Consider the following 144,179-nt stretch of genomic DNA (forward strand, 5'->3'; position numbering starts at 1 on the left):
TTTCGGCGACCGACTCCGAACTGCCTAAAGTTTTGCGGGACCTTAAAAAAGGATCAAATGAAAAATAGTCATCGCTTCGCTATGACTCATTTTTTGGCATTTAAGGTCATTTAAAAGGAATACAGCACGATTTCTCGATTTTCGTGTGCTATAGTCCACGTCATCTGCATGAATTCTGGCGATTGGTTCCGAATCGCCGAAAATTTTAGGGGACCATAAAAAATGACCTAATGAACAATATCCATCATTTCTTCATGATCGTTCCTCATTTTTGGCATTTTAGGGCTAATAAATAAGAATTCAGCACGATCATCAAATTTTTGTGTGCTATATTCTACGCCATCTATATGAATTCAGGCGATCGGCTCCAAATCGCCTAAAATTTTACGGAAAAATAAAAAACTACCTAATGAACATTAGTAATCACTTTTTTCATGACCGTTCTTCGTTTTTTGGTATTTTAGGGGCATAAAATAGAAATTCAGCATGATTCCTAGATTTTCGTGTGTTATTGTCCATGCCATTTACATGAATTCGGCGACCGGCTCTGAATCGTCGAAATTTTTCCAACACCATAAAAATAACTTATTGAACAATAATCATCGTTTCTCCATGACCATTCCTTGTATTTTGGCATTTTATGGCTATAAAATAGGAATTTAGCAAGATTCTCATATTTTCGTGTGCATAGTTTACCTCGTCTACATGAATTCGGGTGACCAGCTCCGAATTGCCTAAACTTTTGCGAGACCATAAAAATGAGCTAATGACCAATAGTCATCGCTTCACCATGATTGTTCATCGTATTTTTGGCATTTTAGGGCCATAAAACAGAAATTCAGCATGATTCCCAGATTTTCGTATGCTATAGTCCACGCCGTCTACATGAATTCGGGCGATAGGCTATAAATCGCCTAAAATTTTGCGGGGCCATAAATAATAACCTAATGAATAATAGTCATCACTTATCCAAGACTGTTCTTCATTTTCTAGCATTTTAGGGTCATAAAATCATAATTCAACACGATTCCCAGATTTTCATACGCATAGTCCACGCCATCTGCATGAATTCGGACGGCCGTCGCCGAATCACATAAAATTTTGCGAGACAATGAAAAACGACCTAATAAATAATAGTCATCGCTTCGTCATGACCGTTCCTCATATTTTGGTATTTCAGGGCAATAAAATAGGAATTCAGCATGATTTCTAAATTTTTATGTGTTATTATCCACGCTATCGGCATGTTAAAATTTTGCTGGAACATATAAAATGACCTAATGAACAATAGTCATTGCTTCGTCATGACCGTTCCTCATTTTTGTGATACCCATATTTTTATGTGTTATAGTCCATGCCATCTACATAAATTAGACGACCAACTACGAATCGTCTAAATTTTTGCGACACCATCAAAAAAGACCTAATGAACAATAATCATTGCTTCACCATGACAGTTCCTCGTTTATTGGCATTTTAGGGCCATAAAATAGGAATTCAGCATGATTCCCAGATTTTTCGCCATCATAGTCCACGCCATCTGCATGAAGCTGGGTGACCGACTCCGAATTGCTTAAAATTTTGCGGGACCATAAAAATGACCTAATAAAAAATAGTCATGGTTTCTCCGTGACCGTTCCTCATTTTTGGCATTTTAGGGTAATAAAATAGAAATTCAGCATGATTCCCAGATTTTCGTGTGTTATAGTCCACGTCATCTGCATGAATTCGGGAGACCACTCCGAATCGCCTATAATTTTGCGGGACCATAAAACACGACCAAATGAATAATAGTCATCTCTTCTTTGTGACTGTTCCTTATTGTTTAGAATTTTAGGGCAATAAAACAAGAATTCAGTATGATGCCCACGTCATCTGGTTGAATTTGGGGGACCGCTCTGAATCGCTCAAAAATTTTCAAGACCATAAAAAATGATCTAATGAACAATAGTCATCACTTCTCCGTGATTGTTCCTCATTTTTTGATATTTTAAGGCCATAAAATAGGAATTTAGCATGATTCCTAGATTTCCGTGTGCTAGTCTAGAACGACTCAGGAAGCATCTCACTACTAAGCCTCGGGATATCTGGGGTACGCGCCGGTAGGACTACCTGTTGCACATGTCTCAGGTCCAGCACAAAAAGTGCAGCAAGCTTAGCATGAGTACGTAAACAACGTATACCCAGTAAGTATCAAGTCTAATCTTGAAGAAGTAGTGACGAGAAGTCGACTTTGACACTCACTATGGGTCAATAATATTAAAATAGAATTATTTAAATAAATATGGTTTATGTGAATAACAATAATCTTCTTAACAAGCGAAAATAAATAATTCTTTCAAAATTCAATAATTTCCAATAAATCATTTATCTTCGCAAGCTGCAGAAAAAGGTCAAGGCATCGTGTAATTGTTATTATTAAGCACGGTTTATGCCGAGGTCGTACGGTCTGATCCAGAGTATCGTGTACACTACCGAGGGACGTGCGGCACGATCCATAGATGCATCTATCTACTGCCGAGGCATTCGGCCCGCTCCACAAGAAGAGAAGGAATATTTTATAAGCATTTGACTTAAATATTAATGAGGTTTTATACAAAATAATACAAATTTTATTAGCAGTCTTTCACAATTTCTCCAACAAATATTTAATAAAATTAGGCATTTTAATTTAACAAGTATAGTGCAAGAATTCCAAATAGTTCATGAATTAGGTCCTAAAACTACCCGAACAATAGCATAATAGTAGCTACACACGGACTCTCGTCACCTCGTACGTACATAGCCCCCACAATTAGGAGCAAACATTTATTTACAATACCTATTGGGTAAATTCTCTCTTACAAGGTTAGACAAGAGACTTACCTTGTCTCAAAGTTCACTTCTCGATCACAACGTCGTGTTAAAGCCTCAATTCGCTGCCAAAAAATCTGAAACTAACCAAATATTATATAAAATAATTAATACAAGCTTAACAATTCGAAATTAGAGTATTAGATTAATTACCCAACCCAAATTGGTAAAAATTTTAAAATTCACCCCAGGCCCATGTGCCAAAATTCCAGAAATTTTCGGAGAAAATCGCTACCCATAAGCTCAAGAACTCAAATATAAAACATTTATCCCATTCCATAATCATTTTCGTGGTTTAAATCTCATTTCTATCAAAACCTAGATTTTTTATCTAAACCCTTGATTTTCATAATTTATATATTATAATCTACCCATAATCTATGTATTTAACTCACAATAGGTATAATTATCTTACCTCCAAGTTGCTAGGTGAATACTCCTCTCAAAAAGCTCCAAATTCGCCCAAGAATGGACTAAATGGGCTAAACATACGCAACTCTGGAATTAAATGAAGGTTCTGCCTTCTGCGATTTTCTCACCTGCGGAGAGCTAACCGCACTTGGGGCTCCGCACCTGCAGAAAACTCCTCGCAGGTGTGAGATCCCCCCACTTGGCCTGGATCCGTGTCACGACCCAAATCAGAGGGCCACGACTGGCACCCGGTGCCTACTCAACCGAGTGCAACGTACCTTATCCTTTTTTTTTCTATAAGACACGTCATTAGCTATGATAGGCCACATCTATATATGTAATTAACAATATTAGAACTTAACTCACATAAATAATTCAAAAAGATTTATATAGATACATAGGGGCCGGCCAACAAGGTCGTTGACATGTCAAACCAAAAGTTATACACATGACACTGTCTGCAAAACGTTTATGAAAACATGACCATAACATATAAGTCGGAACAGCGTCCCTGACATCCTCATAAAATAAAGTAACATATATAGAACGTGACTCGGCAATACTCCAGGAAGATGTGGAGCTCACCAACCAAAAACTGATATCTGGAGGCAGCCTACAGTGGATGGTCCTCACCTCGCCTATCTACACCTCTGTGGCATTAAATGCAGTTCCCCCAGAAAAGGGATGTCAATACGAAGAATGTACCGAGTATGTAAGGCAGCAATGAAATGGAATAATAATAAGATATTATCTCGGGGAGAGATAAGAGTCAACTTATAACTTCTGACTTGCCGCTGAGGGCCGTAACATATAGAATATAACACAACTCGTATATATAAATAAAACTACAATATAATAGTTCTAGTTACCTTATTTTCGTGATGTTAACTGCTCAATTGATTCGTGGTAACTGCCTGACCGGCTGTAGCTTGGTGGTAAATGTATAATTACCCAACCGGTGGTAAATAATAATACATAACTACCCAACCGGTGGTAACTGCCCGACCGGCCGTAGCTCGGTGGTAGATGTATAACTGCCCAACCGGCCATAGCTTGGTGGTAAATGCGCAACTTCCCTACCGGCCATAGCTCGGTGGTAAATGAAGATGCGTATATCACAATACTATTAATATTAACATCTTTATCAAATACCTCAATAGGGAACTAGAAACATACTTAGACATGCTTGAATATCGCTTTACAGGAATGAATAACGTAGACATCCTTAACTGCTAAGAGTAAAAAAATTTATGAAATAGCATTACGTTTACGTATCGTTACTTGGATCATGCCAAAATGAAGGATTAGCCTTAACATACCTGGAGTAGGAATAAATCCGTATGATATTCTTGAGAAAGATTACACCGTACTCCCTTAATATTGTAAAATCTCACGTTAATTAAGAATAGAGATGTGATTCTCGTGTTCTTTAGACATATAATGCTTCTCTTTTACTAAAATGATGTGCGGCCCAAGCTAGACTTTTGCAACAGCCTATCCAATTCCAATAAAGATGTATGATAGTAAATCGAAAACATACAAAAAGTAGAGGTAATAATTCATACGAATGATCTTGAGTTGAGAGATAGACTTTGGTCTAATGATTTGTATTGAACAATAAATATAGAGATCTCCAGATAGAACTTATATGAATGGATATGATTCTTATGTCTTTAAGACATATAAAGATTCTCTTTTTAAAAGTCCAATTGACCATGCCAAAAAAATCCCTTAAATATTGCCACCTAATTCCATGAAATAATGAGTCATACTTTGGCCTTGATGAAGATTCATGGTGCTGCCACGTTTTGGCTCATTACCCTTATCCAAAAGACTTTAATTACTTAACCATTAATTATTAATTAACTAGTTGATTCCCCCATTACTCACTAATTTAAATAATTAAGGATTATCTTAAAATACTACTCACTTTTAATACACTTTATACATCTTACTATCACGGTCATAGGATACCTAGTATGGTACTAGTCCATAAATATCGGATATTATAGCTCGGACCGTATTTTATCCCTAAATAACAAACTTCGGAGATACTCAATTTCTTCGATTCGTTAATCCTCTGACCTTTATAACACTTACTTATCACTTGTTACAAATAACGTAAATGCTTATGGTCTCAAAATAATCTCTTTTCCGAGTCTACGTCGATTAACTTATGATGAAACTTTAACGTACGAAATGTGGGATGTAACACTCCGCACCTGCGGACAAGGAGCCGCTTCTGCGCATCCGCAGGTGTAACCAATCTTACGCATCTGCGCCCTTCCCCGCTTCTGCGGTCCTTCCTTCGCACCTACGCCTTCGCAGGTACGGTACCTGGCTTGCTCTTGTGGTCCCTAGGCTGCCCTATTCTCTTCCGTTTCTGCGGCTCGTGGCTCTCTTCTGCGAGATCGCACTTTGGCTGGCCAAACGCAGGTGCGATTGCAGCAAAAGCTGGAAGCTTCAGCTGCTGCTCCTAAGTCCAAACTTGGTCCGAGCCTCGTCCGGTTAACACCCGAGGCTCCCGGGGCCCCGCCAGAATATACCAACATGCTTGAAATCATAAAACGGACTCACTTGAACACTCGAAACGTGTAAAAGAATATCAAAACTAAGAATCATTCCTCAAACCAAATTGATTCAACTTAGAAATTTCAAATTCTTCAAACTTACTCCGAACGCGCCGAAACATACTTAAACTACTCGGAATGACTCCAAATTTTACGTGTAAGTCTTAAATCACCATACGGAACTATTCCCATGCTCCGAATTTCCAATAGACCTTGATTACTCCAAAACCTACTTCAAACTAAATTTAAAGAATCTTAAATCCTTCAAATAGCTAACTTTCACTATTAAGCGCAGATACGCTCCCGGGTTGTCCAAAATGTGATTCGAACATACGACCAAGTCAAAAATTATCATACGAACCTATTGGAACCATCAAATCCCGATTCCGGGGTCATTTTCTAAAAATGTTGACCGAAGTCAAACTTAGCCTTTTTAAAGCCAACTAAGGAATCAAGTGTTCCGATTTCAATCCAAACTCTTCAAAATCCCGAACTAACCATTCCCGCAAGTTATAAAATAGTGAAAGCACATAAGGGGAGTCTTATTTAGGGAAACGGGGTTCTAGATGACAAAACAATCGGTTGGATCGTTATATTCTCCACCTCTTCATCAAACGTTCGTCCTCGAACGGGTTTAGAATTATACCTGGAATGCTGAATAAGTGTGGATATCTGCTCTGCATGTCCTCCTCGGCCTCCCAAGTCGCTTCCCTGACTAATTGGCCCCTCCACTGAACTTTTACCGGAGAAATCTTCTTTGACCTCAACTGGCGAACCTGTCTATCAATAATGGCAATTGGTTCCTCTTCAAAACCCAAGCTCTTATCTAGCTGAATTGTGCTGAAGTCTAATACATGTGATAGGTCAGCAAGATACCTCCGAAGCATTGATACATAGAAAACCGGATGAACTCCCGATAGACTGGGAGGTAAAGCAAGCTCGTAAGCAACCTCCCTAACACGTCTCAATACCTCAAACGGGCCTATAAACCTTGGGCTCAACTTGCCCTTCTTCCCGAATCTCATGATTACCTTAATCGGCGAAACCTTCAAGAGGACTTTCTCACCCACCATAAATGATAATACGCACTTTCTGATCCGCGTAACTCTTCTGTTTGGATGGTGCTGTACGAAGTCGCTCCTAAATCAACTTTACCTTTTCCAAGGGATCCTTCACCAAATCAGTACCATATAACTTAGCCTCACCGGGCTCAAACCATCTGATGGCCGAATGACATCGTCGACCATATAAAGCCTCAAATGGAGCCATCTCGATGTTGGATTGGTAACTGTTGTTATAAGCAAACTTGGCCAAAGGCAAGAAACGATCCCACTGAGCTCCAAAGTCAATCACACATGCCCTGGGCATATCCTCCAAAATCTAAAATATCCTCTCCGATTGTCCATCGGTCTGCGGATGGAAGGTTGTGCTGAGCTCTAAACGGGTCCCCAATTCACTTTATACTGCTCTCCAAAAATGTGAAGTAAACTGAGGGCCTCTATCTAATATGATGGAAATTGGCACACCGTGCAACCGAACTATCTCCTGAATATAAATCTGGGCCAACCTCTCTAAAGTATACGTAGTCACAACCGGAATGAAGTGTGCCGACTTGGTCAACCTGTTGACAATGACCCAAACTGCATCAAACTTCCGCAAGGTCTGCGGCAATCCAACTACAAAGTCCATAGTAATGCGTTCCCATTTCCACTCTGGTATAGTCATCTGCTGAAGTAGGCCACCTGGCCTCTGGTGCTTATATTTAACTTGCTAGCAATTTAGGCACCTAGCTACATACTCAACTATATCCTTCTTGATCCGCCGCCACCAATAATGCTGCCTCAAGTCATGATACATCTTTGTAGCACCTGGATGAATAGAATATCAAGAACTATGTGCCTCATCTAGGATCTTTTCCCTCAATCCATCCACATTAGGAACACATAGACGATCCTGGAGTCGCAAAACACCACCTTTTCCAATAGTAACTTCTTTGGCACCACCCCGTAGTACCGTCTCTCGAAGAACCAATAAGTGTGGATCATCAAACTGGCGAGCCTTGATCCGCTCAAATAGTGAAGACTAGGTCACAATACATGCAACAACTCGACTGGGCTCTGAAATATCCAGCCTCACAAGTCTGTTAGCCAATGACTGAATATATAAAGTTAATGGCCTCTCCTCTGCTGAAATAAAATTCAAACTACCCATACTTTCCGCCTTTCTACTCAAGGCGTCTGCAACTACATTTGCTTTGCCCGGATGATACAGGATAGTAATATCATAATATTTTAGTAACTCAAGCCACCTACGCTGCCTCAAATTTAGGTCCCTTTGTTTGAATAAATGTTGCACACTGCGATGATCAGTGCAAACTTCACAAGACACCCCATAAAGATAGTGCCTCCAAATCTTAAGAGCGTGAACAATCGCAACTAACTCCAAATCATACACCAGATAATTTTTCTCGTGAGGCTTCAGTTGTCGTGAAGCATATGCAATAACTCGCCCTTCCTGCATTAATACGCAACCCAGGCCAATGCGTGAAGCATCGCAATACACTGTATATGTCCCTGAACCGGAAGGCAACACTAACACTGGTGTTGTAGTCAATACTGTCTTGAGCTTCTGAAATCTCATCTCACAATCATCGGACCATCGGAACGGGGCACCCTTCTGGATTAATTTGGTCAAAGGTGCTGCAATAGATGAAAAGCCCTCCACGAACCGATGATAATAACCTGCTAAACCTAAGAAACTCCTGATCTCAGTCGCCGAAGTGTGATGATGCAATATGGCCCAAAAATGTTACAGAATTTAGCCAAAATGCATATTTGGAGAACTTAGCATATAGTTTTTGTTCCCGCAACGTCTGAAGCACCACTCTCATATGTTGCTCATGCTCTTCCTTACTACACGAGTAGATCAAAATGTCATCAATGAAGACAATGACAAACGAATCAATATATGGCATGAACACCATGTTCATCAAATCCATAAATGTCGCCGGGGTGTTAGTCAAACCGAAGGACATCACCAGAAGCTCATAATGACCATATCTAGTCCGGAAAGAAGTCTTTGGAACATCCGAATCCCGAATCTTCAATTGATGGTACCCCGACCTCACGTCAATCTTAGAGAATACCCTAGCACCCCCCAACTGGTCAAATAGATCATCAATACGCGGCAACGGGTACTTGTTCTTAATGGTAACTTTGTTCAATTGGCGATAATCAATACACATCCGCATAGTTCCATCCTTCTTCTTCACAAATAATACTGGTTCACCCAAAGGCGACACACTCGGCCTGGCGAACCCTTTGGATAGTAACTCCTCAAGTTGTTCTTTTAACTCTTTCAACTCTTTTGGAGCCATGCGATACGGTGGGATAGATATAGGCTAGGTATTTGGAGTCAAGTCAATACAAAAATCAATATCACGATCCGGTGGCATGCCTGGAAGATCTGAAGGAAATATATCGGAGAACTCCTGGACTACAGGCACTAAATCAATCACCGGAGTCTCTGCAGTAGTGTCCCGAACATAGGCTAGATAAGCCAAACAACCTTTCTCGACCATGTGTAGAACCTTTGGGAAGGAAATAGCCTGATTAGATGCCTTGATAGACGAACCCTTCCACTCTAACCTAGGCAACGCTGGAATCGCCAAGGTAACAGTCTTGGCATCGCAACCTAGGATGGCATGATATAGAGATAACCAGGTCATGACCAGTATGATATCGAAGTCGGTTATCTCAAGCAAAAGAAGATCTGCTCTAGTTTCATAACCACAGAATATAACAATGCAGGACCGGTAGATCCGATCCACAACAACAAAATCGTCCACAGGAGTGGACACATAAACAGGAGTACCCAAGGACTCACGAGAAACACCTAGGAAATGAGCAAACAGAGATGACACATATGAATACGTTGACCTTGGATCAAATAATACGAAGGCATCTTTGCCGCAGACAAAAATAATACCTATGATCACGGCATCTGAGGGATTTGCATCTGGTCTGGCCGGAAAAGCATAGAACCGAGCTGGAGCGCCACCTGGTTAGCCTCCACCTCTAGGATGACCCCTACCCACCTGCCCTCCAGCTGAAAGGTAGCAAAGTCTATCCCATGGGACTCCAATATCCTCATGTTGTGCAGTCTGTCCCTACACCGATCAATGAAATCCTGGGGATTCTCATGTCGCTCACCCCCAAAGACAGGAGGATATAGCCTTGTCTATTTGTCCAATAGCTTCTGCAGCTCACCGTCCGCAGCTGGTCTGGGCTTAGGTGTAGCTGTTGTCACTGGCTGGGATCTGCCCACGGGTAGTACACCCTAGGTCTAGTATACAGCAGTTGCCTAACCATGAGCCTGTGCGGTAGGGGTTTGTGCTCCCTCTCCCACTTGAGATGTGGTTGGGTCTGTCGAAAATAAACCGGCTTGAGTCATAGTATGCATGAACCGCAGCATACGACCCTTGACCTCCTAAAATCCTGGTGCGGATGTGAAATCCACCGGAGCTAGCTCTGCTGCGAGCACCTCACCCTGTTTCTCGATGATAGGATCCTCTATTGGATCCACTAGTGGCATAACTGGAACAACTCTGGGATGTCCTCGTCCCCTACCAGGGGTTGGAGCCCTCCCTTGGCCTCTGCCTCGTCCTCTAACAGCTGGGGGAGCAGCTCTTCCCTGGTCTGGAACCTCAGCAGAGCGCGTTCTCACCATCTGTGAGAGAATAAGAGAAAGATACTCAGTATTACATCAACTGCACGATTGGAAATGAAGAAAGGTATTTTCCTAACACCGTATAGCCTCTCGAAGATAAGTACAGACGTCTCCGTACCGATCTGCAAGACTCTATTAGGTATGCTCATAACTTGTGAGACCTAAGTGAACCTAGTGCTCTGATACCATGTTGTCACGACCCAATTTTATCTATAGGTTGTGATAGTGCCCAACATCACAGCTAGGCAAGCAAACTAGTGAATTAAACATATATTTCCTTATTTAATAAATTTTTGAATAATTAAACTCTTTTTACCTGCAAGATTTAAGAAAAATATAAAAGGTTCTGATTAAATAAAAACCAAGAAAATAATTCAAACCATAATTCTACTAGTGTGTGTGCCATGACCTAGTGTCACAAGTATATGAGCATCTAGTAGATTATACAAATTTCTAACCATTGTTAGAATATGAAATAGACGGAATACAAAATACAAAAGAGAGAGACGCTAGGTCTGCAGAACAACTCAGGAAGCAGCTCACCACTAAGCCTCGGGATATCTGGGGTACGCGTCGGTAGGACCACCTGTTGCACCTTTCTTAGGTCCTGCACGAAAAGTACAGCAAGTGTAGCATGAGTACGTAAACAACGTGTACCTAGTAAGTATCAAGTCTAATCTCGAAGAAGTAGTGACGAGAGGTCGACTTTGATACTCATTATGGGTCAATAATATTAAAATAGAATTATTTAAATAAACATGATTTATGTGAATAACAATAATTTTCTTAACAAGCGGAAATAAATAATTCTTTCAAAATTCAATAATTTTCAATAAATCATTTATCTTCACAAGCTGCAGAAAAAGGTCAAGGCATCGTGTAATTGTTATTATTAAGCACGATTTATGCCGAGGTTGTACGATCCGATCCAAAGTGTCATGTACACTGCCGAGGGACGTGCGGCACGATCCATAGATGCATCTATCTACTGCTGAGGCATTCGGCCCGCTCCACAAGAAGATAATGAATATTTTATAAGCATTTGACTTAAATATGAATGAGGTTTTATACAAAATTAATAAAAAATTTCATTAGCAGTCTTTCACAATTTCTCCAACAAATATTTTATAAAATTAGGTATTTTAATTTAACAAGTATAGTGCAAGAATTCCAAATAGTTCATGAATTGGGTCCTAAAACTACCCGAACAATAGCATAATAGTAGCTACGCACGGACTCTCGTCACCTCGTACGTATGTAGCCCCCACAATTAGGAGCAAATATTTACTTACAACACCTATTGGGTAAATTTCCTCTTACAAGGTTAGACAAAAGACTTACCTTATCTCAAAGTTCACTTCCTGATCACAACGTCGCGTTAAAGCCTCAATTCGGTACCGAAAAATCCAAAACTAGCCAAATGTTATATAAAATAATTAATACATACTTAACAATTCGAAATTAGAGTATTAGATTAATTACCCAACCCAAATTGGTAAACTTTCTAAAATTCACCCTGGGCCCACTTGCCCGGATTCCGAAAAGTTTTGAAGGAAATCGTTACCCATAATCTTAAGAACTCAAATATAGATTTTTCATCCCATTCCATAACCATTTTCGTGGTTAAAATCTCATTTTTATCAAAACCTAGGTTTTTCATCTAAACCCTTGATTTTCACAATTTACATGTTATAATCTACCCATAATCCATGTATTTAACTCACAATAGGTAGAATTAACTTACCTCCAAGTTGCTAGGTGAATACTCCTCTCAAAAAGCTCTAAAATCGCCTAAGAATGGAGAAAATTGGCTAAAATATGCAAATTCGAAATTAAATGAAGGTTCTGCTTTCTGTGATTTTCGCACCTGCAGAGAGATAACCGCACCTGCGGACAAGGAGTCATCTTTGTGCGTCCGCGGGTCTGACCAATCTCCCGCATATGTGCCCTTCCCCGCTTCTGCGGTCCTTCTTTCGCACCTACGCCTTCGCAGGTACGGTGCCTGGCTCGCTCTTGCGGTCCCTGGGCTACCCTATGGTCTTCCACTTCTGCGGCTCGTGTCTAGCTTCTGCGAGCTCGTACCTGCGGCTGGCCAAGCACAGGTGCGATTGCAGCAGAAGCTAGAAGCTTCAGCTGCTGCTCCTAAGTCCAAACTTGGTCCGAGCTTCGTCCAGTTAACACCCGAGGTCCCGGGGGGCCCGCCCGAATATACCAACAAGTTTAAAATCATAAAACGGACTCGCTCGAACCCTCGGAACGGGTAAAACAACATTAAAACTAAGAACCATGCCTCAAACCAAATTGATTTAACTTTGAAATTTCAAATTCTTCAAACTTACTCCGAACGCGCCGAAACATACTTAAACTACTCGGAATGACTTCAAATTTTACATGCAAGTCTTAAATCACCATACGGAACTATTCCCATGCTCGAAATTTCCAACGGACCTCGATTACTCCAAAACCTACTCCAAACCAAATTTAAAGAATCTTAAAATCTTCAAATAGCTAACTTTCACTATTAAGCGCTGAAATGCTCTGGGGTTGTCCAAAACCTGATTCGAACATACGCCCAAGTCAAAAATCATCACACGAACCTATTGGAACCATCAAATCCCGATTTCGGGGTCATTTTCTAAAAATATTGATCGAAGTTAAACTTAGCCTTTTTTAAGCCAACTAAGGAACCAAGTGTTCCGATTTCAACCCAAACTCTTTCAAATCCCAAACTAACCATCCCCGTAAGTCATAAAATAATAAAAGTACATACATGGAGTCTTATTTAGGGGAACGGGGTTCTAGAAGGCAAAACGACTGGTTGGGTCGTTACAGCCATAACTTATTTTTTTAGCATGTTAGGGCCATAAAATAGAAATTCAACACGATTCCCAGATTTTCGTGTTCTATAGTTCACGCTCACCCGATACAAATTGGGACAAAGGAAGTACTAGTTATCACCGCATCAAAAGTTGTGATAAATTCTTCCTAATTCATTAGCCATTTTAGTTGTTTAATTGATTGATATATGTAGGGGGGCTTATCGGGGGGATTATTATGCTTAACGGTTCGATTTATCGATTATCGAATTATAAATATAGTAATTCGCTAGCCATCCAATAAGACAACGAGCGAATTGGTATCGGATAGCGGTTATCGGGCGGTTTATTGGCTAAATCAAATAGAAAATTTTTGAACCCTAGTTCTTTTGGTTGCATAGCTAAGAATATTTTCCTGTAGGTTGTCAGATTTAATTACTACTGCTATAATAAAAAGCACTAAAAGAAAGTGTCTTTTATCCCTTACTCTTCACGACCAGAGTTTTAAAAGGTGTGGGCGTAAGGCGAGACGTTTTACATATGCCTCAGTGAGGTGTAAGCCCAAGGTACGGGGTGTAAGCCCCATAGGCATTTAATTTTTAATATTTTATAAGATAATATAATGACAGTAAATATTTATAAACAGGTAAAATTATATAAAAATTAAAGAAAACTATAAATATATATATATATATATATATATATATATATATATATATATATATATATATATATGTGTGTGTGTGTGTGTGTGTGTGTGTGTGTGTGTTTCGTCCCCGCCAAAAACTAGTCAAAACAATCTATTATACGCTACTTACAAGCACAAGTAACTTGAGTCTAAAAGAATAAAGTTTTTTTACATGGAGGAATAAAAAGGATGATTAACCTGCAATTTGAACTTTGAACTTGCTTCTATGAAGGAGAATGGAGTTCTCTTTGTATTTGTCAAAAAAAAATATTCGTTGCTTTTGGGAGATATTAGCATACTAGCGGACACGATAAAGAATTGGGAAAGACCATGAATTAGGGCTTCAATCAATAAAAAAGGTCTTGACTTTTAAATTTAATACTTCTGAGTTCCTTTTTAAACCTTTTGAGTAATTACCAAACTAACTTTTGAGAATTTGGGTATTATATAAAGAACTTATTCAACAAATTTTATTTTAATTTGAAAAGTTCTCTAGGCCTTACTCCTCACTAAAAAAACGCGTCTTGAACGCCCGGGCGTACGCCCTGAACGCTCGGGCTTACGCTCCGAATTGTTGGGCGTACGCCTCTTGAGACTTTTGCCCCACACCATCGCCCTAGGGCATTTTTGGTACGCCTCTCCCCGGGGCTCGCCCTGAAAACACCTTTTAAAACACTGTTCAGGACAACCGTACAATCAAGGAATATGTATATCAACAACAGAAGAAGAAAGAAGAGATGCATGTAACTTCTTGACATACATCATTTTGAGTACATGCTTTTCAATATACTGTAAGCATATCATGTTTTGACTGCAAAAGAAAGGGAAAACAATAGTTGGGAATTCAATAAAGAGTACCTTGAAGTTCCCGAGAGTACCTTAAGGTTTCAAAAATTACTTTATATACATAGGAGTAAAAGTATAAATATAAAAATTCGTAACGGATTAACGATTTATTAGATAAGTAAATTGAGTAATCTGGCCCCGAACCGTTAAGTCATTAATTATAAAATCTCAATTCGTTCACCAACTGTTACCCCGATAACCCGATACCAATAAGCCAATAAGCCATTTTTCGGTTCGATTAACGGTTACAGTTCGATTTTGAATAGCCTCAGATATATATTTAGATAGGGTTTTGAGTTGGGTTGAGTAGGTATAATTGGGTCAATATTTATTGAATTTAAAATAAAAAATGCAAAATATTGATTAAAAAATTATTGCTTGGAAAAGTTGGATACTTTTTGTGTTATGTAGTAATAGTTTTATGATTTTTGTGTCAACGGCGGAGCTACAGTAGTGGGTGCGGGTTCGGACGAACCTAGTGACTTTTTCCTGAACCCTGTATTTGTATTGAAATATTTACTAAATCTATATAAATATATATTGCCGAACCCAGTAACAAAAGGAGTCTTGGTTCAATGATAAGGGTTGTGGATTCGCCGGGAAACATGGGGGTTTGATTCCCGCTGAAAGCAGTATTTTATTTTAAAATTTATAACACACAAATTGCTTTAAAATTTAGAACACACACATAAATCGCTAGCTCCGACTCTAAATATACTTATGTGCTTTAGTGAAAAACAATCACAGTTATATCATATATATATATATATATATATATATATATATATATATATATATGAGCGTTTGTGAAAGTTACGTCAAATAAACTAATTTTTGAATCAAAAGACCCATGTTGTTTCTTAAAATAAATCGTACAGTACTATAATTTCAACCACCATATTTTTTGGTTGCTAGAATCACCTTTTTGTTTAATCTAGAAGTCCAAACACCAATGTGGAGTTGAGGCTAGTTACTTTGAATCATGGCCTCGATATTTTCAGGCCACTTCTGCTAAAACCGGTCAACGACTTCGATCTCTATCATCTATAGCCTTTTTACAGACATTGAATGATAAAATGTTTTCAGGTAATTAAGCTTCATATTGTGATTCTTTTTTTGTATATATATTTATGCTAAGTCTATCTATAATGGGTGCATTCTCACTTTCGGACTAAAATTTTGGATTCGCAACTCTTGTGTTCTCTTTTGCAGAAATGGCCCAGTAACTCTGCGTGTATGAACTATTGGGAGCTTTTGACTTTTGAACTCAGTTTTCGAGTTTTTGCAAAGGTATTTGTTTGAGCTAAATCTCCAAAAAGAAAATTCAAAATTTGAAAGAAACTGAAAAACTTCAAAAACTATGTTGGCTGTGCCGACAAAGTTAGCTGAAAAAAAGTAGGGATACAGTTAATAGTGTGACGCCTTTTGAGTATGTGTGGACCGGTATAGCCCAACATGCTGGTTTTAGGAGTTTTTGAAAGATTTGAAAAACTTATTTTGCAAATCTTTCTAAATAATGGAGTTTTTTTGGAGCTAAATTATTTGTTTTCAATACAAATTAAAAACTGGAGTTAATCTATTCTATCAGACAATGGAATAGGAAACTTGATTGATCAAATCCATGCTCCACATCTACTGTTGTTTGCATGATATTTATCACACTTTTGTCAACTTGAACTGTGGATTTGGCCTATTGTTAAGTTGTCTCCAGATGTAACTGTGAGAGAGTAATGGTCCTATTGTTTTCATTGTTTACCAGGCGTGCTCGAACGAGTAAAGATGGTGCTCAAACTACCGAATAATGTCCAAAATAAACGACTGTCTATTGTGATTGCATTTCTACTCTTCATTTCTGTTCTATATTTGGTTTTGTATCGAGAGAACGGAGAACAATCTGGTTCATCATCTGAGATAATCAAACAGAATTGGGATAGTTTTAGCTCTGTCGTTAAGTTAGACCCCACAGTAGAGTTCAGGAATGGAACAGATATAATATGGCAAATCCCTGACTCACCCAAAGCAATTCTTTTTCTTGCACATGGTTGTGATGGTAAAGCAGCTAACTTTTGGGATAGATCATCTAAGTGCCCGAATTGTGTCGGTTTACCTGAAGAGAGGCTTCTTACACTTAATGCTCTAGCTAGGAAATTTTCAGTTATCGTGGTATCAAGTGCTGAGGCGTGCTGGTCGTTCAAAGAGGAAAGATTCGTCGTCAAAGATATTATTGAGTGGTGGATTGCTAAGCAAAAGCTTCAACATTTGCCTCTTGTAGCTTTGGGTGCTTCCTCTGGAGGATACTTTGTTTCAATTCTCGCGACTGATTTAAGATTTAGTAGCATCACGGTCATGATTATCGAAGGATTGTATGATCAAATAGAGATACCAGAGAGTTATCCGCCCACCCTTTTTGTGCACATGCCAAAAGATAAGAGTAGGATGCAGAAACTAGAACGATTCGCGATACTCCTGAAGGGAAAACACATTGATGTTGCAGAAGTTAAATGCTTGGAGTTTCCTCTGTCGCCTAATCTGTTTGCTGATAGAATCCCTGATATTGATGTTGCTACATCGGCGAAGTTGTTTAGTCTATTTCAGGAAAAGGGTTTTGTCGATAAGAATGGTTTCATGACAAATGATGGGCGTGATATACATTGGAAGGAGACTCTCCAAGAGAGAGATATTGTTCTCCCGGATAAGTCCTTAGCAAAGCACATTGAAGAGGAAATGAACCTTGCATTTGCTTTTCATGAAATGACCAGCTTGCAATCTGAGCAAATCTTCAACTGGTTTGAGACTCATTTGAGCTAATCAGGTCTTCTGTCCTGCTTAATTTCTTCTAACAGCGCGGGGAGAATGTCACTCACTCTGCTTTGGACTACTGACAGCGAACCTGAATAATGTCGTTTGGTGCTAATAATATTTTGACCAGGTTCATTCCACTTGCTGTGCTTGCATTGTGATGGAAAATACTTTCTGGACTATCATACTGTTTGGCTGCTGAATGTATTGTTCTGGAGTTGTATTGTTGGTTGATTTTCAATTGTAGATATGATATATGAATAGTTCTGCACTTTTTAAAAGCTTATAATGTGGTGAACTAAAGGTCTAATGTTGCACCATTGCTTCTTTAATATTGTGGGGTTGCTTTTTGCCAATCCTGCTACTCATAATCAAAACTATTCATTACAATTTTCCTTTGAGCAATCTTTTCAACATCTCATGAAAACTACTGAATCTTTTGTTTGCTTTATTACATTTAGACCTTGATTTATTTATTTGTTTTAAGCCATTGGTGTGCCTTAAAAACCAGAATCAAACTGGTATGATGAAGTTTAAAACTGAAATCTGATATGCACTCACCAACCACAGGTTGTTGTTTAGTGGTTTCAGTTTTTGTTGTTTTAGCAGATAGAATAACCTTGTGAATATAGTAAGTAATTTTTTTGAACTTTTTTGGATCAAACTGTTGTCATCTACTTGTGCAAGTTAAACATGAATGAAAATTTTGGGAAAAGTGATTGATTAGGTTATGCAAACCAATGACTTGCCCAGAGCTTGGGTAATTATCTTAATGAAAATGTCTCTGAAATGAGAAATGTATCTTATGTTACCCTTTTCACACAGAGTTTTCTTACATTGACTTGTGGTTGCACTGCAAGTTTTAACTTTTAACAGCTTATTTGCAAAGGTAAAAGTCTTGGATTATCATCCGGACACAAATAATGCACATGCTATTATGGATAATTGTTTTGGAGCTTGATTTATGAACTAACACTACAATGGGAGAAAACATTACATTTGTTTTCGTGTGCTCCTTTTTTGTGACGGGGAGTTTTCGGAGGTTACAGGTTCAAGCTACAAAAACAGCCTCTTGCAGAAATACAAGGTAAAGCCGCATATAATAGACAAAATATGGTCAATTCTTTCCCCGGACTCCCTACATAGCGGAAGTCGCATACAATAGACACAATATGGTCAATTCTACTGCTTAATTATTTTTCTCCTATTGGTAAACTATGTTGACGTTGAAGAAAGATCATCTAACGACGATAAGTTCTTGTCCGATTTATATAGGTGGTTGTATGACGTGTGCATGTCTCTCTTTTCAACTTTGGTCAATTAAGGTTTATTACTTTTGACAAAACTACAGAGTTCTTGTGGAGATTCTGAGAAGCAGCATGCTGACCTAATACAATACTATGTTATTGTTTATTTGGACATGTGATTTCTTTACAAAGAAGACATTCAAATGTTTCTGAAATCTGCATAAGGCAATCTAACACACAGCACATCAGAGTAATAATTTACATATACGTGATTATAAGCTGGTATCCTCTTGAGACATTAAGATTCAATCCTAAAGCGAACTCACAGGAAATCACAATGAAACTGGACATAGCAAGATACACAGTGACTATGGAAATATGAGTGTTTCAAGCTTTGGGCTTGAATCGACCTTCGTTGGCTAACTTGAATACCCGCGCCTGAGCTGCTGCTGCCTTGTCTGAACTGAGTGCTGCAACAAAACTATCCCTAACTTGTTTGGTACTGTAAGCGAAATTCTTGCTCACCATGGAGTTCAACAAAGAAGCTGTTCCTTCCCTGTAGAGGTCCCCAACGCCATCGGCACGAGGGTTTGAAAGTGCTTGCAGCAGGTTCAAGTTCCCCCCGAACCCTGGAGTACTAGCCACACCAAATGCGCTACCAACAGTTGCCCACCAGCCAAACAAGCCCCATATTAGAGCCGGGTTAGTTCTCCAGTAACTGCAATTCATAACATTTCTTGTTAGTATATGCTGCATGCTGCAATTGACTGCATGTAAAGCTGATGACACAATTCACTTACTCGAGTGGGAAAGGTGGTGAGTTGGGATCAAATAGAGGTGGAGGTATGTAAATACCAGGAGTGCTTGGAATGCCTGGGTCGATGATTGGAGTAGGTGGAGTTAGAATTGTGGGAAAACCGGGGGTACTAGGTGTAGGAAAACTTGGAGGGGAGGGATAGATGTAACCGCCCGAAGGTGGTGAATAGGGGTCAAATGGAGCTGAAGGCGTGGATATCCCAGGGGTGCTTGGGGTGCCTGGGCCAATTATAGGAGTAGTTGGTGGGGTTACAATGGTTGGTGTGGACGGGGTGCTAGGTGTAGGAATACTTGGAGGAATTCCACCATAAGTTGGAGGGGAGGGATAGTAACCACCTCGAGAAGGTGGTGAATTGGGATTAAATGGAGGTGATGGTACAGAGACGCCAGGAGTGCTTGGCGTGCCTGGGCCAATGATAGGAGTAGTTGGTGGGGTGGGTGTAGTAGGGGTACTTGGAGGGGTTCCACCAAAAGTTGGAGGGGAGGGATAGTAACCACCTCCACGACCTCCAGAAGGAGGAGGTGGACTGGGATTACGACGCCCCCCTCCGCTTGGCGGATTACCACAGTTAGCAGGCGGTGTTCCTCCATGGCCACCGCCTCCTTGAGAGGGTGGCGTTCCCGAGCCGCTTCCTGAGCCATGTGATGGAGGTGTTCGCGAAGCTGTCATAAAATATATATAATATTGTGAGATTGAAGGAGATTTGCATGAACCTGTCTACAAGCAAAAATCTAGTCCAAATTTGGAAAAAGAATCCTATTATCCTAGATATCTTGACTCAGCAAACATTTAGTAGTAATAATAACATTTCTTATTTGTCTTTTTTAGTCCAGTATCTAAGCAAATATTAAGCTTAAAAAGTAGTTAAAGAAAGCAGCTTATGGCAATATCTTGAAAATAGCTAGTGACAGAAAGACTGAAGCAAAAGGCAAAAACAGCTTGACATAGAGAGGTAAGGACAGACATCTTGGAGGACTTCTGATATTTGGGTCCGGAGAGTTATAGGTTTTCTTTTCTTCAAACGCCGCAGTAGACATGACAGGAATGAGCAAATTCTGTGAGAGCAAAGCGGCAACTGCAACCCATAGGATTAGAAAAGTTTGCATGTTTTTCTCCTTCACCATCTTGGTTTGCTCTCAAGGGAACTAAAGGAGAGAAAAGAGAATGAATAAGAGGGAGTTTTGGGGGGGTAAAGAGTTTAACTTATGTCTAGTGATACAAGAGAAGAGTTGTATATATAAAGAGTAATGATGTACAGAAGTTAATATAAGCAGGTGAAAGAGTTTGAGGTTAGCTGTATATGTTGCAGGTTGCATTTAAGGTGTCATCTAAATCTCATATTGCAGAATATGGACAAAGGTCCTTCATTACTCTAAACATATCCAAGTATGTCATTTGTCACGTGACCAGGAGGTCAGAGATTCGAGCCGTGGAAACATCCTCTTGCAGAAATGAAGGCTAAGGTTGCGTACAATAGGCCCTTGTGGTCCAACCCTTTCCCGAACCCTGCGCATAGCCGGAGCTTAGTATATCGGGCTGCCCTTTATATTCAAGTATGTCATTATCACAAATTCAAAATACTTTCCATAGTCGCAGTTATAAAATGTAGGCCAAATACATATACGGCCCCTTAAAGTTGGCTCCAATTTCCATTTAAACACTTTAACTAAGGCCAATACCTATTATACACTTTAACTTAATGCAATATGTACCTATGAAATACCTCGCACTCACCCAGTGTAAAAAGGTAAGTGCGTGGTGTTCACTTTCAGATAATGTGGTGCAACATCGAATTAAAGAGTGACACGTGGTTGTGTCCATTTTCTTTTTTCTTTATTTAAGGTTAAATAATCCAAATTGGAAAATATTTAAAAAAACGTTAAAAACTTTACTCCCCCACCCACCTACCAAACTCATCTTTTCCGAACAGTCATTTCTTTTCCCCTCTCCTTTCTCAAGCTATTTGCTTCTTCCCTGCCCATTCATATTTTTCCACCTCTCTAGTAATGTCCAAACAAAAAGCATATTGTTGTCTTCTTGGTTGGAAAATCTCCATGTTTGTAGTTGTACATCTTCGCCGTTAAATTTCACATCTGGACGGAAAATTTCGATGCCGGCGAAATCGTTGGATTGAACTCCATGTTTGTAGCTTCAAAATTAATTCATGTTTTTGATGTCTGAAATTGCTGGATTTTTCTTGTTGAGTTTTATCGGTGTAAAATCGGATCAATTTTACAGAGTTGATGTTTGAAATTGTTGCGCTTTTCTTGCTGGGTTTCTCTTTGCAAAATCTACTCGAGTTTGCTTGATTATTTTCTGAAATTGCTGAGTTTATTTTCCGCTATCCCAATTTGATTCACTTCTTTTAGGTATCGGATCTTTGGATGGAATTTAAATAAACTATATTTTGAACAATTTATCTTTGGGTTTGTGTTTTGGAATCGTTTTTCATGCCTGCTACTTTTCTTATATCTTGCTATCAAAACAATTGGAAGCTGCCTTTGATTAAACCATTTAATGGATTTATATTCCCATAATTAGAAGTGGCCCTAGAGGAAATTAGGAGGAATATGATAAACTCATATTCGTAGACGCCGACTTCCTTTTCTTCAAGAATCTTGATCCTTTCTTCATGTTTCCTCAGATATCAGCAGCTGGAAACTGTAGGCATGTGTTCAACTCAGGGATGGAGGTAGCGATGAGAAATGAAAGAGAAAGAAAAAGAATTAAAAAAATGTCTAGAAGAAAACAGAAAAAATATAACATTTCTTGTTCACGCGCCGAACTCTTAAGTGCAAATAACACATCGTGCCACATGTCATGAGGTGTTTAATAGGTACATAATATATTAAGTTAAAGTATACAATAGGTACTGACCTTAGTTGAAGTGTTTAAATGGAAATTGGAGCCAAGTTTAAGGGGCCGTATAGGTATTTGGCCTAAAATGTATGACCATATAAACACTTTCTGGCTAGGAGAATCTCTTTCTAGAATTGCCTGTACTATTATGTGGGAATACTGAAATATGTCCAAGTCATATGCTCTGCTGTTACTTGATGTAAATCTCACTGTATATGTGGATATAGTGAGACGATTGCAGGTAGAGATCCATACCAGCTTTAAGTTTAATTAGTAGAAAGTTGAAATTATATCACTCATAACGGTGATATTGAAAGTTCGAGCCCTACTAAGCCTACCACCCCCTTCTCTTCACTTGATACAAAGTAGTTGAAGTACTTATCACCCTATAGATCTCAATCTAGCGACGACATCTGGAACCCCACTGCTATCATTGTCCTTCACATACGCCTTTATAATAATCATTAACCTACGCTCTTCCGGAAGAGCCAGCTCCGATAAGGCAATACGGTGTAATATACGAAGCAGCTGAGTCATAGCTCTTTGATCGCTATATTCTTGTGATAGCGAAGGTTATTTAATATATATATATATATATATATATAAAGGTTAGTAGTATGATCATGTCCAAAGATATGAGAGTTTCCACAAAGGAAACACTTGGAAAAGAATGGTATGAGTAAGACCAGTTTTGACTGACATTAATATGAGACTTGATGCTTTCTCAGACAGGTAGGTGAAGGAATACACATTGAATTGCTGTAGTAAATGAGACAGCAAAATTATTATCCCTTCCCCCGGGACTTTGAGCTTTTAAATTCTTTCTCTTTTTGTGTCAAAGCCACCTGTGACTGTTGTGGATGAACAAGAGCTGAGTTTGGTAATGAACCCTTCACATCTTTTGATTTTTTATCTACCGTTTAATATTTGTAAACTGATGCATATGCGAGGCAAGAATTGAGTTCAAGATTTCATGTCGATGAGTTCAGAATGAGTGTGATCTTATTATTGTTATATTCATACATTTTAAACATATACAAAACTAGTTTTAGGTCCGCCTCTAAATGCAGCTAGATGTGCCTAAAGGCAAGGGCGGAGCTATACTTGTCCAATAGGCCAAGAGGATTTAATTGACACCCTTGAAATTATGTCGTGTAAATAAGTCAACTTTTTTCTGATATATATTATACGTAGAATATTCTTGACATTTTCATGTATTTATTACTCTTTATATTTTGATTTCCTTAATAAAATTTCTCACTCCGTCGCTTAGACGACAGTCAATTGAGTTGTAATAAATGTATAGAGATGAGGCCATCATTAAGATGAGGAGACCCCATTTCCATTGGCATTATCTGCCGCTTCAAAATAACCCAATGAGGCCCTTGTCGTATATTAGTAATTACATTCATCTAATTACCAATTTAGTCACTTACAACTTGTTTGGACGGTTGTTATCCATTATATTGTATTATATTATTACTTTAAATATAATATTTATTTTGATTGTTACTTTAATTTTATTGTATCGTATCGTTAAATTTGTTGTTACGTAACGATGAAAAGTGTCATTTTATGAAACGATGGATTTGGTGTGGTGGCGTCGTTACCTTGCTTTTTTTTCTCATTTTGTCCTTCTTTATTATTAAATAATTATATTTTATTCTTTATCCTGTTTTTTTATATAATAATTCTACTTTATATCCTATTTTTTTTTTGATAATATTGCAAGTTTATTCTTCAAATCGTTGGTGCGTGATATCATGAAATGACGGTAAATGATATAATCTATTCAAACATTGTATTCATTAAACAATACAGTATGATACATTATGAAATGACATGTAACAACCATCCAAACAAGCTGTTAATAGTGTTTTATTTATGAATCTAAAACAAACAAAAAAACTGTAAAAAACAATGTCATTGATTGTCATAGAAATAGGAAGCATTATTCTCCATTACAATTCCCTCTACACGTGTCTTCAATAGCTGAGATTTGTTCTGTCCTAATTAATGATAAAGAAGTTACGATTTCTTTTCAAAATAATGAAGTGTACTTTTAGATAGAAATTTTAGTAACAAAATTATGCTTTTATAAAGACTTGGAAGAAATTTTAATGGGCATTCCTTTAGAAGGGAAGGGAACTGGTTCTGCTAAAATTTGTTCATCTGGATATAACAGTGACCAGTTGTATTGAGTCACAACATAATGTACAAAAATGAGAATGTTTAGCTTTGCCAAATGATATCCAGCACACAGTCTTGGCCCTCCACCAAATGATACAAATGCATATGGTTGAACTGGCTTGTCAAATCTGCTTGGATCAAATTTCTGAGGGTCTTCAAAATACTCTGGGCTATAATGTGTTCCATATGTTGTCCCCAGCACCTACACAGTAGTAGCAAAAATTAAGACCATTTTAGATCACAGCAATGGATGAAGAATGTCTTTGTTTGATATTTTATGCACTGACAGTTTAAAAGATATTTACACATCACTGAAAATGTAATCACAGGTAGGTAACCTGCTATAACAAGTTAAAAGCTTATAGAAAAGGGCATCAGGTATACGAAGCTTCCAGGGTTCACACATGTAGGGTTGTTCAAAACCGAACCCAAATTGTTATCCGAATCAAACCGATGACTTATTGGCTTATTGGTATCGGATTATCATGGTAATGGATGATGAACGGATTGAGATTTTATAATTAACGGCTTAACAGTTTGGGGGCGGATTACTCAATTTTCTTATCAAGTAAACCGTTAACCCGTTAAAAAATTTTATATTTACACTTTTACCCCTATGTATATAAAGTACTATTGAAACCCTAAATGGCTAAATCCCTAATTTCTGTTTTCTAATTCTCAATTGTCTGCAGCCACTAGAGGCAGAGAAGTCATCAGTCTCGTCTCTCTCTTGAACTGAGAACTGAGAAGTCGAAAAATCAAAATCTCAATGATTAATACGTGTATGTTTGTATGAGTAGTCTTGATGGTATTAAAAATTTGATTAATACATGTATGATAATATGAATAGTCTTGAATACCCTTCAATTAAAAAATATCGTTTGGTTAGATCTTAGATGGTATTAAAATTTTGGTATTAATTTGAAACTGTTTGGTATTGATTGAATGATTGTTCAAAAAATATTATTTGGTTTAGCCGATAACCGCCCGATAATTGTTAATCCGATACCAATCCGCATGTTGTCTTATTGAATGGCTAGCAGATTACTACATTTATAATCAGATAACCATTAAGCCGAACCGTTAAGCGTACTTATCCGTCTGATCCACCGATAAGCACCCCTACACACAGGGTCCATGGAAGGGCCGCACTCCCAAGGGGTGTGATGTAGGCAGGCTACCCTGATGCAAGCGTCAGTGGTTGAATGCACGGCTCAAACCCGTGACCCAGTGGCGGATCTATCTTTGGAGGTATGGGTGCCGAAGCACCCCTTGGATTTGGCCAAATTGTGCAATATATTCATAGATAATATCTAAAAATTTAAATAATTGACCATGAGCACCCATTATGATTATGTTTGACCATTTAGAATTTACACTAAAATTATTGAAACACCCACGACCTATAAATCCTGGATCCGTCACTGCCGTGACCTATAGATCACACAGAGACAACTTTACCGTTGATCTAAGGCTCCCCTTCTAAACGTTTATAGTATAAAGATATTTTATAATGTTAGTGTATTATTAGTTAAATAAGATGCATAATTCTTACCTTCCACCCTTTTGGAATTGTAAATCCTTCATATTAGTCAGCAGTTGCTTTTCTGAATGAACCAAAGATGGGAGGGAACAACCTCATGCTTTGCTGAACAACTTGCCATGTATACTTCATCTTCTTGGTGTCTTCCAATGACAGGATTTCACCTGGTCTTTTCTTGCTCGTGATATCGACATGTTCTGAGACATACAACATAATTAAGTAATTAAAACTATACTCTCTCTAACAACTTAACTTATCAGATAAGATCGTCACACAATTCAACATAACATCAGAACAAAAATCTAAGGAAATCTAGGGTTCAAATGTCACGGTTAGCCAAGAAGCAAAAGTATTTCTATGTGTTTACTTACGAGCGAATGTGTAATATAATTAAGCAATTAAAAGTATGCTTTCTCGAACGTTACGTACCTTGAAGGAGAAACGCGTAGCTGTATTGATAGAAAATAAATAATACACGTGGAATTATATGTGGCTGGCAGGGCATGATATGTGGATCACTAAGAAGATAACAATTGGAGTGTAATAATTAAAAGATGCACGAGTTACAAGAGGTACGAACAAATCACTCACGAGATGAAATGACGCAATTGCTCGAGCCTAAATTATTCAATGAAGAGACACAGATGAAATGAATCAAGACAGTAAAAAGGAAAGATTCACGAACCTCCAATTAATGAGGAAGAAGAATCGGAACCGTTACAGAATCTTCATGGACAGTTACGATCGCCAATTATAACGGTTCATTTAATGTCATTAATGCTCATAATGACTCAGACATAAAAGGAATGAAACGTTATATTTGTAAACCCCCATATAAGGAAAGAGAATTTTACTTGTAAAGGCACGTTCTGATTCTTACTGTAATACAATTACTTTCTTTCTTTTTTAATCAATTATTTTCATATTTCTTGTCACGTTTATTTCCTTTTATATAATTGAGAAAGTACGGAATTTCTCGGTTATCAGTAACCCGAGTTCTTCTAAAAATAGGCTTTGACCGAGAATCTTATTTTTTTTGTTAAACAAATTAGTTCTGTTACCGGGAATCTGATAATCTTTTTACTTTCCAATGCTTTCTCTCTCACAACCAAATCATGTCAACTGTCAATGACAACAACCACCAGGTAGAAGGAACTCCAGTTCCATCACCTCAGAGATATCCACGCACTTCTCGAGAAGGAACACCTGAAAGATCTGCTACTCACACGAATGAACAACATGGAGATGAGCAGACCGTTGAGCAGGATGCTGTGAAACAGTTGATCCTTGAACACGTGAATAATGCTCTCTAATCTTTCGTGAGGGGACTGTCAACTGTACCACCAACTCCTCCCCCAAATAGTACTGCAACTGTGGAAATTCCACGCTCAGGGCTTGCTAATTCAGGAAGCGGGGGAACTCCCAATGAATCACGTGATGGGAGACCAGGTACACCAAATAATTCTGATTTACAAACTTTACTACTAACTTTGCAGAAATAGGTGAAAGAATAAAACGACCACATCGAGCAAATAACTGGCGTACCACATGTGATTAAGGGAGTGGATATCGACAAATATTCGCAACAACCCCGAAAACCAAGCACAACTCCATTGTCCATTCCCAAGAAGTTCAAAATGCCTGACATCCCAAAATATGATGGAACAACCGATCCATGTGACCATGTCACTGCATTCACCACAGGAGTAAAAGGCAATGATTTAACCAAGCAGAAAATTGAGTCAGTGTTGGTCAAAAAGTTTGGCGAAATACTCACGAAAGGGGCGTTAACATGGTATTCTCTTTTACCTGAAAATTCTATTGACTCTTTTGCTAAGCTTGCAGATTTATTTATAAAAGCACACTCGGGGGCTCAAAAAGTTGAAAAAAGAATGGAAGATATCTTCAAAGTGAAGTGAGGAGATACAGAATTGCTCAGAGAATTTGTAGATAGATTCCAGCGTGAAAGAATGATGTTACCAAGAGTACCTGATAATTGGGAAGCTGTGGAGTTCACGAGTAATCTAAACGAAAAAAGTTCAGAAGCCACGAGGAGGCTCAAAAAAAGCTTACGAGAATTCCCTGTCACAACATAGAATGATGTATATAACAGGTATAGTACCAAGATGCAGATTAAAGAAGACATCGTTGCTCAGTCAAAGGTTAATGAGAGAACAGGATCGAGGTGATCGGAATCTGAAAAGAGGTCCGGTAATAACAGGTACGAACCTTTTATGGGACCCCCAGGGCGAGACGCACGTTCCAAGCCAGAAAATGTACGATCTGACCATAGATTGAGGAACAGAGATTCAGGTTCATCATCATCTAGGTTCAGAAAAGATCGAGATGTGCATGATAGGGATACCAACGCAAATGCAAGGATTGGAAACGATAGTTTCAATATCAGTACTTCTGAGTTGGTAGCTGTTTTAAGGAGTATGGGAGATAAGGTGCGATGGACAAAGGAAATGAGATCAAACCCAAACAGAAGAAATCTAAATTTTTGGTGCGAGTTTCATAATGACCGCGGCCATAGAACATCAGATTGCAGAATATTACAAGGTGAGGTAGAATATTTGTTAAAGCAGGGATACTTGACGGACCTGTTCAGCGAGAAAGGTAAACAGTCTTATATGAAAAATAGACAAGAACCTCCATCTCCCAAGAAAACAGTGAACATGATAAGCGGGGGAGAAGAAGTCAACGGTGTAACGTACACAGCTGCGAAAAAGATGGTAAAATTCACAGTAACCCACGGAAAGCGAGTTCGACAAACCTTGGAAGAAAATAGCATAACATTTGATGATGTAGATGCGGATGGCTTAATGATTCCTTATAATTATGCACTGGTAATATCTTTACTTATATATGATACTAATGTAAAACGAGTTTTGATTGATCCAGGTAGCTCCGTGAATATTATCTTATTGTGAGTGGTGAACGAAATGCAAATTGGCGACCAGATGATACCAAAAGCATGTTCCTTATCGGGATTCAATAATTCAACTGTTATTACGAAGGGTGAGATAATGTTAACTATATTCGCGGAAGGAGTCATCAAAGAGACGAAATTTCAAGTAATAGACACGGACATGGCCTATAATGTGATTCTTGGGAGGCCATGGATTCATGACATGGATGTTGTGTCGTCTACGTTACATCAAGTTATTAAGTTTCCTTCAAAATAGGGAATTCAACAAATTCGAGGAGATCAACAAACTTCTAAGAATATCAATTCAGTGGTGCAGTCACACAAGGAAAGCATTGATACAAATTAGGATTTCGTGGAAGACGTGGTAAATCAAATCTCATCTGAAAATGTTTCAAAGAAAACTGATATGGATTCGAGACCAGATGTAATTCAAAAACCAGGAAAGAATGAAAACATCAAAACAACAATTGAGGAGCTCGAAGCTGTTATGCTATTCGATTAATGGCCAGATCGAAAAGTTTATATTGGAGCAAAACTTAGCCCAGGAATGAGAGGTAAGTTAGTTGAATTTTTAAAAGCTAACGCAGATTGTTTTGTTTGGTCGCATTCGGATATGACGGGTATACCTCCGGAGGTGATGACTCATAAATTGAATGAAGATCCATCATACGTACTTGTCAAGCAAAAGAAGAGGAAGCAAGGTTTATTCAAAAATCAAGTAATTCATGATGAGGTACAAAAACTCTTAAAGATCGGTTCAATACGTGAGGTAAAATATCCTAATTGGTTAGATAATACTGTGGTAGTTCCAAAAAAGAACGGTAAATGGCGAGTTTGCGTAGATTATACTGATCTAGATAAAGTTTGTCCAAAAGATTCATTTCCTTTACCGCATATAGATCAATTGATTGATTCTACCGCAGGTCATGAGCTATTGAGTTTTTTAGATGCGTATTCAGGTTATAATCAAATAAAAATGGACCCTTTAGATGAAGAAAAAACTTCATTTATTATGGACAGGGGGACTTATTGTTATAAAGTCATGCCTTTTGGTTTGAAAAACGCTGGAGCCACATATCAAAGGTTGGTGAACAAGATGTTTCAAGAACACCTGGGAAAGACTATAGAAGTATATATTGATGATATGCTAGTCAAATCTGCACGAGCGGAAGATGATTTTCAAAATCTTTCAAATACCTTTGAGATCCTCCGCAGCTATAATATGAAATTGAACCCAGAAAAGTGTGCCTTCGGCGTAGTTTCAGGTAAGTTCTTAGGTTTTCTTGTATCTAATAGAGGTATTGAAGTAAACCCTGCACATATCAAAGCTATTGAAGGAATTCCTGATATACTCACGAGCAAAAAAGAGGTACAAAGATTTACAGGAAGGATAGCAGCTCTGGGAAGATTTATTTCTAAGTCTTCGGAGAAAAGTTTCAAATTCTTTTCAGTGATAAAAAATCAAAATCAGTTCGAGTGGACTGAAGAATGACAACAAGCCCTCAAAAATTTGAAGGCATACTTATCAAATCCTCCTTTGTTGGCTAAACCAAAAGATGGTGAGAGGATGTTTGTTTATCTCGCAGTTTCAGAAATGGTTGTAAGTGCAGTTTTGATACGAGAAGACAAAGGTAAACAATCTCCAATTTATTATGTCAGTAAATCTTTGTTGGATGATGAGACTAGATATCCTCATTTAGAAAAACTTGCTTTAGCATTAGTTATGGCATCTAGAAAGCTGAGACCTTACTTTCAATATCACCCTATTTCCGTAATAAGTGCATATCCTTTAAGGAATATTTTGCATAAACAAGAATTGTCAGGTAGATTATCCAAGTGGGCAATATCATGTACCAACCTAGAACTGCAATAAAATCACAAGTTTTAGCCGATTTTGTAGTATATTTTAGCATAAAAATAGTTCCTGAAGTAGAAAAGGAATTACAAATATTCACCGGATGTAATCTAGGTACGTGGACTCTATTTACTGATGGCTCCTCAAATATTAAAGGAGCAGGTTTGGGTATTGTTTTAATTCCACCTTCGGGAGAAAGTATAAGACAAGCAATTAAATGTTACCCTATTACTAACAATGAAGCAGAGTACGAAGCTGTAATTGTAGGGTTAGAACTGGCACGAGAACTCTCCATAGAGAAAATCGTGATTAAAAGTGATTCTCAGCTGGTAGTCAATCAGATGTAGGGGACTTACATAGCTAGAGAGGCACAGATGCAACAATATTTGGAAAAGGCACGAGAATTGATAAGGCGATTCCAATCATGGAAGATTGTGCAAATACCCAAGGAAGAAAATACACAAGCGGATGCACTAGCTAATCTTGCATCAGTTGCAGAAATAACAAGTGCAGAAAATGCTATCGTAATACATTTATTTCATTCAGCACTGGACCAGGATAAAAACTAGGTAAGTTTCAATAATCTAACTTGGATTGGAGAAACGAGCTTGTTAATTTTTTGCAGTATGGAACCGTACCTGAAGGCAAAAAAGAGTCTCAGTCGATTCGACGAAAAGCTGCTCGTTACTGTTTAATTCGAGAAAATCTATATCGAAAAATATTCGGTGGATCTTTAGCAAGATGCCTTGGACCTGCTCAAATGGAATATGTGATAAAAGAAGTGCATGAGGGGCATTGTGAAAATCACGCAGGAGGTAGATCTTTGGTAAAAACTCTAATTAGAGCAGGATACTAGATGCAGAAAGTTTTGTAGCAAAGTGTGATAGATGCCAACGATATGGCAATAATATACATCGCCCAGCAGAATTATTACACACGGTTATTTCCCCACGGCCATTTATGAAGTGGAGAATGGATATAGTGGGTCCTTTGCCACAAGCTAAAGGAAAGGTACGATTTTTGTTAGTATTAATGGATTATTTTTCCAAATGGGTAGAGGCAGGAGCTTTCAAACAGGTGCGAGAAAAGGAAGTAATGGATTTTATTTGGCGGAATGTTATATGCCGATTCGGAGTACCAAAAGAAATCGTATGTGATAATGGCCCACAGTTTATAAGCCCGAAAGTCACAGAATTTTTTTAAAATTGGCAAATTAAACGAATAACTTCCTCACCTTATCATCCCGTGGTAAATGGACAAGCTAAGTCAACAAACAAGATTATTATTAATAATTTGAAGAAAAGATTAAAAGAATCCAAAGGCAATTGGCCCGAAGTATTACCAGGAGTATTATGGGCTAATCAAACAAAAGCAAAGACAGGCATGGGATAAACACCATTTTCACTTGTTTATAGTTCATAAGCCTTAATCCCAGTTAAATAAGAGAGCCAAGTATGAGATTCACACAAGCAACAGAAGAATCAAATGATGAAGAGTTAAGAATGAACTTGGATTTACTCGAGAAAAGAAGAGAAGCAGCTCTAATAAGGATGGCAGCACAGAAGTAAACCATTGAACGATACTACAACAGGAAGGATCATCTCAGATACTTCAAAATTGGGGACTTCGTTCTCAAAAAGGGTTTTCAATCAACAAAAACAGCTGGAGCAGGAAAGATGAACCCAAATTGGGAAGGTCCTTATAAAGTTCGAGGTATCGCTGGGAAATGTGCTTATGAATTAGAAACCATGGACGGCAAGGTGTTACCTTCGAATTGGAATGTTGTTCATTTGAAGAAATATTATTTCTAAGCAAGAAAAATACCCAAGGTCAGGTATCACTTAACTACGATTTTGTTTTGTTCAGTTAAATTATACTAACAATTTTAGATGATAGGCAAAAAGCTAACCCACACCAAATGATGATATTAGACCTGAAAGACACGTGGTATACAAAATTATTCCCGGTCTGGGTTACAACCTTTCTGATGGAAATAAAAAGGGTTAAGCAGTCATCATCTAAAAATATACCCCCGAGTCCCGTATGTATTTTCCTTTTCAGGAAATGAACTACATGGAAGGAATAATCAAGTGCTCGAGATTTCATACTTCAAATCTCTAATACTTGGGGGACTATGGAAGGCAAAGAAGACTAAAGAAGACTAAAAGAGTCAGAATTCAAGTCAAGCCTGGATCAACCCAAAACTCAAAAATCAAGAGCTAATCAAGAGCCAAAAAACAAGCATGATTCAAAAACCTTTGTAATAAGCTTTGATAAAGTGTAAACTCGCAGATGTAAATTACAAGATCCTACGAGTACTTAGGTTAAGGGCAACGATTAGTCATGGGTTGCAAAATATACCCTAGAATTTTATGAAATCTGTTATAAGAAAAATAGTTATGAAAATGTTGTAGATGTTGTACAAAAAGTTACTTGAATACATGTAAAGTGTTATATAATTTAAAAGTTCAAAATATGAAACTTCCTCAAATTATTCAAGAAATCTTTTTGAAACATGTATTTTCCTACTTCTTTCATATACTTACACCAATATGAAGTTGAGACGTCTTCTTCATTAGTGTCATTTATAAAAGGACCCTCTTTTATAAAATTTGTGTCTATACCAAAATCACGAAATACTAAAGTATTTTTAAAATGCAAGTCAAAGAGTAAAACATAAACTCAAACGAAATATTATATAATAAATCTGGCTAAAACTAAGTATAAACTTAGTTAAAACCAAGGTTTTAGTTTGATTACAAACCCCAAAATAGACCAGGGGTAAAAACTAGCCAGTTATTCTAAAAATAAAAAACAAAAACAAACAAAACAAACTTCCCATCAAAAATTCAAGAAACAAACTAAGAACACTATGGGTCAGAATCCAAAGTAACACTATCAGAAGCGGGAGAGGCAGAATCCAATATGGCATCATCAGCAGTGGGAGAAGATTCGACTTGAGCAGAAGAGGCTTGAACACCAACTTCACCAGGAGTAAGTTCATCACCTTCGGGAACTCCGACCTCAGGTGAGGAAAAGTTCTAACTTTGTTGAGTTTTTTCAATAGTTTCCTTAGCCTTTGCAATCTCAGCATTCAAGTCAAAGCCTTTCTGGCTAGCCTCCATCAAAGTCTCTAAGCGCGTGTTCAGAAAAGCCCAGCTTACGTCAAGAGTTGATTTATCTTCGAGAGCCTCGTAGTCCTTCTCTCATTGCTCAATTTCAGCCTTCAACTCTTCTCTTTCAGTCAAAGAGGCATCATAAGAAGCCTTCAAAGGGGCGAGGGATCTCTCCAAGAACTGGACCTTATCAGTAGAGGCACGAAGGTCTTCTTGAGCCTGAGTGAATGTTTGAAAAAGCTCCCCGGCATAGGTCTCCTTCTAATTAAGGAGTTCTTTCAAACCCCTAATCTCTTCGGTAGCTTTGGAAAGTTGCTCTGCAAATGAAGACTCAAGGATGTCTTTATCTTTGCCAACTTGACTGGAAGAGGCTTTTTTAATTGCCAATTCTACCGCCATCACTCTTACTTGCTGTTCCAAAGCACATTTCTCCTCATCTAAAACTTCTTTCTCCAATTGAAGACCCTCGTATTGTTCCTTCCAGTTATCCGCCTCCGTACGATAATCGTTTACTAGTTGTTCAGTATGGAAAATTCTCTTCATAAGCTTTGTGCCTATCAAGTTGATCTACAAAACAAAAAGAAGAAATGATTAACAAACAAAGATAAAAAATCACGAGGAAAATAAAGGAAAGAGCTAAGACTTGTACCTTCAAAGATTAATGAACAATATCATTCATCCACGTGAAGGAACTGTGGCTTTCCAACTTCGACTTCTCAATTGGGCCAAGTAGAGATTTTGGCCATACGTCGGCTTGACCAGATTTTTCAAAAGATTACCATCCTCGGGGACTTCTATGGTAACCTTTTTCATCACCCTATTGCTACTGGAAGTACCAACTTCAACATGAGAAGTGGTAGCAATAGGGACAGTTACGAAAGTGAAAACAGCCACGGGAGGAGAAGTAGCAGTAACAACAGGAGCGAAAACCTGAGAATCAATAGGAACTGACACTGGAAAAGAGGCAAGGGGTACTTCTTCAGAAACAGGACCAAAATCTTCACTATCAAAACCACGGGAAAATAATTGATCGGTAGAGTCACGAGGGGCAACATTCATCTCTTCATCAGAACTCACTAAAGTAGCACTTTCAGATCATTCACAGGAACTAAACTTGGAGGAGGGATGGTTGCATCATCCGAAATAACGCGCCTCCTAGCCCGAGGCCTACGCACTAAAGGACCCTCTTCTTGTTCCTCTTCACCCTCCGAGCCACGAGCTCCCTCTGATTTTCTCTTTGATGAAGAATTTAAAATCATCTGTTGAGCAAGGGACAAAGAGAGTCTTGATAAAGTAATAGATACGGCACTGACACCTCGAATGGAAAACCTAGTAGAGGAAAAAGTTAGTAACCTCCAAGTAAATACAAAAGAAAGGATAAAAATTTAAGAGAAAGATACCATGAGTCTTGACTTTCCAACCAAACCTATGAGAAAGGTATTTCCAAGACCTTCCTTTCATAGGAGCAACCGACAACAATTTCTCTACCCAAGCAGGGAAGTTTGGTATTTCTTCAAAAACTTCCATGATTGCTAAAAAGAAAAGAAAAAATCCACGAGATCGTAAGTTTCTTCTTCCCTCATAAAAGAAGAAGAGAGATACTTAAAAAAATTACGTGCAAAATTCCACTTTTCTGGAAAAGGCATGTTCTCATCACCCACCAAACCACTTGTGGGAGCAGCAACGAAACGGGCATACCCGCCATGATCTCTATCATCTTCAGGGCTAACCAAAACCCTTTTGCTTCTGGTCACGAGAGTAAAGACCCCTGAATGAAATAACTTAGGGGAATAAAGATGAAGCAAATGTTGAAAGGTAAAGGGTAAGGAAGCCAAATTAGATAGGTATCGTAGACATGCAACAGCTCTCCATACAATAGGACCAATCTGTCCTAAGAAAACATTAAAGAAACGACAAAATTCTATGATCGCTGGGTCAACAGGTGGTCTGAAACCTAAGGTAAAAGGATATGTGAAACAAAAGAATAACCAGCCTGGTACGAAGTTATCCTTTGGTTTGAGCCAGAAACTAAAATTGGAAAATCAGATTTCCAGTGGCATTCTCTTCGCACAAGAGAAATCAAGCCATTAGTAATCTGGGAAGGATAGACATCGGCACAATCATGGGAAGTCATAGAAGTAACTTGGTTCCTATTCGATTCACGATCAGTAGAGAAAGAAAATTCTTGAGGAACGATTTCATCAACCGTTGGTTCTCGAATGGATTCACTTGATTCCCTATTTCTGGCAGAAGATTTATGGGTTGAAGAAGCCCTAGTCCTATAAGAAGAAGAAGTAACAATGTTGGTTTGGGAAGTAGAACCACGAATAGATACAGATCCTAAACTACGTAATCTACCACCTTTTCTACTCCTAACAGGAGTAGTTGAAGGGGGAAATTCATCTACAATTACTACTCTGCAAGGATCGGGGTTTGATGAAGACATGGTTATACAAAAAAATAATGCGTGCTGAAGAACAAGAACGATTAAAGAAGAAGAACACTGTAGATTGAAGGTTTCGTGAAACTAAAAGCACATGAGGTATTTATAAGAAAAAGCAATCGTCATGTAAAGTAAGTCATGATGGAAACGTCATAATGAAACAGTCACTTCATGACTGACGCAGCCGCAAGAAAGCCCTAAAAACCGATGAAGAGTCGTAGACCCAATGGACGAAGGCCACGTGGCACATACATTAAATGGAAGTGACATGCGACGCGTTGGTTCTAAAGAAGACGCGGTGATACATGGAAAATACGTACCACTTCCCAAATATTCAATTGCAGAATATTCGGCAAGTGGGGGGACTATCTGTATTGGTAGAAAATAAATAATACACGTGGAATTATATGTGGCTGGCAGGGCATGATACGTGGATCACTAAGAATATGACAATTGGAGTATAATAATTAAAAGATGCACGAGTTACAAAAGGTACGAACAAATCACTCACGAGATGAAAGGACGCAGTCTCGAGCCTAAATTGTTCAATGAAGAGACACGGATGAAATGAATCAAGACAATAAAAAGGAAAGATTCACGAACCTCCAATTAATAAGGAAGAAGAATTGAAACCGTTACAGAATCTTCATGGATAGTTACGATCGCCAATTATAACGGTTCATTTAATGTCATTAATTCTCATAATGACTCAGACATAAAAGGAATGAAACGTTATATTTGTAAACCCCTATATAAGGGAAGAGAATTTCACTTGTAAAGGCACGTTCTGATTCTTACTGGAATACAATTACTTTCTTTTGTTTTCAATCAATTATTTTCATATTTCTTGTCATGTTTATTTCCTTTCATATAATTGAAAAAGTACGGAATTTCTTGGTTATCAGTAACCCGAGTTCTTCTAAAAATATGCTTTGACCGAGAATCTTAATTTTTTTTGGTTAAACAGTAGCCTGGGATGCCGAGTATGTAGAAAGCAATGTCTCTTCTAATTTTCCTTCTTTGCCCTGTTCTTCTATTTCTGTTTTATTCTTTCTCACAATTTCAAGATTCATTTTCTGTATTTCCAATCTTGCACTTATTGCTCTTGAATATTTTGACCCTGGAAACTTAAATGGTGGAGAAAAAACACCTCCCAAGACTCTCTCAAATGTGTCAATTAGCCCTTGTTTGACATCAATTCCAAGCAAACACTCAAACACAATATTGAATGTCAAAGATTTGGTAAAGTGATAAAGATTAATTTGGTTTTGGCCGTGCCAATTTTTGTCTAGATGAAATTGGATTGTGTTACATATTTTAGGAACCATAGTCTCTAGGCTTAAAAAACCAAGACTTGAGGATATAATGCCACGAAGGAATATGTGTGTATTTCCTTGCTTTTCTATTATGGAATTTTCGCCCATAAGTTGCACTCTAGAAGTAGGCCATAAACTTATAAACAACTTGAACTCATTAGACAATAAGAACTTAGTTGCTTCAGCTCCATTGACAACATCCATATTTGATCCCATCATTCTTGTTTTGAAGATTTTTCCATATTTTTCGATTTGGAGTTGAACAAATTCTTCATATACAGTCAAACTCCTCTATAACAATATCGTTTGTTCCGAATATTTTTGGATGTTATAGCGAACATATATTATAACATAACATAAAAATTGGTTCCGAAAAAGCTTGGCTTTTATAGAGAAGTATCGTTATATAGGGATGTCGTTATAGAGAAGTTTGAATGTACTCTGTTCTTTTTTTGTGCTTTGTAGAATTGTAGAGTTTCTCCAATCCAGGGAAGCCCCATTTCTCCTGGTGGAAGCTTATTTTTCTTGCTCTTGGAATTGTGGCCAATTTTGTAATGTCTCAATAAAAGAAAAAAGGCTAGTATGAAAAAGACTAAGGATAAAGAAAGAGGAAAGTTTATTTCAATAGCCATTGAAAAAATAGAGATTATGGGATTTTGCAGCTTTTAGTGTGTTAATTAGATGAAGAGCTAATGTTATTTATTATGATGACCCAAAAGGTCATCTTATGTTTTAGAACTCGATTCTGCGCTCTTAAGCATTAAAATCTCATTTTTATCTTTCTCGATTTGCATGCGCAACGGGCGTGTTTCAGGAAAGATTTTTATGTTGAAAATTAATGAAAATAAAAAAATTGCCTTAAAAGTTGATTTTAGTTGACTTCGGTCAATGTTTTGAGTAAACGGACCCGGACCCATATTTTGACGGTCCCGGTGGGTTCGTAATGAAATATGGGACCTAGGCGTATGCCCGAAATCAAATTTGGAGGTATCTAGGTCGAGTTATGAATTTTTTATGAAAATTAAAAGTCTGAAAATCTAATATTTTTAAGAATTGACTGATGTTTGGCATTGTTAGTACTGGGTACGTATTTTGGCTCCGGAGCCTGGTATAGGTTCATTATAATATTTAAGACTTGTCTGTGAAATTTGGTGAGAAACGGAGTTGGTTTGACGTGATTCGGACGTCCAGTTGAGAAAATAGAAATTTTAAAGTGTTCTTGAGAATTTCATTAGATTTGGTGCTAAATTTGTAGTTCTAGGTATTATTTTGGCGATTTGATCACGCGAACAAGTTCGTATGATATTTGTATACTTGTGTGCACTTTTGGTTTAGAGCCCCGAGGGCTCGGGTGAGTTTCGGATAGGCTACGGAGTGGATTGAACATAGAAATCATAGCTGATGTGCTTCAGGTCTGCAGACTTCGCAATTGCGAGGTCTGGCTCGCAAATGCGAGCATCGCATTTGTGAGCAGTGGGGTTGGAAGGGGACCTTCGCATTTGCGAAGTTCAGGATCGCAATTGCGATCATCACATGCCGCATTTGCGAACGGTTGTCCGCATTTGAGAGATTTTCATCGCATTTGCGATGGTTCAATGTTCGCAATTGTGAACAAATGGTTCGCATTTGCGAAGGCAGCAGAGATGCGAGGAGTTTGCATTTGCGATATAATTCTCGCATTTGCGAAACCCAGGACGCAAATGCGACATCTGCAGCTGATCAAAATGACTTTTGGACGGGATTTTTGATTCATTCCCCAAATCTTCAAAACCTAAAACACAAGAGGCGATTTTCCAAAGACCATTTCTTCCCCAAATCATAGGTAAGTGATTCTAAACTAGTCTCTTTCAATCTTTCACTACATTTTATAAGATTTTAACCTAAAATCTAATATTTTCATGGTGGGATTGGGGATTTTTGGTAGAAACTAGGGATTTCAAAATTTGGGGATTTAGACCTCAAATTGAGGTCGGATTCCAAAACCAATTGTATATCCGGGCTTTAGGGTGAATGGATAATCGGGATATGGTCCGAATTTCGGGTTTGGACCAAGCGAGCCCGGGTGTTGACTTTTTTTAAAAATGGCCTAAATTGAATTCTTTGCAATCGTGGGTAGTTCCTAAAGCTTGAATTGAATCGTTTGGTTGGTAATTTTCTAGATTCTATTAGTCCAAAGGCTTGTGTGAAAGGAAAAACTGTGATTGAGTATTGAGTGGCCTTCGGAGCGAGGTAAGTGTCATGGTTAACCTTAGCTTGAGGGATTAGGTATTATGTGCCTATTTGCTACGTGTTTGTATGTCGAATACAATGTATAGGTGAGGTGACGAGTACCTATGCGTTGTTTTCGAGTCATAACATATGAGTGAGCCTTATTATTGTAATCGTAGCTTTCCTTGATCATATTGTTCATGATTAGACTAGTTATTCGTTATGTTGAACAACTCTGATTATGTTCTACGAAAATTGGTATTGATTGAGTATTGACTCAAAGTTGTGGTTAGTAACGTGGAAATGAATATTGAAGTAAGACTTGTTCTTGATATTTCTATCTCCGTGTTGTTATTGTTCATTATCTTGGTAAGGGAGAGTGTTAAAGCACAAAGGGTGATGCCGTGCAACGTTTTGTGAGTGAGTGATAATGCACGAAGGGTGATGTCGTGCCATGTTATGAGAGAGTTAATGCACGAAGGGTGATGCCGTGCCGTTTCTATTATTTCTTATGGTGAGGTTGAGAGTAAAAGCACTAAGGGTGATGCCGTGCACTTTTCTATCGGCTCTTATGGTGGGGTTGAGAGTAAAAGCATGAAGGGTGATGCCATGCACTTTCCTATTATTTCTTATGGTGAGGTTGAGAGTAAAAATACGAAGGGTGATGCCGTACACTTTCCTTTATTGTGTTTACTTGTTTCTTTCTGTTAAAGATATATCGATTGATCATGTTCTCATTCCTGTTGTGATTTCTCGCCATGTAATCCCCTCGGCATGTCCCCTTCCCAATATTTATTGCCTTGTTTCTTTAATTGTTGTTATTATTGTATAAATTGATATATTGTACAGTTTTATTTGTAGGTGTCTTGTCCTAGCCTCGTCACTACTTCGCCGAGGTTAGACTCGACACTTACCGGTACATTGGGTCGGTTGTACTGATGTTGCACTCTACACTTTCTGTGCAGATTTTGGTACCGGACCGAGTTGACCCTGAGTCTAGCTGCTGGCCTGATCCGTTTGGAGACCCAAGGTAGTCTTGTTGGCGTCCGCAGGCCTTGGCATCCCCTTCTATGCATTTCCTTTACTGTTTCATTTGTATCGAAGACAGTTGTATTTCCTTCAAATATTTACTTGTAGTGAAATCTTAGAAGTTCGTGAATTATGACTCCATATTCGGGTGGTAGTAATTAATACAGTTTTTATATTATTTCGCACTTATTATATTTCATCTTAGCTAATTATTATTATTTACTGAATGGAAATAAGAATTTGGTTTAATGATTCTCTAACATTGGTTTGCCTAGCAAGTGAAATGTTAGGCGCCATCACGGTCCCGACTGTGGGAATTTCGAGTCATTACAAGTTGGTATCAGAGCACTAGGTTACCTAGGTCTCACGATTCACGAGCAAGCTTAGTAGAGTCTGGAGGATCGGTACGGAGACGTCTGTGCTTATCTTCCAAAGGTTATGAAGTTTAGGAACAAACTTCACTCATGTTCTTCTCTGTCGTGCGATTTTGTCTTCTCAACACTGATTGGACTCTTCTACTCTTATTCTCTCACAGATGATGAAAACATGTACTGCTTCCTTAACTGAGCTACAGCCAGAGGCTCTAGTGGCAGCTCCTACGCGGGGCAGAGGTCGAGGTCGAGGCCGTGCCCGAGGCCGAGGTAAGGGCAGAGCTCATCCCAGAGCCCGAGCAGCAGCCCCAGCAGTGGAGCCTCAGATAGATCTTGACGAGGAGGTTCCAGCCCAGACTGTTCTTGCCGGACCAGCTCAGGTTCCGGAGGGGTTCATTGCCACCCAGTACTTCAGGACGCTTTGGTCCGTTTGGTGGGCCTTATGGAGAGTGTGGCCCAGACTGGCGTATTTCCCATGGTACTAGCAGTCTCTCAGGCTGGGGGAGTAGCCCAGACAACCATTACTCCCACTCCGGAGCAGATAGCTCCCCAGTATCTGGCCCCAGCAGCTCATCCAGTCTGAGTAGTTTAGCCGGTTGTTGTGCCACAAACCGGTGATGGCTCAGCTATGTCTTCTGAGGCTTTATGGAGATTGGACAGGTTTACCAAGCTCTTCCCAGTTCACTTCAGCGGTGCTCCTTCAGAGGATCCCCAGGAGTATCTCGACAGTTGTCACGAGGTTCTACGGAACATGGGTATAGTGGAGACCAATGGGGTCGATTTTGCTGCATTTCAGATGAATAGTTCCGCCAAGAAATGGTGGAGAGATTATTTGTTGACCAGACTAGCTGGGTCGCCTGCTCTTACTTGAGACCAGTTTTCTCAGCTCTTCCTAGAGAAGTTTCTCCTTATCACATTGAGAAAGGAGCATCGACGTCAGTTCGAGCGTCTCCGATAGGGCAGTATGACTGTTACTCAGTATGAGACCCGTTTTGTGGATTTGGCTCGTCATGCTCTTATTCTACTTCCTACCTAGAGAGAGAGGGTGAGGAGGTTTATTAATGGACTTGCTCAGCCTATCAGATTGCAGATGGCTAAGGAGACTGGGAGTGAGATTTCTTTTCAGGCGGCTGCCAATGTCGCCAAACAAGTCGAGATGGTTATTGCTCAGGGAGGTCAGGGGTCTCACAAAAGACCTCACCACTCCGGCGGGTTCAGTGGAGCCTCATCTGGAGGCCGAGGTACTTATGACAGAGGCCATCCTCCCAGGCCGTTTCATTCAGCACTCCACATTGACCTAGAAGGGTGCCCCGTTCAGGTGGTCCGATAAGTGTGAGGCGAGCTTCCAAAAGCTCAAGACAGCTTTGACTACGGCACCGGTATTGGTGTTACCCTCAGGTTCAGGATCTTATACAGTATATTGTGATGCATCCCGTACTGGTCTAGGTACGGTATTGATGCAGAGTGGTAAGGTTATTGCATATGCTTCCCGGTAGCTGAAGGTTCACGAGAAGAATTACCATGTTCATGATCTAAAGTTGGCAGCCATTATTCATGCGCTGAAGATTTGGAGGCACTATCTTTACGGCGTTCCATGTGAGGTATTCATGGATCATCGGAGCTTGCAGTACTTGTTCAAGCATAAGGAACTCAATTTGAGGCAGAGGAGGTGGTTGGAGCTATTGAAAGACTATGATATCACCATATTGTATCATCCCGGGAAGGCCAATATGGTGGCCGATGCTTTGAGTAGAAGGTCAGCTAGTATGGGTAGCCTTGCATATATTCCAGTTGGTGAAAGACCGCTTGCATTGGATGTTCAGGCCTTGGCCAATTAGTTCGTGAGGTTGGATGTTTATGAGCCCCAGCTGTGTTCTAGCTTGTACAGTTGCTCAGTCTTCTTTGTTTAAGCGCATCAGGGATCGGCAGGATGATGATCCTCATTTGCTTGCCTTAGAGATACAGTGCGACACGGTGGTGCCAAGCAGGTTACTGTTGGAGATGACGGAGTTTTGAGGATGCAGGGTCATATTTGTGTGCCTAATGTGGATGGACTTCGTGACTTGATTCTTGAGGAGGCCCACAGTTCCTGGTATCCTATTCATCCGGGCGCTGCCAAGATGTATCAGGACTTGCGGCAGCATTATTGGTGGATGAGGATGAATAAATACATAACTACATATGTAGCTCGGTGTCTAAATTGTCAGCAAGTAAAGTACGAGCATCAGAGACCTGGTGGTTTGCTTCAGCAGATAGAGATTCCTGAGTGGAAGTGGGAGCGTATCACTATGGATTTTATTGTTGGACTCTCGCGGACTCAGAGGAAGTTCGATACCGTTTGGGTCATTGTAGGCAGGCTGACTAAGTCAGCGTATTTCATTCTTGTGGCAGTTACCTATTCTTCGGAGCGGTTGGCAGAGATTTACATCCGCGAGATCGTCCGTCTTCATGGTGTGTCCGTGTCTATCATTTCTGATCGAGGTACGCAATTCACCTCGCACTTCTGGAGGGAAATACAGCGTAAGTTGGGTACGCGGGTTGAGTTGAGCACAGCATTTCATCCTCAGATGGACGGGCAGTCTGAGCGCACTATTCATATCATGGAGGATATGCTCCGCGCATGTGTTATAGACTTCGGAGGATCATGGGATCAGTTCTTGCCCCTTGAAGAGTTCGCCTACAACAACAGCTACCAGTCGAGCATTCAGATGGCTCCCTATAAGGCATTATATGGTAGGAGGTGTCGGTCGCTAGTTGGGTGGTTCGAGCCAGGGGAGGCTCGGTTATTGGGCACAGACTTAGTACAGAATGCCTTGGATAAGATCAAGATTATTCAGGATCGATTTCGCACAGCTCAATCCAGGAAGAAGAGTTATGTCGACCGCAGAGTTCGTGATGTTGCATTCATGGTCGGGGAGAGAGTGTTGCTTCGGGTATCACCCATGAAGGGTGTAATGAGATTTGGGAAAAAAAGGCAAGTTGAGCCCTAGGTATATCGGGCCCTTTGAGATTCTGGAGAAAGTGGGCGAGGTGGCTTACAGACTCGCATTGCCACCTAGTTTAGCAGTTGTTCATCTGGTATTCTATGTGTCCATGCTCCGGAAGTATCACGGCGATCCGTCCCATGTGTTTGATTTTAGCTCTGTCCAGTTGGACAAGGATCTCACTTACGAGGAGGAGCCGGTGGATATTCTAGCCCGGCAAGTTCACCAGTTGAGATCAAAGAGTTATCCTTCAGTTCGAGTGTAGTGGAGAGGTTAGCCTGTTGAGGCGGCTACTTGGGAGTCCGAGTCCGATATGCGGAGTAGATATCCCCGCCTTTTCACCAGCCCAGGTACTTTTCTATGTCCGTTCGAGGACGATCGATTATTCTAGAGGTGGAGAATATGATGACCCAAAAGGTCATCTTATATTTTAGAACTCGATTCTGCGCTCTTAAGCCTTAAAAATCTCATTTTTACCTTCCTCAATTTGCGTGCACAGTCCGGGTGTGTTTTCGGAAAGATTTTTATGTTGAAAATTGATGAAAATAAGAAGTTTTGCCTTAAAAGTTAATTTTAGTTTATTTCGGTCAATGTTTTGGGGAAATGGACCCGGGCCTGTGTTTTGACGGTCCTGGTGGGTCCGTAATAAAATATGGGACTTGGGTGTATGCCTGGAATCGAATTCGGAGGTCTCTAGCTCGAGTTATGATTTTTTGATGAAAATTAAAAGTCTGAAAATCTAATGTCTTTAAGAATTGATTCATGTTTGGAATTGTTAGTACCGGGTCCGTATTTTAGTTACGGAGCTCGGTACAAGTTTATTATAATATTTAAGACTTATCTGTGAAATTTGGTAAGAAACGGAGTTGGTTTGACATGATTCAGACGTCCAGTTGAGAAAATAGGAATATTATTAAAGTGTTCTTAAGAATTTTATTGGATTTGATGCTAAATTCGTAGCTCTAGGTGTTATTTTGGCGATTTGATTGTGCGAGCAAGTTCGTATGATATTTTTAGACTTGTGTGCACTTTTGGTTTAGAACCTCGAGGGCTCGGGTGAGTTTTGGATAGGCTACGGAGTGGATTGAACATAGAAATCATAGTTGGTGTGCTTCAAGTCTACAGACTTCGCAATTGCGAGGTCTAGCTCACAAATGCAAGCATCGCATTTACGAGCAGTGGGATTGGAAGGGGATCTTCGCATTTGCAATGTTTAGGATCGCAATTACGATCATCACATGCCGCATTTGCGAACGGTTGTCCGCATTTGCGAAGATGGACTCGGACTGGGATTCTCGCATTTCCGAGTTTTTCATCGCATTTGCGATGGTTCAATGTTCGCAATTGCAAACAAATGGTTTGCATTTGCGAACGCAGCAGAGATGCGAGGAGTTCGCATTTGCGGGCTTCGCATTTGCAAAGCCCAAGTCACAAATGCGACATCTGCAGCTGATCAAAATGACTTTTGGACGGGATTTTTGATTCATTTCCCAAATCTTCAAAACCTAAAATACAAGAGGCGATTTTTCAAAGACCATATCTTCCCCAAATCATAGGTAAGTGATTCTAAACTAGTCTCTTTCAATCTTTCACTACGTTTTACAAGATTTCAACCTAAAATCAAAAGTTTTTATGGTGGGATAGGGGATTTTTGGGTAGAAACTAGGGATTTCGAAATTTGGGGATTTAGACCTCAAATTGAAGTCGGATTCCAAAATCAATTGTATATCCGGGCTTGGGGCTTAATGGGTAATCAGATTTTGATCCGAATTTCGGGTTTAGACCAAGCGAGTCCGGGTGTTGACTTTTGTTGATTTTTTTCAAAAATGGCCTAAATTGAATTCTTTGCAATCGTGGGTAGTTCCTAAAGCTTGAATTGAATTGTTTGGTTAGTAATTTGCTAGATTCTATTGGTCTGAAGGCTTATGTGAAAGGAAAAGTTGTGATTGAGTATTGAGTGGCCTTCGGAGCGAGGTAAGTGTCGTGGTTAACCTTGGCTTGAGGGATTAGGTATTATGTGCCTATTTGCTATGTGTTTGTATGTCGAGTACAACATATAGGTGAGGTGAAGAGTACCTATGCGTTGTTGTCGAGTCATAACATGCAAGTGAGTTTTATTATTGTAATCGTGGTATTCCTTGATCATATTGTTCATGATTACGCTAGCTATTCATTATGTTGAACAACTCTGATTATGTTCTACGGAAATTGGTATTGATTGAGTATTGACTCAAAGTTGAAGTTAGTAACGTGGAATTGAATATTGAAGTAAGACTTGTTCTTGATATTTCTATCTCTGTTGTTATTGTTCATTATCTTGGTGAGGGAGAGTGTTAAAGCACGAAGGGTGATGTCGTGCAACGTTTTGTGAGTGAGTGATAATGCACGAAGGGTGATGCCGTACCATGTTATGAGAGAGTTAATGCACGAATGGTGATGTCGTGCCGTTTCTATTATTTCTTATGGTGAGGTTGAGAGTAAAAGCACGAAGGGTGATTCCGTGCACTTTCCTATTAGTTCTTATGGTGAGGTTGAGAGTAAAAGTACGAAGGGTGATGTCGTGCACTTTCCTATTGTTTCTTATGGTGAGATTGAGAGTAAAAGCATGAAGGGTGATGTCGTGCACTTTCCTTTATTGTGTTTGCTTGTTTCTTTCTGTTAAAGATATATCGATTGATCATGTTCTCATTCTTGTTGTGATTCCTCACCATGTAATCCCCTCGGCATGTCCCCTTCCCAATATTTATTGCCTTATTTCTTTAATTGTTGTTATTGTTGTATAAATTGATATATTGTACAGGTTTATTTGTAGATGTCTTGTCCTAGCCTCGTCACTACTTCGCCGAGGTTAGACTCGACATTACCAGTACATGGGGTCGGTTGTAATGATGCTGCACTCTGCACTTTCTGTTCAAATTTTGGTACCGGACCGAGTTAACCCTGAGTCTAGTTGTTGGCTTGATCCGTTTGGAGACCCAAGGTAGTCATGTTGGCGTCTGCAGGCTTTGGCATCCCCTTCTATGCATTTCCTTTACTGTTTCATTTGTATCGAAGACAGTTGTATTTTCTTCAGATATTTACTTGTAGTGAAATCTTAGAAGTTCGTGAATTGTGACTCCAGATCCGGGTGGTAGTAATTAATACAGTTTTTATATTATTCCGCACTTACTATATTTCATCTTAGCTAATTATTGTTATTTACTGAATGGAAATAAGGATTTGGTTTAATTATTCTCTAACATTGGCTTGCCTAGCAAGTGAAATGTTAGGCGCCATCACAGTCCCGACGGTGGAAATTTAGGATCGTGACATTTATATGCTTTGCATGGGGGAATAACTTAATTAGAACAACAAGAATCACTTAAATTCAAAGTCATTTTGCCGCCCTTGAAAAAGTCAACCAATTATATAACTACATTTAGATGGTTAAATCCATTCATACAATTCCTTTGTTAATACATAATAATAATAATAATAATAATAATAATAATAATAATAATAATAATAATAATAATAATAATACGGTTATAGGCCAGCTTGCATGCACGTCGACTATTTTATTTGGTATTTGCTACCTTCCATTAACAAAGATATGGGGTCGTCATTCTATCCCCGATAATTAGGCAGATGAAAGAAAATCACGTAACGTTCATTCTCTAATTAAAATCATGAATTATCATGTAAAGTCTATGATTATTCATGATTATATTATTCCAAAATTAATTCGGAGAAAAATAAAATAGAAAGGGCCAGTCGAATTTAGATTTAGTGCATTCAGAATGAGCGTAATCTTATTATATACATATAATTTAACTTTTTATGTATATATACATAGTTGGAGTAGAAAACAAACTCGGTTGAACCCACACAACCTGTCCCGAATCCATCTATGCTTTTATTGAATCATCCGCATTCACTATATATATTAATAATATTCAATCATTATCCTGTGGAGTCTATGATTATTCATAATCATATCTTTTCAAAATTTAATTCAGAGAAAGAAGAAAACATATCTGCTGTGTTTATTAGAAAAATACAGTTTTTAGCTTTCAGTGGACGTATTAAACGTTTAATTAGCAGAAGCATCTTTTCCACTCTCATTATACTAGAAAAAAATAATCATGGAGGAATTATGCAAATGGATTTCTAAAATAATAAACTGATTAATTAATTGTGCTAATATCGTTTATGCAATTTTCTTAACTTGAACTATACCGTGGGCGGTTTACTCTATATTCTACTACAATTGAGTTAAACACTACAAATTACGATGTACAGTCGGACCTCTTTATAACAGTTTCGTTTTTTGAAATTTTTTGACTGATATAATGAAGTGTTGCTATAGAGAACAGATATTATAACATAACATAAAAGATTGGTTCCAAAAAAAATTGACCAGTATAATGAAGTGTTGTTATAAAGAATAACTTTTATAAAGAGATCTGACCGCATATATTATATTATATATGAGCCCAATAGGATCAACTAGGCAACTATGGTATTGTTTTTTGCGTTAGAGAATATTGTTGTTTTAGTTAAAAAATATTAATACTTGTTCAAAATCAAATCTTAAGTGTGTCCTGTGTTGTAGTTGTATAAGAATAGTATTTAATATGATGTATTAGTAATGCTGCCGGAATTACTTTTTTTTATCGACTGTTTGGTTTGATGGTATTGCTAATGTTGATTTGCAATGTATAAGAATAGTACTGAATGGGCGATATAATGTAACTAATACATATATTAGTTATACATAAGTTAAAAAATACTACCAAATAAGGGATTAATAATACCAAAGGTACTACAAGGGAATCCTTAGAGTTTGTAGCATTAAAAATCTTTTACAAGGGAATCCTTAGAGTTTGTAGCATTAAAAATCTTTATCATAGCTATTCAGCAAATATGTTAGACAACTACATCTCAATCCCAAGTAAATTGGGATTGGATATATGAATTCTCACAACCATGTTAAATTCAATCTCATCTCAGGCATAAATATGTATGACAAATCCATAAAATACCCACAAATTTAGTAAGTATTTCAACATCTTCACATAAAAAGGGAAAAAGAATCCTAAAATCTAAAATCAGTCCTATGCTCCTCAGACAATATTCAAAATCATTCACAATCTGCCTGCAATATTCACAGCTCCTCCACAGTAGGATCTTGAAGTCTGATACTTAATTGATGATGATTTTCATTTTCAATATTGCAAGCATAATATATCCATCTCAGAGTAACAAGAAGGAAGACTAATCCCGCATATGGGTTTGGGGAGGATAGTACGTACGCAGACCTTACCCCTACCTTGAGAAAGTAGAGAGGTTGTTTCTGGTAGACCCTCGGCTCAGGAAAGATACAAAGATAAACGGATAAAAAGGCTCGGGAAAGGTAAAAAGGAGGGTGTAACAAGCAGGAAATTGGATATACAATACGCGTTAAATATCAAGTGATCAAAGACCTCCACGCTAATTGAGCATTAGATCCTGATTAAAGTTTGAATAGGAACAGATCAAAACTTAGATAATATAAACCTTAGTAGCTTTGATATGCCAAAAAATACTTCATGCACTATGAATCACTACTGGTATTGTCAATATGATACAAAGCTTGATATGCTTCGCGGACCGATGGCTTCATTCCCTAATTAACTAATTATGTAATTAGTTCACATGTTCTAGAAAATCACAAGGAAGTTCAACCCGGTTTAACAGTTGACCACCAGCTCAAAACCTCTGAAGCAAGCTCAACTCCTGCTTCTCTATCTGACCTGCAGAAGATATAGCAAGAAAAAGTCAGAAATCAACAGTTGGAACAGCATCGGATCGAAACACCATTGGGATTGAGCAGTTGAAAAGGGACCATTTCATCTTCAAGAAGAAAAATATATGGACTTGCATCCAGCGAGTACAAACTTATGCACCTTGCTTCAATTCTGAGCTTAGATCCCCCCCCCCCCCCCCAAAAAAAAACCCTTATCCACTTAAATAAATACCATGCTTTTGTCTGCTCTTGTCCGCAGCTAGGTTTGAACTCATGGCGTGCGTCTAACCCACATACCATGCGTTGTGCTCTTGCTACTGGACCAAAGCCTGAGGGGAGGGCGTGTTAGCCTAATAGTATTTTCAGTAAGATATTTAAAGCCAAGAGAAAAAAATGGAGTAATATAACGTTGCATTTTGCCTTCGGCTTTTAGGTTCCATTTAAGACCTCTAAGAATTTAGCACCATTTTCAATAAATTAGTTTTCCTCTTCAAGATGGACCACTAGAACCCCTCCTGTATCTTATAGTTAAGCTTTGAAAATGCCACCCAACCATCTTAAAGAGATGTGTCTAGTTCTTCAAATCCGCCTCCTAAGAGCAAAGGGGCTCGTTAGTCATGTTTTTGCCTCTTCTTTTTCCTCATTACTCTTATCTGTTCATTCCCTGCAACTTCCGGAAGATTGAAAACAAAATGAAAGATAACTCAACTGTCCAGCACTGCAACTACTGATATATGAATTCTAAATCCTCCTCTCGTCTTAGCTCCTGAACAGCAGCGGCTCTTTATCCCTTCTTATAGAATCCAACCCCTTCCTTCACAATAATTACCTCAAAAAATCCTCACTGCATATCCTTGAAACAGATTTCAAGTAGCAATTTTTCCTACATGACAAGTCTAGAGCTTAGGCTGAATGGTTTCATATCATAAGGGAGGAAAGGGGGAAGAGAAATGAGAATGGAGTAGCCTTAGGCATCCAGCTGAAAGGTCTCTCACTAGTTGTCAATACCTAGAAAAGAAAGCATGAAATTCTAGGGACAAAAAACGTACCACTCCACCAGGATTGATATGCATGAGCAACGTGAATTATATGATATACACCTAAATAGGCAAGCATAGGAATTTAAGCTCTGGATTTTATCTGCCTGTTCCTTATCATCTCAACTTATGTGACTCTTTTCTTTATCTGAATGACTTTTGTTTATTCCCACATTAAGTAAATGTATGATCTCTGAAAATATGTCAATTTTACAGAATAAATTGTAAAGTACTAAACTTTTTGCATATATTTGCCACCATTATCTCAGAATTAGACCTGCAGGTACAGAATATTTTAGCACCAAGAGCCACATTAAACTATGGAGATTAAAATGACAATGGAGTCCTTTGCGACTAAAGATTATATGCATCAGGGGAGATTTTTTATTACACTGGTATCCGATGTCTGGGCCAGCTTACAAGCACCTCAAATTCTCCCACCAGCACAGGTAGCAACAGGGGAACTTTGACCTTCACCAACAGAAATTCTTGACCTCAAAATGAGGATCTACCTTAATTATTGATCCTTTGAAAACTCATTTTTATCAGGTAAAGTCAATCTTGTGAACACTCTTATATCCGCTATAGTGGAATTGTGAGAAATATTCACTGCTAGATGATTTTCACCTAAGACACCCCAAGATCTTTGAATTCCCTACAACCTATATTGCGCGGACTCTCCAAAATATTGCTGCACCCGTGTTGGATCCTCCACAAAAAATGCACTACTTTTGGAGGATCTGACACGAACCCGGCAACATTTTCGAAGAGTCCGAACAACATAGCCTACAGCGCCAGGTGGAAAAACCATATGCACCTTCTTTAATTGTGTTAAAGGGTGAATGCTCAAATAACTAAATCGCAAAACCTATAACCTCACTGCTATAAAGCTCCTCATTTTAATAGCTGATCTCTTGGCTCCCCTGGGAAGGGAGGGGGGAAGGTGGAGGAGATATCTTACTCAAAAGTAAACCTCAAAGGCTCAAAATCATCCAACTAATATATCTATTAGGATTTCCATTCACTACATAAGTGCCTGCTCTGAACAAAATGTGCATATCAAGATTCAATCTTTCTGCTTCAACTATATATACAGAAGATACAGGATAATAGAATGAATTCTAATTGGAAAAATTACCATAACACGGAAGAAAACAAATGCTAAAGCCAGAACAGAAGCTCCTTAAATTTCCCATTCAGGAAAAAAAAAAGTTAAATTTTTAGACATAATGAACGGACCAAGTTGAAAACACACACACACACACACACAAAAAAAAAAAAAAAAAAAAAGTGAATACAAAATCAAGAAATGAGCTTAATGAGTTCTCTTCATATTTAGAAGCTTAATAAACAAATGGAAAACAGATTGGAGCAAAGTTTGCAAGAAAAAAATAATAAAAATAAAAAAAAAGGTCTGTAGTGTTTTACCTTTCTTGGGGAAAAAACCACCTTCCTGAAAAATCCAGTAGCAATGCCATGGCCAAAGAACTTAGTTTTGGTCCAAACAAACCCTAACTGGTCAAAGTGTTTTCACAAAAAAAGGAGAAACACAGTGAGAAAATGCATTCAAACAGATCTTAAAACACACACACACACACTCTCTCTCTCTTCTTGAAAAAGATTTGTTCTTTCTCTTTTATTATTTGTCTTGTTCCATTAAAGGCAGAGACAGTTTTAACAGTGAAACACTTCTCCTTTTTTTCTTTTTTTCTTTTTTTCTTTTTTCTGTGTGTGTGTGTGTGTTGGGGTTTAAGAAGGGGGTTTTCATTTTCCCCAGGTGCACGAATTACGAGGAAGAGAAAAGGGAGCCAAAGTTGCATAGGGAATAATAATAATAATATGTTGAAACGGCTACTGCCTACACATATTGCAGCACTCGTAATTTTCAAAAGTAGGTTCTCACTTAGAACTTCAGAAACTGAAACTGTTTCGGTACTTAATATTTTTGGCTATTTGTTGTAAACTTACACCATTTTTATTTTCTATTATTATGAAAAAAACCTCCTACACAAAGGTAAAGGTATTGTCTAGTTTTGTTAAGAAAATTATAGAGCATAATAATAACATATTCAGCGTAATCTCATAAGGGGTGTGGGGAGGGCAAAGAGTACACATCTTTACCTCATCTTGTACATATAGAGATGTTATTTCTGATAAATTTTCGCCTTAAAGAAAGCATATATAATCATAATAGTATTGAAAAAGAAATGCAGCAGTGAAAAAGTCAAAGAATCTGTAACATAATAATAATAAAACCTAAACAAAAGCTGTGTCAGATAGTAATTAATAATTTTTTATTATTTAATACTAGTGATATGTTTGATTTATTGAATTAAAATAAGATATACGGCGTATAATCCAAAATATGCTTTTGATTTGAAGTTGCATTTGCTTGGGAAATAGCTTTGAGAGAAGGACATTGTTGTCATTTGTTTGTTTTATTCATGATTAGCTAATCCGAGTACTGTAATTTCACTTTGAATATGCTATAAAATAAAATTATGATATAATATAATCTTGGAATTACTTTTTTCAAAATTGAAAATTCCAATCAAATATAAGATAAAATAATATCAAAGTTATCTTGGGTTACATTCTTCATCCCTGATACCGTACGACCCACTATGGTTTAATATAGTGGATGACCCTTTTATATTTACATAATTTTTCTTTGAAATTATTTAAATATTTATAGGAAAGCACGAACCAATAAATGCGTAATATGATGAATTCACTCTATTGTACTTATAAATAGTTGACTCAAGACTCCGGTAATTGATGATGGTTGTACAGTCTTAGACAGGGGCGGACCTAGCTCATAGATACGGATTTACTTGAATTATGAGTGGCAAACGGGCGGAACGGGGCGGATATGGACGGGTCAAAAATAAGAAATGTAAAAAATAGTTAAATTATCCGATCTGATCCATATTTAATACAGATAAAAAAAGGATTAATCGACGGACAGGGGCGGCCCAACCCTAAAACAAGTGAAGGCCCCAAATATTTAAGGGCCCCAAAATTACTAGTATTTCTCTATATATAGTTGTCTATTATTTATATAATTATTTTTTATTATTGATAAATTTATTTTTTTATTGTCATATTAATTTTTAATAATTCGATTTCTTCCTCTAATTAATATAACTAAAATAGTTTTCTGTCAATCTTATTTTACTTTTTTACTTAATTATATTTCTCTATTCATTAGTTGGTCACGTAACTATATCTAATAATCTAACTTATTATTTATTTTCCTTACATAAATTATACTCTCTCCGTCACAATTTATATGAAAGTGTTTGCCTGGACATGGATTTTATGAAATAAAGGAAGGCTTTTGAAACTTGTAATCTTAAATAAATCATAGAAGTTTTTGGGCTAGAAATCATCTCATTAATGGTAAAAAGAAAAATCTAAAGTTGAATTGTTACCAAATATAGAAAGGGACTTACTGAAAAAGAAGGAGTCACTTATGTTTTCTGGGTTCTCTCATTTCAGTTGTGATGTACGCAATCAACGTTAAATTCATTTAATTTTTTGTATTTTATAAAACTAAGTTCTCATTTTTTTAATTCCACATCCTCACTTGTCTAATTTTTTTAAAAATGATGTTCATTAAATAATATATATATATATATATATATATATATATATATATATATATATATATATATATATATATATATATATATATATATATAGCCTCCGATGAGGTTGGGCCGCCTCTGTCGACGGATAATATGGATAACCATATTATCCATGGGTTCTTGAATATGATCACTTTTGAAAGAATTTCAAGTCTCCCAAACTTGAGTAATCCTCAATTTGAGTCTAAGTGGATAATATGATTTTTATCTAAATTTAATCCGTTTTTAAAAAGTTTATTATCCAACCTATTTTTTAATAAATAATATTGATAGATAACTGTTTTCTTTTACCCATTTTGCCACCACTAACGTGAACCAATTACCTTTTGCTCCGCCTGTATGTGTATTAAAAAAATTACTTAATTATTAACTTGAAATTATTGTAGGAACTCATAAACTTTGTATCTTGTGGTGGATTGATTGCTAGTGTAAAACTATCTTTATTGCTTGATTTCACCAGACCAAAAAGTAGATACTACTATTGCCTAGGCAAAGATTTGCATTGGTAACTTACAACTTTGAGTTGGATCCATAACTTAAAACGGCCTAAGGTTCTTCTGAGAGCTACTAGAATCCCCGTCTACTCTTTTAGTTAGTTCGACTTATGTTTGTGACAATAGTTATAGTTGATATGTTTGGTATGATAAAAGTTACTTTCTCTATCTCATATTAATAGTCATGATTGCTAAAAATAGTTATTTTATATAAAATTTATTTTTTGGTGCTTGAAAAACATTTTCTGTTAGTGGGGAGGAAATGATTTTTCTCTCGACTATGTAGGACAAAAAACATTTTCTTTATAATTGTCTAAAAGTTTTAACTTTCAGATTACTTGTTTATTAAACTTTAATACTTGAAGTTTTCGTTAAAACACTACTCGGATTTGCTAATGTTATTGATATGTATACGAGTGCTTACGAGAGAAGGATGCATAAGAACCCATCTCTAAGATCTTCAACGATAGAAAGGGCAGTCAACTGCACAAAGTGCCTTGTATTCACGCAGAGTCCAGGAAAGGCCGCACCCCTGGGGATGTGATTAGACAACCTACCTAATGCAAGCATTAGTGAGTGACTATTTTCACGGCTCAAACTCGTGACTTATAAGTCACACGGAGATAACTTTACCATTGCTTCAAGACTCCCTTCCTAAGATCTTCAATTATATAGATCATTTTTCAAGAATGAAAACTGTAAGGTTAATTTTCCATCATCCAACACATGTAAGGAATAATATCTTCCCTATCATATCAAAATACAACACTCGGAAAGAGACTAGTTTCACTCTTTGTGCACCATCCTCTTGAGATTTCAAACAAAGAGTGATGTTACATAGCACTTCAGCTAGAGAAGACAAACTTCTCAAGAGAGGTCATAAGCCAAAACTTTATAAAGAATTTAGCAAATGAGAGGATGACTAGTGCATAAATTAGTAGTGCATTTCAAAGGCAACAAGGCCACAATAAGCAGGGGAATGTCACATGCATATAAACCATTTTAGGATGATAGCCAAAAAGGAAAGATGTAGTGTTAGCAAACACACTAGCCAACACAAATTAGCAAGCCAGAATACATCACACCGTATAAATTGAGTTTCACTTATTATTACCACGGCGAAGCACTTCTTGACACTAATACGTATTGAATGTAGAAAGGCATGAACATACAAAATAGACAGCAATTCACTCAGATCAGACCTGTTTATTTCAAGAGGTTTCAGGAGAAAATTTCCTTTTTTATCAGTTTGGTTGCAGGAACAAGGTTAAGCATGAGTAATTAAAAGATCTTCAAATTTAGGTCATTTCAAAACAACCTCATATTACCCCCCCCCCCCCCAAACCCCCACCAGCCACCAAAAGAAATCCGAGGGGGATAGGGAGTGCTTAACTTAATGCTGCAAAGACGTGTTCTTTTACCACCATCAATACAACTACGAAATGAAGGCAAAGATCAATCGAAGATAGTAGAGGCACAGCAAGTTCATTGCAGCACCTCGCGTTTATCAGGTCAGTCACTTTAGACAAGATACCACTACCTTTACAAAGGAAAGGTACAAAATACTGAAATAAGGCTCTCTTTCTAGCTTTCCCAATACTTAAGCTATTTAACTATGTAGGCATGCATCAGTCATTAAACCGATCAGAAGGAAAATCCCCGTACGATTGTCATAAGATTGCAACAGCAACAATCTGGCTTCAATGCAACATAGCATTAACACTTCAGGCAGCCAAAATAATAAACCAAAGGAGAGTTATATAAGAACTCAATTATTTGAGACATTCAGTGCTATATATGAATCCAGTGTTGAAGTGCAATACAAATGCTTTCTTTGAATGGTTACACCAGTAAACCTTGTTTAAATGGAAAATTAAGGTTGCGATAAAAACTCGCAGAAAGAGAAGTACTAACAGAAATATGTCGCTTTGTCTACTTTCGCAAATAAAATGTAGTTCATTGCCACTAGCCAACATCCAATCTAGTGTCAAGTGAGATAAAAGCTAAGTAAGAAAGCGCAACATAACCAAAGTGCTATCAAAATTGTAAAATCCATAACTTGGTCAGACAAAAAACTCGACCTGTTCAAGACCAAGCTCTGAGTTTATGGTTTTCTTGCATATCGAAGATAGCACAAAATGCCTGCAATAGCAACTGAAGATACAGCCACCACTGACAAGCCTACTTTTACACCCGAAGATCCAACCTTATTCTCCGCTCCTGGAATTCCATTAACATTGCTGTCAACATCTCTTTCATTAATCAACGTTTCCTTCTCCTCTAACTTCTTCTCCAGCTCAGCCACTTTACCCATCATCTCCATTATCCTCTTCTCCAAATCATCTTTCACCATATGAAGCGCCTCCTTCTCCTTTTTCCATGCCTCATTGTTCATCACAGCAGCCTCTAAATCCTCAATCTTCTTCTTTAAGCCCCTAATTTCTTTCTCCTTCACTTCTACTTCAACCCTCTGATCATTTCCACTAGCTTCCAACTTCTCGACTTTCAACAATAACAAATTCCTTTCACTCTCAATGGCACTCAATTTCCCACTCTTCTCATTATCACTACTCTTCAAACCCCCCAGAGCCAACTTCAGTTTCGACAACTCCAAATTCGATTCTTCTAGATCGTTCATCGCAGTTATGAGATCATGCTGCAGTCGTGAGTGTTCGCCCTCGAGCTCTGCTGCTCGTGCAGCTACTGATCCTAAAGCCTTATTCTCCGACTCAAACTTCTCCGCCTTCTTCTGCAACTCAACTTTTTCGTTCTCCATTTCCTCAATCGAGTGCTTCAATTTCTCCATCTTCTCTTTGACAACTTGATTCTCGTGAAAAAGTTGATTGTTCTCTTGCTCCAAGGCAGCTATCTTCTGCGTCAAAGGAGAGGTTTTCAATGCACCCTCAGAATCCTCCTCTCCTTCGATCTCCACTGCATCATCAAAAACCTCCCCGTTGGCAACATTCTCGTCAGCCATAGTAATAACCTGAAATCAATAGAACAATATTCCTGTCAAACAGTGGCGAAGCCAAAAATTATCCTGGGGATATTCAAGATTTAATATATATGTACCAAAAGTAATATCTGACCTATATATACACAGTATAATTTTTTATATATACAATATAATTTTTCTGAGTGTTCAACTGATAAATCCATAAAATGAAACTTTGAGAAAATTGCGAAACAGCAAATTCACTGACCGAGAAATGAAAAATTTTGAAATCATCCAATTATGAAAACTAGATTAAATAGGCTCAATTATATGGAATTCGATTTACAAGAACAGAACTAAAAACTTCCGTTCCTAATATGTAATTTACAACAATAACATCTACCCTTTAATCCCAAAGTAATAAGATCCTAAATATTCATTTCATTTCAAAAATGTATTAAAATTCTACAATTTCCTAGTGCGAGACACCTGAAGGGGAAAAAATAACAGAAAATCAAATAATCAAATATCAAATGATAAACAAAAATAAAAATTAGTGGAATGTGAACGCTGTACCTGAGAAATGAAGAATGTGAATTCGATTGGAATTAGGGTTTTGGTTGTTACTGTATTATTATTTGATTCGAAAAGATCACTTTTTGGTGTGATTTGTGGAATCTAAAAATTAATGGGTTGTGGAATTGTAAGGTGGCGAATGACGATACGATGTGATTATTGGACAGCACCGAATCAGAAGAATGATTTTTGATTAGTGGGCGCCATGTGCCTAAAACGATGTAAAGGACTCAACTTTTCTTCTTTTACACAAAAAACCCAAATTCCAAATGGATTGGTACTTGGGAATAAAATTGGCAAATAGCCACATTTTGGGCCCGCTATTAGAGTTTGGCTATCTTTCCAATTGTATTGACAAAGTAGTCCCATAAAAATATACATATTTAAAATACGGATGAACTCCAACAATCGATGTTGGATTTCAAATATTTTACAGGTGAAACTCCAACATAATATACTAGAGTTTTAAAAATTCTCTACAGGTGTAATCCCAAATATATGGTACTAGATTTTAGAGCTTTAAAGAAAATATTTAAACATAATATACTGGAATTTAAACCTTCATATATTCAAACTCCGGCAACAATTACTAGGGTTATAATCGCTATAGGTTCAAACCCTAGTAATGATTATTGGAGTTCAATACTTTATAGGTTCAAATCCCATCAATAATTAGTGAGATTTGAATCCTTTTCATATTGTTTCACTCAAGGATACACAGTCACGGAGTTCTAACTTCCACGAGTTGAAATACATGATATTATCCTAGAGTTCAAAAGAGGTACCATAGGTGAAACAATATTCTTAGGTTCAAAACCCAACAACAATTGGGTTTCAAATATTTATAGGTTCAATCCCCAACAACGATTACTGGGTTTTAAATATTTATAGGTTCAATCCCCAATAACGATTACTGGGTTTCAAATATTATAGGTTCAATCCCCAACAACGATTACTGAATTTCAAATGTTTATAGGTTCAATCCCCAACAATCATTATTGGGGTTTGAATCATTTTCACATGTTTCACCCATGGAAGATTGAACCCAATTATTTTGAACTCCATGAATCGTTCCTAGATTTTATACTAGTAAAGACTGAAAAATCAGAAAACTTGCCTCGGACTTTGGATTCCAGTATAGACTGTTGGATTTGTGTTCTGTATTTTAGTTGGGGGATGGCTACTTTGCCATTGTAATTTAAAACATGGCTAAGCTCTAATAGCCTGCCTAAAAAGTGGTTAACCCATCTAATTTTTTCGGTATTTGGTGGTTGTTTGGGAAGTTCAAAGCCAGTAGGGTAACGAGGGAAGTGCACAATTAGTCACCAATTAGAGATGTCTTCACTCTTTAGCCACTGTTTAAAATGTATTTACTCTTTAGCCAGTGCTATATAAATTTTTACCCGCCTTGACGAAAATACCCATGTGCTAGACATGGGTGCTATGTAAATATTATGGACAGCTATGTAAATATTATGGACACGGTGTCCTTAACTTCATGAATGTTGTGTAAATATTAAGGACAACGTGTCCTATATTTACACCTTCCGTTGTTAAACTTTAGGATATCGTGTTCTTAACTTCATATGTGCAGTGTAAATGTTAAGGACATGGCGTCCTTAACTTCATGTGTGCAGTGTAAATGTTAAGGACATAATGTCCTTAACTTGTATTTGCACCTTCTGTTATTAAACTTTAGGACCTCATGTCCTTAACTTAATATGTACCGTATAAATGTTAAGGACATGGTGTCCTTAACTTCATGTGCGTAGTGTAAATGTTAATGATATAGTGTCCTTAACTTTATGAGTATTGTGTAAATATTAAGGACTAGTGTCATTAACTTCATGAATATTGTGTAAATATTGAGGACAAAGTGTCATGTATTTGCACCTTCCATTGTTAAACTTTAGGACATCATGTTCTTAACTTCATACGTGCAGTGTAAATGTTAAAGACATGGCGTCCTTAACTTCATGTGTGCAATGTAAATGTTAAGGACACCATGTCCTTAATATTTACACAACACTCATGAAAAAAGGGTAAAATCATCTTTTCGTATTAATTTTAATAGAGTAATAACTATTTTTGCTCAGCATTAAAAATACTGGATAAAAACTAAATGTCATATTAAAAGGTGGCTATCCCACGCCATTTCTACTAGGGTAACTGGGCCATCTATTGTGGGCCTAGACTTTGATAAGAATGTGTGAGATCTTTTCTTTTTCTTTTTTGAAGAATTAACCTAAATAGCCACTCATTCAACCGTTTAAATTAAAAATAGCTGGCAGATGTATATTATATGTATTTTTTTCAACAATGTTGTAACTATATTTTTGTTTAGCTTATGTTCTATCGAAAATAGTCTCTCTATACACACTATCCTCCACATACTCCACCTGTGAGATCACACTGAATTTGTTATTGGTGTATATTTACTATGTATAATCAGCATATAATTTATATATATTAGCAAGAAAAAATAAATAGTAAATCTGGTCAGTTATTCGTGTAAATATTCTTTTTTTTTCCTTTTCTTTTGGAGATTTTACCACATAGTAACCCAACAAAGCCCACAACATGTAGTGTATAATCCGTGTGTATACATTATACACTATACGCTTGCTATATATTGGTTATACATCGACTATATACTGATCCATCCTTTTTCTGTTTTTATTTTTCGCATAACGACATTAACGATCTAACATTCCAACTCTCTAACTGGAAAGCACATTACTTAAAAAGCTATATTGTTTCTACTCTATTTTGAATTCCTCTCGAAATTTACTAAATAATGAATTTCTCATTTTTGTTAAAGAATAAAAAAATTAACTTTTTTCTATTTCATCTAAAAAAAAATTGATCAATTACAGATAAATTATCTGTATTTCAAAATCAAACATTTAAACCTCCCATGACACAAAATATTGTATATGATTCCCATTAAAAGTGGAGTTTTAAGTGTTTGATTTTAAATATACAAGGATGACTGTTAACAATTGTGTAGAATCTATCTATATATATTATTAAAAGGAGAGGAAAAAGTCATCTCCTTAAGTCAAGTGGCAGTCTAGAAAAAAGTCACATGGCATAAATAGTTAATAATTAGTTATTGCTTATTGTTTATGAATTTAAATATCTATAAAATAAAATATTGTATAATAAAAAACGAAAATCAAAAATATTCTATCCATTCAAATTGGAGAGTAATCTATAACTATATATTATTAAAAGGAGAGGAAAAAACCATCTCCTTAAACCAAATGGCAGCCTAAAAAAAAGTCACATGACATAAATAGTTAATAATTAGTTATTGCTTATTGTTTATGAATTTAAATACCTATAAAATAAAATATTGTATAATAAAAAACGAAAATTAAAAAAATATATCCATTAAAATTGGAGAGTAATTTCAAGTCACAGTTTTAAAATTATTTTAAAATAAAAAATCTATATATTATTAAAAGGAGAGGAAAAAATCCTCTCCTTAAGCCAAGTGGCAGCCTAGAAAAAAGCCACATAACATAAATAGTTAATAATTAGTTATTTAATTAATAATTAGTTATTGCTTATTGTTTATGAATTTAAATATCTATAAAATAAAATATTCTATAATAAAAAATGAAAATGTAAAAAAATATATCCATTCAAATTGGAGAGTAATTTCAAGTCACAGTTTTAAAATTATTTTAAAATAAAAAATCTATATATTATTAAAAGGAGAGGAAAAAGCCCTCTCCTTAAGCCAAGTGGCAGCCTAGAAAAAAAGCCACATGGCATAAATAGTTAATAATTAGTTATTGCTTATTGTTCATGAATTTAAATATCTATAAAATAAAATATTGTATAATAAAAAACGAAATTTAAAAAAAAAAAAATCTATCCATTCAAATTGGAGAGTAATTTTAACTCACAGTTTTAAAATCATTTTAAAATAAAAAACTAAAATTACAAAAAATAAAAAACTACCAATTCAAAATTTCTTTTTTTTTAAAAATAATTTTTGTTTTTATTTTTAAAAATAAAAATTTATTTATTCAAAAAATATTATTTATAATAATTGAATAAAATATAAAATAAAATAATATATCTTTTATTATATTATAAAAAGAAAGTAAATTTAAATAAAGTAATATGCTAATTAAAGTTTCTATTAACAATGCAATAATATTAAATATTGGATAATATAATAAAAAACAAATACCGAACAAGTCTATTATTCGATGCCTATATAAGTCTCATTAATTTAATAGAGGTTTTATTCATTAAAATTCAAATAATATTATTGAAAATAATAGGATAAAATTTTAAATAAAAAAATATTTCAAGAAGTAGACAAAATTATTAAATAATATGCTAATATAAAATAAAAAATATTTCAAGATTACTAAAACATATATATCTTCTCTTATATTACAAAAAGAAAGCGAGCAAACAAAAATATTAAATAAAATAATATGCTAATAAAAATCTCTATTAACAATGTAAAAATACTAAACATTGGATAGTAGAATAAAGAAAAATATAGAATAAAAAAGTTATTCAAAAACTATATAAGTCCCTTTAATTTAATAGAGATTTTGTTATTGGTATATCATATTGACAAACAAGATGACAATTAAAATTTATTAAAGCAATACGATCTAATATGTTCAAACAAACCCGATTATAATTTAATTTAATTAATATTTTTTAATAGTGACCGCGCATCGCGTGGCAGAAAAATTATTTAATGACTATATAAGTCCCTTTAATTTAATAGATATTTTATTATTGGGTATATCATATTGACAAATAAGATGACAATTAAAATTTATTAAAGCAATATGATCTAATATGTTCAAACAAGCCAGATCACAATTTAATTTAATTAATATTTTTTAATATTGATTGCGCATCGCGCGGGTACAACTACCGGTATTCATTATATAGGAGATTTAGGTGTTTGATTTTAGTGTATCGAATGAGCGTATCTGCAACTGAGATTTATTACATAGTTGCTTAGATTAATTATTCTTTATATTTATGTATTAGTGTCACTTAGATTAATTTACTCTTGTTATATATGTTTGCGCTTTAAATAACTAAGATACGTGTAAGACAAGAAATTCCCAAATAATCAAATCAAAATATAGATAAGGTAGTTACCAAGTCTAATACAACGTGTTAAGTCAAAGATAATTATGGGGTTGCTTTCGTCCTAAAGTTTGACAAGGATATCATACAGCTCCTATAGCCTATAGTTTTGTCATTTTTATAACATATGAACTAGTGGCAGAGGCGGGTCCAGAAATTTACTTTTATAGGTTCAAGATTTAGACTCTAGGATATACCTCAAGGTACTATACAATAATAACCGAATGAAATACGAACAATGATATTTAATATATATGTAACAAGTACCGAACCATCTAACATAATATATGTTCAATAAATATCACCATTACAATTGTACCCGACGGGTTGTCATGTTTTGAAAACGATCAATAATCGCATCATTAAGTACACTTTCAAATATTTCATCTTCTATATAACAAACTAAACAGTCATTCAAAAATTCATCACCAATTCTGCTACGCAAGTCATTTTTGATGTACTTCATTGAAGAAAAAGCTCTTTCTACTGTTGCAGTAGCGACAGGCAATATCAGACTTAACTTCACAAGCAAAAACACAAGTCTCCAAGTCTTGTACAAATCTGTTTCAACTAATGTTTCTGAAAGATCTCCAAGTCCTTTCAAGTTAGAGAAATCATTGTCTTCTTTCACAAAGAGAATATAGTTGTCAAGCTCGTAACTGAGATCTTCAAGCTTTGAACCACTAAACTCATGAGGATAAAGTGTAGCAAGTTTCATAATTCTGTCTTTATCATAATTTGCAAAAGAATTATCCGGACTCAAACTAGCCATACCAAGAAGTAGATTACTATTCACCGCATCAAAACGACTGTTAAGCTCCGAAAGTTGCAAATCAATAACAGTATTAAAAACTTCGACATGCAAATGATGAGAATATGTAACACTTGAACTCCTACGCTTTGACTTTCCAAGATGATAGTTCTTATCCATTTCAGGGATCACAATATCATGCTTGGAACAAAATGAAGAGGCGTCATCTATCAATGATTCCCATTTAGATTCTCTTATCACTTGCAATTGCCTCTTGGCGAAACCAACAAGCTTCATAGCATTTACAATATCCTGATCTTTTCTTTGCAAAGCTATATTCAAATCATTTGTGATTGCTAATAATTTTAACATCAAATGTATCATATGCACAAACTCAAAAGATCTTATGTCATTCACTAGACTTTTTGCCACTGATCTCTCAAGATAATTTACACCCTCACTTACAAGAAACTCAAGTACATTAATGATTGACGAGAATAATACAATAAAGTTACGCACTGTCTTAAAATGAGAACCCCATCGGGTATCACCTGGCATTTGGAGTCCAAGTTCTTGATTTAGTCCACTTCCTGTATGAACTTCATCAAGCACTTGTAGCTCCTTTAGTTTTTTTGCCTGATCCTCTCGTAGCATATTCCTACGCTTAAAAGAACTTCCAATAATATTCAAGACATTAGCAACAATATCAAAAAATTGATCTACATCATAATATTTTTTTTGCAACGGCTACAAGAGTCAATTGCAATTGATGGGCAAAGCAATGTATACAATATGCCGAAGGATTATCTTTCAGAATTAAAGTTTTAAGATCATTGATTTCTCCTTGCATGTTACTAGCTCCATCATAACCTTGTCCCCGTATTTGAGATGGACTCAATGAGTGCTCTAAAAGCAAATCATAGATTGCTTTTTGTAATGACGATGAAGTTATTTTTTTAACATGAATAATACTAAGGAATCGCTCAATAAGTTTTCTCTCTTTGTTGACATACCACAGAACAAGAGCCATTTGTTCCTTATGAGAGACGTCCTTAGATTCATCAACCAAAATTCCAAAATAATCTCCATTTAAATCTTCAACTATTGCTTTAATTATTTCTTTCGCACAAGCATTCACGATCTCTTTTTGGATATTTGGAGCAATCATCATGTTATTTTGTGGAGCACTTTGTAGCACAACTTTTTTCACTTCATCATCCCTATCTGCATACCATTGTAAGAGTTCTACAAAGTTTCCTCTTTTAATAGAAGTTTCACCTTCATCGTGGCCCCGGAAAGACATTCCTTGTTTTAAAAGAAATTTTGCCACATCAATTGAAGCATTCAACCGAACTCGATAATCACTTTTAATTTTTTTAGACTGCTTGTCAAAAGAGGTTAGAATTGATTGCTTTTGATTAATTAAATCTCTCATCATCATAAAACATCTATTGTGAAGACTATTCACCTCTCCAATATGTGCATTAAGCCTTTCTGTAGCTTTATTCCAAGATCTAAAATCATTCTTTGTGAAAGAATCCCCAACTTTTCTATGTCCTCCATGCTCATTTTTAAACAAGTAACAACATAAGCAAAATGCTGCATCAACTTTAACACTATATTCTAACCATCCAGAGTATGAAGTGTTAAACCATTCAAGATTAAATTGACACATAAATCCACCAAAATCTCTTTTTGGAAAACTACAATTACGAGGTTGATAAGGTCCTTGTTGAATATAATATCTTCTCACTCGGTCACGTAAATTCGGAGGATACTCTGAAATTTGCTTTCTTTCTGCGGGATCAGGTTCAAGATTCAAATTCAACATTTTCTCTTTGTTTGATACCGCCGAAGGATTGATATTGTCATGAATAATTGGAGATGGAGAAGAACTCGATGTAGGAGGACTAGAACCAGAACCAGAACTTTGAGGAGTTGGAATAGCCTTGAAAAATTTCGTGATCATATCCACACTCACTAAAAAGATCCTAAAAATCACAAAAAAAAAAATTACACTTCAAGGTGTAATTGAAACTTAATCCAACCAAATTAATATTTCAACAACTTAAGTACTTATGAAGTTGGAGTTAATATGATACAATATCCCTAGCCCTAAAAGTAAGATTAGTTTAGGAAAGGATTGACTAGTAATTAAGTTGATATAAAAAGTTAAATTTAAATTCATTAATTTACTTAAAGTTTAATTATTATTTGAATTATTATATCTTAAACTTCCCAATGTAAGGTTCACACTTCACGCCCTTTCTGTAGTACATAGAGCAGTATTTTCTTAGGAGACAAGTCGAATCAAGACAAAACCCATCAATACAAAGCAATCTTATCATCTCTCTATTCCTTGTTTCTCTAACTATTTTCTATAAAAATAAGTTGAACTGCTTTGTGAAAAAAAAAAAAAGACAAGATCAAAAGTCAAAACACATCCTTTTGGGTGAAGTTTTGTTCTGAACTTCTGATAGTGCGTTTCTTATATGGAACCAAAATGCAAGAACCAAGAACAGCAGTGGCAAATCTTGTAACTTATAATTAATAAATATTATTGCATTATTATTGACAAAGAGCAATAGAGGCATACCAGCAAAACTAAAGAAGAGGATTGATTGCAGACTTGCAGTTTATGTCCAAGAAGAACTGAAGAAGAGCCTTTGCTTTTATTCTTTTGAAACTCTAGCTTTAAAAATTTGGGAACCGTGAACCTTCTGAAAAATGAAAGGTTTTGATCTCTTAAAGTTTTGTGAAGACCAACTTTTTTATAATTATTAAAAATCCCCACAAGTTAATGAAGTACATATTAAAGAATAAAATTAATTAGGTGGTCCTCATCTTTTAAGGATAAGAAACGGACCTCTTTAAATGGGAAGGGGCAAAAAAAGCCCATAAGTAACAAAGAAGTCAAACAGTAACTTAAATAAAATTGCAATAAAAGTTGTGTACGCAGAGATTCGAACTCAAGTCTTCTCGCAATAAGTGGAACTTCGCCCATCAGTTTTACCACTGAACCCATAGCCTCATTTAGTCTATGGGTTCAAACACTAATATATGATCATATTTCAGTAATTTTGCACAGTATATTCTCGGATTTTGTCGAAAGTTATGGGTTCAATTGAACCCGTATCCATAACACTAGATCCGCCCATGACTAGTGGTCCATAGAGTACTCCATCCACATTCTCATGGCCTAATTTGATTACAAAAAGCAATACTAAAAAGGGCAGCACGGTACAAGAAGCATCCTACGTTCACGCAGGGTCCGGAAAAGAGTCGCACCCCAAGGGGTGTGATGTAGGAAATCTACCCTAATACAAGTATCAGTGACTGATTCCACGGTTCGAACTCGTGACCTATAGGCAGGGACGGATCTATGTATATGGTTCGGGGTGGTACGCCACACGCAAGCTTTGACGAAAACTATATATATATATATATATATATATATATATATATATATATATATATATATAAGAAATAGTATATATATTTAAAGTGTCACCCACAAAACAAAAGTGACTAAGGTGCTAGTGGCAAAGATCCATCTTTTCCTTCTGCTGGTTGTGAGTTCGAATCTATGTATGGCTTTTAACTAATAAGATAAAATAATAATAATAAAAAGCTTTACAATTAAAATAATATTCCTAGAAAGCTAAAACCTAAAAGCCTTCCGCCACTTCCCCCTTTCCCAAAATTAGTCTCCGGCAAAAGGAATCCCAATTCCTAAGTCCCCAACACCCACTTTGCTCGTCTAGTCCGTTGGCTTCCGGTTATCACGCTCACTTCTTCAGTTCTTCTCTTTTGCTGTTTCAAAGCACGCTTGCTCACTAGTCACTACTCTACAGCCACCAATCACCATTGTAATGCTTCCTCACTTCCTCTTATTTATTTCTTAACCCTATATCTATGTGGGCTGTGGCTATTTTTTTCTCCATTAAATATATGCTTTTGCTCTGTTTTTTTTATTTAGTTGGATTTTAATGTTTTTGCAAAACTTTATTGTCACTTTTGATTTATTTATTATGTATTTATTTGATTTTGTTAAAAATTCTATGCCACTTAAATGGTTTCATTGTAGAAATTAATTTTGTGGCTAAAAGAGAAAGAACATCCCCAATATTTTTGACCAAGAAAAATTCAAAATTAACTTCATTTTAACAATAAAAAGTATTAGGGGTACTGGGATAGTTGAATAATTTTCATTGGCTAAGCTTATTGATGGTATGAAGTAGTAAAAATTATTCTATATTTCATAGTGAGCTACGTAGAAAGCTTTCTCACTAGAATGAGCTTTTATTTTATAGGAATTGAATTCAGATGGATAAATTTATCACGAGGTTGGACCATTCTCAACCAAGTCCTAGTTGTCAATCCTTGAGCCAAGCGAATGCCAATATTTCTCATCTTATAAATGAACTCGATTTGGGGTCACTTAAAGGCAATCCAGAAGAAAGAATACCTATCGCGGACTATCACCCTCGAATACGAGATGAAGTAAGGAAACATTACATTCAACAAGGTCCTTGCCAACCTTTCAAGCATCAATTTTCCAAAACTCAAATAGGAAGAAGAATGCGTCAATTTGTTCCAAGTTGGTTCAAGGGTCAATTTTCTAAATGGTTGGAGTATAGTGTGAAGAAAGATGTGGCATATTGTTTATGTTGTTATTTGTTCAAAAAAGAATTTATTCATGAAAGTGCGGGCGAATTTTATACAAAGAATGATTTTAGAGCTTGGAATAAGGGTCTTGAAAGATTTTGTTTACATGTTGGTGATGTTAATAGTGTCCATGATAAATATTTCAAGAAGATGCTAGACTTATCAAATCATCATAAATCAATTCAAGTTGTTTTTTATGAGCACTCCAATAAGTTGAAAAGTGAGTATCAGATGCGTTTAGAAGCATCAATTGATGTGGCAAGACTTCTATTGTTGTATGTATTGCCTTATAGGGGTCATGATGAACGTGAAACTTCAACTAATCTATGCCTTTTTCTAGGATTCTTACAATGGCATGGGGACAGGCATCCGGGATGTGGGAAAAGTCATATTAGAAAATGTTCCACAAAATGATATTTTGACTTGCCCTATGATCCAAAAGGATATTATCAATGTTTGTACAAAAGAAATAATAAAGTCTATAATTGGAGACTTGATGGAGATTACTTTGGTATATTAGTTGATGAGTCCAAAGATATCTCACACAAAGAACAAATGACTCTTATTTTGCGTTATGTTGATAAAAAATATAAAATAGTAGAGCGATTTGTTGGTTTTGTCCATGTTAGTGATACATCAACATGCTCATTGAAAGAAGCAATCTACTATTTGATTTCGGAGCACTCACTAAGTCCATCACAAATATGTGGACAAGGTTATGATGGAGCTAGTAACATGAGGGGGGAGATAAGTGGTCTCAAGACTTTGATTATGAAAGATAGTTCATCGGCATATTACATTCATTTCTTTATACATCAATTGCAATTAACACTTGTAGATTTTGCTAAAAAGCATTTTGATGTTGAAGACTTTTTTTGTCATGTTACTAACGTGTTGAATGTCATTGGAGGATCTTTTAAGCGCAGAGATTTGCTTCGACATCTTCAAGCTGAAAAGTTTGAGCAACTACTTGAGTCCGGTGAAGTTCATATTGGGCGAGGACTAAATCAAGAACGCGGGCTTCAAAGACCAGGTGACACTCGTTGGGAATCACATTTCAAAATGTTTGATAACTTTATTGTTATTTTCCCATCTATTGTTCGTGTGCATGAAGTGATTAAATATGAAGGTTTCACCTCAAATGAGAGAAATCAAGCAAAATATCTTTTGAGTGAGATAACAACATTCAAATTTGTTTGTATGTTTCACTTGATGTTGAAAGTTTTGGCAATGTCAAATGAGTTGAATAAGATCCTATAAAAGAGGGATCAAGATATTGTTAATGTCGTGGAGTTTCTTAACATCACAAAGAAAAGATTGCAAGAAATGAGAGAAAGTGGATGGGAATCTTTACTAGATGATATTTTCTCATTTTGTGTTATGCATGACATTTTGATTCCCAAGATAGATGAATCTTATTTTCCTGGAAAGTCGAAGCGCAAGTCTTTTGGTGTTTGTTATTCACACTAATTGCGTGTTGATATCTTTTATGTTGTAATTGATGTGCAACTTCAAGAGCTTAATGACCGTTTTGATGTAGTGAGTAGCGATTTGCTTCTCGGGATGGTTAGCTTGAATCCAGCCAATTATTTTGCTAATTTTGATAAAGGTAGAATAATGACTTTAGCAAAATATTACCCAAATGAGTTTGATGAGGTACATATTCGAGACTTGAGTTATCAACTTGATACTTTTATAGTTCATATGCTCGCTGGTAATCCCAAGTTCTCCAAGTTACAAGGAATTAGTTATTTGTCAAAAGCATTGGTTGAGGCAAATCTTGTACAGACTTATTCGTATGTTTATTTACTTGTGAAGTTGACTCTGATTTTACCTGTTATTACCGCAACTGTGGAGAGAGCATTCTCATCTATGAAGCAGATAAAGAATGAAGAATGGAATAACACAGGTGACCAATATTTAAATGATTGTTTAGTTTGTTACATAGGGCGTGATGTATTTACAAATGTAAGTAATGATGTCATTATAGATCGTTTTCAAAATCTGAAAATTCATTGAGGACAATTGTAAATAGATGATGTATATTTATAATATTAATATTATTGTTGGAAGTTTTATGGTTGCGTCAATTAGTTATAGTTGTTATACTTTTTTCGTTTGATCGTGTGTCTATATAAATAAAAAAGATAAATAACCCGAGCCGACGCCCGAGTTGATCAAATTGATTAGCTTGGCACCCAGAACCTCCAAATCCTGGATCCGCCCTTGCCTATAGGTTAACACAGAGACAATATTACCGTTACTCCAATATTATATTGGTAAAACTCGCCTGGCACAGTGAAATGTTGACACGTAGTGAGATTGGCTCAAGGCGTATGAGCACAAAAGTCAAGTTTCTGGGAGCAGAAGAACCGCGATCGATATGGGGAGCAGAAGAACCGTGATCCGGATTATCCTTTCTAGGTTATAAATACCCTACTCTGTTCACCTGCAACACACATCAGATTTACATAAAACACTTTAGATTAATCATTCATTATATTGTCTAGCAAAATTATCTTTCTCTTCGTATCCTTCAAGGATTGTAATCCATTCAATCATAGCCATATCAGAGGCCGATGCTCAATAAGAATTTTTTTGGATTAAATAAATATATATGTTTTCTTTAAAAATGGATAACAATTAAATTTATACGCGATTTTAAGGATATGTAGATTAATTCAATACAAGTGATTAATAACGTTAAATGAGCAAATTAAAGATAGAACAAACAGCCAAACCAGTAGTAGTATTGAGTCCGGCTTGGTTATGAGCTTAACAATTTGCTAGCCTTCGGTTCGGAGCCAAACACTTATAAAGAACTATGAGCAAAAATAAGAACTTTAAATAACTTTTAGAAGTAGGGAAAACAGATGTATATTGTCTTGGTATGTGTGTTACAGTATGCCTCTTGAATAAAAATTATCTCATTTATACAGTAGAAGAGTTCCACCCCTAGTACAACTCTAAAAAAGGTAAAAATCTTCTTTTTCGTTAATCACTTATCTGCTGCCGATACGGGTCGAGATCCACGCCGTGACATCCGGTCGGACACGGATATCACGGCCCTTTGTTAATCGTGTGCGGACGTCTAGTAATGCTTTTTGAGGTCTTGGAGCTCGAACCGAATCCAGGAGGCATGGTCTCAATGGCTCAGAAGGCAGATATTTTGTTCGGGCCTTGATACGAGAGACTCCCAACTTTGATTTCGATTCCGTATAGTTACGTTCTTGCTTCGTTTGCCCCACCGTGAAATCGCATTGCTCATTAGCCCCGATTTTACCTATAAACATAATTATTGGGAACGAAATGATGATGATGATGATGATATAAAGGGAGAAAAGAGATCAATTACGCAATAACTTTTATTGGATTGGAGAACCTTTATGTCGCCGACAACGTTTTGGTCTAAAAATCAACAGTTACTTACAAATAGTTTATGTAATGTGTGTGGATTTATTAATTTTTTATTTTTTAGTAGCTACAATTACGCAATAACTTCCAAAAGCACGTAGACTTCTATATAGTTTAATAATTGAATTCATTTTAAAATAAATTGGTGACACTGTAGTTCATTATTTGTGTGAAAATAGTACGGGCTATCCAGTTTTCACACTGATAACTGAAAAGTAGTCAGCGTTTGCAAAGTCACTAAAAATAGCTATCATTTTGCTGAAACAAGGAAAATTCTAGCATAATATGTTGAATTATGGAACTCTTACATATAAACTTCCAGCATATAAACTTCCAGCATATTATGTTGGAACTGCAGCACTCGGAAAGTTCCAGCACATTATGCTGGAATCTCATAGGTAAACAATTCGAACTCCAACATATTATGCTGGAATATTTTCGGATTTTTAAGGGTACTTTTGTTTAGATTTTATCTTTGCATAAAAAGTGCTAAGTTTTTATTACTTTTAAAATTGTGACTATTTTTTAGTTACAAATTATAAATCTGGCTATTTTTTATTTTTTATCATTATTTGTTGATATCATTCTTCCAACCAAGAGGTTGTGAGTTCGAGTCACCCCAAGAGCAAGGTAAGAGTTCTTGGAGGGAAGGATGCCGAAAGTCTATTGGAAACAGTCTCTCTACCCCAGGGTAGGGGTAAGGTATGCGTACACACTACCCTCCCCAGGCCCCACTAGTGAGATTATACTGAGTTGTTGTTGTTGTATTTGTTGATATCATTGTAAATTTATGCGCGGTATTCTATGATCAAGTATAAAAGTCTTTCTCCATTTATCAATAATAAGAATATGATATGACATCAACTCGCAATGATATTCTATTACATATAATACTCTGCTTGCCTAAATAAGCAAAAAAATTAATGTACTATATTGCAATTAGCATTTTCATTGACATTTACAGAATGTTAAAATGACTATAATTGACATAACTCTATATTTAGTATGTTTTATTATACAAGTTAATTTCTAATTCAGTTATTAATTCTTGATAATTGGACTATCATCATTTCTCAAAAAAGGTGTGCTACATCTTTGGTTGTCGGGTGTTTTGCGCAACATTATGCTATCGCGGGAAAATAAAGAAAAAAAAGAAAGAAAGAAGGGGGGTTAATTAACCAATTAATACATGGTATGTGATAATTGATCCACTTTAAATTATTTAACTATAGTTAATTAATTTGGAATTTCATTTTGATTTAACGTTTGAGCATAATAAATTGTATTGTTAACATCCGGTGTAGGTAAATTCTTTTGCACAAAAACATTTATACATTAACCGTGGAATCTATAATTAAAGTCAACTAATGATAATGTGTTATATATGTATATATATATAAGGATAATTGTATATATCAAGTATGAGGGAAAGCATGAAAAAAACAAGTAAGATGCACGCTACGTGTTAAAATAAGGTTATATTGTTTCCACAAAACATTCTCATTCATATTACACCAGAACCTAAATTAATTTTGTAAGTATTATATAATTAATTTAACTGATTTTCTGTATTAATAATTTGATTTTGACCTTCTTTTTAGATTCCTTTAACTATAACAAATTATTGTTTGAGTACTTACACAATTTTTAAAAGGTAATTGAATTTTTTGTTTTTATTTCCAATGTGTGGCTAATATTCGCAGTGGAACCCGAATAATTCAGATTCACGCCGTATAAGACTCATAAAAGGTGAAGCGTATGTTATCATGATTTTTTCATTCTCAAAATTTGAAATCGAGACATGTGATTAAAGATACGTAGTTCTTATTCAACCCACAATAATAATCCGCGGTAATTGCATTGATATCTAAAAAAAAAAAGGGCATCATGACCCATAAAAGCATCCCGCATTCATGTTCATGGAATTGCTGCTCCCCAAGAGCTATGATGTAGGCAGTTTACCCTAATATATGTTAGTAATCTATAATACTACTACCTCTGTTTCAGTTTATGTGAACCTGTTTTATTTTTGATCCGTTCTAAAAAGAAATGAATTCTTTCTAAATTTGAAAACAAATTTGATTAAACATACAATTCTACCCTTCATGAGAAGCTTTTATAACCACACAAATACTCTGGCCCCATTTTTGACTTGTTTAGGACCACAAATTTCAAAAGTCTTCGTTTTTTCTTAAATTCCGTGCCCAATCAAATAATTTTACATAAATTGGAACGGAGGGAGTATAATATAATATTACAAAACAGTAAATTTTTATAACATAAAACAGAAACAAAAAAAAAACAGAAATAGGCAAAAACTGGAGATTATTAGAAACCAGAATCAATAAATATATTTTAGAATAAAATCGAGTTCACTGAATGTACAGCGTGTCCTTAAGGAAATTATTCTCCTCAAGTATCCGAGGTATTAGAATATTATCCTCCTAGGATAGAACGATTTAACTCACTAGAGTATCGGTACAAAAAACGCAGGTGAAGGCTGTAAACCACATTGAGATTTAATTGTGCAGAAGAAGGAGAAGAAGTTCAGAAAATTTCGTAAGGAAAGATTTTGGGATCAAGGCATACTTATAGCCATTTTCTGGCACGGTTTTCTGAAAAGTTTGCAACCTTTTAGAAACAGCCATACCCGTTGGAACATGTGGGAACGATTTTTATTTAAAATATTCTGAGAAATAAACGGATCGGGTCGCGTCGGGGGTCCTCGGTTATTCCGGATTGACTTTTCGTTAATTAATTAAATAATTGAAAGAAATTTTGTCCAAAAAAATTAATCAATCAATCTTTGACCGAATCCAAATCCGAATCCGAGCCGAGCAACGACGACGGCGCGATACTTATTCTTTCCAACACATTTAACACCAAGGGGAAGTGCTTTCTCAGCATAACCATATTCACTTACTCTTTACAAAGCAAAATGGAGCTCACTTTCCCTTTACTTTCATTCCTCAATTTCCCATTTACCAATCTTTTAATCCCAATAATATAAGTATTAGTGTCCGCTTTCACGACTCGAACCCATAACCTATAAATCAATATAATTTTAGACATCTAAAGTTAGATAAAATAATTGATTATTATATCCCAAACTCCAAATTTGGAATTTGGCAATGTTTATCATGTGGATGAAAAACTCAAACCGTCTCTAACATCCACGTCAGCATTTTTCTTTTATTTTTTCATCCACGTCTTTATTTTCCTATCCACTGTTTTTGACTGCTGAGTTGCGTAATATGTATATCACTTCCCTTGATTCTATCCTAAATAACCTATCAATTTCTTTTTTTTATTTAGAATTAATTTAACTTTAAACATTTATTTTATCTGTAATGAGATAATATATTGACTTATTTTAGAGTACAAATTTTTAAAATTTTATTTCTTTTAAAATTTCATAATTCGTCAAAATACATCATACAAAAATATAATAATTAATTGAATTGATATCTAACAAGTGGAATTTAGCTATGTTTATCATGTGGGATAAAAACTCAACCTTCTCACCCACGTCTCCATTTTCCTATCCATTTTGACTACTGAGGTGAGTAGTATGTGTATCACTTCCATTAATTCCTATCTTAAATACACATGGAAAACCAAACCAAACCAAACATCTTAAATAAATGTATTAAAGTTACCCAAACATCTCAGAAAGGAGATATATATATATATATATATATATATATATATATATATATATATATATATATATATATATATTTGTGAGAATATTTAATTTGAAATAACATTTAAGAATAAAACTTTGGAGACGTAAACTAAATATATATACATATATAAAGTATCTCAATATTTCTTTTTTGGCTTGCTCTTTCAAATAAAAATTTAGTTAAGATTACATCGTCACGCCGAGACTCTCTTTCGAAAATGAGATACCGTCTTTTACTAGAAGGAAAGAATTTTCGTCACGAAGACACCAAATCGGCTTGAATTTCCCAAATGCCTCCCATCGGAGATTTGAATTTTTCGCGTCATTTCAGTCACTGTAATCGATGGGAAAGAAAGAAAGAAATGAATATTCTTTACCAACAATTAAATAAGAGGTATGAAATTTCCGCATGTAAGTCCATTAAAAATGAAATTTGTATCAAAAGATTCCAAACAAATCATGTTATATTTTATTAAGAATAAAATAGAATTAGTATGCCTAGACAGTTTCATACATATAAGCATTCCTTTTTAAACAATTTATAAAGAAAGCGTGACATGAAATAAAAAAGAGAATAATAAATTAAAGTTTTTTTATGCGGTCCTGCTTTCGAGTTATGCTTTTAATAAATTTATATCATAGCTAAATTGTTTATAAAACCGAAAAAGGACAAATTAAAAAGGTAAGAGAATTCTTTTCTCGTTTTCAACCCCTATTTTCTTGGTGGATCTTCCAGCAATAATTATTAAATTCCAACCACAAACAAGTAGCAAAACGACATAGTTTCATACTGAAATCAAGGACAATATTGTCATTTAATCATATTACATCTACTAAGGGTCAACGGACTCCAAACCAGAATCAAATGCAGCCAAATGCACATAACAAAAAAGAAAAAGAATACAAACGCATAACATGGAGAATGAGGAGAGCTAAATTCACATAAGTAATTAGCTAAAATTCAAATAAGTAATTAGCTAAAAATAATCGACAAATGCATAATATATATTTATATAGTTTATATATAAATATATATAATAATATATAATTAGTATATAATTTATGTATAAATATGAGAAAATAAATAATAAATTCAACATACTATTTGTAGGAAAGATCCCAAATTCATATCCATTATAGTGCACCTTTTCCTGAAATACATGTGAATGCGGAATGACTTATATATCAGATTTTTTTTTTAAATCCCAAATTCATAAGGACATATCATTATTGTTCTTGTCCCCTACCTTTCTTTTGTGTGTTTCTTTAGTATTTTCAAGAGAGAGTAATACCCATTTATTTACAAATTAATTAGGAATATAAAAATATAACATATTAATTTGAGTTACATGTATATAGTAATGTCAAAATTCAGTTAGGACAAAGACAAATACTTTTGGAAAAAATACATTGTTTTTGGAGAAACATATTGAATTGTACTTAATAGATTGTGAAGTTTTGTGAGTTTGTTAAAGTATTAGGAATACTAGTAAAGATGGTGTTCTTTTTAGTTCAAAAGTGAAAGAAATCGTTGTACCTCAAGAGCCAAGGTTCTTCGTCCATAATTAATTCTGTTCTAGCAAAAATCGTTGAAAGAAAAAATAATCAAAGAATTTTTTTATTCAAAATTAATTACCTTCGCAAATATTTTTGAACTTTTAAATATAAAAAAGTATGCTACAACGAGCTTTCAAGAGTATAGTAGTATAAATGAATTTTTTTTTCTTTTCAACCCGATGTTCAATGATAATATTGGGACCCGACTAATTCATATTACCGACTTAAAATTTGACATTGAGAGCAAATCAATCTTCATACTCAAAACTCGAAAGTAATTATATATCTTACATGTAATTACGTTATAAATAATTTGACTATAAAAATAATTTTTATATCATCAATGTATAAGTTAATTTTTTACTTTTTATTTTTATATTTTTGATGCAATATAATGCTTATCATAAGTTTTTATTTATAATTATCTTATAAATGATATAATTATGTAAATATTTTTACCTTATCAGTGTTAAGAACTTATCTTTTTTTTCCCTTTTTATTATTTTTGGCATGATCCAATATTATGAACAATTTCTTAAACCGTCAGCACCAAATAACTTTATCTTGTCCTTTTCCTTTTTTATATGTTTTTGGTGTTGTGTTTCAATTATATAGATTCAAGATACTTTCTGAGTTCTTCCTCTCTCTCTATCTTTGCTCCAATCACTCTCTCTCTCTCTCTCTCTCTCTCTCTCTCTCTCCTTTGGGCCAATTTTAGTTCTGGGTTTCTTTCCCTCTCTCTCTCTCTCTCTCTCTCTCTCTCTCTCTGACAAAAGGAAGTGAAAGCGTAGAAGTAAACAATTCCTCTGCCTTTTTACCAAAACTCTTCCTTATTTTCTCTATCTTTGCTGCTCCCTCACCTCTTGGGGACTTCTCTTTTTTGTTTTTGTTTTTTTTGGGTAGTGTGCGATCTTCCTAATTTTTGTCCACTTGCTAGTACCCATCTATGAGGTAATCCCTTTTTTGGCTTTTTTATTACAGTTAAATGTTTCTATTTTTGAAAAATTTTAAGTGGGTGTTCAAGTTCTTGCTTTAATTCATTGAATTTCGTGTGTTTATGTGGTTGATTTTGTTATTCTGTAAAAAAATGTGAATATCTTTTTTGGGTTTAGGCTAATTTCAGTTTACAGGTATTAATGTTGAAATTAATTTCTTTTAGTGTTTCTTTGTGAGTTTGCTTTTGTGCTTTGATTAGTATCAATGTTTTTATTTTTGGAAAATTTTAAGTGGGTGTTTAAGTTCTTGCTTTAATTCATTGAATTTCGTGTTTTTTATGTGGCTGATTGTGTTATTCTTGAGTTTTAGTATAAAAAGCTATAATCTTTTTGTGGTTTCAGCTAACTTCAGTTTACATCAATTATTTGTTTAGTGTTTCTTTGTGACTTTGCTTATGGAGTTTGATTAGTTTCAGTAATTATGACAGTTAATTGTTTCTATATTTGGAATTTTTAAGTGGGTATTCAATTTCTTGCTTAAATTCATTAAATTTCTTGTGTTTGGTTGGGGAGTTCTTGGAGCGAGGGAGCCCGAGGGTCTATCGGAAATAGCCTCTCTATCCCAGGTAGGGGTAAGGTCTGGTTTGTTGTTGTTTGTTGTTTGGTTGGCCTACTGTGTTATTCTTGAATTATAGTGTAAAAAGTTTTAATCTTTTTTTGGGTTTCAGCTCAATTTTACATGGGAGGTAATAATGTTGGACTAATTATTTATTATGTCAGTTAAATCTTTCTATTTGTGGAATTTTTAAGTGGATGTTCAAGTTCTTGCTTAAATTCATTCAATTTCCTGTTTTTTGTGTGGCCAATTCTCTTGTGCTTTGCTTTTAATTTGTGAAAAGTTGTAATTTTTACTGTGTTATGGTTAATTTTAGTTTACATGGGAGGTAATAATGTTTAAATTAATTGTTTGTTTAGTGTTTTTTGTGAGTTTACTTTTGTGCTTTGATTAGTTTCATTAATTATGACACTTAAATGTTTCTATTTCTGGAAATTTTAAGTGGGTGTTCAAGTTCTTGCTTAGATTCAATAAATTTCGTGTATTTATGTGGCTGATTGTGTTTTTAGTTGTAAAAAGTTGTAATGTTGGAGGTAATAATGTTGAAATCAATTGTTTGTTTAGTGTTTCTTTGTGACCTATGTTGCATGGACTCTCCAAAATGATGATGCACCCATGTCGGATCCTCAAAAAATACACTACTTTTGGAGGATCCGAACATGATATTTTCGGAGAGTCCGAGCAACATAGTTTGTGACTTCTCTTATGTGATTTGATGAAATTCAGTGTTTTTGATATCTTGTAGGGTTGACCAGCAAATAAAGTAAATTCCAAGAACTTAACGTGCTTATGGGGTTTGATTAAGTTCAGTAGATTTTTGGTTAGGGGTATGTTTGACTAGTTAAGAAAAATAAATTCCAAGAGCTGATTTTTCCTCTCTTTTTTGGGGTCTGAAATTGTTTCAATTCTGTTGTGGGTTTCCCAAAGCATTGAACTTTAAGTTAAAAATTAATAGCTGAGCTTTCTATTAGTGTTGTCATTACTTATATGGCTATGTTGATAATGATATTGGTGATTCGGGGTTTCGGTTGATTTCAGTTTACAAGGGAGGCAATAATGTTGAAGTCAGTTGTGTTTCTAGTGTTTACTAATCAATAATATGCCTAATTGCAAGTTTTGAAACTCTTAATGCTATTATACTAATTATTCATGTCGGTTTTTACTTGCTTTGGAACTCCTGAGAACTGATTTTGTTTGTTAACTCATATATGTCCAAAGACCTTTGGGTTAACTTGATGTGAACGGCTCACTTTCTCCTACAAAGACTAATATTTACTTTTTTTTCCTGTTCTTTGGGTTCTGAAGCACAATACTTTCTCCATATATAACTGGTCAAACAGACCTTTCTTAATATGTAGCTCTTCTATATAAATTCATATACATATGCATTGTATTCGAGATTTGCTTACTTCTTCTCCTTGCCAACTATCTTAGTGCTCTTTGTATGTATATTATGTGTTGTGTCGCTTACCATGCCAAGTTTACTGAAGGAGTTCTATCTGATATTATTCGGTAAATCGCATGTGTAGCACTTAATATTTTAGTTCTAGGCACTTACCCCTTTGGATCATGCTTCTCATGGCATATTATTTCTAAATCATATTTGCAGGAACTGACAAGATGGAGAAGCCGTTAAAGAAACCTATGTCAGAAGAATCTGAAGGTAATACTGTTTTATTCTTTTAGCTTATGAAAAGTGTATGCCAGTTTTGGCACAATTTTGTTATGCTTTCGATGAATTCACATGTTTCATTGTTTTGTGATCTGAATAGCTTCTTCAGCAAAGACTTCTTGTAAAGAGAAGAACGCTTGGGCTATTCCCCTTGGATCTGCAGTGTATCACGCATCAACTGACACAAGCTTGTTTTCTAGCTCACTGCCTGTGCTGCCACATGCGAAACGTGAGTATAATCTTATTTTCAATTGTCTTTTTGTCCTTCAATTTGGACCAAATCGTTTTTAACTGGTTTTGCTGATGTGCAGTAAACTTCAATGAGTCTGAGAACTATGGTCAATCCGTTGACGATAACTCACCTAGCTTAAGCAAGCATCAAGTGGAAGATAAAATTAAAGATCCGTTAGAAGAGGTTGAGCCAAGTCCAGTCGGGTTCTTGCTTCCAGGTGATGAAGACGAGCTACTAGCAGGCTTAATGGATGATTTTGATCTTAGTGGATTACCGACGCAGGTGGAGGATTTGGATGATGATTTTTTTGGCAGTGGAGGACTCGAAATGGAACCTGATGATCAAAATAATTTGCTTAATGGTATTGCAAACTTAAGCATGTCTTATAGTTATCCAAATGGTGCTGCAACTGTTGTCGGGGAACACCCATATGGAGAGCATCCGTCAAGGACATTATTCGTTCGAAATATTAACAGCAACGTAGAGGACTCAGAGTTGAAATCGCTCTTTGAAGTAGTGCTTAACTTACCAGTTTCTTTAAATTTGCCTCTGTTAATTAGCTATCCTTTTTCGTACTTCCTTTATTGCAGTTGAAATGCTTGTTTCTCATTTTGTTTGTGCAAGAGATATTTTCTTTTGGACGACTTCATATGCTTGAACATTGTTCCCATATATAATACTCCCTCCGTTTAAAAAAGAACGAACCTATTACAATTCATGAGTCAAACAAGGTTTTCTTTGACCATGTTTTTTGCAAATAGTTTTCAAATTTTTTGAATTGTTAACTATTGTGACTTATTGTAGTTTTATGTAGTTTCTAAATATGTAAATTTTATTTCAAAAAAACTTAAAGAATCTATGTCCGAGTTCATACATAAAATTAGTCAATTTGACCCTCGTACTCCGAAAAGGTTCAAACAAATTGAAACGAAGGTAGTATGTCAAATTGAAACAAATTTGACCTGCTACTTTAGCTTCTCTATGATATTAATCCAATGCTTCCATTTTTAGAGCTTGTTCCCTGTGTTCTTTTTCCTTGTCCCACTGCTTAATATTTAAAGAGGGTTTGCACTTCATTCGTCGCTGGACTCCTTGATCTGTATTGATTCTGATAGGAGACTTCTAACCTAGTATTACTATACCTTTTTTTGAAGCAATTTGGTGATATCAGAACTCTATATACTGCATGCAAGCATAGGGGTTTTGTGATGATATCTTACTATGATATTCGAGCTGCTCGAACTGCAATGCGTGCACTACAAAATAAGCCCTTGAGACGAAGAAAGCTAGACATTCATTTTTCCATTCCTAAGGTTTGAATCCGCATTATGTAGACGTATGCCGACATATAAGGACAATTCCAACAATTTTTCTTTATTGCCGCATCCAGGAAAATCCATCAGAGAAAGATATTAACCAAGGAACTCTTGTAGTGTTCAACTTGGATCCATCGGTATCCAATGAGGATCTTCGGCAAATATTTGGGACATATGGTGAAGTCAAGGAGGTATCACTTTTACTTAATTGTTCACCGTTACTGATATATTACTTTGATGTTTTTTGTGTTTATCCGCAATTTTAAACTTTTTAGATTCATTAGTTCATGTTGTATGCAAATTGCAGATCAGGGAAACACCACATAAACGCCATCATAAGTTCATTGAATTCTATGATGTCAGAGCAGCGGACGCAGCTCTTAAAGCATTAAATCGTAGCGACATAGCTGGAAAGCGGATAAAGCTTGAACCCAGCCGACCTGGTGGAGCCCGTCGAAAGTATGTTCTACTTCTGCTTGTTCACCTTCGGGTGTAGCTTTGCAATGAAATTTATAAGCTAGGTGTTTTACCCCAATTTACAAGTGCTTATGGTTAGACATAAATGAGAAAAAAGAAGTAAACTTAAATGCAAAAGAGAAAAAGAAAGTAAAGAGAGAAAGATAATCTCTCTGTTAGTAGCCTGGAACAGCACTGCTTGCCGACTATCAAAGTATTGCTGCAAAAGTGGAATTCTGCTTCAAATATGTCCGGATTATGATTATGTTTCTGTTTCAAGTATTGTAGGGTTTAAATTGCATCCTTCACCAAATCTTATACCGTCACTAGGTTGCAGCCTAATAATTCTATGGATGAGTTATGTCAGATGTCAATGCTGCAGCCACATAGTTTGCTTTGCCCTGTATATATAGTACTAGCACGGGTGAAAAATATAAATTTTTACTTGTAGAATGTATTATAGACTGTTGGCAAGGTTTCTATTACTTAAATCATGCTTACCTCTCTATATGAGGGTATTTTGCAGTTGTCTTTGTCTAACAACACCCCACCACCCCCACCCTAAAATTCCCTTTGAATGTTACAAATAGCTGATGAGTGTTAATCGGATACATCTAGGAGGGGGGGGGTTAAAATTCGCTTTGAATGTACAAATAGCTGTTGAGTGTTAATCGGATACATCTAGAGAACGTCTCAGAGATGCATTAGTGGATTTCCCAGCCTATCCTTTCTCCGAGAAACCTGTCATCATCACTTTCCATCTGTAGAGGCTGATTAATTTGCTTGGATCAGGAAAAAAGCGTGTTGCATCATTCAGATGGATGTGATCTATTATGCAAGTTTTTGACCAGTTTGGAAGAAAAATAATTTTTTTTGCATGTCTAGTTTGATGCAGCAACTAAGTCAAGAACTGGAAAGCGATGAAATTCGAACATTTAGGCACTCAGTTGGTTCTCCGGTGGCCAGCTCTCCTCCAGGTATTTCCATTGATGTAATAAATGCATTTTTTTAAAATTCTTTTTTTTTTGAATAAGTAACATAACTGCTGATGTTAACCTTGGAGAGTCTATCCTGATAATGGTGTTATATATTCAACAGGCAGCTGGTCAAACTTCGGCAGTCCTGTCGAACCCAACCCTTTGCGAGGTTATAGTCAATCACCTGGTCTGAGAAATCTCAGCCCTGTAAATGGTAATCTTATGCCAGGGCTGGCCTCTATTCTTCCTGGACACCTCTCAAGTCCGAAGATTGCACCTATCGGTAAAGATACCGGAAGGATTGGCCATTTGAATCAGGTAACTACTAGTCCAAAGTTGGCGCAAGGAGTGGGTAATTATCAGCATTCTTTTTCAGTCCCGGAGAGGAATCCAGCTTCAGGCATGGGATCTATGCCATTTGGTAACTACTCTAAGCCATCTGGTACTGCAACACTTTCCGGTCCACAGTTTCTGTGGGGTAGTCCCCCTATTCAGTCGGAGCGTACCGACTCTTCTATCTGGCCAACGTCATCAATGGCACATCCTCCATTTGCATCAAATGGACAAGGACAAGGCTATCTCCATTCACGTAGGCAAGGTTCTTTCCTCGGATCACATCACGTGGGGTCTGCTCCATCTGGAATTCCTCTGGAAAGGCATTTTGGTTTCCCGGAATCTCCTCAGACATCATATGTAAACCCACTTGTATTTGGAAGGGGAGGTTCTACTCATAACAATGGAAGTCAGGTGATGAATATAGGTTCCCTTGGAGCGATGAACATGGGTGTTGATCTCGCTGGGAACTTTACTGACAGTGGTTCTCCTAGCTCTAGAATGATGCCATTGACAAGGAATGGACCTATATTTTCCGGAAATGGCTCTTACGGAGGACTAGGAACAGTTAACGGCGAAGGACTAATTGAACGTGGTCGAAGTCGGAAAATTGACAGTGGTAATCAGATTGACAACAAGAAACAGTATCAGCTTGATCTGGAGAAGATCAGGAGAGGAGAAGATACTAGGACCACTTTGATGATTAAGAACATCCCAAACAAGTAAGAACTATCGAAATTATGAATCAGAAATATGTGCTTTTTGTTAAGATTTTTTACACTCTCTCTTTTGTGTTTTTCTTCTTCATTTAAGATACACGTCGAAGATGCTACTTGCAGCAATTGATGAGACTCATAAGAATACATACGATTTCCTCTATTTGCCAATTGATTTCAAGGTAGTATATTTCTTTCCTTTGTTTACATTTTTCGATAAATTTATGGAGGGAGGGTAGACCTTTTGAGTGACTTGTATATAACATTATACTGAAAGTAGAACTGATTGTTTCACTGTTTTGCTGCTTCAGAATAAATGTAATGTTGGTTATGCCTTCATCAACATGGTGTCTCCTGCACATATTGTCTCCTTTTATGAGGTTAGAGTTCTTTGTTGTTATATAGTTCTTTGTTGTTTAATAACCACAAATTTATCGGGTGAAAATATTTGGAACCATTTTCATATGAATTAGTTGAATGTGGTGTATCTCCCTCGTTCAGACTAAAAAACTTGCGCGTTCGTATCTTATCTGGAGGTTCTAAATATTTTAGAATGGCCTTATAACCTCAGACACTAGTGCAGGTATTCAATGGGAAGAAGTGGGAAAAGTTTAACAGTGAAAAAGTTGCGACGTTGGCTTATGCACGTATCCAGGGAAAGGTAGCTCTGGTTACTCACTTCCAGAACTCAAGCTTAATGAATGAAGACAAACGGTGCCGACCAATTCTTTTCCAGTCAGAGGGCCAAGATGCAGCTGATCAGGTAGCTTCGACAAGAGTATAGTTTATCTTTGTATAACCGAAAAACTGCCTTGTTTGAGGTGTAATAACATGATGTTATATCCATAGTTAAACTGACATCGCTGATTACTTTTTTTGGTTCGTCAGGAAACTTTGCCATCGAGCAATCTTAATATTTGTATTCGTCGGCCTGATGGATCCTATTCGGGAGATTCTCTTGATAGCCCAAAGGGTAGTCTCGATGGGAAGCCGGAGATATTCACTGGAAGCGGCTGACTTTATTCATAAATGGTGGCAGTGAGTTCTAACTGTGAATAGAAATTCGAGTACATAATTTCTCAAGGAAGCCATGAAATTGCATATAGTTACTTGTGTATGCTAGTAGTGTCTACTTTTTGGATGAAAGACACTCTAGAGCATGTAAGCCGAATTGTTACCGAGGCAGAGAGCATTTTGTTTATATGTAGAATGATGACACAATTGATGATCTATTTAACAAAGGGGAGTAAAATAAGGTTTAAGCATTCAGCCAAAGTGTGAAGTTCCTCAGCTGATATGCTTTGCTAGTTGCAGCAATGCAGGATTTCTCCTTCCTATTTTTACTTTTTGGCTGTTATGCCTCTTGTTGTGGTGGGATTCTCTTACCTAATTAATGCATACTTTTTTATACTCGGGCTGTTTCATAAGTGTATAGGATGGAGATTAACAGACCCTGCATTATTTCTTGAATCATGTAATGACTTCCTACTGTTGTATTTATCACATTTGTGGTTTAAATGATGCCTTCTTTTTCCAAAGGATGGGGTAAGTATTTTTTCTGAAAGTAGCTAACTTCTGTTGTTTCCGGAAACCAATGTTATAACATTATTGTGGTAAATGGTCTGCCTAAAGATAGTTACATGTGCTGAATCCTCACAGGAATAGATGTTAGAGCAGGGGTAATGTGTAGACCTTACTCCTATCTAGTGAAGGTAGAGACAAACTGTTTCTGATAGACCTTCGGCCAAGAAGAAGATAATAAGATAACGGAAGCAAACGACATACGATTAATAATAATGATCTAAAGAGCAGGATGTATAGGAAATGTATATTATTGATTTCATTTCAACTAGTTTAGTATTGAGGCTTAGTTGATTGATTTGTTATGGTTTGTTAGAAGAAGAAAGAAACCTTGTCCCTTCTTTTGGTTGTTGTAAAGGGCTCAAGAGGGGATACCGAAAGCAAAGTACTGTTAAGAACATAGAAGCATAGAAGAAAATCTTGTGTATGTTCACCAACAAGTAAATTGCATTCCAACGACGACCCTTCATAGAAATGGATGGTAAAAAATACTCCCACTGTTTCAATTTATGTGAATCTATTTGACTGGGTACGAAGTTTAAGCAAAAAAGAAAAGACTTTTAAACTTATGGTGTAAAATGAGGCACATATATTTTGTATGGCTATTTGTGTTGTCTGCTATATGCAGTCATACCTCTCTATAACAACATCCTCATATAACAACACTTCACTTTCTCTATAACAACACTTCGCTATAACATTTAAGTATATTCGGAACAAACGAGGTTGTTCTAGAGAGGTTTGATTGTATATATATTTGATGTGCCACTTTGCTCTGGGGTCATAGGAAAAGACAATCAAAAAATTAATATACACCTGATTCTAGACGAAAGCAATAAGTTTAGTTAAACTTGATGAACTGCACTATATCCGTCTTTGAATAGGACAATATTACGCGTTTATGCTCTAACGAACAAAAGCAAAATTAATTGTATATGTAAAGAAATCTGACTTCTGATTCACCCCACTGCTAAGAAACTATTGTATCCTTGTAATTTGATGTTGGCTACAGTGTTGATAAGAACATATTTTTCTAAGACCATGCATATGCATAGTATATAGCGCAAGCATACTCTGCCTGTTCATTAGGAAATCAGTTGGCAAAGGTAAGCAACAAGGCAAGTTTCCCATTACAACAGGAAATGTCTCAGCAATTCCAACTTATAAGTTCCCTTACAACATGTCAGGGAACAAGTTTTTCAACACTCTTCCACTATAACTGATCCTGTCTAAGGTTCTCAGATTTGAAGAGCATCAGCTATTGATCCTGCCAAACTGATAACTTCAAACGGAGCTTGATTAGCGACGGCTTTCACAGTATGAGGACATGAATCTGTGGTCCAAAAGTAAGTGAATGCTTTCTCTGAACCTTGACAACAAAAACATTGGTGACAGTCAGAAACCCGGTAAAGGAGATGCTTAACTAAAAGGCAGGCGGATACAAATTCAAAGATTTACCGTCGTTCTTGTGGAGAAAACGCTCCCATGACCGCTTTGGGAAAATTCCATGAGTCACATAAGCGCTAACTTTTGATGCACCATGAGCGGCCAAAACTTTCTGGGACAACCAAGCATCAAAGAAGTACAATATTAGCAACTTGTCATATGAATGTACTCATTAAAGACGAGTAGCACCGCTTTTTAACAAGAATGCATTAAATTGTGGAGGTCTGGATAAAACATTCTTCATATCATCAAGTCCTTAAAAGGAGAGTTATGCAATCCACGAATGCTAGTATTAGTTTCGAAGTGAATGATTCTTATTGTGCACTCTCTAACTTCCTTTCTCCTTTCCCTTCCATTTGGGGTTTTTTCAAAAATCTAGTTTGACGTGCATTGCTGGGATCCTTAAGTTTACCTCATCCCGTAATTGTTCTGTACCACAATTACAGTCCAGAACTGTTGAGGGTAATAACCTTATGTCTCTTCTAAGCCACTTGTGGCAAAAAATGACACGTTGGCAGATCATGGATCAGTTAAAACTTTTAAGCCAAAGAAAGGAATATTACCAAAATATGGTAAAATTTTAACTGAAAAGAGAAGACACCATGATAGCACGTCAAAGGATCCAACAAAAAGATAACGCATGCCAAAAGCTAGAGTTAGAAGGATGCCTTGAAATTCTTGGGTAAACATGGAGGGCTGATGTGAGGAGTTCAATGGTATTTGCGGGAGCCATGAGGCATAAAAAAGTCAAGAATCAACACATGAAGTGCCAAGATGCTCATAACAAAGTTTCACTTAAAGAGAAGCTTCAAGGCCTTCAAAAGTAGCTCCGCTTGAGGAAAATTCAAGAATGCAACGTCACTGATTTGGAGTGAATATGGGACTTAGTCCAGTCACTTAGGTGTGTAGGACTTGTACATGTTTGCCACACGTTCTTTTGCCTATTTAGGCCATTTTTAATGTCTTCTTTGCTGATTTTTAGAGTTAAGCATGGGGCATTTCTGGAAAGATTCTAGGGTTGTCTTTTATTATAGATATAACAACTGGTTTTAAGTGTAAACAATCAGTTTAGGATGATTAAAATATATTCTCCCATGTGAGGCTTAAGAAACCTTAGTGGTTCTCGTAAGAACTTTACAGATTATCCATTCAAGTGAGCGATTTACTTTGAGGTAATCAGGTTTCTTTATTTCTTAATATCTTAAGAAACCCTACTGGTTCTTGTTCTTTCTTTACCTTTCTGACCACGTGGTATTCTTGGTAGTTTATTCTTGTTTTGTTGTGTGAATCTTTGTCGGCCATGTGTATTGCCCATAAATCTGCCCGTTTCCCTTGATCTTGTTCATGTGAAGAAATCATCTTGTTTGGGGTTCAAAAGTATCCGTGTGCTATCACACCAACAAAGGAAAGGAGAAAAACAAATACTAAGAGTTAATAACTACACAAAATATAAACTCTCTGGATCTCTTTTTGAGAAGGTATAATGTTGAGAACGTAATTAAGTATATAAATGTGTGCTCTCTCTAATAGCTTTACCTTTTAGATGAGATGGTCACACAATTCAACATGGTATCAGAGCCAAGTTAGAGGTCCTGGGTTCGAGTTTCACTACCACCCGTTATCAAAAAGAATTTCCCGTGCTTGGCCCATGAAAAAAATCAGGCCCACATGTGAGGGGACGCATTGAGAATGTAATTATAAATTAAAGCATGCTCTTTCTAATAGCTTAAGTTTTTAGATGAGATGATCACACAATTTAATATATAAATCCTTAGAATCTCCTCACTTATGAAGGAATGAAGGTAAATAAATGACACAGATCAATCAGAATGATTACGCAACCAACCAAGCACAGAGCCTTTTTACGAAACAAGAGACATTAAAGTTTCAAATGATTGTCACATACCGGTGAGTGACATATTTAAGTACTCTTAACACAGATACTAAAACCCTTATCAGATCTAAGAGGAAGGAGTACCTGGCATTCGATTAGGGTACCTCCAGACTGGACCAAGTCATCAACAATGACCACATGACAGCCGTCAGGATTACCCTCTTTTAGCCTGACGATTCTCTTATCACCTTCACGCACTTTAGTGCAGATAACCTAAATAAAAAAATCTGCTGATTACAAAAAAGTTCAAGATTGGGTAAACATACAGAAACCAAATTAGAAAAATGTCATTTTTAACTAACAGTGGGATAGTCAACTAATTGGTTGTGAAACCTCTTCCAAGCTCCATCATCAGGAAAGGCTATAACTATCTGGAAAATGAAAGACATTAAAACATCATTGCTACATCTCAAGGTAATTTTATTGGAAAAACAAGGACAAAATAGCTCAGAAGAACTCGTGCCCACTTTTTCAGACTCAAGAAGCTGCTGAAGCCGTTGCTTCAGCAGCGGAATTCCAGTCTCAAACAGAGGCAGCACATTATCTCCAAAATAGAACCTCTCCTGCAGAAAAGAGAGAAGTACGTTCAACAGAGATGGACGTGGATATCTTGAAAATCTTTAGAGCGCCTATATCACATAAAAGGATACACTTCGCAAGATAAACATAACACTGGTGATATAGATGAAATATTGTTGGCCAGTAATGTTCGTAATAACAACGAAAATAAAGTTATAATCAACATTAGAAAGGTGAGATTTTCTGCGCTTTCAGTATAACTATTGACATTTCTGGCAAAACCATAAAAAGCATAACCTAAAAGCCAAAATAGGATGTGTATAAATTGATGCTTCTGAATGATCGCGTAGTCCAATTATCAATTAAATTGAAGAATCTTAGATAAAATCTTTGACCATCACATCAAATAAGAGCGCAATGTGAATACAAAATGTCCAAATGGCATACAATTACATGATGAAATAAATTAACCTGCAATGCATGTATGTCATAGATAACTAAGCTGGTCGGACCACCCCTTGATATTGGAATATTTGATATTAATCTGGCCATTGTAAATGCAGTGGCCACATCTCCTTCTTCCTCCATCCTCTCAAAGGTACCAGTTGGGAAGAAAGGTAACACAAGTGTAAATGAGGCGACAAACAGCTTTGGAAGTGCGAATATCACAGAAAGCTGTTCAAAGATGACTGCTGGTGAGCTGAAAGATGCTAGAAAAGCAACATGCTGCCCACGGATATCATGTGCGTTGTTTATAAAGAGATTTGGGAAACCATCAGCGAAACTCCTGGAACATGAAATTCATATTGGTTAGTGTTTGTCCCAGTAAAGGGTCAACTATAGTACAAGTAATAGCATCATTTCAAGGTAATTAGTATACCAAGTCAAATCCTCTAGCATACAAATTGCCAATAGAAGATTGTTTACAAAATAGGCAGGAACTAAATAATTGAATTACTGTGTAACCAATGCAAAAATAACGCACACTTTTCCTTTGCCCCGGTTATTGTTTAAAACATTCGTCTCTTTTTACCACTATACCTCGACGAAATTTAGGTTTCTAATAACCGAGAAATCCTGAGGGCCTGCTGGTGTAGGGTTCGAAACTTGGTAGATAATGCGTTTCGCCCCTATACTATAGTACATAGCATCGTATCAAGGTTAATAACTACATCAACTAGTCAAATGCTTCCGCATACAAGTTGCCAGTTGAAGGTTTGATTATTGGCCTATTACAGAATATGCAGGAACTGAAAACTTGAACTTCTGTGTAACCACTAACCAATGCAAAAGTGATGTTATATAATCCTTTTCCTTTGCCTGATTCTTCTTTTTTTTTTTTTTAAAACAAACATCTTTTACTACCCTCAGCCAAAATTTAGGTCTTGCTATGTCATTCCTCAAACGTCCGTCTAGTTTAACAAATGATAGCCAGTCTAAAACCAAGATAAATGAAGAGGGTTGTGGCAGGTTAATGTTCATCATACAATAATTTTCAAACAATGATCAATCCTGTGAATGAAAAGCAAAATCGACATTGAGAATTCAACATAGCTGAAGCAATACATTTCAGATTGAGGTATAGTATAGTGATTGATTTAGGTCATTACACCATTATAGGAAAAAGGTTAAATTAGCCCATATTACATCTGAAATTTAGCAACTTTGCTCTCCTTATACTTTGGGTCTAATCTTACCTTGGCTATTAGGAAATAGTCTCGTTTTTCCGTTGACCACTACCGGAGCTCCAAGGTGAAGCACAACAGAGAGGTAATTTTAAACCATAGAGGATAAATTCGGACTTTTTTCCTCAAAGTGTTTTAATACGCGGAGTTCACCCATTTCACAGTAGAACCAGAGTCGGAGCCAGAATTTAAAGCTTATGGGTTCGGGATTCTAAATCTTTTTAAGTTACTGGATTCAAAATTAATAATTTGTACCTATTCAATGAAATTTCTCAAGACAAATACATGATTCGAAACAAAGCTACTAACAATAAAAGGAGGAATCTTGATTCAATTTTACCATTCGACTCGACACACTAAAAACTTTTTACTCGAAATTGAAGTAAAGATGTATAATTTGCGTATATAGCAAGCTGATACAAAGGCATATGAGAGTAAAATCGAACCTCCAGTTAATAGAGTGGAGAATAATGGAGTCGGATTCAGAAGCGATTTTGCGAGCAACATCTTCCATTTCAACACAGTAGTATAGAAGCACTTGCTTCTTCTTCTTTACTGTTGCCTTCTCCATCTTAACACAGTGTGTGTGTGTGACAAAATTGCAGGAGAGTTGTAGTTTAAGCCTGTCGTTTAAGGATTTTTGACTAAGGTTTAAGTCTTCCAACAATTTGCTGTTTTAGTCCTCTAAAACATACATAATTTACTATTAGCCCAGTTCCATTTTTTCTTAAACCTTATTGAACATTTGAACTAGTACTAGTACTGTTACTGTTGCTCTCTAAGAAGATTAATTAATTGGTGCATTTAAAATTCAGGAAAATATCCAAATTCGCCTATTATTCAAAATTGTTATAATTTTGTCACATGTTACACTTTTGGTCCATTCACACTTTGGTCCCGTTTGGATTGACTTATTTTAAGTGCTTTTAAGCTAAAATAGCTTTTAAGCCATTTTGTAGTGTTTGGATAAAGTAAAAAAATATTTTTAAGCACTTGTTTTTAAGTTAAAATAACAAAAATAAACCAAAAGCCAAAAGTTAGAATTCCTAACTTATGACTTTTGGCTTAAAAGTCACTTAAAACAAGCTCATCCAAATTGGCTCTTTGCCTTAGTAAAAGTTGTTGAAAACCTGTGTTCGATACTAGAAAATCAGAGAAGAAAAGAAATGCTAGTTCACTATAACAGAACATTAATAATTTTCGAGCTCACAAGTTGCTTGTGTGTCTTTAAGAAATTTAATCCCTTCACAAAGGTTATGAATTACTTCCTCCCAGGAGAGAACGGAAAAACTATTCTGTAATACTGACAATTGAAATTACAGAACTTCAGTGAACTCAACAAACGGAGCAAATCACACTTGACACTTTGTTTATATGGAAAAACAATGTAATAATTTAGAAAGGAGAAAAGAAAATTTTCAGATTTTCCATGTGTAAAAATGAGGCCAAGTCTCTAAATTTATAGACAATAAAAGGGTGAGATGAAGAGGTGCAAGCCAAGATGTGCCTCTTTCATTTCTCATTCACACCCAATAAAAAAAGCTAACAAAAGTAAATCATTTCGTATTTACTCTTGCTAACGAGCTTCAATATAAAATTGTAGACTTCACATATCCAAAATTTTCAAGAAGTTATCCAAATTTATTTCTCAACTTTAACTATATTTCAAAATTATTCTTCGGTTGGAACTCCATTAAAAGTCAAGGGCAAAGTAATATTAGACCAAAAGCTTAAAGGAGGACAAAGTTGTTCAATTTTGTATAGGAACAAATTTGATCTTCATCCTTTGATATTATATATTATGTTACATGGCTTTAAAAAAGAATTAAAATGATTTTCCATCTTTCTTTTTTATTTATTTTTATATTATATCTTTTTATTCTTAAAATGTTACAAGAAATTCATAACGCTTTACCCTCTTTGCCTTGGGGTAATGTCCAGTTCCACGTGTAACTCTTTTTTTTTTTTTTTTTTTGGTTGAGGAAACTGAAAAAATACAAATATTATCTGAAATAAGTATAACAAAATGTATTCCTTGTTTATCTGCCAAATACTGAGAGTCAACGAGGGGGAATTGCAAAATACATAAGTTTATGTACGTTGGACTGCTTGGAAGTTTCCCAACTCTTTTAAAACATTGCTTGTACTTCTTACTTATTTAATCTAATAAAATTTCAATAACTTGTAATTTAAACCTAATTATGGTCACATGAACTGCAATTAAACAGTTTAAACACTGTAACTGAAGTTACTTATGAAATTCAAATACAAATTGTCCTTCTGAAGTTATGAAATTCAATACAAAATATCGTTTTTGGCTATCCAAAGATAATTTTTTTTTATACATTTTAACTAATCTCTTCTGAATTAAAATCTCATTGTAATTATTTATTTTAATAATTTAACTGAATAAAAGCCGGCTCGACTTGACTCAAATACAGAGAGTCCTCTTGTAAATAAAAAAGTTCATGGAATTTTAGGTTGATGAAACCGCTACATTATGTTTCAAATTTATCGATAAGACCAAAACAAATACTGTATCCTTAACTAATACTATTCCAAAATTGTCACTGAAATATGCATTTTCCAGATATTTTGTGTTGTCAATGATAAATGTGAAAGGGGCCTGATACACTACTAGAAATCCGGTAAAAACCGACCAACGTTGGTCGGTAATGGCAAAAAACCGACCAAAACGCGACCATTTGCGTGTGGGCGGAATTTTTGTGGTCGGAAAGGAATACCGACCAAAGTTGGTCGGAAATTACCGACCAACTTTAGTGCGTCACTTAAATTCAAAAAAAAAATATTGCAAAAAAAAATCGACTAAAGTTGGTCGGTATTTTAATTATGTAATAAAAAGATTCACCATCTGGGAATTGAACCGGGGTCTGTACTGTGGCAGGATACTATTCTACCACTAGACCATTGGTACATTTTATTTTAAGACTGTCTTTTATTTGATTTATACTGTTTAATTATATTTTTACACGAAAATAACCGACCAAAGTTGGTCGGTTTTTTTAAATGACCCGCCGAATTAACCGACCAATTTTGGTCATTTTTTTTAATATTAATTTTTATTTATTTTAATTGAAAAACCGACCAAAGTTGGTCGGTTTCTTGAAACATAAATTTCGCGGGACTCAAAAATAGTTTCCCGCATTTTTGCTCCAAAGAAAACCGACCAAAGTTGGTCGGTTTCGTAAAAAAAAAAATATTTTGAAAAATCGACCAACTTTGGTCGGTTTTTTGGTCGGTTTTTTGACCGACCAAAGTTGATCGGTCGACCTTAATCGATTTTTGTCGAATTTTTAGTAGTGATACTCCCACATATTTTCGAAGTTGATTGCTATGATTGTGCTATTTTACTTTTCCGCCTGAACTCTTTATTCTTGTCATAATAATTGATACATATATATATATACACACACATCAATTATATATAAAATATATATATTATATATAAATTTACCGACTATTATTTTGCAGTGCGACTATATTGAGAAGATTTACCAATATAATATGATAAGTTTGAAACCCTCCGACATCATGCCTATGAGGGATGGTAATAAAAAGCCATATGCATTACAAATGGAATCCTCTAGAGTCACCATCGAGGGCGGGGAGCGATGAGATGATTGAGATCCGCTCCCTTTAATCAATAATATATAAGTTCGAGTCTTGGGAATAAAAAATTTAGGCTGACTGGCATTTAAAATTTTAGCTACACATCAAAAGTACATGATAAATATTAGTGATCTATAAACAAAAGAAAGAATCGCCATACAAAATTGTTGACCACGATAAATTAAATAATAAAGAAAAAAATGAATCTAAAGTGAGTTGTCAATTATCGGAAAAATAGATGGAAATAATGCTCCAACCCCACTTCAATTTCTTTAATTTATAGCCATGTTCTTCTGCTTGTGCACCCATTTGGGGTCATGTGATGATGTTGCCAATTGGCATCCAATAATAGCTTGATCTTGACATAAATAACCAACATAATTTTGACAACTTCCAAATGCCATATTCTCTTACACATAATTTAACAATTTACCTGAAGAATTATAAGTTTCACATAGATACCAAGCTGGTATTCCTAATGCATCACCTATCATTTTCTCATGCCAACCATTTTTCATTGCTTGATTCAATCTCCTAACAAATCCTTCTCTTTTCCCCTCACAATAATTCAAGAACTTTGCTATGGTTCTTGAGTTCTTGCTTTTCCAACAGCTTCGGTCTACTGTCACTGGCTCGACAGATTCAGATTCTGACGTTGCACGTCCAGAACTAGCTAAACTAGCAATATACTCAATCATGCCATTTACAAGACTAGCCGGGGCATTACCTTGACCATTCCATAGCCATATACGCGCCATGCCTTTTTGAAGTGCCAAAGACATGGCATGTTTATAATTTGGACTATACAATATTGAAGGACTAATATGTAGAACAAACTCATCGTTGTTGTCACGGGACTCAACGATGATTGGACGAGTCATATTCCGGCTAGATAGTCGGAGTATGACATGTTTAACTAACTTCTTATTCTGGGATTGACCAAAATCAACATCACTAGTAGGATAAAGAATATTTTCAACAAATTTACTTGTCTTCAAAACTAAACGTGTGGCTTCGTCGTTCGATACAAAAAAGAGATCGAAACGCCTCTTTGCAAATGTAGCATCAGCTTCATTGACAATTGTTATGGAAAAACCTTTGGAGGCTTCATAATTTGCCCATAAGGAGACTACTATTGCAAAAATGACCACAACAAGCCTAAGAATTATACTTGTCTTTGATGAAGTGCTTTTGTGGTTATTTTCATCAACTTCAAGATTGGAGGAGGGGTATATGGCAGAGTTTTTTGTGGTTGGTTTTATGAGAGGTTGAAGGAGATGTTGGTTTTTCTCTTCCATATAGAGAGGAGAAAAAAGAAGAAGAAGATGGAATAATATGAAATGTACAAAAAACAGTTACAAAAATAGAAGAATAGGGGACATCATAGGCCACAATGAGTGACTACTAATAGATAAAGGGTCCGTTTGTCAACTTACTTTTTTCTTTCTAAAATATTCGACTTCTTGGGTATAAATTAAGATATTGATTTACCGCTAAAGGTTATGGTAAAATGAATAAGATTTCTCTATCCTTAATTAGAGGTTACCGATTTGATCCCTAGAAATGATTTTTTTGGTAGCGAGCGATTCCTACTTTAATAGGCTTTAAGCAGCACGACTCCGTATCATTAGGGACCTCAATACAGATACCAGATACCATATGAAAAATAAAAAAAGAAGAAGTGATTTACATGATTTCACAATCATTCAACAAATTAAAGGCAGTTGGCATTTGAATACTAACACGACATTAGTGAGTTATACGCAACTCTCAAGTAGGTCATGCCATGTTATATTTTCTTTTACATTCATCATTTGACCTAGAATTCTTTGTCATTTTTTTCTGGACTACGTCGTGATATATTTTGGTTTTTCAATCTTGGTTAAGTGAGCCAAAAAAACAAACTACTAGTATATAACTAAAATGGGACTACTAATATAAAAATAATTTAAAATATTGTCAAAACATAAATGTCAGCCGAAAAAAAAAAATAGGTGGTTTCTTTTCATCTATCCAAGTTTTGATGGATAAGTTATCCGATATCTATACTAGTGAAAGATAACAAATACCCCGTGAAATTAATTAAGGTGAGCGCAAGATATTCAAGACACCAAGATTAATAAAAAAAAATCAAATGGATAATTGCATTTCAGTTAAGGTGTCGGCGAGAGTTTTCCTCCAATTATTAATGAGGAAATGCATGCACATGGCTTTAATATAGTATTTTACTCTAATTATATTCCAACTTGGTAGGAACTAAGGATAATCAATTACTGGTTACAAAACCAGGAACAGTTCCAGCAATATATTGAATATCCCACCCCACAATGTGATAGCATTCCGTTTACAACCATTAAAAATTAAAATTAAATAAAGCAAATGATGAGAGAAAATATGCGTACCGTATTTGATTTGGATAAATAAAATTTAGTTTAGGGTAGTGATATATATATTAAATGGAGTATTTTAAAATGTAAAGTATGCAAAAGGGAAAAGAAAAGATCAACAAGATTCAATATTTTTTTCTTCTTTGAAAATATTGAGGATGAACATTCACTAAGGGTTGTGGTGAAACACATGGAATTCCTTTACTCTTGATCAAAAGTTTAGGGTTCGAATTTTGGGTATGAAAAGCCCAGTATTTTAAAAGGCGTGGGCATCAGGCGAGACGTTTTATATATGCCTCAGCGAGACGTAAGCCCCGAGGCACGGGGCGTAAGCCCCATAAGTATTTAATTTTTAATATTTTATAAAATAATATAATGATAGTAAATATTTATAAATAGGTAAAATTACATAAAAATTGAAGAATACTATAAATATGTGAAATATTTGTATATATATATATATATATATATATATATATATAGTGTGTGTGTGTGTGTGGGGGGGGGGCGCGCGTGCGCGCTCCATCCCCACAAAAACTAGTCAAAAAATCTATTATACGCTATTTACAAGCAATGTTTTAAAAGGCGGGGGTGTGAGGTGGGGCGTTTTACTTGATATGGGGCGAGGCGTAAGCCTTGGGGGGGGGGGGGAGGGGGGACCTAAGCCCCATGGAGCTTAAAAATTTTTAATTTATAAATTAATAAAATAACATAATAATACAAAAAATATAAAATATAAATTAAAAGTTAAAAATTAAAAGAAAATTAAAGGAACTCATAGAAAAAAAATATCTAGCATCATTCTTAAGTATAACTAATGCATACAAATCACGTATAACGTCTTTAACTTTCAAATAATAAAAAACTTATAATTTCTTTAAAAAAATGATCAAACTCCACATTTTACCTTCCTAAAAGTAAATAATTAATAAAATCTTATTAGTACGATAATTAAAATATTACTCCTTCATGAATAAATACAAATTAGTTTAAGATATCAAATTAATAAAAGTATATAACAAGGAGGGACATATGAACTAAGACACGACCAATAACAAGTGAAGATATAAATTCGCAATACTATGTCTCATTATTAGAGTTATACTCAATATTCATATTTCTATCGATGAATAGAACTTTTATCATTAATTTGTTAAAGAATTTTGAAGGTCAACGATATTAATTTAGAAATTTGACACGTGATTTGCGTTAGAACTGTTAGGCGAGCCCCGAGCGTTGGGCGTTATGCGTGTTTAGGGTGTACAGTCGGACGCTTAGGGCGTAAACCTCATAGAACTAAGTCTCATACATGAGCCCCAGGGTGTTTTGCAAGTGTCCCGCCCAGGGGCGAGCCCAGGGCGAGTCCCAGAAATGCCTTTTAAAACACCGGAAAAATCCTCCGTTAGGAAGCGTTTCACCCCTCAAATGGGACTTACGCGGCGCAGATTCAGATTACTCGAGGCCTTAATGCGGATACTGAATATCGGAAGGAAATCAAAAAGAGAAAAAGAATGAACATTGACTGAACGTGTTTCAACTTAATTAAAAATGATGTTCCCAATAATGATAACTTTATACTATAATTTACTAAATATTGTTTTTTCAAAACAATTTTGAGAAATCAGAGAACTTACAAATTCTAGAACTGCAGTTGGTTTGTTTACTTCATTTTTGAGATATGTTTTGAATCATGTTATATTTTCACATTGTTTGTAGCACAAATTATATAATTATTATATTTGAGTTTCATCCAAAAATGAAATGCTATATGATTCTTTTAAACTTAATACATAAATTTTTATTATTGTGTATACACTTACAGTGACATAAGACGACATTTATGATTTTGTTAAAAATATGATCTCATTTTGCTTAAACAAATCAGATCATACTTTAATATAATTAATATTCTTTAACGACGTCTGCGCACTACTAGTAAAGATGCAAAAAGAATCTTACTATCAACATAATAAAAATTAGACCCTTTTTATTTACAAATTCACAAGGAATTGTAGCGGCCATGATTGCCCTCCTAGTGCTTATATGCATAGATAGTGTGAAAAAGATTTACAATCAGATTACTTAAAAGGTAATTGTATGTAATTCTCTATACCAAATTAATTTGTAATCTTAGAAAATAAAAAGAAATCTTCTCTAAAATACCACTCTACCTCTAGCAAAATAAATACGAATATGAATATCTTCTTCTATCCAAATCACTACTGTAATACTTACATTAAATCTACAACAAGTACATATTTAATACTTGCTGTATTTTTGTACACGTTGTCATAAGTTTAAAAAATAACAATAAAACTAATACTCTTTACATGCTAACTTAGTCAATATTTGTTGCTTGCGTGCAATTGTTAATTATGACGTAAGTTGTCACGACCCAATTTCACCTATAGGTCGTGATGATGCTCAACATCACAACTAGGTAAGCCAACTAGTGAATTAAACATATATTTCTTCTTTTTATAAATTTCTGAGTAATTAAACTCTTCTTACTTGCAAGATTTAAGGAAAATATAAAAGGTTCTGATTAAATAAAAATCAAGAAAATAATTCAAATCATAATTCTACTAGTGAGTGTGCCAAAACCTGATGTCACAAGTATATGAGCATCTAGTAGATTATACAAAGAAATCCAAAATACTGTCTGAATACAAAATAGACAGAAAACAAATACAAAGGAGACACTAGGTGCTGCGGAACGGCTCAGGAGAAGCAGCTCACCACTAGGCCTCGGGATAGCGTGGGTGTGCACCGGTAGGACCGCCTAAGGTTCCTGTCTCAGATCCTGCACAAAAAATGCAGCAAGCGTAGCATGAGTACGAAAACAACGTGTACCCAGTAAGTATCAAGTCTAATCTCGAAGAAGTAGTGACGAGAGGTCGACTTTGACACTTACTATGGGTCAATAATATTAAAATAGAAATATTTAAATAGACATGGTTTATGTGAATAACAATAATCTTCTTAACAAGCGGGAATAAAAAGAATTCTTTCAAATTCAATAATTTTCAATTAATCATTTATCTTCACAAGCTGCAATATGATGTCAAGATATCGTGTAATTATTATTGTTACGCACGATTTCTGCCGTGGTCGTACGGCCCGATTCAGAGTGTCGTGTACACTACCGAGGGACGTGCGACATGATCCATAGATGGATCTATACTGCCTAGGCATTCGACCCGCTCCACAAGAAAGGAGGATATTTTCTTATGAACCTCCGGAATGAGAAATTATTATAAGGCTAATACATAAAGATGTGCAATTCTATTACTAGCCAAGTAATTTGCATAAAAATTCAAGTATGTGAAATTTCGGTCTTTTTACTATTTCCTCTAATAATTTTTAATATAATTTCAGTACTTTAATTAAATAAAGGATGCAATTATTACAAGTAAGTGATAATTTGAGTCCTAAACTACTTGGACATAGCATAATTAGTAGTTACGCACGGACTCTCGTCACCTCGTGCGTACGTAGCCCCCACAATTAGTAACAATTATTAATTTAAATCACCTATGGACTAAATGCCCTCTTACAAGGTTAGACAAGAGACTTACCTCGTCCCAAAGTTTACTTTCCGATCTCAATTTCACGTTAAAGCCTCAATTCGGTGCCGAAAAATCCGAAACTAGCCAAAAGTTATATAAAATAATCAATACATGCTTAACAACTTAAAATTAGAGTATTAGATTAATTACCCAACCCAAATTGATAAAATTTCTAAAATTCACCCCGGACCCACGTGCCCGGATTCCGAAAATTTTTGGAGAAAATCGTTACCCATAATCTCAAGAACTCAATTATATAATTTCTATCCCATTCCATAATCATTTTCATGGTTAAAATCTCATTTTTGTCAAAATCTAGGTTTTTTATCTAAACCCTTGATTTCTACAATTTACATATTATAATCTACTAATAATCTATGTATTTAACTCATAATAGGTAGAATTAACTTACCTCCAAGTGGCTAGGTAAATACTCCTCTCAAAAAGCTCCAAATTCGCCCAAGAATGGAGAAAATGGGCTCAAAAATGGCTGAGCCCCGTTTTAAGACATTCTGCCGAGCAATTTTTTGCTTTTGTGGCTCCTCATCTGCGGAAAGGACCTCGCAGATGTGGCTTTTTTCCCTTAGCCGGCTTGTCCGCTTCTGCGATCAGTGGCTCGCTTCTGCGAGACCGGTTTTGCGAGACCTCTTCTGCGGTGCATACGCCGCACCTGCGCCCTCGTCCGCACCTGCGATGCCTTTCTCGCACTTGCGCCTTCGCATGTGCGGTCCATTTCCCCACTTCTGTGGTCATTGGCAGCCCCCCTCTTGGATGCTTCTGCGGCTCATGGCTCGCACCTGTGGCTGCCCATGCGCATGTGTGGTTACACCAGAAGCTGGAAGCTTCAGTTGTTCCTTCCAAGTCCAAACTTGGTCCGCGCCTCGTCCGGTTAACACCCGAGGCCCCCAGGGCCCCGCCCGAACATACTAACAAGTTTGAAATCATAAAACGGATTCGCTCGAACCCTCAGAAAGTGTAAAACAACATCAAAACTAAGAAACGTACCTCAAACCAAATTGATTCAACTTAGAATTTTTAAATTCTTCAAACTTACTCCGAACGCGCCGAAACATACCTAAACTACTCAGAATGACACCAAATCTTGCTGCAAGTCTTAAATCACCTTACAGAACTATTCCCAGACTCAGAATTTTGACCAGACCTCGATTACTCCAAAACCTACTCCAAACCAAAATTTAAAGAACCTTAAACCTTTATATAGTTGATTTTCACTATTAAGCGCCGAAACGCTTCCGGGTTATCCAAAACCCGATTCGAACATACGACCAAGTTTAAAATTATCATACGAACCTATTTGAATCTTCAAATCCCGATTCCGGCGTCATTTTCTCAAAATGTTGACCGAAGTCAAACTTGCCCTTTTTAAAGCTAACTTAAGAACCAAGTGTTCCGATTTCAACCCGAACTCTTCCAAATCCCGAACTAACCATCCCCGCAAGTCATAAAATAGTAAAAGCACCTACAAAAATTTTTATTTAGGGGAGCAGGGTTCTAGAAGGCAAAACGACCGGTTGGGTCGTTACATTCTCCACCTCTTAAACAAACGTTCGTCCTCGAACGAGTTTAGAATTATACGTGGAGTGCTGAATAATTATGGATATCTGGTTCGCATATCCTCCTTGGCCTCCCAAAGTCACTTCCCCGACTGGTTGGCCCCTCCACTGGACTTTTACCGCAGAAATCTTCTTGGACCTCAACTAGCGAACCTGTCTATCAACAATGGAAACTGGTTCCTTTTCATAACCCAAGCTCTTATCTAGCTGAACTGTGCTGAAGTCTAACACATGTGATAGGTCGGCATGATACTTCTGGAACATAGATACATGGAAAGCCGGATGAACTCCCGATATACTGGGAGGCAAAGCAAGCTCATAAGCAACCTCCCCAACTCGCCTCAACACCTCAAATGGGCCTATAAACCTTGGGCTCAACTTGCCCTTCTTTCCGAATCTCATGATTCCCTTTATCGATGAAACCTTCAAGAGGACTTTCTCACCCACCATAAATGATAAATCATGTGCTTTCTGATCCGCGTAACTCTTTTGTCTGGACTGTGCTGTACGAAGTCGCTCCTGAATCAACTTCATCTTTTCCAAGGCATCCTTCACCAAATCAGTACCATATAACTTAGCCTTGCCGGGTTCAAACCATCCGATTTGCGAACGATATCCCCGACCATATAAAGCCTCAAATGGAGCCATCTCGATGCTGGATTGGTAACTGTCGTTATAAGCAAACTCGTCCAAAGGCAAGAAACGATCCCATTGACCTCCGAAGACAACCACACATGCCCTGAGCATATCCTCCAAAATCTGAACTGTCCGCTCTGACTGCCCATCGTTCTGCGGATGAAAGGCTGTGCTGAGCTCCACACGGGTCCCCAACTCACTCTGTACTACTCTCCAAAAATGTGAAGTAAACTGAGGGCCTCTATCTGATATGATGGAAATTGGCACACCGTGCAATCGAACTATCTCCTGAATATAAATCTGGGCCAACCTCTTTGAAGTATATGTAGTCACAACCAGAATGAAGTATGCCGACTTGGTCAACCTGTTGACAATGACCCAAACTGCATCAAACTTCCACAAGGTCCGCGGCAACCCAACTACAAAGTCCATAGTAATGCGTTCCCATTTCCACTCCGGTATAGTCATCTGCTGAAGTAGGCTACCTGGCCTCTGGTGCTCATATTTAACTTATTGGCAATTTAGGCACCTAGCTACATACTCAGCTATGTCCTTCTTCATCCGCCGCCACCAAAAATGCTGCCTCAGGTCACGATACATCTTCGTAGCACATGGATGAATAGAATACCGAGAACTGTATGCCTCCTCTAAGATCTTTTCCCTCAGTCCATCTGCATTAGGAACATATAGACGATCATGGAGTCACAAAACACCATCTTCGCCGATAGTAACCTCCTTTGCACCACCCCGTAGTACCGTCTCTCGGAGAACCAATAAGTGTGGATCATCAAACTCGCGAGCCTTGATCTACTCAAATAGTGAAGGCTGGGCAACAACACATGCAAGAATTCGGCTGGGCTCTGAAATATCCAGCCTCACAAGTTTGTTTTCCAAGGACTGAATATCCAAAGCTAATGGCCTCTCCTCTTCTGAAATAAAAGCCAAACTACCCATACTCTCTGCCTTTCTACTCATGGCGTCTGCAACTACATTTGCTTTGCCCGAATGATACATGATAGTAATATCATAATCTTTTAGTAACTCGAGCGATCTGCGCTGCCTCAAATTTAGGTCCCTCTACTTGAACAAATGCTGCAAACTGCGATGATCGGTGTAAACCTCACAAGACACCCCATAAAGATAATGCCTCCAAATCTTAAGAGAGTGAACAATCGCAGCTAACTCCAAATCATGTACCGGGTAATTCTTCTCGTGGGGCTTCAGTTGACGGGAGGCATATGCAATAAATCATCCCTCTTGCATCAATACACAACCCAAGCCGACGCGTGAAGCGTCGCAAATACACTGTATATATCCTTGAACCGGAAGGCAACACTAACACTGGTGTTGTAGTCAATGCTGTCTTGAGCTTTTGAAAGCTCACCTCACAATCATCGGACCATCGGAAAGGATCACCTTTCTGGGTTAATTTGGTCAAAGGTGCAGTAATCGATGAAAAAACCTTCACGAACCGACGATAATAACCTGCTAACCCCATGAAACTCCCGAACTCAGTCGCCGAAGTGGGACGACGTCAATTCTGAACTGCCTCGATCTTTTTGGGATCAACTTTAATACCCTCGCCCGATACAATATGCCCCAGAAATGCTACAGAATTTAGCCAAAATTCACATTTGGAGAATTTAGCATATAACTTTTGTTACCGCAACGTCTGAAGCACCATTCTCATATGTTGTTCATGTTCCTCCTTACTACGCGAGAGGATCAAAATATCATCAATGAAGACGATGACAAACGAGTCAATATATGGCCCGAACATCATGTTCATCAAATCCATAAACGCCGCCGGGGCGTTAGTCAAACCGAAGGACATCACTAGAAACTCATAATGACCATACCTAGTCCGGAAAGCAGTATTCAGAACATCCGAATCCCGAATCTTCAACTGATGATACCTCGACCTCAGGTCAATCTTAGAGAATAGCCTAGCACCCTGCAACTAGTCAAATAGATCATCAATACGCGGAAACGGGTACTTGTTCTTAATTGTAACTTTGTTCAACTGGCGATAATCAATACACATTCGCATAGTTCCATCCCTTTTCTTCACAAATAATAGCGGTGCACCCCACGGCGACACACTCGGTCTGACAAACCCTTTGGCTAGTAACTCCTCAAGCTGTTCTTTCAACTCCTTCAATTCTTTCTAAGCTATGCGATACAGTGATATAGATATAGGCTGGTTATCTGGAGCTAAGTTAATACATAAATCAATATCACGATCTGGTGGCATGCCTGGAAGATCTGAATGAAATATATCGGAGAACTCCTGGACTACAAGCACTGAATCAACCGCTGGAGTCTTTGCAGTAGTGTCCCAAACATAGGCTAGATAAGCTAAACAACCTTTCTCGACCATGTGTCGAGCCTTTAGAAAGGAAATAACCTGATTAGATGTGCTAACAGACGAACCATTCCACTCCAACCCAGGCAACGCTGGAATCGCCAAGGTAATAGTCTTGGCATGCAAATCTAGGATGGCATGATATGGAGATAACCAGTCCATGCCCAGGATAATCTCGAAGTTGGTTATCTCGAGCAGCAGAAGATCTGCTCTAGTTTTATAACCACAGAATGTAACAATGCATGACCGGTAGATCCGGTCCACAACAACAGAATCACCCACAGGAGTGGGCACATAAACAAGAGTACCCAAGTACTCACGAGAAACACCTAGGAAATGAGCAAATAGAGATGACATATAAGAATATGTAGACCCTGTATCAAATAATACAGAGGCATCTTTGCCGCAAATAGAAATAATTCATGTGATCATGACATCTGAGGCCTCTGCATCTGGTCTGGCCAGAAAAAGCATAGAACCGAGCTGGAGCGCCACCTGGATGGCCTCCACCTGGCTTCCCTCCACCTCTAGGACGACCCCTACCCACCTGCCCTCCACCTCTGGGTGGCCGGACGGCTGGTGGAGCAACTGGTGCTGTAATCATAGGATGCTGACTCTGTTGCGCTGGCCTACCTCGAAGCCTGGGGTAGAATATCTGCATATGACTGAAATCCCCTCACTCGAAACAACCCCTCGGTATGGTGGGATGTTGGCCTAAGTCTGGTTCTGATGACTTGAATACCCACTGGAGGAACCCTGAATAGCTGGTGGGCGGTAAGAACTCTCTGGCATAGCACTGAAATAGGGTCATACCGGAGCACCCCGAGGAGGCAGTTGTGCTGGATATGGGGCCCTGCTTGACTGCCCTCTCACGAACTGACCTCTACCCCCAGACGGGGCACCTCTGAACTCTCCAGAATATCTAAACTGCTTATCTCTCATAACCTACTCTTGGCTACACTAACGCACACCCTCAATCCTCCGGGTTATCTTCATAACCAGCTCATAATAAGTCCCCATCTCAACCTCTCGGGCCATAGTGTCTTGAATGCCAGTGTGCAAACCCGCAACCAATCTCCGTACTCTCTCCGCATCAGTAGGGAGTATCATAAGTGCATGGTGATACAAATCATAGAACCTCACCTCATAATCGTCCACTGACATCTGACCCTACTGGAGCTGCTCAAACTGAAACCGCAATTCTTCCCTATGGGAGGGTGGAATATACCTATCCAAGAAAATACGGGTGAACCTGTCCCAAGTCATGGGAGGAGAATCTGCTGGTCTGCCCAGAAAATAAGACTGCCACCACCTACAGGCCCTGCCCTCCAGCTGAAAGGTAACAAAGTCTACCCCATGGGACTCCAATATCCTCATGTTGTGCAGTTTGTCCCTGCACCGATCAACGAAGTCCCGGGGATCCTCATGTCACTCACCCCCAAATACAGGAGTATGTAGCCTGGTCCATCTGTCCAATAGCTTCTGCGGCTCGCCGGCCACAGTTGATCTGGGCTCAGGTGTAGCTGCTGCTACTGGCTGGGCTCCTCCCACGGATAGTACACCCTGGGTCTGATATACAATAGCTGCTTGCCCATGAGCCTGTGCAGTAGAGGTCTGTGCTCCCCCTCCCGCCTGAGATGTGGCTGGGTCTTCAGATATAAACTGGCCTAAGTCAAAGTGTCCATGAACTGCAGCATACGGCCCATGACCTCCTGAAATCCCGGCGTGGATGTAAAATCTGCCGGAGTTGGCTCTGCTGCGGGCACCTTGCCCTGCTCCTCGATGATACGATCCTCTACTAGATCCACTGGTGGCATAACTGGAATAGCTCTGGGACGTCCTCGTCCCCTACCACGGGCTGGAGCCCTCCCTCAGCCTCTGCCTCGGCCTCTAACAACTGGGGGAGCAGCTCTTTCCTAGTCCGGAACCTCAGTAGAGCGCGTTCTCACCATCTGTGAGAGAATAAGAGAAATATACTTAGTACTAAACCAAATGCACGATAGGAGATGAAGAAAGGTATTTTCCTAACACCCTATAGCCTCTCGAAGATAAGTACAGACGTCTATGTACCGATCCGTTATACTCTATTAGGGCTGCTCATAACTTGTGAGACCTACGTGAACTTAGTACTCTGATACCATGTTGTCATGACCCAATTTTACCTATAGGTCGTGATGGCACCCAACATCACAGCTAGGCAAGCCAACTAGTGAATTAAATATATATTTCCTCTTTTCATAAATTTCTAAGTAATTAGACTCTTCTTTCTTGCAAGATTTAAGGAAAATATAAAAGGTTCTGATTAAATAAAAATCAAGAAAATAATTCAAATCACAATTCTACTAGTGTGTGTGCCAAGACCTGGTGTCACAAGTATATGAGCATCTAGTAGATTATATAAAGAAATCCAAAATACTGTCTGAACACAAAAGAGACAGAAAATAAATACAAAGGAGACACTAGGTGCTACGGAAGGCTAAGGAGAAGCAGCTCACCACTAGGCCTCGGGATAGCGTGGGTGTGCACCGGTAGGACCGCCTAAGGTTCCTGTCTCAGATCCTGCACAAAAAGTACAGCAAGCGTAGTATGAGTACGAAAATAACGTGTACCCAATAAGTATCAAGTCTAATCTCGAAGAAGTAGTGACGAGAGGTCGACTTTGATACTCACTATGTGCCAATAATATTAAAATAGAAATATTTAAATAGACATGGTTTATGTGAATAACAATAATCTTCTTAGCAAGCGGGAATAAAAAAAATTCTTTCAAATTCAATAATTTTCAATTAATCATTTGTCTTCAGTGGGTGCAATTAGATGTCAATGTATCGTATAATTATTATTGTTATGCATGATTTCTGCCGAGGTCGTACGGCCCGATCCAGAGTGTTGTGTACACTACCGAGGGACGTACGACACGATCCATAGATGCATCTATACTGCCTAGGCGTTCGACCCGCTCCACAAGAAAGGAGGACATTTTATTATGAACCTCCGGAATGAGAAGTTATTATAAGGCTAACACATAAGGATGTGCAATTCTATTACTAGCCAAGTAATTTGCACAAAAATTTAAGTATGTGAAATTTCGGTCTTTTTATTATTTTTTCTAATAATTTCCAATATAATTCCAGTACTTTAATTAAATAAAGGATGTAATTATTACGAGTAAGTCCTGATTTGAGTCCTAAACTACTCGGACATAGCATAATTAGTAGCTACGCACGGACTCTTGTCATCTCGTGCGTACGTAGCCCCCACAATTAGTAACAATTATTAATTTAAATCACCTATGGGGTAAATGCCATATTACAAGGTTAGACAAGAGACTAACCTCGTCTCAAATTTCACTTTCCGATCTCAATTTCATGTTAAAGCCTCAATTCAGTGCCGAAAAATTCAAAACTAACCAAAAGTTATATAAAATAATCAATATATGCTTAACAACCCGAAATTAGAATATTAGATTAATTACCCAACCCAAATTGGTAAAATTCTTAAAATTCTCCTCGGGCCCACGTGCTCGGATTCCAAATATTTTCGGATAAAATCATTACCCCTAATCTCAAGAACTCAAATATATAATTTTTATCCCATTTTATAACCATTTTCGTGGTTAAAATCTCATTTTTGTCAAAACTGAGATTTTTCATCTAAACCCTTGATTTCCACAATTTACATATTATAATCTACCCATAATCTATATGTTTAACTCAAAATAGGTAGAATTAATTTACCTCCAAGTGGCTAGGTGAATACTCCTCTCAAAAAGCTCCAAATTCGCCCAAGAATGGAGAAAATGGGCTCAAAAGTGGTTGAGCCTTGTTTTAAGACATTTTGCCCAACGATTTTTCGCTTCTGCGGCTCGATAGCTGCATCTGCGGAAAGGACCTCGCTGATGCATCTTTTTCCTTTAGCCGGCTCATCCGCTTCTGCGATCAGCGGCTCGTTTCTACGAGACCGTTTATGCGGTGCATATGCCGCACCTGCGCCCTCGCCCGCACCTGCGATGCCTTTCTTGTACCCGCGCCTTCGCAGGAACGGTTCATTTCCCCGCTTCTGCGATCACTGGCAGCCTCCCTCTTTGCCGCTTCTGCAGCTCGTGGCTTGCACTTGCAAGCTCGCACCTCCGCTTGCCCATGCGCAGGTGCGGTTAAACCAGAAGCTGTAAGCTTCAGCTGTTCCTGCCAAGTCCAAACTTGGTCCGTGCCTCGTCCGGTTAACACCCGATGCCCCTGGGGCCCCGCTCGAACATACCAACAAGTTTAAAATCATAAAACGGACTCGCTCGAACCCTCAGAATATGTAAATCAACATCAAAACTAAGAATCATACCTCAACCCAAATTGATTCAACTTAGAATTTTTAAATTCTTCAAACTTACTCCGAGCGTGCCGAAACATACTTAAACTACTCGGAATGACACCAAATTTTGCGTGCAAGTCTTAAATCACCATACAAAACTATTCTCAGACTCAGAATTTTGACCGGACCTCGATTACTCCAAAACCTACTCCAAACCAAAATTTAAAGAACTTTAAACCTTTAAATAGCTGATTTTCACTATTAAGCGCTGAAACGCTCGCGAGTTGTCCAAAACCCGATTTGAATATACGTCCGAGTCCAAAATCATCATATGAACCTATTGAAACTGTCAAATCCCGATTCCGGGGTCATTTTCTCAAAATGTTGACCGAAGTCAAACTTGCCCTTTTTAAAGCCAACTTAAGAACCAAGTATTCTGATTTCAATCGGAACTCTTCCAAATCTCGAACTAACCATCCCCGCATGTCATAAAATAGTAAAAGCACCTACAAGGAGTTTTATTTAGGGGAACATGGTTCTAGAAGGAAAAATGACAGGTTGGGTCGTTACAGAAGGATTATAATACACAGATTAAATAGTGATGATTATTTAGTGGAGATACCATTTTATGTGGATGCTTAGTTTATCGACTAAAAATGAAATATAAAAGGTATAATATAAAATATGTGTCTTGTTTAAATTAGATAAATTTGGATAAACTTTATTTCCAAATTTAGTATTCGATTTTTTAAAAGAATTTGGGAGAAAATTTTGGAGAAGGACAAATGCATCAATATGTTGTTTTATCCCGGAATTAGTAATCCTAAGATTGCCATCCTTCATAATGTGTGGTATAAAAATAATACATAATTTATATAAATAATCTCGGAATTAAAATTTTCTACTTCACATTAATTTGCCAAAAGAGAAGAGGAAGATATTTTGCCTTTTTTAATTTAAGAAAATGGATTAACCAAAAACTTTTAAATCGATAAGAGTTGATTTTCCTTTTAAAATTACTAGTTTTAGGATACGCGTATTGCGTGTGCATTTTAGTTCCAACGAGTAAATTAATTTTAAAAATTATATAAATGTTATTAAAAATTGTGTTTGATTTGTAAATTGAAAGTGTAATTAAATAAATTAAAATTGAAACTTTTGAAGTTAGAGCACGAAAGAGATTGTGTCATGTCTTAGTTTTGGGATGTGGCCATCGTCATGATTGTGGGAGTAGTATTTTTCAATTTTGGTTTCGCTCGTAGAATTCCCAAAAAATCTCAGTGTACCAAAATTTGCATCATAAAAGTATTAGCAGAACACACTATTTGTCTTATTATGCATGCTAAACTATAATGAAATATCCTCACAAGATATTCTTAGAAGCTTTCTAATATAACTCCAAAAATAAAAGTACATGAACTCCAAGATGATGGGTTATAATGCACTAATCTTGAAACATATGCCTACAAACACCGCAAACAAATTAAAGACCGGGTATAATATAAATTATTTTGGTATTATAATCAAAGTACCAGGTATGTGTGCTTGAAATTCTAGAACCGAGAGGAATTGAAGATCAATATTATAAATATTAAAAGAGTAATTAAATAACTATTCTTAAAACAGTACGAAATTAATTAAATGATATTTTAAATAGTAGGAAAATAATCAAATTATTATTTTGTCTAATGTGAACTCTAGTTTTAAAAGGGTAAAAAACGACGAACGACATTTCGCTAAGAGCCTTTGTGCTTTTAATATAGTACTAGTATCTATGAACGTGCGTTGTACGTTAATAATAGCACGTGATAGTTTAAATATTTATTTATATGAAGGAACAATAAAATTTAATTAATGAGAGAAATTTTATGTATAATAATACAACAATCATCTAAATGACGAAAAATATTATTACATTAGCATAATACATGAATTTGAAATAAAAAGACATCATCAAAGCTTACACAAATGATCAATTTTGTCATGTTAGTTAGATAATTATGTATTATAGATTAAACGTATTTAATATGATGGTATCTTAACGAACACTTTTTTGTGGATGGTATTTTTGTATGTGTATGTTTCCTCCTAATGCTTTGGTTACTCTGTCTTAACCAGAATACTTGTTGTCGATCTTGATATCCCTCTTGAAAATGTAACATACAATTGTTCGTACAAGAAAATATATTGCGGTAAATATAGGCCAATATCTAGGATGTTTGTCCTTATACTTTATTTATTATATTTGCAAAACATAAACATACTAAAAATTATGTTTACACAAATTTAAAAGGGTATTCCTTAGTTTCGGAAGACGAAAGTTGAATTCAGGGATAAAAATTTACTTAGAAGCACATTGACCAGTATCATAATTTTTGCATGTATAATATTATTGTCAAAACTTCTATATACCATCAGTGTGCTATTACATAAGCTATTCGGCGTATCTAAGTTTTTCAGTAGCAAGATGGGCATATTTTTCTTCAAAATCAACCTATATTGTCACGACCCAATTTCACCTATAGGTCGTGATGGCGCTCAACACTACAGCTAGGCAAGGCAACAAATAAATTAAACATATATCAATTATTTCCAGAATAATTTTCTAAGTAATTTATATTATTTTCTAGAAATATTAAATACATTTGAAAGGATACTGATTAACTTAAATCCAAGAAAATAATACAAATTCCAAATTCTATCAATGTGTGTGCCAAGACCTGGTGTTACAAGTGTATGAGCATCTAGTAGATTATACAAAACTCCAAAATCTGTCTGAAATAAAAATAGACAGAGTAAAAATGCAAGAAGAGGCACTGGTAGCTGCAGAGCGGCTCAGAAAGGCAGCTCAACACTACGCCTCTGGATAACGTGGATGTACGATGATAGGTCATCCACTAGTGCTTGTCTCAGATCCTGCACAAAAAGTGCAGCAAGTGTAGTATGAGTACGTAAATAGTGTGTACCCAGTAAGTATCAAGCCTAATCTCGAAGTGGTAGAGACGAGATGGTCGACTTTGACACTCACTAAAGGTCGACAATATTAAATAGAATAAAATATAATTTATTTAACTCAGCATGATTCACTAAGTCAACAAAATTTTTATTTAATCAGCAGAAATAATTAAATTCCTTCAAATGCAACAATTCTCAATACATTAATTAAATTCCTTCAATTCCAATAAATTTTCAATTTATCAATTTGCCTCATTTACAGGAATAACAATAATTCCTTAACAAGCAGAGATAATAATTCTTTAAATTCCAAAGATTTTCAATTTATCAATTAGCTTCACAAGCTGCAATAAACTATCAAGTATCGTGTAATTATTATTATTAGGCACGATTTCTGTCGAGGTCGTACGTCCCGAACCAGAGTGTCGTGTACACTGCCGAGGGACGTGCGGCACGATCCATAGATGTATCTATCCTGTCGAGGCGTTCGGCCCGCTCCACAAGAAAGGAGGACATTTTCTTATGTACTTCCGAAAGGAGAGTATATTTATTATAAGATAAATCCGGGAGGAAAAATAATTTTTCTTAACAATTAATTAATTTAAACAGAAGATCAAGCATATGAGATTTTCATCCTTTAATATTTTAATCTAACAATTCACACTTTAGTATTAATAGTAGCTACGCATGGACTCTCGTCACCTCGTGCGTACGTAGCCCCCACAATTAGCAATAATTATTACTTTAATTACCTATGGGGTAATTTTTCACTCACAAGATTAGACAAGAGACTTACCTCAATTTGCTCCAATTTAATCCACTAGAACGCCTTTTCCTCAATTATCCAACTCTGAATGGCTTGAATCTAGCCAAAATAATTCGATACAATCATTAAAAATTATAGGAATCAGTTTCATAAGAAAATACTACATTTTTCAATAAAATTCGAAATTAATTAAAAATTCGTCTGTGGGACCCACATTTCGAAATCCGGTAAAAGTTACGAAATCCGATAACCCATTCAATTACGAGTCCAACCATACCAGATTCATTCAAATCCGACTCCGAATCGATACCGAAATCTAAAAAATTCGTTTCTATGAGATTTCTAAAAAAATTCCAAATTTCAATCTCAAAACACTAATTAAATAGTAAAAATAATGATATATTTATGTATATAGACCAAATCCGATTTAGAATCACTTACCCCAATATCTTTCCTTGAAAATCTGACAAAAGTCGCCTATGCTCAAGCTCAAGTTCGTCAAAAATGGCAAATGGGACGAAATTCCCTCCTTTATAGATGTGCCTAGCCAGCCTTCAGAACTGGGCCTCGATCGTGGCTTTGTTCATGGCCCTCGATCCTGGCTTCGATCATGGCCCTCGAGCCTGGGCCTTCGATCATGGCCCTCGAGCCTGGGCCTTCGATCATGGCCCTCGAGTTGGACTCGATACCTAGGCTCGATCCTAAGCCTCGTCCCTGGCTGTCGACCCTGGGCTCGATATCTGGGCTCGATCCTCGGCTCGATCATAGCCCAGAATATCCAGCAGAAGATAAAAATTGCAGCAACTTTTTCAATCCAACTTTTAATCCGTTAACCATCCAAAACTCACCCGAGGCCCTCGGGACCTCAACCAAATATACCAACAAGTCCTAAAACATCTTACAAACTTATTTGAAACCTCAAATCACATAAAACAACGCTAAAACTACGAATCATCCTCCAATTCAAACTTAATGAAACTTAAGATTTCCAACTTCTATGTCACGACCCAAAATCCAAAAAGGCCGTGATGGCGCCGGACACTACTGTCAGGCAGGTCAACCATATTCAATTAACTTAATTACCCATTTTAGTATTTTTGAAATAAAAATTTCTTTAATAAAATTGTAGAGATAAAACTCATAGAGTAAATGATTAATATTTTTGCAGCTATATTTCTAAACAATTCACAACCATTCCCAAAATACGGTGTCACAAGTGCATGAGCATTTACTAGGGAATTAAAATAAAATACAACATCTGTCCAGAATACAAATTAGACAGGAAAATATAATAACTCTGAAGGAGATTCTGTTAGCTGCGGATCGTAATATAGAATGCAGCTCACCTATGTCCCCACAATTATTAACCACACCTCTGCACCCACAAGGCCGCTATACATATATGTACCTGTACAATAAAATGTGCAGCAAGTGCATTATGAGTACAAAAACAACATTTACCCAGTAAGTATCAAGCCTAATCTCGAAGAGGTAGAGACGAGATAGCCGACTATGACACTCACTATGGGTCAATAATATTAAATAATCATGAAAATAGAAATATTTATATCAACGTGATTCACATAATTAATAATAATTTATTGAACCAGCATAAGTAATTAAATTCCTTCAATTTCAATAATTCTCAATATATTAATTAAATTCCTTCAATTCAAATAATTTCTAATCTATTAATTAAATCCTTCAATTTCAATAAAAATTCCAATTTATCAAATAGCTTTACAAGCTGCAATTCAATTTCAATAAATTTCCAATTTATTAAATAGCTTTACAAGCTGTAATAAACTGTCCAAGGATCGTGTAATTATTATTATTACTAAGCACGATTTCTGCCGAGGTCGTACGGCCCGATCCAGAGTTTCGTGTACACTGCCGAGGGACGTGCGACACGATCCATAGATGCATCTGTCCTGCCGAGGTGTTCAGCCCGCTCCACAAGAAAGGAGGATATTTTCTTATATGCCTCCGGAAGGAGAGTATATTTATTATAAGATAAATTCGGGAGGAAGAACACTTTCTTTTAACAATTAATTAATTTAAACAGAAAATCAAGTATATGAGATTTCCATCCTTTGATATCTTTATCTGAAAATTCACAATATATATATATATATATATATATATATATATATATATATATATATATATATATATATATATATATATATATATATATCAATTAATATTAATTAAACAAAGAATAAAATTTACACAAGTAATTCATGCTTTGAGTCCTAAACTACCCGAAATTTAGCATTAATAGTAGCTACACACGGACTCTCGTCATCTCGTGTGTACGTAGCCCCCACAATTAGCAACAATTATTCAATTTAATCTCTATGGGGTAATTTCCTCCTCACAAGATTAGACAAGAGACTTACCTCGTCTTGCTCCAATTTAATCCACTATAAGTCCTTTCCCACGATTATCCAACTCTGTCTGGCTCGAATCTAGCCAAAATAATTCGATACAATCACTAAAAATTATAGGAATCAATTCTATAAGAAAATAATATATTTTTAATAAAAATACAAAAATTAATAAAAAATTTATCTGTGGGGCCCACATCTCGGAATCCAGCGAAAGTTATGAAATCCGACAATCCATTCAATTACGAGTCCAACCATACCAGTTTCACTCAAATCCGACTCCGAATCAATACCGAAATCTCAAAAATTCGTTTCTATGAGATTTCTAAAATTTCCAAATCTCAATCTCAAAACACTAATTAAATGGTGAAAACAATGATATATTTATGTTTATAGACCAAATCCAAGTTAGAATCACTTACCCCAATGTCTTTTCCTTGAAATCTATCAAAAATTGCCTCTGCTCAAACTCCAATTTGTTAAAAATGGCAAATGAGACAAATGCCCTCTTTTATAATTCTGCCCAGGCAGCCCTCGATCCACAGCCTCGATCCTCGGCCTCGATCCCCAGACTCGATCCTCGGCCTCGATCCTCGGCCTCTATCCTTAGCCTCGATCTTGGGAGCTCGATTTTGGGCCTCGATCTTGGGCCTCGATTTTGAGCCTCGATTTTGGGCAAGAATTTCCAGCAGAAAGGAAACATTGCAGCAGCTGTTTTAAGTCCAACTTTTGATCCGTTAACCATCCGAAACTCACCCGAGGCCCTCGGGACCTCAACCAAATATACCAACAAGTCCTAAAACATCATACGAACTTATTTGAAACCTCAAATCACATAAAACAACGCTAAAACCACGAATTATGCCCCAATTCAAGATTAATGAAATTAAGAATTTTCAACTTCTACATTCGATGTCGAAACCTATCAAATCAACTCCGATTGACCTCAAATTTTGCACACAAGTCATAAATGACATAACAGAGCTACAAAAATTTTCAGAACTGTATTTCGACTCTGGTATCAAAAAGTCAACTCCTCGGTCAAATTTTCAAACTTAAATTCTTATTTTTAGCCATTTCAAGCCTAATTTAACTACGGACTTCCAAATAAAATTCTGAATACGCTCCTAAGTCCAAAATCACCATACGGAGCTGTTGGAATCATCAAAATTCTATTCCGAGTCATTTTCACATAATTAGACATCCGGTCACTATTTGAACTTAAACTTTTAATTTGTTTTCATCAAAATTCCATATCTCGGGCTAGAGACCTCGGAATTTGATTTCGGGCATACGCCCAAGTCCCAAATCACGATACGGACCTACCGAAACTGTCAAAAAAAATCTAATCCGAGTCTGTTTGCTCAAAATATTGACCGAAGTCAAACTTGGCCTTTTAAAGCCAATTTAAGGAACCAAGTGTTCCGATTGCAATCCAAACACTTCCAAATCCCGAACCAACCATCCCCGTAAGTCATAATTTAATATAAACATATACATGGAGTTTTATTTAGGGGAACGGGGTTCTAAAAGTCAAAATAACCGGTTGAGTCATTACATTCTCCACCTCTTAGACAAACGTTAGTCCTGGAACGGGTTTAGAGTTATACCTGAAGTGCTGAATAAGTATGGATATCTACTCCGCATGTTTTCCTCGGCGTCCCAAGTCGCTTCCTCGACTGGACTTTTACTGCAGAAATCCTCTTGGACCTCAACTGGCGAACCTGTTTATCAACAATGGCAACTGGCTCCTCTTCATAACCCAAGCTATTATCTAGCTGAACTATGCTGAAGTCTAACACATGTGATGGGTCGGCATGATACTTCCGGAGCATAGATATATGGAAAACCGGATGAACTCCCGATAGGATGGGAGGCAATGCAAGCTCATAAGCCACCTCCCAAACTCGTTTCAACACCTAAAATGGGCCTATAAACCTTGGGCTCAATTTTGCCTTTTTCCCAAATCTCATGATTCCCTTCATCGGTGAAACTTTCAAAAGAACTTTTTCACCTACCATAAATGATAAATCACGCGCTTTCTGATCCGTGTAACTCTTTTGTCTGGACTGTGCTGTACGAAGTCGCTCCTGAATCAACTTTACCTTTTCCAAGGCATCCTTCACCAAATCAGTACCATATAACTTAGCCTCACCGGGCTCAAAACATCCAATGGGCGAACGACATCGCCGACCATATAAAGCCTCAAATGGAGCCATCTCGATGCTGGATTGATAACTGTTATTATAAGCAAACTCGGCCAAAGGCAAAAAACGATCCCACTGACCTCCAAAGTCAATTAGACATGCCCTGAGCATATCCTCCAAAATCTAAATTATCCGCTCTGACTGCCCGTCGGTCTGCGGATGAAAGGATGTGTTGATCTCTACCCGGGTCCGCAACTCACTCTGTACTGCTCTCCAGAAATGTGAAGTAAACTTAGGGCCTCTATCTGATATGATGGAAATTGGCACACCGTGCAACCGAACTATCTCCTGAATATAAATTTGGGCCAACCTCTCTGAAGTATACCTAGTCATAACAGGAATAAAATGTGCCGACTTGGTCAACCTGTCAACAATGACCCAAACTGCATCAAACTTCCGTAAGGTCCGCGACCACCCAATTACAAAGTCCATAGTGATGCGTTTCCATTTTCACTCCGGTATAGTCATCTGCTGAAGTAGGCCACCTGGCCTCTGGTGATCATATTTAACTTGCTGGCAATTTAGACACCTAGCTACATACTCAACGATGTCTTTTTTCATTCGTCGCCACCAATAATGCTGCCTCAAGTCACGATACATCTTCTTAGCACTTGGATGAATAGAATACCGAGAACTGTGTGCCTCCTCTAGGATCTTTTTCCTCAGTCCATCCACATTAGTAACACATAGATGATCCTGGAGTCATAGAACACCATCCGCGCCAATAGTAACTTCATTGGCACCACCCCGTAGTACCGTTTCTCGCAGAACCATTAAGTGTGGATCATCATACTGGTGAGCCTTGATTTGGTCAAATAGTGAAGACTGAGCTACAACACATGCAAGAACTCGGCTGGGCTCTGAAATATCCAGCCTCATAAATCTGTTAGCCAAGGACTGAATATCCAAAGCTAATGGCCTCTCCTCTGCTGAAATGAAATCCAAACTACCCATACTCTCCGCCTTTCTACTCAAGGCGTCTGCAACTATATTTGCATTGCCCGGATGATATAGGATAGTAATATCATAATCTTTCAGTAACTCTAACCATCTACGCTGCCTCAAATTTAGGTCCCTCTTCTTGAACAAATGCTGCAAACTACGATGATCAGTGTAAACTTCACAAGACACCCCATAAAGATAATGCCTCCAAATCTTAAGAGCGTGAACAATCGCAGCTAATTCCAAATCATGTACCGGATAATTTTTCTCGTGGGGATTCAACTGACGTGAAGCAAATGCAATAACTCGCCCTTCCTACATCAATACACAACCCAAGCCAACGCGTGAAGCGTCACAATACACTGTATACATCCCCGAACCGGAAGGCAACACTAACACTGGTGCTGTAGTCAATGCTGTCTTGAGCTTCTGAAAGCTCACCTCACAATCATAGGACCATCGGAATAGAGAACCCTTCTGGGTTAGTTTGGTCAAAGGTGTTGCAACAGATGAAAAACCTTCTACGAACCGACGATAATAACCTGCTAAAGCTAGGAAACTCCTGATCTCAGTCACCGAAATGGGACGATGCCAATTATAAACTGCCTCAATCTTTTTGGGATCAATCTCAATACCCTCGCCCGATACAATATGCCCCCAAAATGCTACAGACTCTAGCTAGAACTCACATTTGGAGAACTTATTATATAACTTTTGTTCACACAACGTCTGAAGCACCACTCTTATATGCTGCTCATGCTTCTCCTTACTGCGCGAGTAGATCAAAATGTTATCAATGAAGATAATGACAAACGAATTAATATATGGCCTGAATAACCTATTAATCAGATCCATAAACGTAGTCGGGACATTAGTCAAACCGAAGGACATCACCAGAAACTCATAATTACCATATCTAGTCCGGAAAGCAGTCTTCGGAACATCCGAATCCCGAATCTTCAACTGATGGTACCCCGACATCAAGTCGATCTTAGAGAACACCCTAGTACCCTACAACTGGTCAAATAGATCATCAATACGTGGAAACTGGTACTTGTTCTTAATAGTGACTTTGTTCAATTGGCGATAATCAATACACATCCGCATTGTTCCATCCTTCTTCTTCACAAATAATACCGGTGCACCCCAAGGCGATACACTCGGTCTGACGAACACTTTGGCTAGTAACTCCTCAAGCTGTTCTTTCAATTCTTTCGGAGTCATGCGATACGGTGGGATAGATATAGGCTGGGTATCTGGAGCCAAGTCAATACAAAAATCAATATCACGATCAGGTGGCATACCTAGGAGATCTGAAGGAAATACATCGGAGAACTCCCGAACTACAGGCACTGAATCAATAGCCGGAGTCTTTGCAGTAGTATTCCGAACATAGGATAGATAAGCCAAACAACCCTTCTCAACCATGTGTTGAGCCTTCATAAAAGAAATAACCCGATTAAATGAACTAACAGACGAACCATTCCACTCCAGCCTTGGCAATGCTGGAATAGCCAATGTAACAGTCTTGGCATGACAATCTAGAATAACATGATATGGAGATAACCAGTCCATGCCCAGAATAATTTCAAAATCGGTCATCTCAAGCAGTAGGAGATCTGCTCTAGTTTTATAACCATATAATGTAATAATACATGACCGGTAGATCCGGTTCACAACAACAGAATCGCCCACATGAGTGGACATATAAACAAGAGTACTTAAGGACTCACGAGAAACACCTAGGAATGGAGCAAATAGAGATAACACATATAAATACGTAGATCCTGAATCAAATAATACTGAGGCATCTTTGTCGTAAACATAAATAATACCTGTAATCACGGCATCTGAGGACTCTGCATCTGGTTTGGCCGAAAAAGCATAGAACCGAGCTGGAGCACCAACTGACTGGCCTCCGCCTGGCTGACCTCCACCTCTAGGACGACCCCTACCCACCTGTCCTCCACCTCTTGGTGGTCGGACAACTGGTGGAGCAACTGGTCCGGTAATCATAGGCTGCTGACCCTGTTGCACTAGTTTACCCCGAAGCCTGGGGCAAAATCTCCGTATGTGACTGGGATCCCCGCACTCGTAACAACTCTTTGGTGCGATGGCCTGCTGACTAAGTGTCTGGCCCTGGGGACCTGAATACCCACTGGAAGGACCCTGAATAGCTGGTGGGCGATAAAAACTCTTTGGTATAGCACTGAAATAAGGTCGCACTAGAGTACCCTGAGGAGGTGGTGGTGCTGGATATGGGGGCCTGCTGGACTGCGCCTCACGAACTGACCTCTGCCCCCAGATGGAGCACCTCTGAACTCTCCAGAATATCTAAACCGCTTATCTCTCATAACCTGTTCTCGTCTCCGCTGACGCACACCCTCAATCCTCCGGGCTATCTCCACGACTAGCTCATAAGAAGTACCCATCTCAACCTCTCGAGCCATAGTGTCCTGAATCCAGTATGTAAACCCGCAGCAAACCTCCACACTCTCTCTGCCTCAGTAGGGAGTATCATAAGCACATGCCGAGATAACTCAGAAAACTTTGCCTTATAATCGGTCACTGACATCTGACTCTGCTGGAGCTGCTCAAACTGAAACCTCAACTCTTCCATCTAGGAGGGTGGAATATACCTTTCTAGGAAGATACGGGTGAACCTGTCCCAAGTCATGGGAGGAGAATCTACTGGTCTGCCAAGAACATAAGACTGCCACCATCTACGGGCTCTGCCCTCTAGCTGAAAAGTAGCAAAGTCTACCCCAAGAGACTCCAATATCCTCATGTTGTACGGTCTATCCTTCCACTGATAAATGAAATCCTAGGGATCCTCATGTCGCTCGCCCCCAAAGATAGGAGGATGTAGTCTAGTCCATCTGTCCAATAGTTTATGCGGATCAGCGGCTACAACTGGCTTGGGCTAAGGTGTAGCTGCTGCCACTGGCTGGGCTCCACCCACGAGTAGTACACCCTGGGTCTGATATATAGCAGCTACCTGTCCATGAGCCTGGGCGGTAGGGTTTGTGCTCCCCCGCCCACCTGAGATGTGGCTGGGTCTGCCGGAAATAAACCGGCCTAAGTTATATTGTCCATGAACTGCAACATACGACCCTTAATATCCTGGAATCCCGGTGCAGATGTGAAGTCCACCAGAGCTGGCTCTGCCACAGGCACCTCACCCTGTTCCTCAATAATGGGATTCTCTGCTGGACCCACTGACGGCATAACTGGAACAGTCCTGGGACGTTCTCGCCCTCTACCACGGGCTGGACCCCTCCTTCGGCCTCAGCCTCAGCCTCTAGCAACTGGGGGAGTAGCTCCTCCTTGGTCTAGAACCTCATTAGAGCGTGGTCTCACCATCTGTGAGAGAATAAGAGAAGGATATTTAGTACTACATTAATTGCACGATGGAATATGAAGAAAGGTAGTTTCCTAACACCTTATAACCTCTCGAAGATAAATACAGACGTCTCCGTACTGATCCGCAAGACTCTATTAGGTCTGTTCATAACTTGTGAGACCTATGTGAACCTAGGGCTCTGATATCATGTTGTCACGACCCAATTTCACCTATAGGTCGTGATGGCGCCCGACACTATAGCTAGGCAAGGCAACAAATAAATTAAACATATATCAATTATTTCCAGAATAATTTTCTAAGTAATTTTTATTATTTTCTAGAAATATTAAAGAAATTTGAAAAGATACTGATTAACTTAAATCCAAGAAAATAATACACCAATGTGTGTGCCAAGACCTGGTGTCACAAGTGTATGAGTATCTAGTAGATTACACAAAACTCCAAAATCTGTCTGAAAGAAAAATAGACAGAGTAAAAATGCAAGAAGAGGCACTGGTATCTGCAGAACGGCTCAGAAAGGCAGCCAACCACTATGCCTATGGATAACGTGGATGTGCGATGATAGGTCCTCCACTAGTGCCTGTCTCAGATCCTACACATAAAGTGCAACAAGTGTAGTATGAGTACGTAAACAACGTATACCCAGTAAGTATCAAGCCTAATCTCGAAGTGGTAGAGACAAGATGGTCGACTTTGACACTCACTAAGGGTCGACAATATTAAATAGAATAAAATAGAATTTATTTAACTCAGCATGATTCACAAAGTCAACAAAATTTTTATTTAATCAGCAAAAATAATTAAATTCCTTCAAATGCAATAATTCTCAATACATTAATTAAATTCCTTCAATTCTAATAAATTTTTAATTTATCAATTTGCCTCATTTACAGGAATAACAATAATTCCTTAACAAGCAGAGATAATAATTCTTTAAATTCCAAAGATTTTCAATTTATCAATTAGCTTCACAAGCTGCAATAAACTATCAAGTATCATGTAATTATTATTATTAGACACGATTTCTGCCGAGGTCGTACGACCCGATCCAGAGTGTCGTGTACACTGCCGAGGGACGTGCGGCGCGATCCATAGATGCATCTATTCTGCCGAGGCGTTCGGCCCGCTCCACAAGAAAGGAGGACATTTTCTTATGTACCTCCAGAAGGAGAGTATATTTATTATAAGATAAATCCGGCAGGAAAAACAATTTTTCTTAACAATTAATTAATTTAAACAGAAGATCAAGCATATGAGATTTCCATCCTTTAATATTTTTATCTAACAATTCACACTTTAGCATTAATAGTAGCTACGCATGGACTCTCATCACCTCGTGCGTACGTAGCTCCCATAATTAGCAACAATTATTACTTTAATTACCTATGGGGTAATTTCTTCCTCACAAAATTATACAAGAGACTTACCTCAATTTACTCCAATTTAATCCACTAGAAGGCCTTTTCCTCGATTATCCAACTCTGAATGGCTTGATCTAGCCAAAATAATTCGATACAATCACTAAAAGTTATAGGAATCAATTTTATAAGAAAATACTATATTTTCAATAAAATTCAAAATATATTAAAAATTCGTCTGTGAGGCCCACTTTTCGAAATCCAACGAAAGTTACGAAATCCGATAACTCATTCAATTACGAGTCCAACCATACCAGATTCACTCAAATCCAACTTCGAATCGATACTGAAATCTCAAAAATTCGTTTCTATGAGATTTCTAATAAAATTCCAAATTTCAATCTCAAAACACTAATTAATATGGTGAAAACAATGATATATTTGTGTATATAGACCAAATCCGAGTTAGAATCACTTACCCCAATGTCTTTCCTTGAAAAGCTGACAAACGTCGCATCTGCTCAAGCTCAAGTTCGTCAAAAATGGCAAATGGGATGATATTCCTTCCTTTATAGATCTGCCTAGGCAGCCTTCAGAACTAGGCCTCGATAATGGCCCTCGAGCCTGGGCCTCGATCGTGGCTTCGATCATGGCTCTCGAGTCTGAGCCTTGATCGTGGCTTCGATCATGCCCCTCGAGCCTGGGCCTTCGATCATGGCCTCGATCATGGCATCGAGCCTGAGCCTTCAATCATGGACCTCGAGCTGGGCTCGATCCTGAGCCTCGTCCCAGGCTTCGACCCTGGCCGTCGACCCTGGGCTTGATATCTGGGCTCGATCACATTCCAGAATATCCAGCAGAACAGAAAAATTGCAGTAGCTTTTTAAGTCCAATTTTTTATCCGTTAACCATCCGAAACTCACCCGAGGCCCTCGGAACCTCAACCAAATATACCAACATGTCCTAAAATATCATACAAACTTATTTGAAACCTCAAATCACATAAAACAATGCTAAAACTATGAATCATCCTCCAATTCAAACTTAATGAAACTTAAGATTTCCAACTTCTACATTAGGTACCGAAACCTATCAAATCAAGTCCGATTGACCTAAAATTTTTCACACAAGTCATAAATGACATAACGGAGCTATGAAAATTTTTGGAACTGGATTTTAACTCCGATATCAAAAATTCAACTCCCCGGTGAAACTTCCAAACTTAAATTCCTATTTTAGCCATTTCAAGCCTAATTTAACTACGGACTTCCAAATAAAATTTCGAACATGCTCCTAAGTCCAAAATCACCATACAGAGCTTTTGGAATCGTCAAAATTCTATTCCGGGGTCATTTTCTCAAAATGTTGATCGAAGTCAAACTTGGCCTTTTAAAGCCAACTTAAGGAACCAAGTGTTCTGATTTCAATCCAAACACTTCCAAATCCCGAACCAACCATCCCCGCAAGTTATAATTTAATATAAGCACATACATGGAGTTTTATTTAGGGGAACGGGGTTCTAAAAGTCAAAATGACCGGTTGGGTCATTACATATATACAATGGAAGATCAATTTTAACTTAGTCTATTATATATATGGTGACACTAACATACGTAAAAAATAATAGAGTTGACAACAAACATGTATGGTAGAAGGCCATTTGGTATTAAAATATTTAATTATTCTTCTTGGTAGTAATTATTTGTATCATTTTCTGCCGAGTCAAAAACTGAAAAATATTTTGTTTTTACTATAAAATTTTGCAACTCACCTTTTATTTAGTTGATCAACATATTCATTTTTGCTAGCTAATATATCTTTTTAATTATATCATGAGATTTTCACAAATTGCGTTTTAACTAATGATAGAAATATTTCTCTTATTAAATGCACTACTATTACCATTGGGTTGATAACCAAGTGTTTAGGAAGAACCAAATCATCTTTTATTGGATACTCTTTTTCGTTTCCGATACGAAGCAAGAAGATACTGAATACTTGTCACGACCCAAAATCTCACCACAGGCGTCGTGATGACACTTAGTCTCTAAGACTAAGTAAGCCGATCATAACAACGATTCAAGCCATTATTTTTACATAGATAATCGAAACCAAGTATCGAAACCAACAACGGAAATATTCAAACAAACTCCCAAGACTGGTAATACTGAGTCACAAACTCTAACTGAATACATAAAATGACCTCAAGAAAATCGAATATACAATACTGTTCGAATAATAATTGACAATACAATAAAATAGAAAGACTCCAAGGGACTGCGATGACTAAACAGCTCTACCTTGAATCCTAGCGATCAACGCACTAACTTTGTTCGAGTCCAATATCTCAAGTACCTGGCTCTGCACAAAAATGTGTAAAAGTGTAGTATGAGTACACCACAGTCGATACCCAGTAAGTATCAAGATCAAGCTTAGTGGAGTAGTGCCGAGGTACAGTCAAGACACTCACTAGTCTAATAACCTGTGCAGTATAGCATATAAAAATAATAGGAAGCTAATAGCAATGATGGAAACAATAATCAACCAGTTATATACACAATAGGGCAACAAGAACAACATAAATATTGCTTAATAAATAATGAATACAAGTACAACTAATTAATCAAGTCCTTCAAATATAAATCTTTCATCTATATGTTTTTCAAATAAATTTTTTTAGAATATAATCCTTTCCAATAAATATATTTCGAATATACTTCCTTCAAATAAATATCTTTCCATTATAATTCTTTCGAATAAATATCTTTTGAATATAATTCTTCCAAATAAATATCTTTCGAATATAATTCTATCAAATAAAAGTCACCCTGTGACACCTCATTTCATAATCATAAAATACGGGTCTCAACCCACTTTCATAATTCCAAGGAACCTCATGCCAATATCTCTATCACAACCGCATGGACAACTCACGTGCCAATATCATCATCATTTACTCACGGCACCTCGTGCCCACATTTCATATCACAACTACACATACATTTCACGTGTCAATATCATTTTCATTATATAACCACGGCACCTCGTGCCCATATTTCATATCATAACTGCACGGATAATTCATGTGCCAATAATAAATTCATCATATTTTCCCAGCACCTCGTGCCTATATCATAATCCCCTGAAATATCCACAGGCTCATAATTTCAACATATATCTGACTATTATCAAATTTACTGAATTTATAAAATAAATTGCACAATATATAAAAGAAGTCACAAGGAAATCATAACATCACATAAAAATCACCAACACAATATCCCCATACCATCACATATCATCCCTGAGCCACCCTTATCTCTCCTATAGCCACCCTTATCACTCCTATAATATCCACCCTTATTGCTCCTATATTAGTCTCCCTTATCGGTCCGTTTAATAGCCACCCTTATACATAACCATAGTGAAATACCACCCTTATACCCACATAATATCAACAGTGGAATGCCACCCTTATCCGCCATATAACAACAACCTAAATCACATAACAATTTACACGAATATTACCATGATAACACAAAACAACAATTCATATTATAAATTGCCCATAGGCCACAACCAATTCCAAAGATGTAACAAAATCAATTAATTTCACAGCAAATAGCCCGAGGCTCCACACAACGTATATAAACCTCAAAAACAACAACAAGGAAGGAAAATTAACTCAGCATGACACAATACCTTCTTTAGTCCAAATTTTTGAAAAATATATTAGTACCTCAATTTAAACTTATTTAATAAATTAGTTGCATACAGAAAAATCCATAATATAATTATTTTCAGAAAATATCAAATCAACAAACATACGAAATTCACATAAAATTCCAAGTCACAATCATACCAAATTATCATATAAATACAAACTCAACAAACAAATAATGAGGCATGACAAATCAAGGATTTACTAAATTTCCATAATTTTTCAATTTAATACATAAGGGTGTCTACAAATTTTTAACCAATATAATTTGTACATATAAACCAAATACGTAGTCGTCACCTCGCGTACATGGTTTTCCAATTACACAATTTCCACATAAGACTCAATGCCTATGAGAAATTTTTTCACACAAGGTTAGGCAAGATACTTACCTTTATAAAGTTAGGCCGATATTCCAAAATTGCCTTCTTGCTTGAATTGACCTTTGGACACCTCAAATCTATCCAAATTAATTCAATTCAGTCAATACTAATTATAGGAATTAATTCCATATGAAAATACTAATTTTCCAACAAAATTCGAAATTTAACTCAAAAATGTCCGTAGGGCCCATGTCTCAGAATCCGATGAAACTCACAAAATCCGACAACTCATTCAATTACGAGTCCACCCATATTAATTTTATCAAATTCCGATAATAACTCGACCTCCAAATCTAAAATTTTCGTTCTTGAAAAGTTTTGCAAAAATCTTGATTTCTTCCATTTAAATCCGAAATAAATGATGAATATAACCATGGATTTATGAAATATAATCACTTTTGGATATATGACACTTACCCAAGTCGAAGTCGTGAAAATATCCTCAAAACCGCCCAAGAACCGTGCTCCAAAAATCCAAAATGAAATGAAGGAAATGACCATTTTTGGTACTTAAGTTTCTGCCCATCCGTCACTAAAAGTCTATTTTCCGTCACTAAAAGTCCACACCAGAACTTGCTTGCACCAGCAGTTATATTTTTCATTAAAAATGCTCTAACTCCATCATACAAACTCAGAATTCGACGATTCTTGTTCCTATGAGTCAAAAATAATAATACAAACCTACTCGTTCAATCGAAACTCAATTCAGAGCTTATTTGCTCAAATACGATACCAATTTCGCTCGTTAAATAATTAACTCATGTTTCGCGCTAAAAACTCAATCGTGGCTTGATGAAATTCGACCAAACTTTCCAGATCACTCCTATAATTCATTATCAAAATCGCAGAAGTCTCGAAATCGAATTTTGATCTCTAGAACTAAAACTGGACCTTTGGATCATTACATGCTTATGCTAAAAATATCAAACTCTTCCAAAACTCTTCCCCGACATCCTATAGTGTATCAACCATAACTTCTTGTACTCAACCCCAACTACCAAATACTTTACATTTTTGCAAACTAGATACAAAGGACTACAACTTTCATGTTTTTCTCATTGCCCAGATCCTTATAGATTGCGAGATATAAGCTCCCAAAGTGAGCCCTGTGTAGCAGAAATTTCTTGCGATGCACACTACTGTAGCCAAAATCTGTAGTACCAGCTTCAATCAATTAATCATAACTTTCTGTACAAATTTCCAAATGATGAATGGGTTATCATTATGGAAACTAGAATCAAAGATCTACAACTTTCATGTTTTGATAAGTTCCAGATTCCTTATAGATTTCGAGATATAAGCTTCCAAAGTCAGCTCTATGCATCAGAAATTTCGCACATTGCTATCAAAACAACTAGCAGTTAAAAATGATTCGAAACCACTCTGAAACTTACCCGAGGCCCTCGAGACCTCAACCCAATACACCAACAAGTCCTAAAATATCATATGAATTTAGTTGAAACCTCAAATCACATATAACAACGCTAAAACTATGAATCATACCCCAATTCAAGCTTAAGGAACTTAAGAATTTCCAACTTCTACATTCGATGCTGAAACCTATCAAATCAATTCCGATTGACCTCCAATTTTTCACACAAGTCATAAATGACATAACAGATCTTGAAAATTTTCAGAACTGGATTCCGACTCCGATATCAAAAAGTCAACTCCTCGATCAAACTTCCCAAAAATTCAACTTTTGCCATTTCAAACAAAATTTCACTACGGACTTCCAAATAATTTTTCGGATACGCTTTTAAGTCCAAAATCATCATACAGAGCTATTGGAATCATCAAAACTCTATTTCGGGGTCGTTACATATAATTCACCATCCTGTCATTTATTTCAACTTAAGCTTCCAAAAAAATAATTGTTCTTTCAATTAAATCTTGAATCATCCGAAAACCAAACTTGACCACCCTCGTAAGTCATAATACACATTTCAAAGCTACTCGATACCTTAAGCCACCTAACAGAACGTAAGTTCTTAAAATGACAAGTCGGATTGTTTCATCCTCCCCCTCTTAAAACATACGTCCGTTCTCGAACGTGCCAAGAATTATTCTGAGGACATTAAATTACTGAGTGTATTATTACACACATACTCGCGTGTGATTCTACGTCACCAAAATTTAGCATGGGTCCGACAACACCATCTCAGTTGAGATTATTTCTTTTATCCTCATTTATAAATTAAAAAGACAACTTCTTACATTCCAATTAATTTCAAAAGGCCTTATTATCACATCAACGCACAATATTAGTTTCAACCAGCTATAGTAACTCGTGCCTACGCACACATCAACGTATGCCCATAACCACATCTCTGGTCATAATAGTTGTTTATAATTAATTCCAGCATCCTCAATTAATCTCATTTTAAATTTTTGCAACACTGACAGCAACACGCGAGGCATGAATACCTCAAAATTATTTATCCGAATTAACGAGTCACATTTAACACTACCTGAGCACCTTATAGGCTAAAACATATTGTTTACAGCACGAATATGACTAAATATGCACAAAAACATATAAAAGAATTATCAAATAAGCCTAACAGGCATGACTCCCCATTAATACTATAGTTCAAATTTAATTTCACAAAGGGAGAATTTAAACTCATAAAGTTTTCACCACAAGGACCCCATCCTTATATAACTTTCACCGCAACTTGTAGCCCGGTTTAAATATTTTACATCATATAAAAATGTGAGGATCTCATCCTCAACTCTGAATCACAAGTATTTTGCATATTGTGCCAACTGAAATTTTTTCATTTCCTTTCTTTCTTCTTTTTAATAAATTCCGTGAATAATTTTCACAACACATAATGAACCCCCATACCAATAGGGCATGCAATTCATAAAATTAAACTCAATTATTCCGAAATCATATCAAAACCCACTGTAGAGAGTAATAGAGAGTTACTTTTGGACTTCTAGTCCTCAATAGTGTATAAAATAAAAATGATAGACACGGGCTAACATCATCGAATCTACCAACATGGATAAACATATAGGTGGGTCACAAAATTATGAAGCTTACCCATAATAGGAGAATAATAGGAGGACACGCCTCAATATTCAGAACCGAATCAAATTAAGGAAAAATATCCTTTTATAACAAATCGGGATCGTACCTGTAATGACACTATCTGGTGTAGTAGCCTCAGCCACACCATAGCAAATATACCAACGGGCTGGGCCTCCCCCTCTAGGGCGCCCTCTACCTGCCTGTCCTCCACCCCTAACTGGCTGTGCATGTGGGGTAGTAATTACATTGGGGCCCATAGCCTGAGTGTTCTGATGAAATCCACCTCTCCCAAGTCTGGGACAATCTCTCATGATGTGCCTAGTATCACCACACTCATAACAACCCCTCTGAGGTTGCGGCTCCTCGTACTGAGTCTATGCCGGATAACTGAAATAACCACAGTAAGAATCTCGTGTCAGTGGTGCACTATAAGAACTTACAGGGGCATCCTGAGTAATATGATGTACGGACTGAGCTGGCCGACTGCTCGAGCCTCCGCCATAATGGGTCATAGCTGAAGAGCAAAAATCTTGATTTCTTCCATTTAAATCCGAAATAAATGATGAATATAATCATGGATATATGAAATATAATCACTTTTGGATATAGGACACTTACCCAAGTCGAAGTCGTGAAGAAATTCTCAAAATCGCCCAAGAACCGTGCTCTAAAAATCCAAAATGAAATGAAGGAAATGACCATTTTTGGTCCTTAAGTTTCTACCCATCTGTCACTAAAGGTCCACACCAGAACTTGCTTGCACCAGCAATTATGTTTTTCACTAAAAAGGCTCTAACCCCATCATACGAACTCGGAATTCGATGGTTCTTGTTCCTATGAGTCAAAAATAATAAGAAGAACATAGTCATTCAATCGAAACTCAATTCGGAGCTCATTTGCTCAATGCAATACCAATTTTGCTCGTTAAACAATTAACTCATGTTTCGCGCTAAAACCCAATCGTGACTTGATGAAATTAGACCAAACTTTTCAGATCACTCTTATAATTCATTATCAAAATCGCGGAAGTCTCGAAATCGAATTTCGATCTCTAGAACTAAAAATGGAACTTTGGATCATTACATGCTTATGCTGAAAATATCAAACTCTTCCAAAACTCTTCCCTAACAACATGTAGTGTATCAACCATAATTTCTTGTACTCAACTCCAACTGCCAAACGGCTTAATTTCTGTAAATTAGATACAAAGGGATGCAACTTTCATGTTTTGCTCATCGCCCAACTCCTTATAGATTGCAAGATATAAATTCCCAAAGTCAGCCCTGTGCAACAGATATTTCTAGCGATGCACATTGCTGTAGCCAAAATCTGCAGTACCAGGTTCAGTCAATCGATCATAACTTTCTATACAAATATCCATATGATAAATGGTTTATCACTATGGAAACTAGAATCAAAGAGCTACAACTTTTATTTTTTGATAATTTCCATATTCCTTATAGATTTTGAGATATAAGCTTCCAAAGTGAGCTCTGTGCATAAGATATTTCGCACATTGCTGTCAAAACAACCAGCAATTAAAAATGATCTGAAACCACTCTGAAACTCACCCGAGGCCCTCGGGACCTCAACCCAATACACAAACAAGTCCTAAAATATCATACGAACTTAGTTAAAACCTCAAGTCACATAAAACAACGCTAAAACCATGAATCATACCCAATTCAAGCTTAAGGAACTTAAGAATTTTCAACTTCTACATTCGATGCCGAAACCTATCAAATCAATTTCGATTGACCTCAAATTTTGCATACAAGTCATAAATGACATAAAGGATCTATGAAAACTTTTAGAACTGGATTTCGACTCCGATATCAAAAAGTCAACTTCCTGGTCAAACTTCCCAAAAAATTAACTTTCGCCATTTCAAGCAAAATTTCACTACGGACTTCCAAATAATTTTTCGGACACACTCCTAAGTCCAAAATCATCATACAGAGTTATTAGAATCTTCAAAACTCTATTTCGGGGTCGTTTACACATAATTCACCATTCGGTCAATCATTTCAACTTAAGCTTCCAAAATAAGAATTGTTCTTTCAATTATATCCTGAATCATCAGAAAACCAAACTTGACCACCCTCGTAAGTCATAATACACATTTCAAAGCTGCTAGGGACCTTAGGCCACCTAACAGAACGTAAATGCTTAAAACGACAAGTCGGGTCATTACAATACTGGATATGTTCTTACTTTATATATCTTGTCAGTTAAATCTTTTTCATTTGAGGCCAAAAGTATAACTTTGGCAAGCTAGCTTTTTACAATCTATGCTTTTGTCAATTTTGAAACTATTGGTAGTACTTGACAGAAATCACCTCCCAAACTTATAATGACCCAACCGGTCATTTTGACTTTTAGAACCTCGTTTGCCAAAAAAAAAACTCCATGTATGTGCTTTTATTAATTTATGACTTTCTGATATGGTTGGTTCAGGATTTGGAAGTGTTCGGATTGAAATCGAAACACTTAGTTCTTTAATTTGGCTTTAAAAGGCCAAGTATGACTTCGGTCAACATTTTGAGAAAACGACCTCGGAATCGGGATTTGATGGTTCCAATAGGTTCGTATGATGATTTTGGACTTGGGCGTATGTTCAAATCGGGTTTTGGACAATTTGGGAGCGTTTCAACACTTAATAGTGAAAATCAACTATTTGAAGGTTTAATGTTCTTTAAATTTGGTTTGGAGCGGGTTTTGGTGATATCGAGGTCCAAATGGAATTCTGAGATCGGGAATAGTTCCGTAATGTCATTTAAGACTTGCACGCAAAATTTGGTGTCATTCCGAGTAGTTTAAGTACGTTTCGGTGCCTTGGGAGTAAATTGAAGAACTTGAAGTTCATAAGTTTGATTCAATTGGTTTTGGGGTGTGATTTTAGTTTTATTGTTGTTTCGGGCGTTCTGAGAGTTCGAGCAAGCCCATTTTATGATTTTAAACTTGTTAGTATATTAGGGCGGGGCCCCGGGGGCCCCGAGTGTCAATCGAACGAGGCTCGAACTAAGTTGGAAATTGGGAGCAACAACTGAAGCTCCCAGCTGCTCTCATAATCACACTTGCGCTTCGCCAGCCGCAGGTGCGAGCTCGCAGAAGCGAGCCAGGCCTCGCAGAAGCGGCCAAGGAAGGGCAGCCCAGGATCCGCAGGTGCGCCCCAACCTCCATAGAAGCGGGATCGCAGAAGCGAAATCCCATCCGCAAAAGCGAAGCCAGCCTGCCTGGGAACTTCCGCAGAAGCGGACTTTTGTCCGCAGAAGCGATAGCGTAGGTGCGGCCACGCGACCGCAGGTGCGAGATCGCTGGTGGCAGTGAGGTCTCTTTTAAAACGGGACTTAGTCATTTTGGCTCATTTATTTCCATTGTTGGGCGATTTTTGGAGCTCTTAGAGAGGGGATTTCACCTAGCCCTTTGAGGTAAGTAATTTATATACAATGTGTGTTAAATACATAGTTTATGGGTAGATTATAACATGTAAATTAGTAAAAATTTTGGATTTAGGTAAAATCCTAGGTTTTTGATAAAAATAAGATTTAGCCACGAAATTGATTATGGAATTTAGTGAAAATCATATATTTATGTTCCTAAGATTATGGGTAACGATTTCCTCCGGGGGTGAATTTTAGGAATTTTACCATTTTGGGTGAGTAATTAATTTAATAGTCTAATTTCAAATTATTAAGCATGTATTAATTATTTTATATAACATTTGGATAGTTTCGAATTTTTTAGCACCGAATTGGGATTTTTACGCGACATTGTGAGCGGGAAGTGGACTTTGAGACAAGGTAAGTCTCTTGTCTAACCTTGTAAGAGGGAATTTATCCCATAGGTGATTTACATTAATAATTATTGCTAATTGTGGGGGCTACGTACGCACGAGGTGACGAGAGTCCGTGCGTAGCTACTAATTATGCTATGTCCGGGTAGTTTAGGACTCAAATCATGAATTACTTGTGATACTTGCATATATAATTTAATTACATTACTGGAATTATATTGTAAATTGTTAGAGAAAATAGTAAAAGATCGAAACTTCATATACTTTAATTTTGTGTAAATTATTTAATTGTTAATAGAGATCGAGCATCCTATGTGTTAATATTATAATAACTTCTCATTCCGGAGGTTCATAAGAAAATGTCCTCCTTTCTTGTGGAGCGGGCCGAATGCCTCAGCAGTATAGATGCATCTATGGATTGTGCCGCACATCCCTCGATAGTGTACACGACACTCTGTATCAGGCCGTACGACCTCGGCAGAAATCAATAACAACAACAACAACCCAGTAAAATCCCACTAATGGGATCTGGGGAGGGTAGTGTGTACGCAGACCTTACCCCTACCCCGAAGGAGTAGAGAGGCTGTTTTCGAAAGACCCTCGGCTCAAAAAAATAAAAAGACAAAATGACAAAATGACAAAAAGGAAACAATATTAGTATCACAACAACAATCATAGGATAAATAGGAACACCATGAAATCCAGAAGAAAGATGCAAAGCAAAGGGAGACAATATTAGTAAATATTAGTATCACCACAACAATCATAAGAAAAATAGGAACACCATGAAATCTTGAAGAAAGATGCAAAGCAAAAGCAATAGCTAGTAAATAGGACATGCACTGAAAAGCGTAAGAAATAAAATGCGGTGAACGTGGATCGAACACGTGACCTTCAGATCTTCAGTCTGACCTCGGCAGAAATCATGCCTAATAATAATAATTACATGATACCTTGATATTTTAATTGCTGCTTGTGAAGTTAATTGATAAATTGGAAATTATTGAAATGTAAGCAATTAATTATTTTTGCTTGTTAAGAAAATTATTGTTGTTCACCTAAAAATCATGTTTAATTAAATATATTCTATTGTAATATTATTGACCCATAGTGAGTGTCAAAGTCGACCTCTCGTCACTACTTCTTCGAGATTAGGCTTAATACTTACTGGGTACACGTTGTTTACGTACTCATGCTATGTTTTTTGCACTTTTTGTGCAGGACTTGAGACAGGTACTATCGGAGGACCTATCGGCGCACACCCACGTTATCCAGAGGCTTAGTGGTGAGCTACCTTTCTGAGCCGTTCTATAGCATTTAGTGCCTCTTCTTGTATTTGTATTCTGACTATTTCATTTCAGACATTATTTAGAATTTTGTATAATCTACTAGATGCTCATACACTTGTGACACCAGGTTTTGGCACACACTAGTAGAGTTTTGGATTTAATTATTTTCTTGGTTCTTAATTTACCACGTCTTTCATATTTGTTTCTTAATTTTTGCAAGTAAGAAGAGTTTAATTACTCGGATAATTTTTAAAAGAAATAATTATATGTTTAAATCATTAGTTGGCTTGTCTAGCTGTGATGTTGGGCGCCATCACGACCTATAGGAAATTGGGTCATGACAACATGATATCAGAGAACTAGGTTCACATAGGTCTCACAAGTTATGAGCAGGCCTAATAGAGTCTTGCGGATCGGTACGGAGATGTCTGTACTTATCTTCGAGAGGCTATAGGGTGTTAGAAAAACTACCTTTCTTCATCTCCCATCGTGCAAATAATATAGTACTAAATATCTTTCTCTTATTCTCTCACAGATGGTGAGAACACGCTCTAATGAGGTTCCAGCCCAGGGAAGAGCTACTCCCCCTGTTGTTAGAGGCCGAGGCAGAGGTCAAGGGAGGGATCCATCCTGTGGTAGGGGACGAAGATGTCCCAGAACTTTTGCAGTTATGCCACTAGTGGGTCCAACAGAGGATCCTATTATTGAGAAACAGGGCGAGGTGCCCATAGCAGAGTCAACTCCGGTGGATTTCACGTCTGCACCGGGATTCTAGGAGGTTATGGGCCGTATGCTGCGGTTCATGGACACTATGACTCAGGCCGATTTATTTTCGGCAAACCCAGCCATATCTCAGGCGGGCGAGGAGCTCAGACCCCTACCGTACAGGCTCATGGATAGGCAGCTGCTGTATATCAGACCCAGGGTACTCTACCCATGGGTGGAGTCCAATGAGTAGCAGCAGCTACACCTGAGCCCAGACCAGCTGCGGCCACCAAGCCGCAGAAGCTATTGGACAGATGGTCTAGACTATATCCTCCTATCTTTGGGGGTGAGCGACATGATTTTATTGATCGGTGTAGGGACAGACTGCATAACATGAGGATATTGTAGTCTCACGGGATAGACTTTGCTACTTTTCAACTGGACGGTAGAGCCCGTAGATGGTGGAAGTCTTATCTGCTTGGCAGACCAATGGTTTCTCCTTCCATGACTTGGGACAGGTTCACCCGTATTTTCCTGGACAGGTATATTCCACCCTCCTAGAGGGAAGAGTTGCGGTTCCAGTTTGAGCAGCTCCAGCAGGGTCAAATGTCAATGACCGATTATGAGGTGAGGTTCTCTGAGTTATCTCTCCATGCACTTATGATACTCCCTACTGAGGCGGAGAGAGTATGGAGATTTGTTGCGGGTTTACATACTAGCATTCAGGCCACTATGGCCCGAGAGGCTGAGATGGGGACTTCTTATGAGTTGGTTGTGGAGATAGCCCGAAGGATTGAGGGTGTGCGTCAGCGTAGCCGAGAGCAGGTTATTAGGGATAAGCGGGTTAGATATTCTGGAGAGTTCAGAGGTGCTCCGTCTGGGGGTAGAGGTCAGTTCGTGAGAGGGCAGTCCAGTAGGCCCCCATATGCAGCACCACCGCCTCCTCGAGGTGCCCAGTGCGACCTTATTTCAGTGCTATGCTACAGAGTTCTTATCACCCACCAGCTATTCAGGGTTCTTCCGGTGGGTATTTAGGTCACCAGGGCCAGACTTCTAGTCAGCAGCCCATCGCATCAAGACGTTTTTACGAGTGTGGGGATTCCAGACATATACGGAGATTCTACCCCAGGCTTCGGGGTAGACCAGTGCAGCAGGGTCAGCAGCCTATGATTACCGCACCAGTTGCTCCACCAGCTGTCCGACCACCCACAGGTGGAGGGTAGGTGGGTAGGGGTCGTCCTAGAGGTGGAGGCCAGCCAGTTGGCGCTCCAACTCGTTTCTATGCTTTTCCGGCCAGACCAGATGCAGAGGCCTCAGATGCAGTGATTACATGTATTATTTTTGTTTGCGTCAAAGATTCCTCCGTATATTTGATCCAGGATCTACGTACTCATATGTGTCATCTCTATTTGCTCATTTTCTGGGTGTTTCTCATGAGTCCTTGAGTACTCCTGTTTATGTGTCCACTTTTGTGAGCGATTTTGTTATTGTGGATCAGATCTATCGGTCCTATGTTGTTACATTCTGTGGTTATGAGACTAAAGCAGATTTTCTATTGCTTGATATGACCAACTTCGATATTATCCTGGGCATGGACTGGCTATCCCTATATTATACCGTCCTAAATTGCCATGCTAAGACTGTTACTTTGGCAATGCCAGAATTTCCTAGGTTAGAGTGGAAGGGTTTGTTTGTCAGCGCACCTAATTAGGTTATTTCCTTTCTAAAAGCTCAACATATGGCCGAGAAGGGTTGTTTGGCTTATCTAGCCTATGTTCAGGATACTACTGCAGAGACTCCGACTATTGATTCAGTGCCTGTAGTTTAGGAGTTCTCCGATGTATTTCCTTCAGATCTTCCAGGCATGCCACCAGATCGTGATATTGATTTCTGTATTGACTTGGCTCTAGATACCCAGCCTATATCTATCCCACTGTATCATATGGCTCCCAAAGGATTGAAAGAATTGAAAGAACAGCTTAAGGAGTTTGTAGCCAAAGAGTTTGTTAGACCGAGTGTATCTCCTTAGGGTGCACTGGTATTATTTGTGAAGAAAAAGGATGGAACTATGCGAATGTGTATTGACTATCGCCAACTGAACAAAGTCACCATTAAGAACAAATACTCGTTACCGTGTATTGATGATCTATTTGACCAATTGCAGGGTGCTAGGGTATTTTCTAAGATCGACTTGAGGTCGGGGTACCATCAGTTGAAGATTCGGGATTCAGATGTTCTGAAAACTACTTTCCGGACTAGATATGGTCATTGTGAATTTCTGGTGATGTCTTTTGGTTTGACTAACACACCGGCGGTGTTTATGGATTTGATGAACAAGGTTTTCAGACCATATATTGATTCATTTGTTATTGTCTTAATTGATGACATTCTGATATACTCGCACAGTAAGGAGGAGCACGAGCAGCATATGAGAGTGGTGCTTCAGACACTGCGGGAACAAAAGCTATATGCTAAATTCTCCAAATGTGAGTTTTGGCTAAATTCAGTTCAGAATTGGCATCGTCCCACTGCGGCAACTGAGATCAGGAGGTTCCTAGGTTTAGCAGGTTATTATCGTCGGTTCGTGGAGGGATTTTCATCTATTGCAGCACCTTTGACCAAATTAACCCAGAAGGGTGCTCCGTTCCGATGGTCCGATGATTGTGAGGTGAGCTTTCAGAAGCTCAAGACAGCATTGACTACAACACCAGTGTTAATGTTGCCTTCTGGTTCGGGGATGTATACTGTGTATTGTGACGCTTCACGCGTTGGTTTGGGTTGTGTATTAATGCAGGAGGGACGAGTTATTGCATATGCCTCACGTCAGCTGAAACCCCACGAGAAGAATTACCCGGTACATGATTTGGAGTTAACTGCAATTGTTCACGCCCTTAAGATTTGGAGGCATTATCTTTATGGGGTGTCTTGTGAAGTTTACACTGACCATCGCAGTTTGTAGCATTTGTTCAAGCAGAGGGACCTAAATTTGAGGCAGCGCAGATGGCTTGGGTTACTAAAAGATTATGATATTACTATCTCGTATCATCCGGGCAAGGCAAATGTGGTTGCAGACGCCTTGAGTAGAAAGGCCGAGAGTATGAGTAGTTTGGCTTTCATTTCAGCAGAGGAGAGGCTATTAGCTTTGGATATTCATTCCTTGGCTAACAGACTTGTGAGGTTGGATATTTCAGAGCCCAACTGAGTTCTTGCATGTGTTGTGGCCTAGTCTTTACTATTTGAGCAGATCAAGGCTTGCCAGTATGATGATCCACGGTACTACAGGGTGGTGCCAAGGAAGTTACTATTGGCACGGATGGTACTCTGCGACTCCAGGATCGTCTATGTGTCCCTAATGTGGATAGACTGAGGAAAAGGATTCTAGAGAAGGCACACAGTTCTCGGTATTCTATTCATCCAGGTGCTATGAAGATGTATCGTGACTTGAGGAAGCATTATTGGTGGCGGGGGATGAAAAAAGACATAGTTGAGTATGTAGCTAGGTGTCTAAATTGCCAGCAAGTTAAATATAAGCACCAGAGGCTAGGTGGCCTACTTCAGCAGATGACTATACCGGAGTGGAAATGGAATGCATTTCTATGGACTTTGTAGTTGGGTTGCCGCGGACCTTGCAGAAGTTTGATGCAGTTTGGGTCATTGTCGACAGGTTGACCAAGTCCGCACACTTTATTCCGGTTGTGACTACGTATACTTCGGAGAGGTTGGCCCAAATTTATATTCAGGAGATAGTTTGGTTGTCCGGTGTGCAATTTCCATCATATCAGATAGAGGCCCTCAGTTTACTTCACATTTCTGGAGAGCAATACATAGTGAATTGGGGACCCATGTAGAGCTCAACATAGCCTTTCATCCGTAGACCGACGGCAGTCGGAGCGGACAGTTCAGATTTTGGAAGATATGCTCAGGGCTTGTGTGATTGACTTTGGAGGTCAGTGGGATAGTTTCTTGCCTTTGGCCGAGTTTGCTTATAATAACAATTATCAATCCAGCGTCGAGATGACTCCATTTGAGGCTTTATATGGTCGGCGATGTCGTTCGCCCATCGGATGGTTTGAGCCCGGTGAGGCTAAATTATATGGTACTGATTTGGTGAAGGGTGCCTTGGAAAAGGTAAAGTTAATTCAGGACCGACTTCGTACAGCACAGTCCAGACAGAAAAGTTACTCGGATCAGAAAGCGCGTGATTTATCGTTTATGTTGGGTGAAAAAGTTCTCTTGAAAGTTTCACTGATGAAGGGAATCATGAGATTTGGGGAAAGGGTAAGTTGAGCCCAAGGTTTATAGGCCCATTTGAGGTGTTGAGACAAGTTGGGGAGGTTGCTTACGAGCTTGCTTTGCCTCCCAGTCTATCAGGAGTTCATCCGGTTTTCCTTGTATCTATGCTCTGGAAGTATCGTGCCGACCTATCACATATGTTAGACTTCAGCACGGTTCAGCTAGATAAGAGCTTGGGTCATGAAGAGGAGCCAGTTGCCATTGTTGATAAACAGGATCACCAGTTGAGGTCCAAGAAGATTACTACGGTAAAAGTCCAGTAGAGGGGCCAACCAGTTGAGGAAGTGACTTGGGAGGCCGAGGAGGACATGTGGAGCAGATATCTACATTTATTCAGTGCAACAGGTGTAATTCTAAACCAGTTCGAGGATGAACGTTTGTTTAAGAGGTGGAGAGTGTAATGACCCAACCGGTAATTTTGACTTTAGGACCCCGTTGTAACGACCAAACCGGTCGTTTTGACTTTTAGAACCTCGTTCCCCTAAATAAAACTCCCTATATGTTCTTATAATAAATTATGACTTGCGGGGATGGTTGGTTCGGGATTTGGGAGTGTTCGGGTTGAAATAGGAACACTTGGTTCCTTAAATTGGCCTTAGAATACTCAGTTTGACTTCGGTCAACATTTTGAGAAAATGACCCCGGAATCGGGATTTGACGGTTCCAATAGCTCCGTATGATGATTTTTGGACTTAGGAGCGTGTTCGGAATTTTATTTGGAAGTCCGTAGTTAAAATAGGCTTAAAATAGCTAAAATAGGAATTTAAGTTTGGAAGTTTGACCGTGGAGTTGACTTTTTGATATCGGGGTCGGAATCCAGTTCTGAAAATTTTCATAGCTCCGTTATGTCATTTATGACTTGTGTGCAAAATTTGAGGTCAATAGGACTTGATTTGTTAGGTTTCGGTACCGAATGTAGAAGTTGAAAATTTTAAGTTTCATTAAGCTTGAATTGGAGCATAGTTCATGATTTTAGCGTCGTTTTATGTGATTTGAGGTTTCAAATAAGTTCGTATGATGCTTTAGGACTTGTTGGTATATATGGTTGAGGTCCCGAGGGCCTCGGGTGAGTTTCGGATGGTTAACAAATCAAAAGTTGGACTTAAAACAGCTGCTGCAATTTTTCCTTTCTGCTGGAAATTCTGGGTTGTGATCGAGGCCCAGGATCAAGACCCAAGATCGAGGGTCATGATCGAAGGCCCATCTCGAGAGCCATGATCGAAGACAAAGGCTCGAGGGCCATGATCGAAGCCACGATCGAGGCCGAGGATCGAGGCCATGATCGAGGACGAGGGTCAAGGTCATGATCAAAGACCCAGGATCGAGGGACATGATCGAATCACGATCGAGGCCGAGGTCAGGATCGAGGGCTGCCTGGGCAGAATTATAAAGGAGGGCATTCATCCCATTCGTCATTTTTAACAAATTGGAGCTTGAGCAGAGTCGATTTTTGATAGATTTTCAAGGAAAAGACATTGGGGTAAGTGATTCTAACTCATATTTGATCAATATACACGAACATATCATTGTTTTCACCATTTAATTAGTGTTTTGAGATTTAAATTTGAGAAATTTTTAGAAATCTCATAGAAACAAATTTTTTAGATTTCGGTATCGATTCGGAGTCGGATTTGAGTGAAACGGGTATGGTTGAACTCGTACTTGAATAGGTTATCGGATTTCATAACTTTCGCTGGATTCCAAGACGTGGGCCCGACGGACGAATTTTTAATTAATTTCGGAATTTTTATTGAAAATGTAGTATTTTCTTATGAAATTGATTCTATAATTTTTGGTGACTGTATCGAATTAATTTTGGTTAGATTCGA

The 144,179-nt window shown here is 37.1% G+C and overlaps 10 protein-coding genes, 1 long non-coding RNA gene and 1 pseudogene across 14 annotated transcripts; 3 read left to right on the forward strand and 9 right to left on the reverse strand.

Moving 5' to 3' along the window:
- The first annotated feature begins 15,732 nt into the window (after positions 1 to 15,732).
- On the forward strand, positions 15,733 to 17,982 carry LOC104112358 (uncharacterized). The gene is made up of 3 exons (XM_009622244.3): positions 15,733 to 15,998; positions 16,125 to 16,202; positions 16,672 to 17,982. Exon 3 carries the CDS (start codon positions 16,692 to 16,694, stop codon positions 17,718 to 17,720), a length of 1,029 nt encoding a protein of 342 aa, XP_009620539.1. The 5' UTR covers positions 15,733 to 15,998; positions 16,125 to 16,202; positions 16,672 to 16,691; the 3' UTR covers positions 17,721 to 17,982.
- Positions 17,983 to 19,156: 1,174 nt separating this feature from the next.
- On the reverse strand, positions 19,157 to 20,899 carry LOC104112357 (protodermal factor 1). Its single transcript, XM_009622243.4, has 3 exons — positions 20,740 to 20,899; positions 19,759 to 20,437; positions 19,157 to 19,676 (listed from the first exon to the last, which is right to left on the reverse strand). The coding sequence occupies exons 1-3, from the start codon at positions 20,897 to 20,899 to the stop codon at positions 19,346 to 19,348; spliced, it is 1,170 nt and encodes a 389-aa protein (XP_009620538.1). The 3' UTR covers positions 19,157 to 19,345.
- A 3,830-nt stretch (positions 20,900 to 24,729) lies between these two features.
- Positions 24,730 to 38,661, reverse strand: LOC138896805 (uncharacterized; annotated as a pseudogene).
- Positions 38,662 to 50,031: 11,370 nt separating this feature from the next.
- Positions 50,032 to 53,328, reverse strand: LOC104112356 (uncharacterized). Its single transcript, XR_689965.4, has 2 exons — positions 52,854 to 53,328; positions 50,032 to 50,395 (listed from the first exon to the last, which is right to left on the reverse strand). It is a non-coding gene; the product is annotated as an uncharacterized lncRNA (long non-coding RNA).
- A 3,997-nt stretch (positions 53,329 to 57,325) lies between these two features.
- On the reverse strand, positions 57,326 to 59,351 carry LOC104112355 (peroxisomal and mitochondrial division factor 2). Its single transcript, XM_009622242.4, has 2 exons — positions 59,081 to 59,351; positions 57,326 to 58,555 (listed from the first exon to the last, which is right to left on the reverse strand). The coding sequence occupies exon 2, from the start codon at positions 58,544 to 58,546 to the stop codon at positions 57,674 to 57,676; it is 873 nt and encodes a 290-aa protein (XP_009620537.1). The 5' UTR covers positions 58,547 to 58,555; positions 59,081 to 59,351; the 3' UTR covers positions 57,326 to 57,673.
- Positions 59,352 to 64,526: 5,175 nt separating this feature from the next.
- Positions 64,527 to 65,624, reverse strand: LOC138896806 (uncharacterized). The gene has a single exon (XM_070182135.1). It carries the CDS (start codon positions 65,622 to 65,624, stop codon positions 64,527 to 64,529), a length of 1,098 nt encoding a protein of 365 aa, XP_070038236.1.
- Positions 65,625 to 65,694: 70 nt separating this feature from the next.
- On the reverse strand, positions 65,695 to 66,939 carry LOC138896807 (uncharacterized). Its single transcript, XM_070182136.1, has one exon. It carries the CDS (start codon positions 66,937 to 66,939, stop codon positions 65,695 to 65,697), a length of 1,245 nt encoding a protein of 414 aa, XP_070038237.1.
- Positions 66,940 to 69,551: 2,612 nt separating this feature from the next.
- Positions 69,552 to 71,657, forward strand: LOC117280600 (uncharacterized). Its single transcript, XM_070182137.1, has 4 exons — positions 69,552 to 69,896; positions 69,979 to 70,096; positions 70,477 to 70,671; positions 71,155 to 71,657. The coding sequence occupies exons 1-4, from the start codon at positions 69,552 to 69,554 to the stop codon at positions 71,655 to 71,657; spliced, it is 1,161 nt and encodes a 386-aa protein (XP_070038238.1).
- A 7,285-nt stretch (positions 71,658 to 78,942) lies between these two features.
- Positions 78,943 to 87,088, forward strand: LOC104112353 (protein MEI2-like 2). Of its 3 annotated transcripts, XM_018776398.2 has the most exons (14): positions 78,943 to 79,248; positions 80,594 to 80,675; positions 81,458 to 81,511; positions 81,621 to 81,749; positions 81,832 to 82,265; positions 82,907 to 83,065; positions 83,143 to 83,259; positions 83,376 to 83,527; positions 84,410 to 84,501; positions 84,623 to 85,556; positions 85,648 to 85,732; positions 85,862 to 85,930; positions 86,134 to 86,313; positions 86,439 to 87,088. In XM_018776398.2, exons 3-14 carry the CDS (start codon positions 81,469 to 81,471, stop codon positions 86,565 to 86,567), a joined length of 2,523 nt encoding a protein of 840 aa, XP_018631914.1. In that variant the 5' UTR covers positions 78,943 to 79,248; positions 80,594 to 80,675; positions 81,458 to 81,468; the 3' UTR covers positions 86,568 to 87,088. The 3 variants fall into 3 exon arrangements, with proteins under 3 accessions (XP_018631914.1, XP_018631913.1, XP_033516191.1); XM_018776397.2 differs by lacking the exon at positions 80,594 to 80,675; XM_033660300.2 differs by lacking the exons at positions 78,943 to 79,248; positions 80,594 to 80,675 and adding an exon at positions 79,538 to 79,858.
- Positions 87,089 to 88,102: 1,014 nt separating this feature from the next.
- Positions 88,103 to 93,297, reverse strand: LOC104112352 (ribose-phosphate pyrophosphokinase 4-like). Of its 2 annotated transcripts, none has more exons than XM_009622236.4 (7): positions 93,122 to 93,297; positions 91,462 to 91,777; positions 90,939 to 91,034; positions 90,774 to 90,842; positions 90,556 to 90,684; positions 88,590 to 88,689; positions 88,103 to 88,494 (listed from the first exon to the last, which is right to left on the reverse strand). In XM_009622236.4, the coding sequence occupies exons 1-7, from the start codon at positions 93,244 to 93,246 to the stop codon at positions 88,370 to 88,372; spliced, it is 960 nt and encodes a 319-aa protein (XP_009620531.1). In that variant the 5' UTR covers positions 93,247 to 93,297; the 3' UTR covers positions 88,103 to 88,369. The 2 variants fall into 2 exon arrangements, with proteins under 2 accessions (XP_009620531.1, XP_009620530.1); XM_009622235.4 differs by having other exon boundaries at positions 88,103 to 88,500; positions 93,122 to 93,295.
- Positions 93,298 to 96,715: 3,418 nt separating this feature from the next.
- Positions 96,716 to 97,603, reverse strand: LOC104112351 (uncharacterized). Its single transcript, XM_009622234.4, has one exon. The coding sequence runs from the start codon at positions 97,601 to 97,603 to the stop codon at positions 96,716 to 96,718; it is 888 nt and encodes a 295-aa protein (XP_009620529.1).
- Positions 97,604 to 106,638: 9,035 nt separating this feature from the next.
- Positions 106,639 to 106,998, reverse strand: LOC138896808 (uncharacterized). The gene has a single exon (XM_070182140.1). It carries the CDS (start codon positions 106,996 to 106,998, stop codon positions 106,639 to 106,641), a length of 360 nt encoding a protein of 119 aa, XP_070038241.1.
- Between the last annotated feature and the right edge of the window lie 37,181 nt (positions 106,999 to 144,179).

Source organism: Nicotiana tomentosiformis, chromosome 8 (assembly GCF_000390325.3).
Source record: "Nicotiana tomentosiformis chromosome 8, ASM39032v3, whole genome shotgun sequence".
Taxonomy (NCBI): domain Eukaryota; kingdom Viridiplantae; phylum Streptophyta; class Magnoliopsida; order Solanales; family Solanaceae; genus Nicotiana; species Nicotiana tomentosiformis.

Bases quoted from the DNA above. Each gene is read 5' to 3' on its own strand.
- LOC138896807 (XM_070182136.1), bottom strand. From the start codon at position 66,939: ATGATCACGAAATTTTTCAAGGCTATTCCAACTCCTCAAAGTTCTGGT.
- LOC138896808 (XM_070182140.1), bottom strand. From the start codon at position 106,998: ATGGACTGGTTATCTCCATATCATGCCATCCTAGATTTGCATGCCAAG.
- LOC104112352 (XM_009622235.4), bottom strand. From the start codon at position 93,246: ATGGAGAAGGCAACAGTAAAGAAGAAGAAGCAAGTGCTTCTATACTAC. The intron at 91,035-91,461 runs GTTAATTTATTT...TCTTTTCTGCAG, and splicing joins ATGACATACATGCATTGCAG to GAGAGGTTCTATTTTGGAGA. The intron at 88,501-88,589 runs GTAAATCTTTGA...TTTGTTGTCAAG, and splicing joins TTTTCTCCACAAGAACGACG to GTTCAGAGAAAGCATTCACT.
- LOC117280600 (XM_070182137.1), top strand. From the start codon at position 69,552: ATGCGTCAATTTGTTCCAAGTTGGTTCAAGGGTCAATTTTCTAAATGG. The intron at 70,097-70,476 runs GTACAAAAGAAA...TAACACTTGTAG, and splicing joins AAAGGATATTATCAATGTTT to ATTTTGCTAAAAAGCATTTT. The intron at 70,672-71,154 runs GTGACACTCGTT...TGCAACTTCAAG, and splicing joins ACGCGGGCTTCAAAGACCAG to AGCTTAATGACCGTTTTGAT.
- LOC104112357 (XM_009622243.4), bottom strand. From the start codon at position 20,899: ATGGTGAAGGAGAAAAACATGCAAACTTTTCTAATCCTATGGGTTGCA. The intron at 20,438-20,739 runs GTCTGTCCTTAC...ATTTTATGACAG, and splicing joins TATCAGAAGTCCTCCAAGAT to CTTCGCGAACACCTCCATCA. The intron at 19,677-19,758 runs GTAAGTGAATTG...TATGAATTGCAG, and splicing joins TCACCACCTTTCCCACTCGA to TTACTGGAGAACTAACCCGG.
- LOC104112353 (XM_018776398.2), top strand. From the start codon at position 81,469: ATGGAGAAGCCGTTAAAGAAACCTATGTCAGAAGAATCTGAAG. The intron at 83,066-83,142 runs GTTTGAATCCGC...TGCCGCATCCAG, and splicing joins TTCATTTTTCCATTCCTAAG to GAAAATCCATCAGAGAAAGA. The intron at 84,502-84,622 runs GTATTTCCATTG...TATATTCAACAG, and splicing joins GGTGGCCAGCTCTCCTCCAG to GCAGCTGGTCAAACTTCGGC.
- LOC138896806 (XM_070182135.1), bottom strand. From the start codon at position 65,624: ATGCTACGAGAGGATCAGGCAAAAAAACTAAAGGAGCTACAAGTGCTT.
- LOC104112358 (XM_009622244.3), top strand. From the start codon at position 16,692: ATGGTGCTCAAACTACCGAATAATGTCCAAAATAAACGACTGTCTATT.
- LOC104112355 (XM_009622242.4), bottom strand. From the start codon at position 58,546: ATGGCTGACGAGAATGTTGCCAACGGGGAGGTTTTTGATGATGCAGTG.
- LOC104112351 (XM_009622234.4), bottom strand. From the start codon at position 97,603: ATGGAAGAGAAAAACCAACATCTCCTTCAACCTCTCATAAAACCAACC.